This window comes from Alligator mississippiensis, chromosome 1, assembly GCF_030867095.1.
Source record: "Alligator mississippiensis isolate rAllMis1 chromosome 1, rAllMis1, whole genome shotgun sequence".
NCBI lineage: Eukaryota > Metazoa > Chordata > Crocodylia > Alligatoridae > Alligator > Alligator mississippiensis.
In genome coordinates, this window is record NC_081824.1 from 247,485,487 (window position 1) to 247,628,260 (window position 142,774).

Here is a 142,774-nt window from a genome sequence, read left to right on the forward strand (position 1 = left end):
GGGAGGTAGGTGCAGACCAGGAAGAGCTGCAGCCTAAACTAGTTCTCCTGCCTGCTTTAGGGTTATCAGAGAATCTTAATTTAGGATTGTGCACATACTGCAGCCCTATACAAGAGGCAGTTTTACCTGGCCATCACCATCTACAGCATCCCTGAGCGGTTTTCACAGCACCCTGGGGTACCATGAAACCCCAAGGCACCCAGTGGAGAATCACTGAGATTTTGTCATTCTTTTCCTGATGGACTTTTCAACATCTACCCAACACAGTGTCTGAGTTTTCCAAACAGTAATATGATTTAAATTTCATAATAAAATGTATAAGGTTAAGTGTTATTATCATCCTTATTTTATGGATGGGGCACTGAGAGATTAAAAACCACAAATTCTTAGAAGGGCCATTTATTAATCAGTTGAAAACAGGATTATACTGGGCACATCTACATGAGACACTTAACAGCAAATTAGCATAGTTTATTGTGAAGTAAGCATGTGGGTCTACACGTGCACAAGCTTATTTCACAGTAAATCTCCTTGATCCTGAGTTAATTACTGCGTCCAGTTTTGGGCTCCACAATTCAAAAAGGATGTGGAGAAGCTTGAGAGAGTCCAGAGAAGAGCCACGCGCATGATCAGGGGTCAGGGAAGCAGACCCTACGATGACAGGCTGAGAGCCCTGGGGCTCTTTAGCCTGGAAAAGCGCAGGCTCAGGGGTGATCTGATGGCCACCTACAAGTTTATCAGGGGTGATCACCAGTATCTAGGGGAACGTTTGTTCACCAGAGCGCCCCAAGGGATGACGAGGACGAATGGTCACAAACTACTACAAGATCGTTTCAGGCTGGACATAAGGAAGAATTTCTTTACTGTCCGAGCCCCCAAGGTCTGGAACAGCCTGCCGCCGGAGGTTGTTCAAGCGCCTTCATTGAACACCTTCAAGATGAAACTGGATGCTTATCTTGCTGGGATCCTATGACCCCAGCTGACGTTCTGCCCTTTGGGCGGGGGGCTGGACTCGATGATCTTCCGAGGTCCCTTCCAGCCCTAATGTCTATGAAATCTATGAAATTTGCTACCTGCAACATAGCATCACGTGTAGATGCGCCCACTGTGCAGTAGTTTACTGCACAGTAAATCTAGGTTAGAGTAAATGCATGTGGAGATGCGCCCACTGTCTTCTGCATTCTCATTCATGGCTCCCACTGGCTCCACCATCTGTTACTACTGTTCAGCTTTTTGCCACTTGGAGCTCAGGGTCTCATATTTGATAGACCAGTAAATGAGAAAATATATGGACATTGCCGTAAATTATATAAGTAGAAATATAACAACTATAACACCCCTGTTCCCTGCCTATACTCACTATCCCCAGTGAGGAGTTAGCATCCAGCTCCAAGTAGAAATGGCATATATGGCAGATCCTGAATAGACTGAGAGTGGGTCTCAGAAGTTGCACCTTTCTCATGAAATCATGGGGCCTGTATGTGGATGGGCTTTCATGTGTGGGAAACTTGCTTGGCTGCAGCTGTGGCTTGTACTGTACCTATACCTTAAACAAGCAGAGGATTTCAGGCAACCCAGCACTTTTAACAAGCTGGAACTTAACCATATGTGCAAAATCTCCCTCCTCAGGCTCAATGTATATATCTGATAGGCAGTGTGGTTTCCTCAGCTTGGCCTCACAACCACCCTCCAAAATGCAGTTTAATTACCACAAAGTATTAGCAGCAACCCCCTAGGTCGCCTTCTAAATGTTTATTCTGCTTCTGATACCTGAATGCAAGGAGAGAACCTTTTTGTACATATGGTTTCTTTCCACTACACATCTGCTTGGTGACATACAGATCAGTCTGAAGCCACATCACACATGAATGGAGACGAATAGCACATCCCTCATGATTAGTCTTGAGTATTACCAATTATGCTTTTGAACACAGGAAGCCTTTAAGGTCACTTAGTGATCTGGGGACAAGTTTTGGACATGTATACTTGTTTCTCCTGTTCACCACTGTCAAACTGCTCCAGATCTGTAGCCAAGTTGTCTTATTTTCAACAGGCCAAATCCTCTGCTGGTGTAAATGAGAGCAAATCCATTGATCTTGAATAAAGTTTTTCTCTGTTACAAGAGTTTTCGCCCCTAAACTGGAAGCACCTCTGTGTAACAAGTTGATGGGTGTCTGCTCAGCTTTTAATGGAAAAATATTTCCAGCATATTGCCATCAGGTCTGGCACAAATTTCCTTATTTCTTTACCTGTATTAAATTGCCCATCTGGATGCACTTACCTTGTCTACATTCCTTTTTCTAGGCCTGTCTTCCAGCACACTGGGATGCATTGGCAGGTGCACGTGGACACCCAGAGCTTGGCAGTGCACCCCCTGCAAAAAGCGCTGCCGACACTGCTGGCAGTGCCTGTGGGCAGTTGCTGCTCCCCCCCCCCCCCCTTGCTGCCAACACCGCCAGCAGTGTCTGCAGGCGGTCCCCAAGCCACTGTTGATGCTGCCAGTGGCATCTGTGGGTGGTCACCGACCACTGGTCTGCGCTTGCCACCTGCCCCCAACTACCAACAGTGCCATGGCTGCCTGCGAGAGCTCACCACTTGCCGTTGCCATGCTCCTGCCATCAACAGTGCCATGCCCCCACAGCCTCCAGGGGCATGTGGTGTTCCTGCTGGGATGCAGTGCAGCATGGCTATAGCTGTTCTGCAGCTAAATAGAGGACTTCAGCCTCCAGACTATCAGTCTTCCCTTTCTCACCTGTGCTGGATTCTTTAGAGCAGAGGTACCAAACCTATGGCCTGCAGAGCTGTGTTGTCTGGCCCACAGGGCTCCTCAAGGGGCTAGGAATTCAGGAATGGGGTGAATGGGGATAGAGTCCACCATTGAAATTGGGAGTACAGAGCTACACAGGGGTGGCATGTTGATGGAGGGGGAAAGTGATGGCTACATTAACTAATTGGCTGCATTTTGATTGGCCAGTTAAGCCTTTTTTGTGATGACTCAGTTGTGCACCAGCTCCCTGCACTGCATGACCAGGACCTTCTTAGTAACTGGAACAGGAATATCCCTGTGCCCTGCACAGGGTGGTCAGGGAGGGGAATCACAAGGTGAGGGAGAGGCTTGAGAGTAACACTGTTTGCCTCTTGTTTTTGCAAACAAGAGTTTTCTTGATTGGGGGCTGAAATGGAATCAGAGTTGGTGATGACCAACCCCACCTCTGTTTCAAAGAGATCTAGCCCTTTTGCCTGCAATTGCAATAATATGAGATGTATCTCTAAGTTTCTTCCCTGGCCACTTGTGTTTCTCCCCGAGGGACTTGGGCAGCACCTCTGTTCTGGCCATGCCCGTCCCACACAACAGTGGGGGTGTTGCCAGCCTCGGCCATTTTCAAGAGGCCTAAGCCAAGCTGCAAAAGTGTGGCTAAGCAAATGATATGAAAACCTGAGTGACCGTAAAGAGTTAACCTTTGCAGTGTGACAACTAACTTGATCAGCAAAGTAAAGGAAACCATTAATGAGCTGCAGGGGTAGGTGGGGGTGCTTTAATCAGAGCGACTCCAAGAGCCGCTCTAATTAAATCCCCTGAGTGTCTTGTGTATCAGTGTCCCCACTCTTCAAAATGGCGGCGGGGCTGCTTTATCTAAAACTTGTTTGATGAGCACCCCCACTGACATTTTGAAGCGCAGGAACTCTGATACGAGACACGGAGGCTGGCTGGAGCACGGTAATTACCACACTCCAGAAGACTCGATTAATTGAGTCTGCTCTGATGCTTTGTGATTACAGTGTTGGAGCAGCCTCCACACTTGTATATAAGCACACTACATGTCTAACTAAATCAGTAATGAGATACAATTAAACAGAATATATTATATATTAAATATAATATAGTATATATAATTAAATATTAACTATATATATTCAACACATATATTACACAATATATTAAATATATATTAACTATGCATTAAATAATAGAATGTATATATCTTGAAGTAGGCAGTGGGGGGAGGGGCCATTGCTCTCTCTGATAAGGAGCAATACACATTTTCCATAATCAAGGTGGGATCAGAAGAGGGGCAAATTGAGGTACTGTGGGTCAGCATACAAGGGGGTTGGGGTGAAAGGGACTTGGTAGTGGGGGTCAATTATAGACTGCCACACCAGGAATGCTAGACCTGGAATTCTCTGGGCAGCTCTCAGAGGCATCACACTCAAAGGACATGGTTGTCATGAGTAAACTACCCCAATATCTGCTGGGAGGAGCAATCAGATAGATCCAAGGCAAAAAAGAGGCATACAGACTGTGGAAAGAGGGGGTAGCCACTAGGGCTGTGCCAAATTTCTCCCGGCATTTCATTTCGAAGCTGTTTCGATGCATTTTGAGCTCAAAACAGTGAAAATGAAATGAAATAAAAGTCTTTGAAGCAGCTTCAAAATGAAACAGAGGGACTCAAAACATTTAAAAAGTTTTGAAACGTTTCAAGTTTCAAAGCCGGGCTTACTGGCTTCAGCACTGGTCCCAGCCAGCAGCACCCGGCTCTTCTCATTCGACAGATTGGATCCGGCTCCTGTCATCCCGCATGCAAATTGGAGGCACCCAGCCCCGGGAGAACTCCAGCACAGCCCCCGCAGCCCTCCCAGGGGTGCAAGCTAGCCCCTGATCTGCCTGCCAGATGAGAGGAGCCAGGTGTTGCCAGCTGGGACTGGCACTGGGAAGATCACCGGGCAGATGGGGGACCCGCACCCCTGGGAGGAGTCTGTCACAGCCCCCTCAGGCCTCCCAGGGGTGCGGGCGAGCCCCCAATCTGCCTGCCTGCCACATTTTATAATTCCCATTTTACCCTATGGGCAAAACAGTGTCAAAACAGCAAAACAGTTTCAACGAAATGAAACGAAACAAAATTCAAAATGAAACACCGTTCCGTTGAAACATCAAAACGGAAGTCAAAGTGGAACAATGCTGTTTTGTACAGCCCTAGTAGCCACCAAGGAGGAGTATACCTACTTGGCTCACACTTACAGGGAGGCAGTCAGAATGGCCAAAGCAACAATGGAACTCAGATTGGCATCAAAACTTAAAGAAAACAAAAAGTCCTTCTTCAGGTATATAGGGAGTAAAAAGAAGGCACACGGCAACATAGGACCCCTACAGGACAGACTAAGGCAAGTGGTGTCAGATAGGAGTGAGAAAACTGAGCTCTTCAATGAGTTTTTGCACCTGTATTCTTGAACATGGATAAATACATATTTCCCATTTGGATTATAGACAGGCACAAGAGGAATACCAGCCCACCAACAGTTAGCACCAGCCTAGAGAAGGGGCACTTGGAGGGGCTGGATGTGTTTAAGTCAGCAGGCCCAGAGGATCTTCATCCAAGGGTGCTGAGGCAATTAGCCAGTGTCATAGCAGAACCACTGGCAAGACTGTTTGAGCACTCATGGTGCTCAGGACAGGTCCCAGATGATGGAAAAGGGCCCATGTGGTCCCTATTTTCAAGAATGGGAGGAAGGAGGATCCGGGTAACTATAGGCTGGTTAATCTCACCTCTATCCTTGGGAAAACCTTTGAAAAAATTATTAAGGAACACATTTGTGGGAGTCCAGCAGGAAAAATAATAATGAAGGGCAATCAGCATGGATGCACAGCAGGTAGATCCTTCCTGACTAACCTTGTTTCTTTTTACAACCAGGTCACAAAATGGTTAGATGCAAGAGTTGAGGTAGATGTCATTTACTTGGATTTTAAAAAGGCCTTCTATATGGTGTCTCATCCCATTCTTATAAACTAAGTGGCTGTGATGTAGATGATTACATGGTCAGGTAGGTGGCAAATTGGCTTATGGGCCTCACCCAAACAGTGGTGGTGGATGGGTTGGTATCGACCTGGAAAGATGTGAGCAGTGGGGTCCCCCAAGGGTTGGACCAGTGCTGTTCAATATCTTCGTCAGTGACTTGGATGAGGGTATGAAAAGTACTCTGTCCAAATTTGCAGATGACACTCAATTATGGGGCAAAGTAAACACACAGTTGGGCAGGGAATGGATTAAGGCAGATTTGGCCAGGTTGGGAAAGTGGGCAGAACAAAATAGGATGCAGTTTAACAAAGATAAGTGCAAAGTGCTGCGCCTAGGGAGAAAGCATTACAAACACACGTACAGATTGGGAGATGACCTTCTAGAAAGCACAGCAGCAGAAAGGGATCTCAGAGTCATAGTAAACTGCACGATGAACATGAGTCGTTAGTGTGACAAAGTGATAAGTAAAGCTAACCGCATTCTATCGTGCATTAGCAGATGTATCACAAACAGGTCTAAGGAAGTGATACTTCCCCTCTATGCGACATTGGTCAGGCTGCCGCTGGAGTACTGCATCCCGTTTAGGGCACCACACTTCAAGAAGGATGTGGATAATCTTGAAAGGGTCCAGAGGAGGGCTACTCGTGTGGTTAGGGGCCCGCAGGTAAGGCCCTACAAGGAGAGACTGAAGGACCCGAATCTCTTTAGCCTCTGCAAGAGAAGGCTGAGAGGTGATCTTGTGGCCATCTACAAGCTCATCAGGGGAAAGGGGGGCAGCATGGAATAGGAGATACTCCGTTTATCAGGGTGCGCCTTGGGGTAACTAGAAACAACAGCCACAAACTGACAGACAGCAGATTTAGATTGGACATCAGGAAGAACTTCCCGGTTAAGGATACCAGAATCTGGAATGGGCTTCCAAGGGAGGTGGTGCTCTCCCCTATCCTGGAGGTCTTTAAGTGGAGACTGGACAAGCACCTGGCTGGGGTCATCTGACCCCAGATCTCTTTCCTGCACCGGCAGGGGATCGGACTTGATGATCTACTGAGGTCCCTTCCAACCCTAAGAATCTATGAAATATATTAAATCTATATCAGAACCTTAGCCTACAGTAATTGATGTAACCAAATGTATTAGAGGCTGTTTTGCTATAATAGATGTATATTTGCTAAGATTTTTAGAATAGTTGTAAGAAAATAAAGCAGATTTGTTTATGGAAGACCATACATTTTGAGGAAAAGAAAAATAGGATGAGAGCAAGCAGTATTCCATAATGGGAAAGGAAGGAGATAAGAATCCTTCCCTCCAGATGTGTAATTTTCACAGAAACATAAATCCCAACTGATTGACACCTTTGATTCAGTCCAATTCCAAAAGCTTCAGTTAAACATTTTTTTTTTAAATATAACCATTCAGAGATCATTTATTAGACTAGTAGAACTGGCCATCTGTAAATATAGGGTATAGGCTGGAGGGAAATTCGGAGAACTCGGTAAATTCAAAAAGACCTGCTGCCAATGTGCATGCTACCATCCATCTCTCGAGTCTCTGCAGCAGTGTAGGTGAGAATCGATGTTCTGCTGCCATGGGTAGCCAGACAGACCTTGGGATAAATGTTTGGTTTTGCATTTCGAAATGCAAGGAAATTAAAAATGGGGCTGCAGACCTGTTTCTGCCTCTAGCCAACCAGCAAGGTTACCTGTAATCTGGGTAATAGGAGCCAACCTTTTCAGCAGGTGTGTCACAAGGTAAGACTTGTCACCTCCCTGAGTGCCACTCCAGCCCCCTTCTCCTGTCTGATTTGCTGCTCTGCTTTCTGCTCCCTGTCTTCTGCTTCCTGCCCTGTCTGTGTCCACTGTCCCCAATCTAACATTTATCAAGAGTCATTCAATTGTGTTAAGAAGTAAATAACATAAGACTAAGGTTATATCTATCGACTTATCTATTTAATTGAGACATAAGCAAAAGCCAAGCTGTGCCATTTTTCAGATGAAAGTGGGCTGATGGATACAACCAGAGCTTAATATTGTCTGGTCTCCAAAAGACACAGGGCGAGATCTGCCAGCAGTAAAAATCAGCATTGTTCAGTTGAAGTCAGTGAGTGAGACACACTAACACTGTCTGAAGACCTTTACCACAAACTATACAACTATACAAGGCAAGCTTGTGTCTCCATCTTTTGCACAACACCAAGTACAGTGACAGTGCACAGGAAACAACTGGACATCAACGAATGTAGATGTTTCTATATTTTGCCCTCCTCCATTTTTCTGACGTGAATCTATTCTTTCTTTGGGCAGCTGAGGTGTACAGGAAGTGAGAAGTTGCTCCACATCCAAGCCCACCCAGACTGCAGATTGCTGTCCCGTTATCTTGCTAGCTTCATTGGTAAATCTCACCATCATTGATCCTATTGCCATTACACTTGGCATGGCACTTACATTACATGCCTCAACTTCCAATGTGTTTAATTTTCTACGAACACTCTATTTATGTCTTAAAATGTCCTGTTGATCACCCATCCAAAAATTAAACTAATTTGCTAACTTTGGGAAAAAAATTCTATTCATTTACAGATTTGGCCCTGCACATAAAGCACTTAGTGACTGTGTTCTTACTATTTCTACTTCAAAATATTTTGTTCATTCATTTTTCAGTTTTACAGGCATGGAGATTTTCATCAGACAAACATTTAAAATATCACATTTAAATCTGTACCTCTTCAGTCCTCACTAAGTACTGCATAGGTGTGGCAGGAAGGTGCTTCACCAGTGATTATTTCCCTTCTACTGAAGGAATCCTCAAGTATGAATGTGAATTACACCAGAGCAAGCTAAAAAGAGCTTCAGCTGCTTACTAAGAGCAGGTACAGGAGCATCTTGTATTATCCCTCATGTGCTGAATGAATATTTAGTTCTACTTCCTCAAAGTAAAGGAGTAGCATTAATTTAGTTCTGAATGCTTATGTTGAAGTCTCACCACCTCCTAAGATGCACACATAGAGGACTGTGTATGTCTGACTAGATACAGTGCACTGAATCACTACTGAAAGACACATGCACTTCATATCAGCTAGAGAGCAGAGCTACGGTGGCTGTAATAATATTTTTGTTTTTTGGGGAAGTCACTATTACAGACCCACCACCAGATTAAAAGTTGGGTCACCTACTGCATAGTTTCTCAACCTGCGGTACATGTACCCCTGGTGGTATGCAAGACACAGGCAGGGGGTATGTGGGTACCCCAACACTCTCTCTCTCACCCTCTTTTCCTCTCTCCCTCACCCCTTCCTCCTCTCAAAACTATGCCAAGAAATTGGAATTAAAAAACTTGGAATAAATTCCCCAATAATAATTTGGCATGCCACACTATGGCACTGGGTTCAGCCCTCCTACCTTTGGCCAACATCACCTCTAGCCCAGGTACATACTTGAGTTGTGCACCCCTGGTGTAAAAGGTGGCAACCCTACCCACACCAGATCAGATATCTGTCATATTACAACCTTATAAGCACAGCCCTTCTTCCAACACATTAGTCTGTAAATATAAAATCCCTGAGAAAGCTGAGTGTTGGGGTACTTATTAAAATTTTCAGCAGTTACGGGGTACTTGCTACTTAAAAGGTTGAGAAACACTGACCTACTGCACAGGACAGGTGAAGACACCACAGTGGTTAAAAAATGACCCACACCCTGCATCTAACCTAGTGTTTCCACTGTTAATACTAGTGGAGCTGTGCTGGTGACAGGAGAAATGCTAAGACAAGTGCTAAGGGAAATGAGGCTGGCTGAGCCTGTGCAGGGCACAATTTTAAAACGTCCCTGTTTAATATTTGCTCACTCGGTCTCTCGCTCTCTCTCTCACTTGGTGCCCACAATTAAGCCCCTTCACTCTAGGCTTCCTATAATGTTGCCAAACCCCAGGGACAGAAGTCTCTGGGATGCTGGACCTGCTGGGCCCTCTAAGGTGGTGGGTTCTGAGGGAGAGAAGCCCACAGCAGCCCCCTGCCCTCACCCATCCACACTGGGGACAGCAGAGTCTGGTGAGCATGGTACTCAGGAGCAGGGCTGGAGAGAAAGTTTCCATCCAAAGGGAAAATGTTTTTGTTTGTAGCTAAAAACATTTGGTTTGGGAGGGGCTTTTGTTTTGTTATACTGTGGGGGTTGTTTGGTTGGTTGTTTTTTAACACAAAATCAAGCTTTTTCTGCAGAAATCTGATCTTTTGTATCCGTTTTCCTAAAAATCTTTCATGAAAAATCCCATCCTACTCTGACCACCTCTATTCATGAGCCCTGCACCATGACTGTCATGAGCTCACCTCATGTGACCTCGTGTGACTAGGTAGACCATGTCACCAAATATCCCTCTGGATCAATTAGTCCATCTGCAAAAAGGGGGAGGAGGGGCCTGAGTGGTATTGAGGTTGAATTAAATCCTCCTGCAAAGTGTTTTGAAATCCTCTGATAAGCAGTGCTAGAGAAGCAAGACCCGTCTTTTGAAGCCTGTAGATTTTGGCTAGTTTGGTGCATTGGACGTGTGGCCCCACTGCCACTACTTGTACTTAGCACTGGCAAGTGGTGTTCAGGGCTTCCTCTCGTCAGTATTATGAGAGTTCCTGTGTCAACGTCCAGGGCCAAGGACACAGGCTGTACACTCAGATGTAAGCTGGGCTGGTGGAGTGGATACAGCTGTTGTTAAGGTGGGCCTTAACCCACAACTCTAAAACTTTGGACCTGCAGCCTGAGCTGGTCCCTGCTCTTGGCGCAGAAGCCATTGCAGGTGAGAGGTGAGGCAGCTCCCTTTGGCTTTCAGAATAAAACCCCAGGAACTGTTCTCTGTCCCTTTGTGGGATCTCTCCCGTGCCCAGGATAAAACCAGACCTCAGCTGTCCCCCATGGGAGCTACCACCAACTTTCAGCATAAAACCCTGAACATAATTCCTGGCTAAAACTCCAAGTTCACAGGCCCTTTCATCTGGGCACTCTATGGCCTGTTAAATAAACCCGGATGGAAAGAAGGTCGAGACATGAGGGAAGAGCCCTCACCTCTGCCATCTGACAGTATTGTGAACCATGGATCAATCAAGGTCACTAAGCAGATGCCTTTAGACCACAGGCCTGTGATCATCACAAACAGCAGCAGGGGAATGAGAGCAGGGCAAAGATGCTGGTGCTGAGCTACAGAATCTGCAGTGTCCTTTACTGAAAACCACAATGAGAGGGACAGCAGCGATGGGAAGAACCATCCTCTGGTTCCCTTCCCCTCCCAGCAGCACAGCCCCCAGAGCAGTCAGACTCACCCGGTAGCACTGCAGACCTGGCGATGATGAGCAGGAGGAAGGCACAATGCCTCTTCCCTACTGAACGCATGGCAGCTCTTGCTTGTACAGCTCACACAGCTCTCTCACACTATCCAGCCTGCCGGGAACCCACAGGGCATAAGGGCTGTTGTGAGAGTCAATGCATTAAATGCTGCAAGATGATTAGAAACCAAGGTAAGGGGATATTTGAATACCACAGATAGACAGCTCACTAGCTTGCTGGTGACAGCAACCAGCCACTAGTCTGACCTGCTGACAGGATGGGTATATATTTATTTGAAAGCCTATAGCAGGTAGGTTCGCTATGTGGCTAAAGTAAGAGCTTGTGGTCATATGTCTCTCATATAAGAGCATATGAGAAGGGAAGGCCTGAAAGCTAATGACCCTGTGTTGTTTTTTGGTAGGGTATATTTGGGGAAAAGATCAGCATTTCATAGGAAGCTCCTCTCACTGATTATTAACTGTCTTAATCCTATCAAGGTATTAGTCAGAGAAAGATGGGGGGGTGGGGAGGGGGAAGGGGTCACAACCAACCATATTAAAAAGGTGAAGAGTCAGGCGTACAGAAGTTGGGCAAAGTCAGAATCAAGGCTGCTTTGTGTGTCTGCATCATGATATAGTCTCTAGTTACACAATCACTTTCTGTTGTCTCCATGACCCCTCCCACTCCTGGCTCTTTCTGGGCACAGACTGAATGGACTGGGTAGCTGTGCTACACTTCTTTATATGCTTCTCCTTCAGCATGTGCCCCAGGCTGTATACACTGCACACCATCCAAACGTGGCACAGGATAAAGTGATTTGGTAATATCCTCCTGGACATTCAAGGCTGCACCCGTCACAGTGTCTGAGTGCTTTTGAAACATTACCATGATTTAAGGTTCCCAGTGTTCCTCTGAGATGAGGTAGAAGAATTATCTCATCTCACTGCACTGAGGGATAAAACCCATAAATTGGCAGACCTGTGCTCCAACTTTCAGGGCTAACTTGCAGCCATTCTCAGAATCAGTTGCATTACACAGACCTCTATATTTTGATGCGTCTCTCAGTGAATTCAGCTGCTGCTGTTAGAATTCAATCCTTTTGCCACTCCAAACTCAGGGTCTCAAGCTGGGCTGCTAGTAAACTCTAGCAAGGCTCCAACAAGCACGTGTGAATTGAGGTTTTGCAGAGATTTCTTCCTAGGCCAAATCTGGGTAGATTTTGACAGGGACAGCCAAAGGCCCATTCCTACCATGAGTATAGACTGCCAGACTTTGGGCCTTCTCTACAATACCAGAAGGAGTTTGAACTTTTTAGTGTAAGCAGCATAAATGTTCTAACAATGTTGAAACCAAATATTTTCATCTGACCTTACTTAAAATGGCTAAATAATTTTAACAGATGTATCTTGCATGACAGGCAAATCAAGGCAAAGCAAGACTGACAGTCAGAAAAATCTTAGTCCAGGTAGTTACATTTTGACAAGGTTATAAAGATCCTATTGTCAGTTGTTAAAATGGGAAGTGTCTGGCCACCTTAATGTTAAACTGCATTTCTGAACTAGATTTATTCTGACTCTAAGGCGATGATGGTTTGCAGCAAGAAGTCTTCACCTTTCACTGCAGTGATCATGGTGTTCTGTCCAAGACCCCAGTCAGTTATTTTTGTGTCCTGCTAGATATCCAACCAACTGAAGGAAAAAGCTTTCTTGGCCAGGAGACCAAAATGAATCGGAGAGTGAAAACTAAAAGAGGGGTGAAGGTCAAGTCAAGTGTGGCTGGTTGTGATGAGTAGTTGCTGCCATGCGATAGCTTCTTGGTGGCCTCTGCACAATTCTGAAATACCCCTGAGTTCCCTGGGAACATCTGTCCACATTATACCCCCTATAGCAGATGGCCCTAACTATGACCCCGTGGGAAAAGCAAAGGTCTGGAGGGGCTGTATGGTTTGAACTCCACTGTTACCCTTGGAATTGGCCCTGCAGAGCATGGTCATGGGACACTGGCAAGTGATACACATGTATGTGTGTGACCAGCTTGCTCTGCTGCTGTTGCACAGTCAATCCAGCCATTAGTTACCTTGATTGATGGATCCTTTTTACATGCAAAAAGTTCATGTATGTGAAGTCACTCCTCAAGCTGATTAAAAATATTACGTAAGCTGTGCGGTTTCTGGTTCCTGGATCCACCGTCACCATCCAGAAGGTAGTTATGTTACCACAGACCATTAGCAGCAGCCTCTAGGTGGCCTCCTAAATCTTCATTCATCTCTCATCTCTGACTGGCAAAAGAAAACCTCTTTCTACTCCTACAGTTTACCAGCACCACACTTCTGCTCTATGATGTTGGAATCGCTGACACACACCACAAAAGCACTCACAAAGGATTTCATAGATTTCACTGACATTAGGGCAGGGGCAGGCAATTATTTTGAGCGGAGGGCCGCTTACCAAGTTTTTTCAAGCTGTCGAGTGCCACATGGGTAGCCTGGCCCCTTGACAGGTGTCCTGCCCCCTGGTTGCCATCTTGGGGCTAGAAATCCTACCCCTAACCTCTGACCTTTGCCACTGGACATCTCTCCCCTTGCCCCTGAAAGTACTCCTTTGGGGAAGAGGGTTTGCCATCTTAGGGGAAAGAAAAACAAATTACATACTAAAAATAAAACACGCATAGTAATATATTTTAATGGAATTAAGAAATATATTTTTGTCCTGATTTGTGGGCATTTTTAGTGCACATGCAGAAGTGATTGCATATGGGGGTGTGTGTGTGTAGGTATGGATGTGGGTATGGGAGCCATGTAGTGCAGAGTGGCCGGGCAGGAAAGTGGAGAAAGCAGCTGGGGGGGGAGTGGAAGCAAGCGGGAGCATCCCAGGGCCGGCACTGGTAGGGCCCAGAGCTGGGCACGGGGCACGGGCATGGGCTGGCTGGTTGCGTGTTCTGTTTGTGAGGCTCCAGTCGCCTGCCTCCCTGAAGGGCTGGGCGAAGTAGGAGCTGGAGAAATTACCATTGTGATTGACAGCCCTGTACTTATCTCTGCAAGTGTCTTAAAAAGTACCTATCTGGAAGCCTACGCGCTGCTGTCAAAATTCCTAACTCACTATGGAAAACAGCTCTGTGACACCCTAGGATCACAAAATTCGTACCAATATCTGGCATGAGGGTAGTGATGTTCTCAATCACTACCAAAGATAGCTCTGCTGCATCCTAGGATCATAGCCACATCCCACTGTGGACTCGGAGTCATCTTGTCTAGTCATCCTGTGCATTCATACTTGACAAATACACCCAGGTTCCTCTCCTGCATCTTTGTTTCTGAAGACCCTCTCTCACATTTTCAGCTTGGTCCTCAGGCCCTGCCATCTGCACAATGGAGCTCATACCACCCTCACTGCTTCAGAAAGGACACATTCATTTATGCCTATGAAACACATGGATCCTCCAGTGATCAGCACGAAAGAAAAGCTCAGTAAATTAAAACTTAAACTTAAAAACTTAAAATTAAAACTTTTGTATCTGGAGTGGGGTATATGTGGCCTGTAGCAAGTGATGTGGGGGGCTCACACCCTGAACAAGGAGGAAAGCAGAGGGAACAAGCTGCTTCTTCCCTGTGCACTGCCCAGGCTGGGTGCACAGGGAGGCAGGCCCCTATGATACATGGGAAGATCCTGGGCATAGCCCACAGAAGAACTGCAGCCTCCTCTAACCACAGGATGTGGGGACAGGACTACCAGGTGTGCATCAGCTGAGCTCTTGGGACAACTTGAAACAATAAGAGGGAGGGCAGCAAGGTTCAGAGGTTAACAACAAGTGCTGGGGGGTGGGAAACAAGGAGTAGGGCACACTGGCCCTCCAACAAATTGGAGGAGCCAGCAGACACCACCCAGTGAAACTCCGCTCAGAGACGTGACTGGCTAAGGGCTAGGAAAACATGGGTAAGCAGGGGCTGGGGGGGAACATCAAGATAGGGGGCAGCCCTCCCCTCCCCAGGCCCACACCAAAGTTCCCAGAAGCTGCAACACCCTTTAAAGGTTTGGGTTTTTTCCCCAAAGAAAAGAAGAGAGGAGACGAGAAAGGAAAGCAAAAGCAAGAAGCGAGGCGAGGCCTGGCGCAGCTTTGCCCCCTCCAGAGGGAAAGCGGAGGAGCCCAGGGCCGGGCTGAGGCGGAAGGCACTGGCATCGAGGTGATGGGGCCGAGCCGCCGCCCCGCTGGGGCCCGCGTGCGAGGGGAGGCAGAGGCGCACAGGTCCGTCAAGGCTGTGGACGCTCCTCCTGCCCGCCCTGCGCGGGGAGGAGCCCGGCCGCCGGCGGCTGCGGGGCGGGGCGGGGCGAGGCCCGAGCCCACCCCCGGCTGCAGGCACCGCCCCCCGGCACGTGAAGCGGTGGAGGGCGGAAGTGAGGCCGCCGGCGGAGGTGAGCATTAGTGGGGGGGTCGCGCTGCCGGGCACGTGTGGAGGAGCCCGCGCAGCTGCTTGCTCGCGCGTCCCTGGCTGTGTGCTCCCGATGCCCGGAGCGGGGACTTACAGCATCGTAGCAGAGGAGGGTTGGGAGGGCCGTCAGCGGGTGTCTCGTCCAGGCCCGGCTCAGAGTAGGACCAGCTTCAGCTATATCATCCCTAACAGGGCTTTGTCTGCCCAGGTCTTAAGAGCCTCCAAGGACGGAGATCCCACCAGCTCTCTAGGTAGCCTCTTCCAGTGTTTCACCACCTTCCTAGTAAGGACGTTCTTTCTAGTATCCACCCTAACCCTCCCTTGCTGCAACTTGAACCGATTGCTCCTTGTTCTGTGATCTGCCACCACTGAGAACAGTCCAGCTCCATCCTCTTCGGACCCCTGTCAGCAGGCTGAAGGCTGCTGTTAACAACTGGGTGACCTAAGATCCTCTCCCAGGGGCGGCAGCACCCGTGCAGCGTCACCCTGCGATTGACCGCATAAACCCGAAGGTTCCAAATAAGAACCCCCAGTGTCAGCAACTTTCTGACCCACTGCGGGCTCTGTGCCCCAGAGGAGCGGCTCCCGTGTTTTTCCCTGGTCAAGGAGAAGAAAACGAGTGGAAGCCAAGAGCTGGCACTTTCCAAGTGGGGAGGCTGAAGTCTAACAAGGGTGAGAGCCACTGGCTTAGACTGTAGTCACCCCCAGACTCAAGGTTTTTCTTTCTCTGGCTGCACAGTGCCTGGCATGCCAGTAGGGTTCCCCTTTATTATTAGGCAAGTATTTTCTGTTGTGTCTGGTGAGTGTTTTAAAGCTTCAACTGGGGTGTGCCGATTCTATTAAGAGCAAAGTTGGAGGATTCTGGCTAGAGGGTCTTGCCCCTTCACTCAGGGTCTGACCAATCCCTATATTTGGGGTCAGGAAGGAATTTTACCCCATGGTCAAATTGATACAGACCGTTTGGGGGAGGAGGGGTTGCCTTTCTCTGGAGCTTGGGGTACATGGCCCTCTACCCATGACCTGTTGAGCATATATTGACTGCATTTCATAGAAGCAGGTTGTTACAGTTCCTTTACTTTACCTGTGGCAGGTTGGGGTGTTAGGTCTGTGTTGTGTCAGAGTTGACAGTAGTCTTATCTAGACCATGGGTTATGGTTGCATGGGAAGGCTTGGGTAGGGATGATCTTGCCTCAGGCAAGGGGTTGGACTAGACAAGGCGTTCTGGAGGTCACTTCCAGCCCTACTTCTTCCCAACTATAACCTTCATTGCAGACCCCTTCAGGGTGGTGATGGAACAGTTAAAGTGGCTTCCTGTGGCATGACCCACCTGTAAAGGAGGCTGAGGAGTCAATGATAGGTGGATGGCCTGCTAGCAGCATCATGTCATGGGCTGCTGGCTATAGTCACTAGGCTGCCCTGATCATGTGAGGTTGATAGGTCATTTCCTTCAGGCAGACCTTTTGTTTTTCTTTATTTTTCTTTTTTTGAAGCTTTCCACTGATAAGAACTCTGAACATGAGACACCAGTCTTGAGCAAGGGGCTTGTCTATACTGGAAGGGTTTTAGGATTAATCCTGCATTTGAATTAATGTAGGGTGAGAATTTAAAAGTACGGCAGCTGCTTCTGCAGAACCAGGTGGACATGCCATTATTTCAGTAAAAGTGGCTACATGGGCAGTTATTCCAAAACAACTGCATGTGCAGGCAAGTTTTTAAGACTCTGTCTTTGGTTAAGATAGTACACTAACTTGGTAAAGATTGGCAAAAGGCAAGGTAAGGATGCACGTTACACACTAACTGTATTAGAGATTTAGAGGTTGATTTAGTTAGTCTATAACGTGTATCTCTACCCTGCCACCTGCCTGGGTTCAAACTAACGTGGCTAATTACCTCATTGTGCTCATTAGTAATTTTTCTGCTACTTGTAGGCTGATGAGCTTGTGGGAGTCAAAGCAGAGCATGCAGAGATGTTCTACCTGCAGAAGACAAGGAAATTTTTTGAGGCAAACTGGCTGCTACGGAGATGCACTGCAACCTGGAAGAGCTTGCCAGATAAAGCTTCATTTGCAAACATACTGCGGATGGATGATAAAACGCTCACTAAACTGACTTTCCCCCTCCAGGATCTGGAGAAATATCTTATGTCCAGTGTGAACACTGAAAACTTCCGGATCTTCAACCCCAGCCTGGATTACATCCAGTGGGCAGAGTTGCTTTTCAAACCCTCGAAAGACCATGTGATTGATTATTTCAGTTCTGCCATCCGCATGGATCACGCTCCACTACTTTCACAGCCTGAGGTCAGGGCATTAAAAGGCAGGCCCTTGCTTCTACAGCTACTGTCGTGAGAAACTTGAAAGTTCCCCCAGTGTAACATTTTTTTCTTTCCTTGAATTCTTGGGCTCTAGTTACATTCGTTTTGGTAATTCCTTGACTAGGCAGAGGCAAAGAAGAATGTCTCAGTGCAGTCCCAGCCCTCTGCAGAATGCCAAGGGACCTGCCAGCATGAGTCTGTACTAAGTAGGGCTATGCAAAATTTCACCGGTCTTTTCATTTCGATAGTGTTTTGAGCAATTTCAAGGTTGAAACAGCAAAATTGGAATGAAACAAAAGCCATCAAAGTAGCCTTGAAAAAAACTGAGGCTAGTTGAAACATTTCAAAAGTCGAAACATTTCGACCATAGGCTGGGGATGGGAAGTCAGTCCGGCTGGGCTGACTTTTCATCCCCAGCGCAAGATCCGGCAGGAAACAGGGAGTCAACCCAGCTGGGCTGACTTCCCAGCTGCCGTGCTAGATCCCCATCCCCCGCACTAGGTCCTAGAACTTTCAGGCCTCTTCTGAAGGGAACAAAATGATCAACCCCCACAGATAGGGCACCCCTTGCAATTTCTGTGTCATTGAGGCATCAGGTTCTGTGCCTCTCTTGGCTTCTTCTGAAAGTGTTTACGTACATATGTATGAGAGAGATCCAGGGACTGCTTGGATGAGACCCATTGTTTATCTGAGGTACTTGTCTGGCCTCTCTCACCACAGTATCTGAGCACCTCATGATCTGGTGTGTATTATGTTACAGCAGCAACTCTGTAGGATAGGGAAAGAACTGTTGAATAGGGCCGGCTTCGCGCATCCCTAATAGGTTCGGATCTGGCCTGAATCAGGTACAGTGATTTGATTTGTTGATTCAGATCACTGGCCGTGATTCGATTCAGCTGAATCTGAAGATTCGATGCTGATTTGGGGAATCAGCTATTAGGATCTAGACATAGATGGTTTTTCTACATACCTCAACGTACCAGGCACAGCTTGTGAATGCTGCGATGCTGGGGAGGATGGAGCATCTCACGGAGGAGGGGGGCGCTCCATGTGCTCAGCAGTGAACCCAGAAGTGGACTGGAAGTAATTCCAGTCCACTTCTGGGTCCGCCGGGGAGTGCACTGGAGGGCTACCCGCTCATGGTCCACTTCTGGGTTCACTGCTGAGCATGCTGGGGAGCCCCTTGCACTTCTGTGGGATGCTCAATCCGCCCCGCCATCACAGCATTCACGAGCCACCTGCTACCTAGAGCTATGTAGAAAAAACATTTAAAAATGTGTCTATGGCTGAATCTCTCCGAATCGATTCAGAGGACTCCAGTTCAATTTGGAGAGATTAGAGGGTCCTCTGATTCAATTTGGATTTAGAGATTTGGCGGCCAAATCTCCACTGAATCAAATCAGGAACCGAAGCTTTGCACAGCCCTACTGTTTATCCCCATTTTACAGATGTGGAGCTGGGAAACTTAGGGCCAGATCCTGTTTCATCTGTTAGGCACCCTAAGAAGAACCAAGGCATCTGAGTTCAATGTGATTCTGTTCTATCCTGCTCAAGTTCTGAAAAACCATCAGTGCAGAAGGTGGGTGGTTCTTCCTTGTTGCAGCTTTTTGTGACATAGTCTTAAGGCTATGATGAAAGTATGTTGCAAAAAGAGAGGCATTCCAGGTACTTAAGCAGCATAGCAGGGGATCATGTTTAGACTGGGACACAACAGGTGGAATAGGATCTTCCTGAAGTGACTTCTTCAGGGTCACACAGGAAGTTCCAGACAGAGTAGGGAATTGAACCCACAGCCCAAGCTTAGGCTGGAAGTATATGGTCATTCTTCCCACACCCAGGCCAGTAAGGCTTTAAGAACTGCAGGAGCCACTCCTGTTGCAATAGAAAGTACTGGGCAAGGGAGAGAAGAATGCTGCAATGCTCTCCTTTTCTCTCCCTCCAGGTGTGCTTTATCGGCCGAAGCAACGTTGGGAAATCCTGCTTAATAAAGGCTTTATTTTCTTTGGCTCCAGAAGTTGAAGTGAGAGTGTCAAAAACTCCAGTAGGTGTTGTTTTGGAATGCCCTCCCTCTCAGTTGGATGCTGGTGCCATTCGGGTGGGTTGGGAGAATGAGGGCCAAACTTTGCTTTGGGCCGAGTGAGTTAGTGTCTGGTTCACTGTGTGCGTCCACTAGAATGCACGGAATTCAGTAGCAGAATGTCTGGTGAAGTAATGAATGCATGAGGTGGAAAGAGCCCTCAGAGTTTAGGGAAAGTATGTTGGGAGTGGATGAAATCCTGGAAGCAGAACATGCTTGTTGTAGAGTTTCTTGAAACAAAACGAATGCAAGAGCTCTACAGAGGTGTTCTTAGTCACTTTCTGAAGGGCATATGCACAGTCTGACTTAAGTCCTCCTCCCTCTGAGTTAGAAGTCACCTAATTTTCTGCCTAAATCTGTTTGCAGTCAGTTTTCACCCATTTGGTTTTGTGTCAGCTTTTCCCCCTACCTTAAATACTACTTCTGCTCTGTGATGTTTAGCCCTACACTATATTTATTGCCAGACATCCTGCTCCTTCTCATTTTGTTGTGCTGAAGAAGCCACACTTTTCTAGTTTCCTTTCACAAGCAGACTCGCTGTGCACCTGGTCTTCTTAGCAGCCAATCCTTGCACCTTTTCCAGTTCATGCACGCTCAAGGTTGATGACCAGTGTTGTACACAGAATTCAGGATAAACCTTCACCAGGGCCTTGTACAATGGCATGACTGCCTTCCTGTTTGTATTGGAGATATTTCTCCCAATTAGGATTGCATTTTCCTTATTTATGGCTGCATCGTGTCCTTCTCCTTGATTGTTTTAGACTGATAAACTCCCAGCTTATAGAAGAAGTTTTTGTTCTTGTTCCCCAATGGCATAGTCGTGCATTTTGTTCTGTTGAATTCCATCCCATTTTTTTTACTCCAAACCTCAACATCATCCAGTTTTCTGCATGATATGGCTGATTCAGGGCCATGGCTCCGTATCTCTGTTGACTTGAATTTGCACATATGAGCTGGAAAAGGGCAGGGGGAGGTTACTCATATGATGGCAGCCTGGAGGCACCTTTGTCTTGCTTCCAGCTCATGGAGTATTTGAAGATTCCAGACTTCCTTCTCCAAAGCTGAGACCTGCTCCCATGCACAGATGATTTACTCTGGCTCTTTGTGGGAAGCTTTCTGCTCGCCACAGCTGAATGGGAGTGTTTGTACAAGTTTTCTGCTCTAGATTGGATCTGGTCTGCCTCCCTCCACTCACTCAGCTTTAAAAAATACTTTTAATCTCAGAAATATGAATCAGTACACATGTCCCTACTGGGCAAACCTACATCATCATCACTACATAGATTTACATAATTGCACTTCGATAAACTTAAGCTGAATTCATCTACTGTTAGTCCAAGGGAATTTTTTCCACTAAATCCTGAATTGGTTCCTTGCTTTCACAAGTGCCTCCCTTTTCCAGACAGTGGGGTTGCTTCTTAAGTTATGCTTCTGAGTATAAATAGATCTGAAATAGTACATTTTCCTGCATACAACATGCCCTGGAATAAAATGTGCCGTTTGTTTTTGAAAGGCAGAATGAAAAAAAAAGATCTTTTCTTGTAGGAATTTATTGAGTAGCAGCAACCAGGAGCCAAGACTACTCATTGTTTTGCTTCCTGTGGATTGCTGCAGATTTTATTTTTGTTTTTGTTCAGGAAATGACAGAATTTGTTCTTACTGTATTTTTTACATATAATGTGCAGTCCAATTTCCAGCAGCTGTGTTGTGGGGAAAATGTGCTTGTTGTATGGAAAAAAAAAATACCATACTTTCCCAGCTTCTAGGCCTGTCAAATTTTGTCTTGATTTTCTCCACATGCAGCTTATGTGCTTAATATAAATCACCTTTTTAGATCATCCTGTCATCTGCTCTGCCTTTGGCTAATACTTAAAAATGTTCTCTCACTCCAGGGTCACACCAAGAAACTTAATTTCTTCAAGGTGGGGAAACGTTTTACGTTGGTGGACATGCCTGGCTACGGATACCGAGCCCCACGAGACTTTTCTGAGATGGTGGAAGCCTATCTACAAGAGCGGAAGAAGTAAGAGGGCTACCAAATGCAGTTGTAGTATTGCTTCCTGCAGTTCCAAGGCACATATTTGCAAATATTAGATGGAAGAGAGAAACATAAACATAAACTAAAATGTATCAAGGGATGCATTAGGTGCATTCGACTCCCTGATCAGTTTTTGAACAGAAGTGGGAAAAGTTTGTTCCATTGTGTAAATCAGTCTCTTATGTCTGGACAGATCAAAGCCCCAAGAAATATTTAAGGTGATGTCCTGCACCAATTCCTCTCAGGATGAATTGTAGTTGATATGAAGGGTTGTGTGGGGGCTAAAATCACTTTTCATTGCTACTCAGCTGAGACCACTGTTGCTATGTTGCCACTTAGCTTTTTGTGCCTTTGGCAGCTTGAAGAGGACATTCTTATTAGTGGATGGTGTAACAGGAATTCAGAAAGTAGACAACATTGCTGTAGAGATGTTGGAAGAGTTTGGGATCCCTTATGTGGTAAGTTAATCCTTTCTCTTGAAAGCACAAACCCAGAATAAAGGTTTGTTTAAAGAATGCCCCTGACTTGTGTCTAAAATACATAACAGACCAACCAGATGACCCTGTGCAGTACAGGTCTACTAGCAAGTTAAAGGTGACCTGTATGGCAAAAATCCCTTCCATTATAATATAGGAGGCCTGAAAAGCTGCTTTTTTTAAGGGCTAGATCTTCAAAACAGAATTAATTCTTGGTGTCTGGAGTGAGACACCTGAAAAGGGCCAGATGTTCATAGGGCAATTACTCACCATTAATGTAGTATCTTGCCCATTAGATAAGACAGAAGGCAGTTGGAAAACTCTGGGAGAATGATGCATCTTGTAAATGTTTCCAGGCTTCCAATAACATTTCTCTCCTCTCTCACTCTCTCTCTTTTTCTTCCTCTCCATCCTACCCTAAATCTTCACTCAATGGATTTCTGCAGCTCGTGTTAACAAAAATTGACAAAGCTCCCAAGGGACTGCTACTAAAAAATGTACTGGCGATCCAGGACTTTGTAGAGAAACAAACTCAGGGATGTTTTCCTCAGCTCTTCCCAGTCAGGTAACCTTCTGTTCTATGCACCTTATATTTAAGCACCTGAAAGGAAGGAAACTAACTGGAAGGTGTTGGGTGGTTTTGGAGATGGAAGTCCTGGTTATGCACAGACCCAGTGCAGGGGAGAGTACCTGTAGAACGGAGGTGAGACTTCATCCTTCTAAGGCCCATACCTCCTTTGGCCTTTCTGCTTTGTGATGTGGAGGCTTGTCTCAGACCACTCGTCTCCTCTCAGGCAGACAGTGCAGGGGGTGGTGACTAAGGCATAGTTGACTAGGACCTCCTGTGAAATGATTGTGGCTTTCTTCTTGGAAAAGAAAGGTAGTAGCTGTGCTCAGGCTGCCCAGTACAAATTAATGCTGCTCTATTGAACTGTACTGCTGCCTGTGCTTGCTTTGACTTCAGTGTCAGTACTTGTTAGTTCCTCTTAGCCTATTAGTCTACTTGACTGGGAGGAGGAACAGGCTTTTCTTCTGGATCCACAATTAACAGAACATCAGGCTGAGACCTTGCCCTCTTACATCTGTACTGTCTGAGGGAAGCCAACTAGAGAGCACTGATGTAAATGAGAATGGAATTGGACATCTGAGTTACAGATAAAATGGAAAGGACCCAACTTGAGTTTCCCATTATGGGGTCAGATTGTGTCAGACAGATTGTCTGTTTATGTGGAGCAAGTTACAAACCTAGGACCCCAATGTACTATCTTTTCAAGTCAGCTTTCAGGATACAAATACAAAACTGTATCGCACATGATCATGCAAAAAAACCTATACCAAGGCCTAGGATGCCGTCCAGTGTTCTGTGCTTCTGTTGTCACTTACACCCTTACAAAAAGGCTGCCATAGCAGACTAGTCACGTTCTGCAGGCACTCTTGCAGGAACCCAGGTTGCACAGTATATTTTTTATATTGTGCCTTTTTTTTTTCCAGGAGTCACCGTGCCCTTGTTTATCTGTCTTATAGTAAATGGGGTCAGTGTATTTTAGACTGAGCAATAAGCAATTGCTCAGTTTTGAGCAGTTGTTTCTGCACATACTAACTAATGAATGGAAGAATTAATAAATCCTTATTTCTGTGTAGGGCAAAGAGATTGGAGCAGCACTGAGAAAGGTGGATTGGTGATTTTAAGTCACGAGTCAGAAAATCCTGCTCTAAATTATCTTTGTGTGTGTGTGTTGAATCTTTTTTTCTAGGCTGCTTCTCATAGTTTGGTAACTATTAAAACATATTCAGTAAATATAGCTTTTCTAACAAACTTGGCACTTTGCTATTTTATACTTATGTACTCCTATGTTAAATTATAATATATTTATTTTGATTCTTTACTTTTACATTTGTATGTTAGAAATAGTGAATGAGAAATTTTAAATTAAAATAAAGTAACTCAAGCTATATAAGGAAATAACTTGAAAGTCTGTTTAAATGTACAAAAACAATATCTTAAAGGTTAATTCAGATTTTAAATGCGACTCTTATTTTTTCCTGAATTATCCAGCACATTTGAAGTAGTTGTGTATAACTGAGCTTAAAAGGAAGGGAATTGTACGGACTATGATTATTATGTTCTTAAATGTTTTAGGACAACTGGGTCCTAGATTTAGTGTTTATTCATAGGTTAGAAGAGCAAAATTAGAAACCTGACTTTATGAATCTTTGTTTCCACAGTTCTGTAGAGTTTTCTGGGATCTACCTGCTGAGGTGTTTTATAGCACATGTTACAGGAAATCTACCCATTACAGAGTCCTGATGACAACACACATGTCCCTAACCACAACTATCCTGCTGTACTCACTTATCCACCATAAAAGGTACTAAAGCCCTGTGACTGGATTTTGGATTTATGAGTTTGTAAATAATAAAAAAATCAAACTAATTCCAATATTTTATTTTAAATCACTGGGTAGAAAGGTGGAATCTTTGGTTTAAATTATTCCTAGAACAGATTATTTTTCAGATTTCAATCATTATTAACTTCATTAAAATATTATTAACATATTTTATAAATGGTTTATATTTCCTTCCCTTCCTTCATATGAAGGCAGTCTTGAATGTGAATGCATACATTCTAGAATATATGGCTACAGCTGGAGGTGAGCAAGACCCTGAGCTCTTTGAGTCTTAAGCATAGCATCCTCCTTTCTTAGCTAGATCAAGAACATCATGTAGGTGTGTTTTTCCCCTCCAATTAGTCATTGCTTTCTAGATCTCTTTTATTGAGGAAATCAGGGGTACCACGTGGAATTCAAGCCTTCTGATAAATCCATTTAGTTCTAAGTTGAACAGGAATGCAAGTCTTGATTTAGTGAGGACAAGAAAAAAGCAAGCACAAAGCAGTCTTTCAGAACCATCCACCTAATTTTGATTGCAACAAGAGTTGACGGGACCCAACCACTTATATCAGGTGTAGGCATCAATTAAGTATGTAGATGTCACAGATGGTTTCAGTGGCTGAAATTTGAGAAGTTCTAGTAAAGATTTTTGTCCCCACTAAAATGAAAGTATTTATTTAATGCTGAATATTTCAAATATTTAAACAATTGACCATTTATAAGAACATCTATTTGTAAGAGACAGAATACTTCTAACCCGCCTTGCAGACCAACTGTGGAATTGGACATACAGGAGTTTCCCTGAGCATAATAAATCATTGGACAAGAACCTGGTTCCAATTCTTCTTCTGGAGCTAATGAACCAGCCCTACTTCAAACATCTGTAGCAAAACAGGTCAACCTCTGGCTATCCCCAGTCCACAGACTCCTGAAGGAGTACTTGATTTCTCATTCATCTTGCAGGAGTGTACTGTGACTGTCCACCCTGCTGGTTCTTGAACTCTGGAAGATGCACCACCAAGAAATGTGTCTGGTAGATGCACCAGATACATAGGCTGACTTCTTCCGTGTTTAGAAGGTGAAGGAAAGATCTCACCTTTGAGCATCAGATATCACAATAGATTTGTCAGTCATAATCTGAATATGGTGCTTCTGACGTGGTGTAGGAAATCCTGGATGCTTGCTGCCCTGCTTGGAAGTCCATTATGTTAATATGGAGCTTTGTCTCCTTGGAAGACGAGAGGCCTTGCATTTGGAGACTGCTGACTTATGCTTCATGCCCTAGTAGAGAAGTGTCTGCTGTGATGGTCACAAAGGAGTGGAAGAGGAGGAATGGGACCTGATGACTCTGAAACTCATGCTAAGCTTGGGCCTACTCACAAAACTTAAAATACAGAATAACGCTAACTGCGTATTGCAAGAGGATGCGAGTTCATGGCTAGGCCATCTAAGAAGGAATAATGAAGTATCTCTTCCAGCTTATCTTTCTATACTCAAAATGATTTCAGGCAGACTCTTAGTTGTCTGGTGTGTAACCATATGAAATGTCTATCCTTGATTAATTAGTATGGTAAATATTTTTTTTGCAACTAACTCGTGTTTATGTGCAGGAAGAGACATTCTCCATATGTAACAGATGTCTCCTCCTGATTTAGTATATTTTTCCTGGCTGTTAATCAATTTCTTGATATGTTTCAAACTGGATAACCTCTTGTTACTGAAGAAAGTAACTAATTTAAATTAGAAATTTCTGATAACCAGTAATGAGCAGGTTTTTCCTGTCAATTACTGCTTGGGACTCTCTCTTGATTTACACAACTAAAAGAATGCTTTGAAGATGCTAAACTAAGGGTATAAAAAGGCAGTAAAGCAGCAAACAGCGCACACTTCAAGAGTGAGAAATCTCTCTGACATCAGTTGCTGATGCGCCCAACTTACTTGAGAAGTTGAAGAGAAACAGACTGCCTTTTCGTTACCCATTTGGTGAAAAATCATCACCTTATAGCTAATTACTGGACTTTGATTTGGTTTGGGCTCACTTGACTTGATTTTAAATACTTGTAGTAAATAAAGCCTTTCTGTCACTCATCGAACGAGGTGTCAATCCCTGGGCTAGTCCAGAATCCTAGGTTTTTAATTGCTAACAGGACCCTCTACCAGCACGCCAGGGAGTATGCGACTATCAGACACATTTTTTAGGTCAGTCCTAGGGAGCATCCCATTAGGCAGTAAGCAGATCAAAGCCAAGACTGCCTACATCGGGGGGCACAATTATTTTGGGCAGAGAGCCATTTACTGAATTTTGGCAAGCCATCAAGGGCCACATGACAGGCAGCCCAGAGCAGATAAATACTAATTTTCTAAATTTTTTAGGGGCCCTGCGGGCTGGATAGAATGGCTTGGCGGGCTGCATTTGGCCCCTGGGCCACATTTTGCCCACCCCTGGCCTACATCCACATTATAGTCTGAGATGTAGCATTATGAAGGTGCTAGTCATTAAGTTGTCTCTTTTCTAGGATTCTTTGTACTACTATCTGGCTATTGGTCCCAACATCAAAACACTGGCTAACAGCTGTGCTCGCATCTGAGAGTTATTTTTATTACTTGTTTATTCACTTCCACTGTAATGTCAGTTTTGGGGGGGAAAAAACTGTGGGCCTTTCTGTACTAGCAGCAACAAACTACAGCGTTACCAGACAAGTATGTAATGTTGTGAACTATGAGAGACCTCTGTTCTTTCCAAAAAGCTTGAGAAACAGGTCAGTCGCGCACTAGAGGGAGACAGAATTTGGGGAAGAACAGACTATTCTTCATTGCTTGTCACATACTGGTCATGAAGTGGAAAGAGGGAGAGAGAAAAAGGATTGGCACTATGTTAACTGAGAGGAAGATCTTTTACCACTGAAATTACTACAGCATTGGTGTGAATTGTTGCTTTTTTTGTCAACAGAGAAATGTAATACTTATATACTTATTATTTTTAAATATATAAAATTAAGGTGTCTACCAAAAGAGTGAATGTGCATATGCTGGAAAGCTTTAACCAGTTCCATTGAGATTCTTGCTATGCAGGTCTGATTTTATGCTCCACATAGCAAGACTCAAAGGAGAAGTTCATAATAGGGAAGCCACTGTGTAAAGTGCAATATTAAATGACTGATGGCATATGGTTAAGAAACCCCAATACAAACTAGAAATTCCCCACCGAGCCACTCCCCTGCAGAATATGATCTTCTCTAGGTAATGGATGTATCGCAGGAAAAAACTATTTTGAACAGATACCACAAAGCATTGGACTTACTCTCTCCAAATGCCATGCAGTTCATTCACAGGTTCATAGAGATGTTCACTGACCCCATTCTCAAGGGTTTGTATTTTTCTGGTACTTATAGCTTGGCTGCACCTTTTTTCTCTTCCTCTTCAACTTCTTAAAGAATAAGCTTGTATTCAGAGCAGTGATATGTTACTCAGAACATACTTACAGCTGTTAGAGACCTAATCCTGACTGGAAGAGTGGACCTCTTGCCAGTAGATCAGCAGTTCTCAACCTCTTTAGACCAAGGGCTCCCCCTCAGAACATGCCAGCTCTTAGTTTTCACTCATTTTTGACAATATCAAAACAACAGAGCAGTCTCTGCCACAAGGAACTCAGAGGCCACGACAGGGCAGAATGGTTCGGACGCTCTGGATTCCTGTTTGCAATCTCTGGTCGATCTTGTGCAGCATGTCTGCACCCCGGCAGTGCTAACATTGTGTGGCACCCGGAAAAGGATCCCCAGGCACCCGTGTGCTACAGCACCCTGCTTGAGAATCACTGCAGTAGATGAATGCAGGCAGGCCCCGAGAACTTCCCCTCAGGAGATGATCGAACTGAGGCCCTGCAGAGAAGTAACAAGTTTCTCAACTAGTATAACCCCTGCCTAAAAATCCTAGATGTAAATAACTGCATGAAAAAGGTGGCAAGTAGTAGCACAGCTCACAAGCCCGGCTTGAGAGGGAGAAAAAATGCTGTTGGGCCAAAGTTCACGTAGGACAGCAGGCCTGGAGTGCCTAGAAATGATCCCCAAAGGAGTCAGTCTCTTCCAAGCAGCGTGTTGTGAGTTCTCCCCTCTGCTCGTCCCTCCTTGGGCTGGGCAGAGGGAAGCAGGGAAAGGCAGAAGGCTGGTTTAGCATGTTTAAATAGATTTTCACATTCTTTCCCAGTCAAGCCTGAATACCTTGTTTTCCACTTGTAGTTTCTCATGGGCTCTTGTCTAACATGGAGCTGTAAAAGTGTAGTCTGACATTGTGGAGTACAAGCGAAGCTGAAGGGACCTCAATGTAGGCCAGCAACAGGCACTACGTAGGTGGGGAAAACTGCAGGGGTTGATAGTTCCCAACTCATGAGATTTGGCCTCTCTTTATAAGAGGCACAGCACAAGTACAGCCAATATATAATCTAATTTTTAAATATTTTATTAAAAAAAATATTATAAAATATTTTAAGTTTAGTTAAAATAATTACTTTTTAAAAGTTAAAAAAATTAAGATTAAAAATTATGTTTAAAAAATTTTAAAATTAAATTTAAAAAAATGAAAAAGCACGTGTCTGTGCGTGCGTGCGGCGACACCCACGCCGCCCCGGCCCAGCCCAGCCTTGAGACTGCTCCGCTGTCCAACAAGCCGTACACCGAATTGGCGGCGCTAGCCAGCAGAAACCGGAAGTTCCATGGGAGTCAACGGAAGCCTCACACTGATGGGACAAAGGACGGGGGTGGGAAGATTTCGAGCCAGCGTCCGTACGGCAAAATGGCCGCGCGGGGAAGCATAAACCGGAAGTGTGGTGTGCGTAAGCGGAAACGTCCATGGAAGGGACGAAGAAAGGGGCGGAGCCCCGGTTGTAGTTCCTTACGAAATCATGGCGGCCCCCATAGCATCACCCGGAAGCTCTGCAGGCTAGGTCGGAAGTGGCGCGCAGCAGGCGGGCCGGGCATCATGGCCGACGAGGAGGAGGACGCGCCGGTGAGTGAGTGAGACATCCACGGGGAAGTGTGGGGAGAATGCTCTGGGCATGCAGTAACCCCTCCCGCCCTTTACCATCCGCAGTTCGAGGAAGACGCGGAGGAGGCGGGTGGCGGCCTGGACGGCGGGCAGGGCAAGCGCAAACGCCTCTTCTCCAAGGAGCGTGAGTACTGGGGCGTTCGCATGCGCGGGGGTGGGGGGCAGTTGGCCCTGTCAAGCTTGAGGCCCCGGCAGATGGTAACTGCGCGTGCGTGGCGTTCTCCCTTCCGTTCCCTAGTGCGCTGCATGATGTACGGCTTCGGGGACGACCAGAACCCCTACACCGAGGCCGTGGACATCCTGGAGGACCTGGTCATCGAGTTCATCACGGAGATGGTGCGTCTGTGCTGGCCCTGCCTGCCCCCCCGGGGGGGAGGGTACCCCGTCTGGGCGCGTGGGCCACCCTGCTGCAGCCTTGCACAACAGTGGGGAACCTGGCTTGCCAAAAGGAGTCTCATGAGGTTCAACAAGGACAAGTGCAAAGTCTTGCACTTAGGACAGAACAATCCCATGCACCGGTACAGGCTGGGGGCTGACTGCCTGGGCAGCAGCTCTGCAGAAAAGAACCTGGGGGTTTCAGTGGACAATAAGCTGAATATGAGCCAGCAGTGTGTTCTTGCTGCCAAGGCTAACAGCATACTGTGCCGCATTGGTAGGTGTGCTGCCAGCAGGGTATGGGAAGTGATTATTCCCCTCTATTCAGCACTGGTGAGGCCACCTCTGGAGTACTGTCTCCTGTTTTGGGACCCTACTACAGAAAGGATGTGGACAAATTGGAGTGAGTCCAGTGGAGGGCAACAAAATGGTGAGGGGACTGGGGGACATGACTTCTGAACAGAGGGTAAAGGAACTGGGCTTATTTAGCCTGCAGAAGAGAAGACTGAAAGGGGATTTAATAGTAGCCTTCAACTACCTGAAGGTTGGTTCCAAAGAGGATGAAGCTGGACTCTCAGCTGGACTTCTCAGTGGTGGCAGATGACAGAACAAGGAGCAGTGGTCTCAAGTTGCAGCAAGGGAGGTTTACGTTGTGTATTAGGTAGAATTTTCATACTAGAAAGGTAGTAAAATACTGGAATGGGTTACTTAGAGAAGTGGTGGAATCTGTATCCTTGGAGGTTTTTAAGACTTGCCTAGACAAAGCCTTGGCTGAGATAATCTAGTTGGGGGTGGTCCTGCCTTGAGCAGGGTGTTGGACTAGATGACCTCCTGAGGTCCCTTCCAACCCTCATCTTCTATGATACTATTGCATTAGGCCCCTTGGGTTGGTGAGATGCAACCTGTGACCTCCTGAGGTCCCTCCCAACCCTAATTGTCTATGATTTTTCTGTGATTTCAAGAGCCTTACTACAGACAAGTTCCCAGCAGTTCACAGTCCAGCATAGTGACTGTGCTTCCAAGAGAGAAAAGAGACGTGTGCATTGCAGTCCATGTTAGTTTTAAACGATACCTTTTAAAGAAATAAAAGTGTACGCCTCCTATGATGCTGATTTTCAGCCAGGGTGCCGCAAAGCTCCCTTAAGGGTTGCTGCACAATATTAGCACTTAGGTGTGACAGCACGTACCTGTGGTTCATAAAATAAACCTGGAGACCCACGTTTTTGCCTTCCCCCTGTAGCAGTAGGCATGGCTCTCTTCCTGGGATCCCTTGAGCATATATTGACAGCATTGCATAGAAGCAGGACCTTGTCTGCCATGGTTCCTCTGCTTTACCTGTGGTAGGTTAGGACAGGCGTTGTCAACCGGGGGTACTTGGGAAGGCCCTAGGGGGTATGCACAAGCGAGCAGGGATGGAGTGCCACCACTTCCCAGGAACAGGGCCAGGGTGGGGTAAGGGCAGAAATGCCCCTCTGTGGGCTGCACAGGCACCAGTTGTACATGGGGCGGGGGGGTGGGGAAGATTACGCACAGCAGCCATCGCTGCCACCCACCAGGCCACACTGCTGTCACTCTGCATCTGGCCATGCACGCGCACCCTCCCCCCCCCCCCCCCCCAGTTCCATGTCCACCTGCCAGGGGTACACTTATTTAAAAAGGTTGAAACCCCCTGGGTTAGGATGTTAGGTCTGTATTGTGTCCTAGTTGATGGTAGTCTTACATAGATATTAGATTATGGTTTGGATGGGTTTGATCCTGCCTCAGGCAGGGGGTTAGACTAGATGACCTCTAGAGGTCTCTTCCAGCCCCACTTCTCTCTGACTATAGTCTGTGACTTTGTGACGTGCTACCCTGTTGGCTTTCTGAGTTGTTTGCAGCAGCAGACCAGCTTTGCTATTTTCTGTAGTCAAAACTTAGAGGTGGGGGACAGGTTTCAAATCCGGTGGTTCTCAACCTTTTTGGACTCAAGCTACCCCTTCATCACTTGTGTGAATTTGAATGGCACCCATTTCAAAAACTAATTTATATATTACAGTTCTTACCCTGCCCTCCCTCCCTCCCTCCCCCCTTGCAGGGGGCCAGGCAGGGACAAGTCTGAGCCTGTGCTTATCTGCTTGTCTCTTCATATGTTGCTTATCCCCTCGCACCTTAGGGCACTTTTCAAAGGATCTAGCAGTATCTGAGAGTGCCCAGGCACCCTGGTTGAGAATCCCTGTTCTGTTCTAAGGCTGTGCCTTGAGCTGGATGAGGGGTGCCTTGAGTATAAAAAATGTTGAGAGGCACTGCTCTATGGGATGTGGATTCTGTTGCTCTTGTAAAAGAAGAATGTCCTGCTGTCATTGTCCAAGTGTTTTTGAGTGAAGTTGTCTAGCTCAGCAGTTTGTTTGTTTTTTAGATACCTGCACTATATGTACTGCATACTTGTTTCTCACTGCCTGATGCTTGCTATGCTCTGCTTCCCCAAATCAGTCTCTAGTTTAAGCCTGCTCTCCTACCTGTATAACTCTGGCTCGGGTGTCATCTACAAATAGGTCACATTTCATTATGCACAAAACACTTGGTGAAGACGACTAATGCAAAGTGTATACTTGAGATTGGGTTGTTTGTGGGATTTTAATTTCTTGCATATTTTTTTTTCGAGCAAAATTGCTTAATTATACTACAGCTAGCATTTGAGTTGCTGATTAAATTAATTCTGGAAGTGTTGTTTTGCCTTAGGGTGCAAGGGACAGAAAACATTGCTGCCCCTGGACTGTAGTTTAGCTAGGATCAGACTTGCTTTCCACTTCAGAAAGTGCCTTCTAAAAACAAAAGGAAATTTCCACTTTAGCTTTAAGAGGGAGTGGGAAGCATAGATGACTGAAATGTATTTTCCAACAGACTCACAAGGCCATGTCAATCGGGCGGCAGGGTCGTGTTCAAGTTGAAGACATCGTCTTTTTGATCCGCAAGGACCCACGGAAGTTTGCCAGAGTTAAAGATCTCTTGACAATGAATGAAGAACTCAAACGGGCCAGGAAGGCTTTTGATGAAGCCAACTATGGATCTTGATAACTTGCCTTTGTGTGGTGCAAAGACGGTATGTTCCTGGGGACTACCCATTATTAGGTACCTACCAAAATCACAGAAGTGGGCTGCACAGCAGCTCCTTTAATTTTGGTGTTTCCCCCTTTTCCCTCCTGCCCCTGTTGCTGATTGACCTGATGGTGCTTCTGCTTGCTGCTGACTGGCAGTGTTTTTGCCTCCCAGCCATATTTAAAACTGGTTTTCTCCTCTCTGCCAATAAGGAGCAAGCATTCGGGTACCTTTACCAATGGGGGATGGGGCGTATGGAGGGTGTGGGGGCACACAGGGGAACCTGCAAAATTTCACTGTGATTTTTGGTAGGTCCCTGCCCACTTAAAACCTTGCCTGCCATTATCCTTAACCATGTTGGCAATGATTCCATCCCTCCTTTCCCCAAAAAACCAGAAAAATTAACGATAACTGCTTTGGGGATTTTTAGGCCATCTAAGTACTAGGGTATCTTCTATGCTCTTAAGCCTTAACTGGCCCTTTAGAGTTGTCTGTGAAACTAGTAGCTTTATCTAATTGCATTTGTTGTTAATTGGAATTTTTTGTACGTTATTTTAAGACATTTGGGGAGGTTGTCACTAAAGAGGACTAGAAATTCTTATTGCTCTCATTTTGTAGCAACATATTCAAGTCAGGTAGCAGATGACTAAAGCAGTAAATATGAACTGGGGTTGGTTTTTTGGGGGGGTTTTTTTGTTTGTTTACAGGTATTCTGGTTCTCATTAGCACAGATGCTTTTAGATCTCAGATCCCACAAGTGGATTTCAAAAGAGTGGGTGGAAAAATTTTGTCTGGACATGTTTGACCAAATGTACTGTATACCTCTCCAAGTACAAACTACTAGGAGTTTTGCTTTTCCATGTCTCCCCCCTGCTGATGGGTATTTGAATAAAATGTTTTAACACATCATTCCTCTTGATCTTGAGTGAGCTATTGGAGCTGTCAAGACACAGGACACAAGTAAGTAACAATGCAAGCAGGGTATTCTGTTTACCAGAAATGGTCTTGTTTATTCATTACTAAATGCTAATGAGGGCAGTTGTACTAGGGTACAGACTGAAGTCATCTGGGTTCCAGCTACCTGAAACTCAGGTTCATCCAGCCTAAACTAACTGCAACTAAACAAAGATTTTGATAAATAATCTTGAAGAAAGACTAACACTTTAGGCATTTATTGTCTGTATAATTGATAATGTTGAAGGGATGTTATTTCCTGCACCTTTGCGGCTACATGAGAGGTAGGAATTCTTAGGGGTGATACCATGTGTTTGGCATAGACATAAGCAAACTTTCAGGTATCACAGTACCCTTCTCCTCGGGTCTCTTCTTTCAAGGCAATTTTTGGTGTAGACTTATTAAACTTTCTGAAAGATTCACTTGCATGATATTGGCAGCTTGGGTTAATGGGTGAAACTTATGATCTGGGGTCTAAATCCTAACAAAGCTGACTTACCCTTCCTCCCTAGGACTTAACATGGTCAGATCCTGAGGAAAGGCCACATATTTCTACTTAATCTCCAAGAATGAAATAGCTCACCTGGGGTTCTGACAGAAGTATTCCCCTACATATATCTAACCCACTGGTGTGACAGTATTAGCAATTGCATATTAGAAGTTATTCATCAAAAAAATACTATATCCATGACTTATTTTAATGCTCACTTGTAAACAGACAGACATCTATCAGAAGCTGGCCTCTACTGTCTTTTGTCAGGCTACAGAACTGAAGTTTGTTGGCTGAAACCAGCATTCAACAATATAGGTAAGCAGGTTTGTATTTGTAAAACACTTGTAAGCAAAGAAAGTTGCAACACGGCTTCTGACAAAGCTTTATTAATTCAGGAGTAGAATTAACTGTCCCCACTGAAACCTGGTAACATTCATGAGAAACATGAAATAAAGGACTATATCCCCAAACAGGCACCATCACTCTGACTTTACAGAAGTATGAATGATATGAAGGAATACTGTAAAAATGTGCCACCAGTAAGCACTAATGCTTAAGGTCATTGTTGTGGGCACCATAAGTTTGCATGATGGATCCAGATAGGTGTGTATGGAAGACTTGTGGAAACAGATAATCCTTTGTTAAAAGTGTGAGAACTGCCAGATTTGAATGTCATAGTGCAATGCCAGATAAGATGAACATGAAAAAATATTGCTGCCCTTCCAAGCACTCTTGGAAAGTATTTATGCACGAGTAGTTTCACTGAACATAACAGGCTTGTTCTTCCTACACAGCAGATTGCTGGACTGGGAAGAACTTAATCACACTTTCCTGGACACTGCTTATAGATTAATAAAAGCATCTGGTTAGTACTTAAACTTAAAACAAGGCACAAACCCACTTTCTCCTCTTTCTTGACCATGAAGAGGCCTGAAAGGAGTGCAACACTATCTGCTTGTGTTATTCAGTTTCAGGAAGGAGAATCCACTGCAGGGGGTAGCTCTCCTTGAAGTAGTCCAGCTACTTATACTATGCAGTCATGTGGCAGCCACTCACTTCTCCTGGCAGCTCAGCCTGAGCTGTGTCACTTGCTTGTGTAGCATCACTATGGAGAACAAAGGTTCTCATGGAAGGAATGCTCCTGGAGGTAGTTATGAGAGGCTTGCTCCAGCTTGTTATCACAAGGCTCCTGTGGGTCACTCAGGAGAGACTTAACTTCCCACAGGTAGTAAGAACCTTCTGGATTCAGAACATGCTCCCTAAAATCCAACCTACATGTTCCACTACCTGTTCTCAGGTGATGGTTACTGTACAGAACATGTTAAGAGGAATAATGCAATATGGTTTGTATTGGAATATACTGAATATTCAGTGCTATAAAGCTTCTCTCCCAGGGCAGGGAAGGAATTATATCAAGATTCCTTCTACTATTAGTAGGTAGTCTAGGGAGTAAGAAGCCCTCCTTTATTACATAGCACCAAACATTCTAGTGGAGATTATGTTCCATGCAAGGCTTTTAAACACTTGGTACCTCAGCATACAACAGAGCCTGGGACACTGCATTTTTCCTTAGAAGAAAAATAGTTCACAAAAAAGCTATTCCCCAGACAGCCCCATATTCTTGGATGCTAGGGTCCTGTCTACTACACATACACAACATCCCACTGTAAAATCTTGCTTTAATGAAACTGCTTAGTAAGGCCACATTCTTCTATGCAGTACATCTGTCACAGTCAACTTCCAAGTGTGAACAAAGTGTCAGCAGCATTCTTGTGATTTCAGGTGGAAGGCAACAGAGAAGCTAAAGGCAATTGTAACAAGTAAAGCTTGACAAAAATAACCTCACCTGCACGTCACACACCCACTGCCGCAAAAATGTTGTCTATATCATCGTTCTCAGTTGCTTCTTTCATTAAAGGCCAAGGATTTCTTCTCCCTGCTTTTGGTTTAGAGGTCCCCACCTTTTGTTTTCTGAAGGGCTTGGCAGCAGGAAGAAAGGATGCAGCATTAGTCTTGTGGCCTTCAAGGATGGCAGAAACGTTTTGCTGACCAAACTTTGGAGTCTTCTTTGACTTTCTGGACAGTTTCATCTTGATTCTCCTCTGCCAGCAGGACCCTAGTCTGTAATACTGCTTTGGCAAACGTGCATTTTGGGAGCCAGAGAGCAGGAATTTGCGGATAGATGCTTTGACGCAGCTCAGTTTTTTCTGCAAGCTTTAAAGAGAAGGGGGCAGGGGGAGAGAAAGGTAGAACACAGTTCAGTGACTGATAAAAGTAAAATGTTTCTACTTGGCTAAGCTTCAACCCTGTCTGTTTTGGGAGATTCAGTACTTGGGTACTTCTCCATCTTTTGTGTGTGTTGCAAAATAGGAGCTGAAGCTTCCACAAAAAGCAACTCATTCCTAGTAGGGACACAATGTTTACTCAAATCCATGACACACAACAGGCAGTTACTGCAAATCTGACTCTGGCCAAACTCGGAATCAAATCTGTCACAGCCCTCTCTGCCACTTACTGTCAAGCATGGCTCTGGTTCTGGCTTTATTCTTTTCTGAGGTATGCAGCACATGGAAGCTCAGCCCCCGCCCAGCCAGGTAGCAGCTCCAAGGCTGGAGCTTCTGTGCATTCTGGGCAGCAATGGAGCCAGAGCCATGCCTGACCATAAAAGGGAGGAGGAGGCAGAACAGACAGTACAGGACACAAATTTAAGGTGACCCTCTGATAATTTGATTCTGCATGGAAAGTTACAGCAAGGTTGTCAACTTTCTATATATAGAATTGAATTACTGGGGAGGGGATCATCTTAAATTTGTAGTAGTCTCTTTACATTTCTGTATCTGTAAATATTCCACCAATCTGTCTTCACAGAGACTTACACAGGTTTAACTAAACCAGTACCATATTGCAATGGAAACATTTCAGTTTAAGAGTAGCTTGTTTCAACTGAGCTCAAACCATGTTTACCTTCAGTTACTTAGGAACAAAAAAAACCAAACACACACACTTTTGTGGTTGTGCCAGAAGGGTACAAGAAGGACATTTACTCATGTAGTTATCAGAATTTGATTTCAATCTTTAAAGTTATACCAATGCACTCTTCCCACACAGCCAAGGCCTAAAGAGTAATTTACGGTGAAGTACTGTCCCTAGAAACCTTATATCCATGTTCAAGGAAACATACCTGCATCCCTGGGCCTCCACATGCTGTAGCCGGTTGCTTTTCAATAGTTTGTTTTTTAGAAAGCAGGTTTCTGCCCTGAGCTTCTTGCTTCTAAACCAAAGAATGGCTGTTCTGAGTGCTTCTGTGAGTTCCCTGAAAGAGTGGGCTTCCCGAAGGGTCAGCACCAGAGATCTGGCACGCTGAGACCTTGTTGCACAAGAGGAAAGTGGAGCTGGCCTCACTTTGGCTTCAGGAACTGTTAGCATGAAACTTCTATCCTGAAAGAAATAAAAGGGGAAGAAGTCAGTCCCTAAAAAACATCAAAATGTTGAGCTTCCCACAGGAGGGAAGCAGAGATGCTTAGTGTTAGAGAAAACCCTTTTACTGCGTGGAGAAGCAGTGGTCTAGCCAGGAAGAGTACAGCACTACAAAACTTGAGATTAAGGCTCTATTTCCAGCTCTACCTAACTTGCTTTGTGATTCAGGGAAGTTCTTCCACTTCCTTGCATTTGCTTTCTCCAGCTTTAAAACAGAGACTCCCCAGCACAAGCTCTACACAATGCCTCTAAGGCTGGGCACCGAGAGTGCCTTCTCTCTGCTTTTACTTATGCAATGTTTCAAGTGTGTTGCATCTTGTAATTACATGCAAGGGTTTGAAGTGGAGGTTTGGAGGAGTCATTAGATAAATCATCATTGTAAATGCAGGGGACTGGATCAAAGACAGAGGCATAGAACAGTGCTCTGTTCCTACCTGCAAAGCACCTGGCCAATTAATTAAAGCCAAGCTGATGGTTTTCATGGCAAAAGAACATGGGGAGGGATAATGTCTAAAGGAGTAGGGGCCTACATTTTTGGTAGATGTGTCACAAATTAGCCCTCTATCCTCTCCCGAATGTCACTCCTATCCCCTTCTGCCTGCTGTTCTATTCACCGCTTTGCTTTCTGCTTTTTACCCTGTTTACTACTGTGCTGCCTGTCCCCTCCCCAATCTGCTATGTACTATACATAGAGGCTACTTGTGCCACTTATGGCACCCTGGTCTAAAATGCATGAAAAGTATTTTGGGCTGGAAGCCTTCTCCAAAAGGTAAAAGTTTATTTTAAATTATGCCATACAGACCTCTGGGACTTGGGCTTTCAGTTGTCTGCAGAAGGTCTTGACATCAAATCCCAGCTGTTTCCCTGAATTGGGGAGAGAAAAGAAAAACCATCACTTAAAATGGGAAAAAAAAATATTTGGGCAAGTTCTTTCCAGAACTGCACTGCAGAACTTCACCCCAGCTGGGGTGTTCAGTGTGCTGCGCTGCCATGCAGGACCACTGGGTCACAAGCTAACAGACCCTGGTTTGCATCCATGCTCAGCAATTGCCAGCAGGCAATCAATCCAAAAAGCAGAAAGGCAGGTGAGAAAGACTTATACACATCTGCCAGGTAGATGCACAGGACAAAATTGAAAAAAAACCCCAAAAACTAGATGGGTAAAAACCCCATAAAATGCTTTGATGCTTGGGACCCACTGCAAGGATGAAGGAGTGTCTTGTGGTTACAGGACAGAACTAGGAGTCAGAAACTGGGTTCTGGTGCTCAGCTCTTGGCTAGTACACGCTCCATTTCACTTCACTTTCCCTCTCTCTAAAATAGAGAGGATTTAATGAGAAAGAACAATTATATAGGGCCATGGGAAGCTTCCTTCATTTGTACTTCTGAAGTACAAATTACTCACATCCCCTCAAAGCTAATACAGACCACCAGAAAGCAGGAACATAGCTGCACAAGTTAATGCTTTACATAATAGCAAAGCTATCCCAGGTCCTAGCATGCATTTGGACCAGACAACCTCAAGATCACACACAAATATCCTTGGACTAGGCCTTACAAGTGACTGCTGCGTTCCACAGGATGCAAGTTAAGGAGGGCCAAAGAGCCAGTACCAAATTTCTAACATGAGCCCTCTTTCCCCCTTCCCCTGCAAAATACCAAAACTCTACCTTGGTTGGTTTTCTTCACCAGAACAGGCTTCCCAATGTCAATGGGGCGCTGGGCACCCATTTTCACTTTAACCCTTGGAATGGCCAAGGCTTCTTTTACACGGGGCCTGGCTGCTGTCTCAGGTTCTGCAGAGAACACTTTGTTCAGCCATCTGCTTGCTTTTTTTGTTGTAAGTATTTGAGACTTCCTTTTCTTGATCTCTACAGAAAGATTAACTCCCAAAAACTCAGCAATCTCAGAGGGGAAGGTAAACCCTTTAACATAGGGCATCTGTTGGGTCTCGGACACCTTCTGCAGCAACCCAGACAACGCCCCATATAAAGACGTAAGCCTCTGTAACACGCATCTATAAAGAATCCTGAGGAGACAGACAGAAAACACAGGGGCATGAACTGCCTACAGACACTAGCTGGTCTAGCCCATATAAAAATGCCCCATTAAATGCAAAGCTGAGGGAGCAAAAGAGGCTGTGTACTACCCCAGCACATGAACATATCCAGGCTGAAAGTAAACAATCAGTGCTTATTATGTGCCCGGTACTGTCAGTGCCTTGGCATCGGTAACCCCAACACCAGCTAACTCTCATTTTCAAAGCTAATAGCCTTTTTGACACCCACTTCCTCTTAACACTATTTCTGGCACCCTTAAATGGAGAGCAGTTAGCTAGCAGACATGCATTACTATGCACCTAATACGAATTCAATTAAGTAGACAGGAGGGCTAAAGGTACTATGCTCATAAGTGATTTACGCAAATATAAACAACAGGCAACAAGTTGGGTCTGAAGCATTATGCAGCTAAACAAATAATGCACTTACCTAGGAGGCATAAGTGGAGTCCACAGTATTCACTAAACAAGCACTCTCACATTTGGTACCTGCTCCTTGTTCTCAAAGGTTTCCCCTCCCATGTTTTTCCCCCCAACACACATGCATTTCTGGGCTCTGGTTTTATGCTCTCAGGCCACCTGTCCTTTGCTGCACCCCACATTTGTACTTCCTGACTAGTAGCCTGACCTCCCTTTTCAATGCTAGTTCTTCACTTGATGGAGGTGTCTGAGAGCTTCAGAAGATGCAGGATATAGACTGGGACTGATTCAACCCTGTGAACACACCATCCACAGCCTGCATTACAGAGACTTCTTCCCCCATATAATGCACCTCATGGATCTTCACAAGCTTTAGGAATGAGCAAACTCCCAGGTGACATCAAGCCAAGGCTCTTTAATTAAAATTCTTCCCCACAAACCATTTCTCCTCCAATTCAGTACAAGTGGGCCTGTTCATCTGCCTTTTTAACATTATATACACTTTTCTGTTCAATGCCACCTGAAGAAAAGCTATCCTGTTCTGAACAGAGTGGTTAGCATACACATTGATGCCATATCACACGAGTAACTCTATATTTTAATTAACAATGCTAGCATTTTCAGCCTATGTTTGAATCTTTTTGTCATTTCTTCGTAAAATGATTCACTGGAAGAATCAGGGCTAGTAAGGAACAGCTCCATTCTACCAACTATATTCTCCACACAAGACAGTTAAAAATCACTTACTGGAAAAACCCAGCAGTTGAACATCATGGTGGTATTATAAGTGCCATAGAAATCTTTTCATCATCAAGTATGAACCCTTCCCCCATCTACACTAGCACCTATTCCTGAGAATCCCGTAAAAGCCTGTCCGATTTCAGGTAGGGTGAGCCATTCAAGTCAGGGGAGGGAAGAAGCCTTGATTCATTAGCTCAACACCTGCCATTTCTTGGTGACAACAGGCACCGAGGCCTGTGTCATACTATGTACTGATTAAAGTAACTAGGGCAAAGCAGGCAGATGATGAACAAAAAAAAAAAAAATTAAAAAAAGTAAAAATATATATCTTTTCAAATGTATACAAACCATAATCTGCTCAACAATCCTGAGACCACAGTATTCAAGAGTATGAATTCTTCCAAACATAGGTGTTTAATGGTCAAGCTGAAAATAAAGCTTGTTAAGGTGAGAAAAAAAACCAATAAAAACAGTGTGCAGTGTAATTCACTGAGCAGAGACTTTCCTACAAGGCAGTTCAGAAACCCATCTATGCCTGGCAATTACTCAGGAAAGGACTGTTCAAACTCGGGGTTACTTAGAGCTATAACAGCAGTTCGCCAGCAGCCCAAAGTCCGTACCTGCTGATCTGAAAACAATTGCCTGTAACCAAAGGCTTTTTAACTAAACAACATTTGTCCGTTTATCAAATGCTATCAGCAATGAGAAGCCTGCAGCAGATCATATTTGGCTTTCTGGTAAGAATTTTCACTTCCAGGCTCCCAGGTTTGTTAAGAAGGATACAGGAATGCTTTGCAACAACAGTCCAGTAGACGCAGCAACAACTTACAGCCTCCCAAGACCTTCACTGCTACTACTTCCATCACAGGCTGGCTGGGAACTAGATGCTCTCCAGGATTTTCAGATTTATTTTTCCTGTAGTGAGGGGGTGGTGGTTACACTTAGCATGAAGTTCTTCATGGCTAAAAGTAGCATTCAGTCTAACAGGAGGTAATGACACTTACTTGGAACACAGTTCTGCCAGGTCTTGAACGTATCCCACTAAGTTCATCCTATTCAAACGCTTCAAGCTTTGTTCTACCTAAAAAACCAACAAGTCTTTTGGTCAATACTTTTTTGTTTCTCAATCAATAGGTCTTTATTAGTCAGTATTGTCCATTGTTGATGTGTAGGCCTGCCACACCTGGTGCCAAACCCATTGGCGCACACAAATATCTACACAAGGGCAAGGAGGATCTCTAGATGACATTATTGTGAACGTGGACTTTATAGGACTCAGGCAAAGACTATCAACTGATCCTACACATTCCAGGCAGCATCTTGCAATTGTGGCTACTTAAATTAAGTTTGCAAAACAAGCTTCAGGAGAAACCAATCATAAGAATCAGAACAGAAAATCTAGATTCCAACCTCTGTTTTGTTAGTGCAACAGGCAGCGTATTTCATACCCATACCACAAAATGTTATTAAACATTCCATGTTCTGTTACATTTGAAAGTTGCTTTGAGACCACCTTTGAAAAACATTCAAGTTAGTAGAAACAGTGTTTAAGGCAACCTTTGAATTATTCCCCCTTCTCTCAACAGAAATACAAGTTCTGTCCTATCTAATGTTTTATATTGAACTTCTTGAAAGTTGCGAATAAAATGAACTACAGTAAAAGTTATGTTATCTGACATCTTACAAGCTGGCATGCTCCACTAACTGGTATGTCGGCTTGTAAGATAAAGTGAAACCAGAAGTGCTCACCGTGGCACTTCTGGTTTCTCTGAGCCCCCATTGCTCAGGGCAAAGCAGCCTGTGCTGCCAAGCCCCCACAGCCCGTGGGCATAACAGGCTGTGCAGGACTCGCCACCCTGTCCCGCGGGGCCCGCCATGGGAGGGGCGGAGGGGACACCCCAGACACGGCGCGAGAAGCGGTGGCCGGGGCTGCTCAATTAACCGGCATATTTTGTTATCCAGCATCCTCCGTTCCCAAGGGATGCTGGATAACAGAACTTTTACTGTATTTATTTAGGTTTTTAACTTAAGCAGAAAGTGTCTTGTATTGTTCCCATTGAAATGGAGTGGTAAAATCTCTCACCAGCAGCCAAATTCTCTATCTAGGATCAATAAAACCTAATTGAATGAGATTCATTTAGAATAAAATGGATGTGAACAATGTTATGAAACTTTACCAAAACCCAGATCTCAATTTTTTTCTTCAGAACATGGTTGTAAGAAAAAATTATTAGAAAGCTCATTCCATCAACTATTACTGCAAAATAATATGAATCGGTATGATTTTCCCTGCTGACCTGTTTCAGAGCCAGGTAGGTTTTATGGTGAGACATTTTGCTGTGGCAGACATAAAGGATCGCATGCAGGACTCTTCCTTCAGCATCCACAGCTTTGTTGTTCAGCCATGTGAGAGTGGCAGAGCACTCTTTACTAACTGCTGGAAGGCATCTCACTGCAGGGGTGGAGGGAGTAAGGGTGAGAGGGAGAGAAAAGAGGAGTGGGGGGGAGGAGACACATTACTGTTTTGCAGTTCCACATGAAATAAATGGTTTAAGACAGCACAATCATGTAACAGTCCACACCCCAAAATCAAATGACCAAAGAAACGCATCCCCTAAAGTAAAGCCTGCAACCCCAATCTGCCATCTCCCCTCACATGAAACAGCTTAAAATCCAGAAGGAATTTTTAAAAGCCATTTTCCGCTTCCTGCCTTTTGCTGCCTACACACCCCTTAGCTGGGAGACGGGAACCAGCGTGATGCAGCGGGACAGAGCAAGGAAGTAAGAGAGGAAGGGCAGCGGGTCTGGGCTCTGGATGCTCCAAAGGAGCAGCAATACAACAATAACCACAAAGGGGTGGGTGGGTTTGGGGAAAGAGGGGGCAACCGCTTATGGCTTTTCAATAAAAATTTGCAGTCTTTTTTTGGGGGGGGGGAGGGGGAAAATCTACATACTTACTCCTCCCACCCCACTAGCAGGAAATAAACATTAAAGATGTACATCATACACATCCTAATGTGCCTGTAGGGTTACCAACGTTCGAACAATTTATCCTGGGAGGTTTCCAGACCGCCAACATGCCCGTGCCACACGGCACGAACGTGCCCACGTGCTCACGTATCTGGTACATTTGACGGTGTGCAGACTTTATGTTAGGAAGGCAAATGCACATTACTGCTACATTATAGGAACCAGTGGCCTACTGTCTAAATTGGATTCAATGTTTCATATTTATTTTGATGAAGGCGATATATTTTATCTCCCTGGTGACTCCAAGCAGTCCCCTCCAGATTTAGATTGAATTCCTGGACTCCGGGGCACCCCTGGACGGTTAGCCACCCTATGTGTACCCTACAACACCCCCTACTGACTACCATGCACGCACACACGCGACACCACAGCCCCAGCACACGCTTTTCCAGTCCCAGGACGCAGAGGCGCGCGCGACGTCACGACCCCAGGACGCAGAGGCGCGCCTGTGACGTCACGAGTCCGGTGGCTAAGCCAGCTGAAACCGCGTGCCCCGAGCGCCCGCCTCTCGCCCGCGCCTACCCCACACAGCCCCCTTCGCTACCTGAGGGGTGCTGTTCCGGCAGAGCCACCGTAGCGCTAGTGGCAGGCCACGGCACATTTACCCGATTCCACACTGCCTCCCCCAGCTCCGGCCCCGCCATATTTGCTAAGGGCGGGGAAAGGGGCGGGGCGACGAGGCCAGAAGCATGAGTGGGCGGAACCAAAACAGAGCTGGGGGGGCGGGGGAGGAACCCTGCGGGCTGTACCAAGAATCTCGGGAACGGGGTGCGTGTGCAGGGCTTGCTATAGCCGGGCAGTGGGAGGTGCGAAGCCCCCGCGAGCCCAGTGTGGGCAAGGGCAGGGTCTGCGGTTGCCCCTCGGCCTGGGCCCCACCAAGGAAGGGTGCAGGGGCCCCAGACACATGAGCAGCTACTTCAAGGCAGCCCTAGCCTGGGGTAGATCAGCTGCTACATCCTGTGGCATTGCATGAGGTCCGCCAGGCTGTGCTGACCTGCCCTGCAGCCTTCGCTGTAAGGCAGCCGCCAGGAGCTCTGCTGTTCAGGGTGCCCCCTGCCCCAAGCACGCACCCCGCCAGCCAGGGAACCCGCCTCAGCCTTGCAGGTGGCATCAAATGAACCAGGCTCCCTCCTGGCCACCAAAGCAGGGCAGGTACTGGCCACCTCTAGTGGGAGGCCTGACAGTTCTTTGTACCTGGAGGTAGATGGGGCCAAGAGGTGGCAGCTCATGTTGCAGCCAGGGTGACTGGGGGCTTTTATTTCATCTGGAGAAACACAAGAAAAGCCAAAGCGAGTTCCTCTGAACGGTACCCCCGTTTCTGAGGTGATTAGCAATCAGGCAACGTTTCCAAAGCAGCCGTGTGCAGCAGAGAATACGCAGGCCGACTCACTGCTGCATGGCGAGGACACAGGCCCCTCAATCCGCTTGATGCAACTTACTGACTCCCAGCCCTGTGCCTGTGCGTGTGGACGAGTTTTATACAGTTTAGGTTTGGATTTCTGTTTTCGTGCCCATGTCTCTGAGAAATCAATCTCTTGGCCAGTTGAGTAGGCGGCAAGGAAACTGAGCCATGACTGGTGACCATTGTTCTTTCCAAGGGTCACTTTATTAGCATTGGGTGTGATCACTGGCCTGTGCACCTCAGTCCCCTTGAAGCTGTCCCTCACAATCCGCTTCTCTCATGCATATCATTGCAGATTTAGACTGAACTGCTTCTGGGATCAGAGTATCTGTGAGGAGGCAGGTAGTGGCTGACCCAACACAGCAAAAAGTGGTGAGGAGTATTCAGAACTCCCCAACGATTGTACAGAAGGCATCTGCTCCCAAGATGTTTTTCTCACACCTGAAGAGGGGTCTTGTGTGCCCAAAAACTTGTCTAGGATTTCTCCCAGCTATAGAATTGGTCCACTACAAGAGCACTACCAAACACATCTTGCTTCTTCTATGTTCCCTGGACCCTACAACAGCACTACAGGTCTGCTTCGCAGCACAGGCTGCTGTAAGCACATCACACTTGCACTCCACTCACTTTTCAGAGTCTTTCAGCAACATTTTTCCTGGTATCTTCCTCCCACTGGGTACCTGTATCAGAAATTGAATTATATCCTACATTGCCTCTTCTACTTTGGTAGTAGCTTGTATGCTCCCAGTTTAATCTGACTCACATTCTGTGTATAAACTTGATGAAGTCAGTGATGTTAATATCAGGCATGAGTTTTAACTTGGGCTTCTAATCTTCCTAGAACCCTTTTCCCACCCCTCTGCCTTTATTCATAAGTACAGATCAGATGGTGAAATTGAGGGTGTCCCTTTAAGGAGGTATTTGCCCTGAATGGTCACAGCTGAAGGAAAGAAAAGGGAGACTGCATAAAAGGTTGTTGGGAGAAGATGCTGCTTCCTGTAGAGTTGGTGAAAAACATCTCAAGTGGTAAACAAACAAGCAAGTGCATAGAAAATAAGTGATACATGTGAAATGGAGGACAGGAGATGTGATTGGAGTGTTACTAAGGTCTCTCTGGAAGAGCTCCTGAGATGTTATAAACAGCCTATAAGTGAGGAGCAAGCTTGGGCCATTTGCTTTCAGTGCTGCTGTAAAATGAAGCAGTTGGCTCAAGGGCTTCATCCATGGTCTCCTACTGTAGTTATAAAAGGCCCTGGAAGCATCCTCATCCATTCCAATGGCAATGTTTCCTTCTTGCTGTGCTCTAAATCTGGTAAGGGCAAGGATGATAATTGATGGGGCTCTTGTTTCTATTCTGCACTTAAAAAAAATAATCAGCTAGTAACATTTTATCCATCATAACCAAAAATATGTTGCTGCTTGGTTTTGGTTTTTGTTTGGGGTTTTTTGGGGGGTGGGGGAGGTTGGGGGTTTTTTTGTTTGTTTGTTTTGTCTTTGAACTGTTTTCCATAGTAAAACCCTTGATTTTTCTCTGCAAATAGCAGGCTGACTCTTGGAATTTCTTGGGTTGTCTCCAAACCCAGTGAATCTGCAACTAATGTGAAGGGCTCTATTTTCCCTACCCACTAGGGTGCCCATAGGGAAATGGGAAAGAAGGGGTATTAATTGGGGGGAATCTTGGCAGCAGTGTTTCTCAAAGGTTAGAGCGTTGGCTTTGGAGTCAGTTTCTCAGTTCTTTTGCTGCATCTGCTGTTTTTCCCTTGTCTGTAATAATGAGAATTTTTTTTTTTTTAGTGTGGTGGTGAATTATAATAATATTATTGCTCTCTGCAAAGTATTTCTGAAGTCTTTGGATAAAAAAATACTGTGGGATAGGGCCTAGTTCAAATTGTGATTTCACACTTTTTTGTGAAAATCACAAAATTAAGTGATTTCTTTTTTTCACGAAAAAATGTGACTTGCAATAAAAATGCCACAATATGCCTGTTTGCTGGGGAGTTCCCCAACAAGCAGCTATATTATGGCATTTTGTTGCAATGATGGCAAGAATTCCCCAGCCAGCAGCAAAAGCTTAGCAGCCTAGGGGAGGAGGGAAGGTGTCACAAAACAGGTTAAGTACACTGGAGCACGCCTCTCTGGCACATAGCCAGCATGGGATGGGTGTTCGCTTCCTCTTCCTGCTGCTCTTGAGGTCTCTGGGATTTGCAGTCCAGAATCACAGCAACAGGACTCTGCATGGTTGCTTGTTACTTTTTCTTCTTGCTTCTAGGTGCCTTTGGGACTTGTAGTCCACAGTCACAGCCAGCAGTAGGTTTTAGTAAGTTTAGCAGCAGGGCAACTGTTACAGGTTTAAACCAGTTTCTGGTTGCTTAAGCTGGTTTATGTGTAACTTCTGTCTCTAAAAGGGACAGGAAGGAGAGAACTTGGGGATGGCATTTGCTCTTCCAGGTGGCTTTTTTTTTTTTTTGTCCCGTGCCAGGGCCATATACTAAGGCAGCCCTTTGGCACCCCCAACCCCTTGCACCCCAGTTTTCCTGCCCGGAGGAACAAACAGACTCCCTTACCTGGTGCCAGGGCTGTCTTAATTACTGCCTCTTCCAGGGAAGTTGGGGTGGGGAGGAGGGAAGAGGGGCGTGGGCTTTTCAGCAGTGATCAGAGGATTTTGGAACTAGGCATCTCCTGCTGCAATTAAACCTGCCCCCTCTGCCAATCAAGAGGCATGGTGTGGGGGAGAAGTGGCTCAATCTGAGCATGAGTATGGTGGCCCCTGTCACGATTGGGCCATGATATTAGCGAGCTGGGCCCACAACTTAAACCAGGCCCTACCATAGAAGAAATCAACTTTTCTAATAGTAACACATTGAATCACTTTGTTAGAGGGGTGTTACCTAAACAAATGGCTTGTATAAGGGGTTTATGAAGAATGTCTCACTTCATCCTCAGATGAACATTCCCTTCCTCCTTGTCCTCCCACTCTGTCACTTGTGAGTCCTAATCTGAAGCTATGCAGGGGGATGAGGGGACACCATGGATGGCATAATTGTTCTGCGTTTTGCAGTCTCTTTACTTTCTAATGCTAGACTTCAGAAGTAATAATATATGCATAGGATTAGAATGGGTCTTTTAAGTCACTTAGTCCAGCCTCCTGTGCACACTGATGCATGGATGATGCCATTGCCACTGAAGGGAAAGGGACTAATGCTTGACAAAAATAACTAGTCACTTTCTGCATGTGTTTATTCTGCAATGTTTGGAGCAAGTTGATTTTCCTCATGCCTTTTCTGTGAAATCTCTATATGGGTTGTGGCTCCCCCACGCTAGGATGAAAGGTGGCCAAAAGACAAGTGTCCATTTTCCAAAGAGCAAGTCTTGATTGTGCGGGCCGGGCCCCGATCCCGCCGCCAAGTGCGAGTTGGGGGGGGCGATCCATGGCCCGTCTTTGCGCACGCGGGCTGTGGCCAGCAGCCCGGGCACGCGGGGTCGGAGAAAACCGGTGGCGAGCTAGAATTAGTCACGAACGCATAGTGGTTGATTTAAAAGATTATTTACTTACACCCAAGATGGTCGCAGTGTAGGCTGGACAGCTTTCCAGGTGCAGCTCCGCTTGAGTCCTCGTTGGAGGACTCTGACGAACTCGGTTCTTTGGCCCCGGAGTGGTTTAGGCTCCGTGGGTTCGGCAGTTCTTTCCTCACGAAGTTGCTGAAGCTCCGTGGGTTCGGTTCGGTTCCCAGGTCCCCCAGAGCTGTTAAGAGTGGGTTCGAAAATTGGGTATATAGGAAGGGATACGTCTAGGAATCTATCGGCGACAGGGAGAGGCTAGAGGCTGATCAGACCTCTGTTGCCTTCTTAAGAAATGCATTGGGTCCGTAAGGATCCGCAGCGCTTAGAGATCTTCACACAGGGTGAAGTCTCCTCCTCCTGATGTTCGTAGAGTCCTCCAACTTGGGCGGAAACCATTGAAGCTTTTTATATGGCTAGCAAGCCAATCACTTGCTGCCACGTGTACATAATTTAGAACTAGCCAATAATGGGGCTCAAAGTATAATACGAATGGCAGGGTTCTCCTCTGCAGCAGAAAACTCCAGCGCGCAAAGAAGCTGCAATTTTAGCGGGAATGTAATTTAGCGTTGCCGAAGCGCACACAAACAACAAATCACAGCTTTGGGTTGTGACATTGATATAGTCTGACTGAACTATACTTAGGCCTGTTGTATCTGTAGTCTGCATGGGAGCAGTGGGTGTTGAGAGAGAAAGAAAGGAAGCTCCTTTCTCTTATTTCTACTTGAGAAGCATCCAGAGGCAGAGAACATCAAAGGGAAACCATACCTTGCACTGTTTTCTAATGATCCTGGATTCTCATCCAATTCCCTTCCCTGCCCTTCCCCCCCCCCCCCCCCCCCCAAGAAAATGGAGGTTAAAACTGTCTGAGGACTTCTCCCAATGGCAAGAAACCAAACTTGCATGATATACTGGAAAGGGAAATTTGGGTCAGTGTCAAGGGCCCATGCAAGCCTAACAGTCCACTGGGCTGCTGTGGTTAAGGCACACCAGTTACTGTAGTCAGTGTCATATAAGGGCATGAAATGGCCAGCATGATATCTGGCCACTTCTGGCTTCTCAGCCTGAATGACCAGGTGCCCATTTACAGCTGAATCAACTGGGGCAGTCTGTGGCAGAAGACCAGAGCAGGGCTTGAACTTTCACCTCCAGCACTATAGCAAGACATGTTAATGGTTCTGCCACTCCACCAAGTAGGGTTAGTGAAGGCTTTATCTTATAACAAAAAAGAGCAAGCCGTTCACAATCCCTACAGACTTATGTTCTTTCACTTGTTTCCCTTTCAGATGTTCAAAAGACACAACAATCAGAGGACAAGGTAAGTCTCTCTTTGGAGTCAAGATGGTGTCAAGGACCTATGACTTCAACCTAGGAATGGCACAGTCATAATCCTTTCTGAGTAGATGTTCTAGGTACAAAAATCTAAGCTGCCTTGTCCTACAACAATGGGTCATGTTCAAAAGATTCAATTGTCATTTAATATTCTTGGTGCTTGAAGAGTGCCAGGGGCCTGAAGGAAGATGACTTTCGTCTCCATTCTTTGACCAGGGAAAGGCCCAAGGCCAAGTTCAGAAATGAAACTACTTGAGTGGTCCTGATGTACATGCTGCAAGGGAAAAGGGTGAGGTGCAGCTGGCAATACTGCCACCTATAGGGTTTATAAAGTGGGTGCATTTCTGCTGCCACAGCACACTTCCACAACTTCAGCACGCTGTAATCATAAGTGATTCTGGTCTAGTCTCTTATACCTTGTCACCCAGCTTGAGCAACAATGACAGGATTACCTTGTGACCACCTTATCCTTCTGTGAAGAAGACACATGACCTCCAAAGTGGGTAGAGTTGTTATTTGGGTTAGAAATCTGAAGGTATCATCTGGGAACTGTCTTTACAATACTGAACTACTACTACATTGATCTGAAAGGTCGCTTGCTTCCTTGGCTTCTGTTCATAGCTGCTGGAGTGTCTGGGAATGGTGATCTATAATGCCCTGGACTGGGGCATTGACAGCCATATGGAGCGAGAGCTGAGCAAACCCCTGGAAAACCTGATTTCCCTCATGCTGAAACTAGATGTTGAAGCAACAACACCAGCAATCGGTCTTCAGGATGTCATTAAGGTTTTTTGGGTTTGTTTATTTGTTTGTTTGTTTTTTAATAGTCCAGTTGTTGAAAATGCTAATGTACTGGCATTCACAGCTGTTGGAGAGCATTCTATGAAAATTTGGGTAGTGCCTTGGAGGATAGGCACCTAGTACTCTCCTTATAACAATAGGTGAGAATGGTGCACTCCAGAAGATCTTATTGTACAGGGATGGGGAGGAAAGAAAAGTGGTTGCACTTTGACACAACTGTGGTTACGGGGTTCAGTGTGTATGGCCCAAAATGTTTCCTATTGCTTGCAGGAAAACCAGCCTTTTCCCCCTTGCAAGTGCCACACACAATTAGCTGGTTCAGTTCCCAATTGCAATGGGGGAACCACCCTGCTAATTCAGTCACAACTAGTTGCTGACACTGTTAATATCTGGAGTGAAGCTGGGGCTTGCTAACTTGCTTTTTTTTTTTTTGGTTCATGCTCTCCACCCTCCTACTTCCTGGGGGTCAGCCCACTTGAGGTGTCCATATGCACCACGTTTTTTCCCCCAGGGTATGTTGGTGTAAAGAAGCATAAATGTCCTACCTCAAGATCACTGTAGATGAGATGACCCTAGCAACATGCCAGATCTTGTCTACCTAAAACTATTACTGCTTGATAGGTGGATAGAAGTGCAGCCACACAGAGAGCTCTGCAAAGAACAGTTTGCCAGAACATGGGCACTCCTAAGCAATGCTGCCTATATCCTAAAGGATTAAGGATTCCTTGAGTCCAAAGCAGCATTCAGGCCAAAGGAAGCGTTTTTACTGACTTTAGATTAACACATGAACTAACTCTTGCTTTAGCTAACCTTAGTCATGTCAATCCTTTCTCCAGGCTTCTGGCCTCTAGAGAGCAGGCAATCGTAAAGTAGCATTGCAAACTTGTTTCTGGGCATTTGAATACAAAAATGCCTATCTCCATGAGGGAAACTGCTATCAGCAGAACTTAGCATGTCGGCACTGTGAGAAGTATTACTAAAGCCAACGTGCCTGAAATGGGTTTTGAAGTTAAAGCACTGTCCAAATTGCTCTCATGCTAGACTTTTTCTAAGTATTCAACCCCACTTCCAAGGTTTACAAAAGGGGAAAACCTAAGGTGTGACTCATCCAAGGCATATTCAAGTTGTTTGAAGAACTGGATGAGAGCAACTCCCACTTTGTCAGCTTAGACTGTCTCAAGAAAGTTCACTCTCTCCAGTCAGTCTCTCTCCAGCTGGCTGGTGTGTTCCAGGCATTGGATAGCTGTAATCTTACGGGGGGGGGATTCTTTTGAGACCAAAGAAAATGAAATAAATACCTGAGAGAGCATGACATCTTTCTCTGTAAAAAGCTTCAGTTGTGACTTCTTGAAAGAGCTGCTCTTCCTGCAGACCAGGGGTTGTCAACTTGGGGGTGTGCATACTCCCAGGGGTACTTGGGAAGGCCCTAGGGGGTACATGTGGGCAGGTGGGGATGGAGCGCTGCCACCCACCATCCCACAGCACTTCCCAGGAGCAGGGCCAGGGCAGGGCAAAGGCAGTGGTGCCCCTCTGTGGGCCGCACAGGTGCTACTTGGCCAGCCGGACATGAGGTGGGGAGGAAAGCTTGCACGCGGTGGCAGTCGCTACCACTCCACACCACCACTCCACATTTGGCTGCGTGCCACCTCCCCCTCTGCTCTGCGTCCAGCCACTGGGGTGCACTTATTTAAAAAGGTTGAAAGCCCCTGCTGCAGGCAGTTAGCTAAAGGTCCAACATATGGAAAACAAGATAATAAAATGCGTATAGCACCTGTCTTATAAATTGTTCAAAATTGGAACTGTGGTTTGGTGGTTGTGTTTTCCTTCACTCTCAGCAGAAGTAAAGGGTCTTATTAGAAAGAATATAGCAGGAACACAAGTATGTATGGCTACTTGGGTAGCACAGTCCTCCTAATTCTTTGTTTTGGGGAGAACTTTCTCTAAAACCATCAATTGCTGCATTGTCTTGCAGATCTGTGAGGAGCATGTGTCCTTGCCCTCGGAGGCCTCCAGCCATTACAGAACAATCTCTAGGGCTCTCTTTGCTGACTACATGGATTTTCAGCAACTCACATTTACCATCCAGAACTCCAAAGAGGTATCTTGGGACCATCACTATCTGTTCCTTAACTCCGAATTCTTTTTCCCCTGGAGGAGGGTTATTTAGCTGAAGTTATATATTTTTTTTAAAAATGGGAAGTGTGTGTTTCTTAAAAGCTTTAGCAAATTAATCTTATGAATTACTTCTGTCTTCCAAGAATTTTAAATGTGAAAGCTGGCAATTCAGTGACAGACTGGATAGATGGGAATGACTGGATGCAGTGCAGGCTAATGATCAGGTCATGTATTTGCTTGACAGAGTCTGAAAAGAATGGATGTGGTAGCTTTGCTGGAAAATCCTTCCCAGAAGAAGGCAAATTGCTGGGTAAGGATTTAGATTTTTGGTTTGTTTGTTTTTATAACCCTTGTGTGAGGCCTTCCAGTGACTTTTTTCCATAGAATATTGATCTGAATATACAGATAAAACCATTTAAAAGAAAAACCCTCTAACTCAGGAAGCTAAGGGCTTGTAAACAAGGGGAAACTATTGCATGAAAAGCCAGGGTGTGAATTTAAAATGTCAATTTGTTCCCATAAACTCCTTGCATGGACACTAATGCAAGATAGTTATTTCTAGTGTCACTTAATCTACTTCCAAAGACACTAAGCATGCACGTGAGCAGCTACTTCAAGATATTTCAGTCTGAGCAATGCTGGGGAAGCTAGTATAGATCAGCTGCTATGTCCCTCAGACACGCTGTGAATAGGTTTGCATATCAAGGTGGCTCAAGGCCGGTAGGCTCCAACTGTTTGCACTGATCATAGGTGTAAAAACAATGATGGGAGGAGGCTTCCAGGCAGAAAAGTTCAGGATGGACATAGATTGCGTGATTACTTTACCATAGCTCCTATGGTCTCATCTCCTAGTTCTTGAACTACATGCTTGTTGGAGCAAAGAAAATGAGTTATTCTGTCCCAGCCAAGGCTCAGTGCCTTCGGTGCTCTGCCAAAAACAAATAGCTCTTCTGGCTGGAGGTTAGCCAGTATAAACCAATGTGCTGGAGTCTGGAGTCTGTGGAGACAGTAACAGTACACACTTTTCCCCCTGATCCCGCCCCCCACCCCCAACCCACCCAAGAGACTCGTGGACTCCCTTTGTCTAAATAGCATTCACTTTGAAACATATTCAAACTATTCATATGAAAATGTTTGTGCAATATGTGTTTGGGCTTATTTTCAACTTTTGTGATCTGTTAAAACAAACCGGCAAGCTATAGAAAACCACAAACTATAAGCTTGTGTAGCTACTTTTTAGGGAAGACCTGAGTAAATATGAGTTTTGCAGCGTGGCCTCAAGGTCAACAGACAACTGGGCTTTGCTGCATCAAGAGAAGCAAATTCCAAGGGCAAGAGCTCCACTGCACATTCTCTGCCACTGGTCTTTCAGTGTTAAGTTTCCAAGATAGCCAGTAGGCTGCACCATCTTGAATCTCTTACTTTATGGTAGCCAGGATGTGAATTGCATAGGATTCTGCTGGTCGATCAAATAAGGTTGGAAGACCCCTCATGAGGTCATCCAATTTAACTCCCTGGTCAAGGCAGGAACATCTGTTTTAGCCATTCTACCTATGGTTTTTGTCTAATCTTCACTGTAACATTTCTAAGGACAGAGATGCCACTACAGCTTCTCTATATAATCTGATCCAGTGTTCAGTCATTTTCACAGTAAAAAAGTTCTTCTGAATATCCACTCTAAATTTACCTTGTTGCAATTGTAGCTTGTTTACTTCTTGTCCTTCCCCTGCAACTACAGAGAATGATTTATCACCATCCTTCTTATAACAGCACATTTTATATTTTAAGGCTGTTATCAAATCCCCCGCCCCCCCCATTAATTATTGCTTTTCCCAATTAAATAATCCCAGTTCCTCCAGACTTTACTTGTATGTCACATTTTCTAGGCCTTCAGTTATTTCTGTTGTTCTCCTCTCTGTGCTCTTTCCAATTTGTCTGTCGTTCTTGAATTGCAGTGCCTAAAACTGGACACTGCTCCAAGTGAATACCCACATTACACCAGTGCTGAGTAGAATAGAAGATTGGTTTCTCACAAGGAGCGTGTTAATGCCTCCCAATATATTGTTGGCAACAAGAGCACACTGGGGATTCAAATACAGCTTGGAGGCTGATTTAATCCCTGGGTCCTCTTCTGCAATGTTGTAGCCTAGCCACTTGTTCCCCATTTTGTATTTGTGATTTGATTGTTTTGCCCTACGGGGAGGACTTTACACATCTCCTTATAGAATTTCATCCAATTTTATTTTAAACTGTCAAACCCTTCAACAGTACCTGGAAGCTGTGTTCCAGACTTCTTTATTTAGCAAACCCTGCCATTAGCCAGAACCTTTCTTGGGCACATCCCTTATGGGAGGGAGAGGAAGGGTACAGAGTTCCATTGCCTTAGCAGGGAATATGTTTTCTGGAGTACCTAGTGGACATCCCTGTCTTCGGCATCTAAGCATTGAGGCCTCTTGTACGCAGCTGTTATACCACCCTCAGGCTGACTAGTACAGTGCCTGGAATATGTGTGTAGTAGGCCTGTGCGAAGCAGCTAGTATTCACTTCAGATTCGGCCATTTCGGGGGACAGTGATTCGATTTGGTGATTTGAATCGCCGTCCCGATTTGATTTGGCCAAATCTGATTTGAAGGTTCAGCTGCTGCCAAATCTCCAAGTCACACAGGCCCCATCCCCCGCCAGCCCCAGCTCCCGGCTCTTTGGGGGCAGTGGAGGAAGCCCCCATGCGCTGGGTGTTGCTGGGCAGGGGGGGGTGATTGCTCTCCCAGCCCCTGCCCACCCCAGCTTCCTACCCCCCACCCCCCCTGCCGAGCAGCACCCATGAGTGGGGGCTTTTTTAAAGGGCCGAACAGGGCAACCATGGGGGGGCTGGGAGAACGGGGCGAGGGGCTGGGGGAGCAGACGGGGAATGGGGCCTGGCAGGGGTCCTACTTACCAGCTTGGAGTCTGGGTCCAGCTCCCTGCTGCAGCAAGCAGGGACTGCCCAAATCACCAAAGCTCTCCAAATCTTTTCCTAATCAGTTTTGGACCTTTTTATTGGTCCCCTGATTCAATTCAGATTTGGAGATTTGGCCACCGAATCTGGCCGAACCTCCTTCGAATCAAATCGGCACCCAATGCTTCTCACAGCCCCAAAGGCCCACAATTTCAATTTCTGCTCCTTTTCAAAATAAATAAACTTTTATAAAAAAGAAACACGCAAAGACTGGTCGAGTTTAATAAAGAACGTAAATGAATTTTGAGGAAGTGTAAGTGGTGGTACCCTGATTAAGGATGCAGGGGGATCAGTATGCAGGGTGGGGAGCCTGGACCGCTTGACAGAAAATGAGCTTCATTCAGCAGGATCCCAGACTCATCTGGGGCGGATGGCAATCGGTGGGTTGCAAGGTGTTATGGGAGCTGTGTGGCCCCTACATATAGTGACCAGGGGGCTGTGCGCTCTATGCCCACCCTCACGATCTCTGCAGCTTTTCGAACCAGGCTCCAGAAAGCAGCATTCTCAATTTCACCTCCAAGAGCTTCGGTGATTTTTGGATCAGATGCTCGACCAAGGTGCTACAACACCCTGGAGTTGCTTTGAGGACCAGGGTGCCACAAAATGTTAGCACAGCTAGGTATTCAAACATGATTCACATGATGAACCCAGAGATTTCAGAAAGGAATTCATGGTGCCAAAGCCAATCTGACCTACTGTAGTCTTTTTGACTTCTTTGGAACAGAAGAATTGTTCTTTTTCCCCCTTTTTTTGTAGTCTCAAAGGATTGACAACCACTGAACTAGGGCAAATTCATGGTAATAAGGCTGCTTATGTGGGATATACAAGTCTTTGAATGGTCTTTTGGCTAAGATGCTTGCTGTGGTCTGTCATGTAAGATGAAGTGCTATTACAACCCAAGAAGTGGCTCCTAAACTGGATCTTGTGGTACTTTTTTCCTATAAAACATAATTTGATGGGCAGTTGTAACAGTCAGTTGTCTTGGTATTTCTTTATTATTAGCCAGTTTGACCATTCTTTTCTGAATTACGTTTTCAACTCAAATTTCTAGTGTTCTTCAATGCAATCAATAAGTAATTCGGGAGATAGTTCTCCATTGTCTATCCTCCAGCTGCTTCATATTTGTACAGCAGATGGAGCATAACTGATAGGCTAGCTGTCTTGTATCTTGTCCCACCTCCTGCTCAAAGTAGGACCATCCCCAACTAGATCATTCCAGCCAGGGCTTTGTAGAGCCAAGCCTAGAAACTTCCGAAGGATGGAGATTCCACCACCTCTTTCCATAACATGGTCCAATGCTTCTCCACCTGCCTAGTGAGAGTTTTTCCTAATATCCAACCTAAACTTCCCTTGCTGCAATTTGGGACCATTGCTCCTTGTTCTGCCATCTGTCACCACCGAGAACAGTCCAGCTCCATCCTCTTTGGAACCACCTTTTCAGTAGGCCTGTGTGAAGCGGCTAATATTTGCTTCAGATTCAGATTCCACCAATTCAGGGGACAGTGATTCAAATCACTGTCCCAATTTGATTTGGCCAAATCTGATTCGGAGATTTGGTTGCTGCCGAATATCCAAATCAGCCAGGACAGGCCCATTCCCTGCCCCTCTCCCAGCTCCTGGCACTTCAAAAAAACCAAAAAAAAGGCAGCCTTGACTTGGCAGATGCTGCTGGGCAGGGGGCAATCTCCACTACCCCATGCTATGTGGGGGGGCTCTGCATAAGCCCCCAAACCCCCATGGGTGCCCTGCCTGGGCCAGCTCTGGGCCTTTAAGAAAAGAAAAAAAACGAAACCCCCCCAGACTTGCCGCTCCTGCTGGTGGGGGGTGATCCCCATGGCATGTGGGGGGCTCTGCACAAGCCCCTGAGGCCACTGCAAGAGTGGTGAGTCCTGGGGCTCTTCTGGGCTTTTTTCTTAAAGGGCCAGAGCTGAGGTGGCAGGGGGGTGGTCAGGGAGCTCATGCAGAGCCCCCATACAGTATGGGGCAGTGGGGATCTCTCCCCTGTCCAGCAGCACCTGGTGAGCACCAGAGTTTTTCTTTAAAGTACCAAGCTGGGGTGAGTAGGGGTGTCTGGCGGGGGGAAGGGGGGGGGGCTGGGAGACCAGGCAGGGGAGGGGGACTGGCAGGGGTCAGGGGGGCTGGGGGAGGGGGACTGGCAGGGGTCCCCCTCCCATGGTCCCCTCCCCCCACCCCTAGTACTTAGCAGCTCAGAGTGGCTGCAGCTCCCTGCTGCAGCGGGCAGGGACTGCCCAAATCGTCAAAGCTCTCCAAATCTTTTCTGAAGATTTGGAGAGCTTTGAATCGATTTGGACCTTTTAAATTGGTCCCCTGATTCTATTCAGATTTGGAGATTCGGTCACTGAATTGAGCCGGATCTCCTCCAAATCAAATCCAGCACCTGAAGCTTCGCATAGCCCTACCCTTCAGGTAGTTGAAGGCTGCTGTTAAGTTCCGCCCCCGCCTTTGTCTTCTCTTCTCCTGACCAAATAAGCTCTGTTTCCTCAGCCTCTCCTCTGATGTCATGGGTCCCAGCCCACTAACCACTTTCATTGCCCTCCTCTGGATTTTCTACAACTTGTCTACATCCTTTCTGAGGAGCCCAAAACGGGACACCATACTCCAGACGTGTCCTCACCAATGCAGAATAGAGGGGAATAATCACTTCCCTTGATCTCATAGCAACACCCCTACTAATGCAGCCCAGTATTTGTTTGCCTCTTTGGCAACAAGGGCACATTGACTCATTCAACTTATTTTCCACTGTAACCACCAAGTCCTCTTCTGTAGAGCTGCTACTTGGCCAGTTGGTTCCAAGCCTGTAGCAGTGAATGGGATTAGTAAAGGACTTTGAATGTTTAAATATACAACTAAATATTCTTCTCATCTCTGCCATTTACGGGTTTTGTCTGCAGCTGAGATGTCATTCTTCAAGAATTTTTCTAAAGGTTTTGCATTTGAGGGTATCAAGACCAAAGACTTTGGAATGGAGGGGAAAGTAGGCAAAAAACTTCAAGGGAGGTATTTCTGAATTGGTATAGTGAAAAGCAAACAAGCAACCTGTTCCCTTCACCTCAAAGATCCAGATATGATCTTGGCTTGATACTTCTCTTTAATCACATTACCCAAATATGCAGATCCAAGTTGAGTTTTTCAGGTTGACTGGGTTATCTTGTATACCTCAGCATCCATGTGAAGGCAGCTAGGCATACAAAATGGGATGAGCACGTATTGTGGTTGCCCAACTGGATGCTGTAGTTAAGTCCAGATGACTAATTTGGCCTTGTAAGTCAACTTCATACCCCAGTTATGTAAGGAATTCAGAACTATGTGGGTAGGGATTTTGGACTTTATACTCCAGGGCAACTTTAATTATTTCAATAGCTAGTATAGAATTTCATCAAGGGCCTTAGTGCTCTGCAAAATAGCATGCCCTGGAGCAGCCATGGAGTGACTAAATATCTTATCCATTCCTTCACAGAGGCTAACTGAGGCAGAGGCTACTTTCTAAATGGAAGCATGCATTAAGTTAATGACAGGACTGGGAAGTGAACCCAGGAGTTCATTTCCTGGTCCTACCTGGTCTTAACCATTAGGCAGCTTTTCACTTCTATGAGTGGTAGAAATGAAACACGACTGAGGATCCCAAGCAGGTATTTCTGCAGCTATAAATTCCTTGAGTTGCTCGTTGAGCACCTCCCTTTTTGAATGCAAGGAAAATGCCCCTCAGACATCCTGGCATGGTGCTTAATCAACCTGTGCTGCCCTATTGCAGGCTGCCTTGTGGCACGATGTTGTCAGTGAACTGCAGAAGGGAGTGAAGCTGCGCAAGGCCACAGAACAGCCACAGCATAACAGTCCTCGAAAAGCGTCTGCCCGCTCCCCCTTTGAGATGCTGGCAGATGACATCCGACACAAAAGGCATACTCTCCAGAAGGTGAAGGTGAGTTGCAGTAGTATAGGTAGAGCTATGATTTTGAAAAGAGGGATTGAGATGATGTGGTATACCATCACATATAACACCATACATTTTTTTTTTTTCCTCCAGCTAAAAGGAAACTAAAAGCTTTACGAATGTACTAAGGGTCCAAGGCTATATTATTCAGTTTTAAGATCAAAGGAAAAAGCAATAACTTTATTGGAATATGCATTAATTTCCTACATCACATATTATGTATTAAAAAAAAAATCACAACCAACTAGACATAGATGTCATTCCATTAGTTCTTTAGCCATCAAAATTAAATGTATGAATCTTTCAGGTTCATAGAACAATCTCACTTTCTTGAGCATCTTGACAGTGCATCCAGTACTTCACTGAAAGTTAATTCTGCACCTGAGTTAATGCTCACCCGAGTTAATGTTTCCACACCTGAATTGATGTTTTTAGCTGGAGTTAAAACCAGTATGCAGGGCTGTGAAATAGGAGCTACGTTATCAGAAGTAGCTAACAGCAGAATTGCAGCAGAAAGGATAGCTAGATTAGTGGATCATTGAAAGGGGAGAGAGTATTAACACCTGTGGAATGAAGAGTTTAGATGGAATTGGGGAGATTATGCTGAGCCATTAAGTCACTGCTACCTGAATAGAAATGCTATGCTGCTGCCAGGCATTTGGTTTTAAACTTTGGGTGGAGCAGGGATCAAAGAGGAGTGCAACTGCTCCACTGCACCTCTCTTGGATCCACCCCTGGGCAGTAGTCAGGGAGTCAAGTTTGGAGTCTTCTCCTCTAGGTAGCTTGTAACTGCCAAATTTTAATTTAAACCAAATCTACATCCTGTAATTTTCTTCAGGATCTTCTATGCTCTGAGTATGGGCTAGAGCTCACCTTGAGCTGGAACTTAGTGTATGACCACCTCGCTCGCTCGCTCATTTCAGTGTCAAGAACTTAAACTCAATGCTCCTGAAAGCACTCTAAGTTACTCCATGCAAAGCTGCTTGATGAAACTATCTTTTGCCCACTTTTTCCTTTCACCTCAAACACAAGCCTGTGTGCCAACAGGCTCTTTATGCATCTGATCTCTTTTGAGAAAAAGAGGATGCTGCCAATGGTAGTTGTGCATATAAAGTATGTTTCCCTTTGGATCAGTAAAAGCACTTGGTCTTTGTCTGTCTCAAGCAGCAAACACCACACAGCACTCCCTGAATGGGAATTTGGGAAAACTGAGGAGAGTGGAATAAACTCCCAGAGACTCCTGTTGTGCTGATTCAGTCCTTAGTGGCTTCCAAGGCTGCTCATTGTTGGCAAAGATGACCGAGTTCCTTTGGTCTGCAGTGCCACTTGCATGCCGCAGGGTTAGTTAGCAATGATGGTAGGTTTTAAAGGCTGGAATGAGGTGGTATGGCATTGCAGGGGGCACTGAAAGCAGACTCTCCATCTTTTTGGCAAAAGATAAGAAGCGAGTTTGTTTGCAATAAAGAAGAAGGCTTTTCACTCTTTTTAGTGTGGTGTACCATATTTAAAACATCAGCTTTTCTGCCCCTTATTTGCTCATAAAATTAAAGAGATTAACATCCCTGACTGAGCGAGACATGAAGACCCTTACTCCAAGTTCCTTCTAGTCTCTCCCTGTTAAACACTGGGTCTTATTCTGGACTATAACAGAGTTCTACTGTTTAGCCTGGAAAGTTGTAATCTGGAGAAGGAGCCTGAATCCAGCCAGCCCTTCATGCACAGCTTGAAGTGATCAGATGGCACAGTGATGTGGGAACCAAAGAAAGTACTTTGAAAACACTGGTTCTCAACAGTGGGCCACAGAGGTGTTCAAAGTGATCTGAAAGGGTGGGTGTTGGGGGCAGGGTGAGATGCTTCCAGGGGTGTTAGGGTCTGAAGTGTCAGCTGATAAATATTTCCACTGAGGCAGGCAGGATCACTCTGAGATGCCTTGCTACTCTTGTGCCTCCCAAACAAGAAGCAGTTCAGCCATCTTAAAGTGATATTGCAGGCAGACTAATTATCATGTGCTGAGGCAGAACTAATTAGTGAAGGACTGCACCCAGCCTAAAGTAGCCATACTGCTTCCTGCTTAAAGCTGAATGCTGAGCTAGCTGCCTTGCTCCTCTGCTTCTGGTTCCAGAGGTCACAAGGATCTTTTTGCAGTTGTTGGGTGGGGCATGGGATCAAAAATGTTGAGAAGCAATGTTGTGGACTATGCATTGTGGGGACTAGTAATTGGTAGGTGATGGGTCTTGATGTACAACAATTAGGGATGATGATGCACTAAAATACAGGTCCACCGTACAGGAGAAAGCTATAATCTACAGTGACTGAATGAACTGACCCAGGGTTCTCCAGCCATTGCCTGTGGGCTACTTGCAATCAGCAGAATTCAGTCCAGAAATATTTCACTGTGACAAAAGCAGGCACTAAGCATTGATACCTCCTGTTAGCTACTGCTCTATCCTCCATTCACTCCTGGTATCTGGAGGCTGCTTTGATCTATTCAATTCAGATATGCCACTCTGAATTTGCAAGGCTGTCCACATCTGTCTCGATCCCACTGTGGTCAGGTTGGCAAACTGAAGGTATAACCAACAGAGGAGGGTCATTGTCAGACTGAGTTATTTAGGGATATACATGGTGTCCTTCCTCACTGCCTGGGCATCCTAGTACTCAGTAGTCCTACCTGCAAGGACAGGTGAATAATATGGAAACATAAAACCCACTGCATTAAAAATTTGGGTTTTATCTTATTTCTGATATCCTCTCCTCATGTCCACGCTGGGGTGTTTGCATTGAAGTTAGTAGAGGAAGTGTCCATGCGAGAAGATCCGTATCTTGGCATTCTCCAATGTGAACACTTGACAAAACCCTGAACTGAGTTAATGCTGTGCTCACCAGTTGTTTCATTTGTAGTTCATCTGTTCAGGAGTTTCTTTTGACTGAGTTGTAAGTGGAGCCATTCTTAGCTTATTGGGTGTGGAAAATGTGCTGAGCTCTAGTTTGTGGCATCCCTTTGGACTGTAATGCAACAATGGTGTCAGGATACATGTCACTTCATAAAACTGCCTGCAGACAGAAAGCCTTCTGGGTTGCTTCTGGGAACCCCTGAAAAGACCCTGTGGAGACTTAAGATTTATGAGTAAGCCTCATCAAATTTCTTTTAACACCTTTGATCTTCCTCTTCTTTAAAAAAACAAAACTCCTTGTTTAATCTCACCCCTTGAGCTAAACACTATCTAAAAAAGCCATGAGTGGCCTGTATGGTATTTGGCATGGGACTGGAACTGTTTCCCAATCTCATTTATTTCTGGGGATAAGAAGCCAAGTGAGAAGAAAATGAGCTTTCATCACTTAAATCTCCTTTCTTGCCCTTTCAGATCAACAGTGAGCAAAAGATCAGGAGCTCTGAAGAAAACATAATCCCTCTAAAGCTGCCTTTAAAGCCAGTAAGTGACTTAGGATCACAAATAAAGATATGGAATAAGCAGAAGGATTTCTAAATCAACCAAACTGGTTAAAACACCACCAACTCAACTACCATTTCAACTTGGGAATGGATAGAATGGCACTTTTCTTCTCTAAGCCAAAATAAAATAGTGGCTAGCCCCAAAAGCCCCTGTTACATGGCAGAAAGAAAGCTACTTAAAATAGTAAAAATGATTGTGGGAGAAGGGAAAGAAGAGAAGACTGCAATAATCCTCCTGTTGTGACTCAAAAGGCTCCTAAAATGTTTCTGTACAACCTTGTTGAGCTCTTCTTAGAGCTGCCAACTTGTGTTGCAAAGGCAAGTTGTCCACAGGAAGGATCCCCATTGGTCAGGTGAGCTCTGATTGATTGCTTTCCCAGTGTTGTACTGGAATTGGTATGTGAAATGCAGAGGTGGTATGTACTAAGAATTCTTGGAGGACAGGGGTTCTGCCTGGGTGTGAAGGATATATAGTAATGTACTTGACTTGGCAGAAGGAGGCTTGTTTGGAGCTCCTGGATTCCTCACTTTAATTGCTTTTCTTAGCCCTGTTCTTTGCATTGCAGGTGGTAGAGAGAAAACTGAAGGACCATTTCCCGCAGGAACCTAGTCAGCATGAGCTGCTCATGATGGAAATAAAACAGCCACACCAGCTTCGGCCATCTCCCACAGCAAGAAATGGAAGTAGGCCCAAAGGTACTACATGGGCACTAGATCTACAAAGCAGCTTGACTCCTAACAAACCAGCATCAGTTGTGGTGTATGAGTTCAGGGTTTGAGGTGGATGAAGTAAAGGACATGAATGAGTGGCTTTGGCTCCATTGTCAGGTGCACCAGCATGCCACTGTGCAGATGCCTTTAGCTCATGTTACGTGCTAAGGCCAGCTGATTTGGTTGGGGTACCTCATCTTTTAGGAGGAAAGTCAGAACATGCATATTCTGAGACTGCAGGCAGCAGATAAGCTATTGCCCATGAATGGTATCTGTGCTGCACCAGAGTGCTCTCATGATGACTAAACTGTAGAGATGCAGGGAGTCTTTGGTGGGGTGGGAGGCAATGCATCTTGTGGCTAGAGTTAAGGAACCAGAGTTAAGGCTATTGGATGAGTCCTAGCTAATGAGAAGGAGGAAGAGCAGCTGACTGCCAATATTGCACATGTCCTTCAACTTCTGCTGGTCTGGGTTGGGCCTGAACACACACTTTTCCTACCTCCCCCCCCTCTGCTTGCCAAACAGTCCAGCTTTCTTGCACTGAAACTTGTTTCCGTGTCTTGTTTTGTTTTTTACAGATGCTTCTGTGACACTAAACATCTTTAATTCTCCTTGTGACAGTGGTTTATCTGTTCAAAATGCCAGTACCGGACTTCATGCTCACAAAGCTGAAAACTGGCTGCTGGGTTCTGACCTGCTGGGCCAAGAATTTCAGGTAAGTCTTGAAATGAAACCACAATTTAGAGAGGGTGAAGTGATTCAGGCATCACACTGCATCACACTGCAGGTGCATGCACCCTGAAACTTCAGGTTCAAATCTTGAGGCCTTTCTTCCTTCCCAGATAAAGGAATTTAGTTCATTGGAGTCCTCTTGGCTACAGAATTCCAAGCCGTGCTTGACATCACTTTTATAGGGTAGCTGAACTGTAGTCCTTCCTGCTTTTTAAGCAGAGATCTCATAGACTCTCTTGCATGAGTAGGGGCTTCCTTGGCCAAAATTGGAAAATCTTTCTTCTGTTCTCTTCCTTTCACTTGTATAATACAACATGCTACTTGGTCACTATTCTCTATTCTAGAAGTGTTTGCATTTCCTATCGCATGGAGTTTATAGTAAAACGGACTGAATAATTTTCTTTAAGTAACTAACTAAACCAATTAAGTTAGTTTCTTCTGCCTGCGGAGCATCTAAGCAAGCACTTTATTTTCAACACATTTTAAATTACTTTTTCTAAACTCATTGGATTTAACACAATTGGTTCAAACATTTGACATGTAAAATTCAAGCTGTATTTAGTCAGTAACCACCTGGAACAAAAATAAAGCCTTAATGTGTAATCGCTTCTGGCACATACTCTGGCCTGCAAAGTGGAAATTTTTCTATAGGCATCTGTGCTTGAAATACTAATAAGTGTTAGCAGAGCTCCAGTGTAGAGTTGGTAGAGCTTTTTTTGGTTCATTAAGAATTTAAGAAATCATAGGAGACACTGTTAGAATTGTTAGTGCTGGAATGACATTTTCTCAGTTACTTCATAAGAGCCCCAGTTGTCTCATTCCTTAGCAGTTCTTAGTACACATGCTAATCTCTTCAAATCTGGATTATGCCAAGGTAATTTAACCAAGTAAGGCATGCCTGGGGACATATTTCTGTGCTAGGTATAAAAAAATTTAATTTATTGTCCACAGGAAGGAGGTTGGCCATTGGAAAATGCCCAGAGAGTGACCTCAGAAAGGTCATCTTCACAGAATTGCAACAGCAGAGGTCAGTGTCTCCTTTGTCACTGCGATCTGAGTGCTGGGGTTAGTGGGTATGTACTTTCCCATGACCATCCTCTGTTTTCAGGGTGGATAAAAATCAACTATTTAAAAAAAAAAAAAGTCAGATTTTTTTTCTTTTTAATGAATTGCATACTTTTTAAGATGCTTTAAAAAAAAACAAAAAACCCAACCCTAAATAAAGATGATTTAAGCTATGTTAAAGCTCAAAGATATCATGGAATAGGGATTATAACTTCCAAATATACTATTTGAGACAATATTGCTGGATAAAGTGTATGAGGGAGAAATTGAACAGTGTGCAAAAAGTCTCGAGGGGAAAAAATTGTTAACCTGTCTTGCTGGCTGGAGCAATGTCACACAAGCACATATTACTGGATCATTGTGGACGACAGAAGAAAGGACTGTCTACAGAAACAACTGAAACATCAGGAAATCCACACACAGCAGAGTACTTGCAAGAAGTAGCAGTAAAAGCTATAACAAACTGTTGGGGGAGGGATTCAAATCTCTAGTATACAGCTTTGTCACAGACAATGCTGCAAATATATCAAAGATGAGAAGAAATCTAGAAGAAAGCCCCAAGCTAATAACATATGGCTACAGCACTCATTTGATGCACCTTTTAGCCAAAGACTTCAGTGCTCCAGAAATAAAGGCTAATGTTGTTGAAATAACTTCCGTAACAACCACTTTGCAGCAGCTGCTCTGAAAAAAAAACAAAAAACCAGGAGGAACCAAACTAACTCTCCCACAAGACATGCAATGGAACTCAGTAGTGGACTGTTTTGAGTGATTTATATTGAGAACTGGCCTAATCTGATGACAATTTGTGAATAAAACCATGACTAAATAGATGGAACTGTCATAGCCAATGCTCTCAACATTGAGAAATGTAGAACGTGTGCTGACTATCCTGAAGCCTCTTTCCATAGCCTTGAACAAAGCTCAGAGATATGGCTGTTTTACTGCTGATGCTGTTGAAATTTGGAAGGAAATGAGTGAGACCTCAGAAAAAAGAAATATATAATGATGGAGTTAAATTACAGGCACTAAAAAAACAAAATGGAGCAAGCACTATCTCCAGCTCACTTCCTTGGCATTAGTCTCAATACTTGGTACCAGGGTCAATCCTTAACTGTTGAAGAGGAGGAGTTGGCTATGACATGGGCATCCAGCAATCATCCCTTCATAATACCAGTTACAATAAATTTCAGGGCTAAGGGTGAACCATTCAAGAAATGTTTGCTGATGAGGTTTTAACTGAACTGATGGAAATCAATTAAGCACCTTAATCCATCAGAGACTATCAAAGTAATAATCCACCCTTTAACAGCAGTAGCTTCTTCTGCAGGTAGCAACATACTATTTTCTTTCTTTGGGCTAATTCATTCTAAATTTGAGAAATCGCTTAAGAACTGAAAAAGGAGGAAAGCTTGTCTTCTCCAGTTCATGAATAAACAGGAAGAGGAAGGTAAAGAGTGAGCTTGCTGCATAACCCAGTATTTTAAATTTCTCATATTGATCTGTCTGAAATAATCCATTTAATTTTTGTTAAAAACACATTTCACATAATTAAAATAGTTAAAGCTTCCAAAATGCACATGCTTGTTTTGTTAAAATAAAATAATTATACATGTTTGTTGAAGAAAAATATCCAAAATACATAAGCTTATTATTTTAGTTTAAATAAAACAATTTAAATGTCATAATTTAGTTTTCTCCTGTAGCTGCAAAATTAATCTGAAAAAAATCAAAATAAATCATCGCTTTAAAATGTATAGGGTGTACCTTTTAAAAATGAAATGTACATCTATTTTTGAGTTGTGAATAATATGTATTAAGGTTATATCGACCAACAAGAATGCACTTTCTGTAGAAAACAGTGATTTAAATTGAGGCTTCCTGACCAGTGATTTTAAATCATGATTTAAATTGGTTTGATTTTAAATCAAATCCACCCTGTTTGCTTCCCTACTTTTTTGAGACCATTAGTCTGCTAACGCCACTTGACATGAGTATCTTCTCCACACACACAAAGTTGGAGAGTGTCCTTTGAAAGCCATTCGCACCCCCTCCAACCATTGCATTGGCTGTACAACTTTTACACAAACTGAACTTCCAGTACTAAAAATCCTCCTAGGTTTCCAGTTTCAGAACACAAGGGAGACTTTAGAATGTTTGAGTGAAAAGAAAGAAGTGCATCATTTGACTTTTAAAGCAGGATCTTGCTTATAAGCAAAACACCACTGCTGCTTGCATACAAGTCTAATTACAGTATTTTCAATATTTTGGGGTGTGGGAAATGTTGTGACCAGGGCTGACAGGGGGCAAATGGAGCAAAGGTTCTCTAGAAATCATGCCTTCAGAAATCAACTTGCAGTTTTTGAACATTTAACCTCATCTAGAGAATACTGAGAAGTTGCCAGATCCTGTCTGCATTTACTTAAAATCCTTAAAATCCTTTTCTTATACCCAGGTTTCTCTGCAGACTGCAAGTTTACTCCCACAGGAATTTCAGTGCCAAGTGACCTTAACACACACAGCTTTCTGAATCCAAACCATCAGCAACCTTCCTGCCAAAGGAGATCGATGTCTATAGGGAGTGCCCTGAAAAGCAAGGAGCATGTAAGTCCTCAACATGGGCCTGCAGCACCAGTTCCAGTCTTTGCTATCACAAGCTAGGAATAACATGGGTTATTGGTTGTGCTGAGGCTTACAGCTTGATTTATGACACAAAAAGTGACTTATGAAGTAGAACAGCGGAGGGGCAATGGTGCTTCCCAAACTATAATTCAGACTTTTATACTTACTAGGCCTGTGTGAATAGGCAGCTTTTCGATTCAGCTTCAGATGCCAGCGATCCGATTCAGAGCTCCAAATAGGTTTCCTGCTTCAATTTGGCCAAAGCTTCGGAGCTGCTTCAGAGATCCGGCCATAGGGCATAATGGGGAATCAATGAAATATCTATAACTTTGTTGTTTTTTATCTGATTTGGATGAAACTTGCAGGGTTGGTAGCCTCTGTGGAGAGCATGAATCCTGCCAAAATTGAAGGAGATGGGTGCAGGGGTTTGGGGAAAACTGTACCCCAAATTCTTGAAAGCAAAACTCATGTCACATGTATGTGTTATATCACAGCAGGGTGAAAACTGCAGAGGTGGTCACCCCTGCTGAGGCCAGAGTCTGCCAAGTTTCAAGGAGATAAGTGCAGGGAGAGTCTGGCTTCTGGGGCCCTGCACCTCTGGCTGCTAACAGGCAAAACTTGTGACATAGATGACCCTGTGTGTGTTAAGGCGCAGCAGGGTGAAAACTGCAGGCCTGCTAGCCTCTGCTGTGGTCACGAAGCCTGCCAGCTGTTAAGGAGTTATGTGCAGGGGGGTTCTGGAGCCTTTCACCCCTAGTTGCTGACAGGCAAAACTTGTGACGTGGGTGCTTGTGCGACTGACCGTCTCTGTCTTGGGGCAGTTGACTGTCTGCATTGATTCTTTCCTCTCCTTAGTTTGTGGTTTTGTAGGTGTTAATCTTTGCTTGTTACATTAGCTAGCTGCTGTGTATTGAGCTGGTCCCAGAGTGAATCATGATTGATTTTTGGTAACTGGTAACACAGTAGTTTAGCAGTCAGGCCTGCAGTGCTTCCCTCCACAGCACCTGCCCACAGGCACCCAGCTCCGGGGGGCATCACAGCTGCAGAGGAAAACACCGGGCCCCTGTGCAGCTCATGCAGGCAGGCTCCAGGGGGAGGAAAAAAAACAAAAGATCAGGCTCACTGCCTTTTTTTTCCACCCTTTCTGTGAAACCTGCCTTCACAGGCTGCTGCCAGTCTGCCTGCACAGCCCCTGAGCTGCATAGAGCCCAGTGCTTCCCTCTGCGGCTGTAGGGTAGGAAACTAAGACTCCTTGGATGTGTTTTACTTTGCATTGCCCCAAAGTCATTTGTTGCATTCCAAAGTCATTTAAGGTGCACTATGCCGCTGCCAAATGTGCAAACAGCACCTTTAAAGCAGTGCAAAAGGCGTTTAACCCACTTTAAAGCCACTTTAAAGTATCATCTACAAATGCCCAGAAGCCTCTGGTTGTAACAAACCAAAGGCTGGTCTTTGCATAGGAATGGGGAGGGTGGGGGGCAGGGAATAGAGATGTTGGTGTTGCATGAAGCTGTAAAGGGTAGTTCTTACAAGGTAATTTGGAACATGGTTTATCTTTTGCAGAGAATCCTGGCAGAACTGAATTTGAGGAGAGATGCATTAAATGGTTGGGGCAGTTAGCATTCCAGGGTTGTCTCTGTCACTTTGGTGTAAAGTTCAGTTCTGTTTTAAAGTAACTTGATAGCCTCCTGGCACTTTTGCTGATGTGTTAATTCTTAGTTGTTTGCCTAGGAGAGAGAGAATTCTACAAAGTGGCCATTGCCAACTATTACTGATCTGATTGGAACCCGATATGCCATGATGGCATCTGAAATGGAGATTGCTTTCCAAAGATATGGTTGCAGTATATCTTCAAGAGCCAAGGTATGTAGCATTCTCCTTCAGCATACTGTCCTTTTTGAAAGGTCCTCGCTAGGCATCCATGTCTGCATGATGCTTTTGGTTTGGGGTGGGGGGAGCCTCCTGTAACAGTTTCCTTCCACAATCTAATTGTGGTATTCATGACCTTGAATCCTCTTCTTTCATATCACACATGTCCATCTCCAACACTGTTTGTATGCACCCCTACCTTCCTTCCATCTTTTCTGAAGTTGTTGACTGTTAACATTTTTTTTTCTTCTTAACTACTGCAGCTTTGTTTTCCCCATGCTCTAGTCCAGTGGTTCTTAACCTTTTTTTTTCTGTACCAGAACCCATTTGTAAACAGTGATGGCCAGCCCTGGCCTAGTGCCCCTCATTCCTGATACAGTGTTTGGGGTGGGGAGGAGGGAGGCAACCAGCCCCTTGCAAACTGAAACGTTGTTAGCCTGCAAGGGAAAACCCATGGTTTCTCATGGGTTTTTTCTCCTTTAAAGGAGAATTCATTTTTAAAGTTTTGTTTATGACCCTAACATATATTCTTATGACCCACAGGTTGAGAAGCACTGCTCTAGTCCCCTAGGTTTCAGGCCTGTGGTGTAATATCACTTCACATTAGCTGTGTATTCATGTTGATCTGTGCATTCGTGCTGTCCTTTCGTTGAATTCAAGAGACTTGGCATCTTCTGTAGGGCTTATAATTCCCTTCAGAATCACATTTAAGTTTGCCCTGACTTATCTTAATTGGCTTGGAATTGTTCTAGTCCATGCTTCAAAGATTGTCTCCATTCTCCTGCTAGCCTTGCCCTGTCCTCCTCACTGGCTACATTTTATTCTTTTGCACTTTGTTCAGTCAAGAGCCTTCATTACAGCTCTTCCTGCCTGGATCAGCCTTCCCAAGTCTCTGCATTGTAAACACTTCAATTTTTAAATCTTATAGAAAAAACTTCTTGCCTATAGATCGTAACTCCTGTGCCTCTGCTATCCTTTATCTGAACTCTGTTTCTCTGTGTAGATCTAAAGCTGTCAGAGGACTGGCTTACATGGAAAATGCTTTGTATTGTCAACATACATAGCTTGCCAAAGTATCTTTCCATTGGCATTCATGGATAATTCTTCTGTCTAGGTCTGTTTCAGTTGCCATAAGCAGATGTTCTTTAAATGGCCTTACAGCTGTCATCTCTGTAGCAGGTAAGCTGAGTATGAAAGGGTTTGGGGTGAAGAGGAAGGGTCAAAAGACTTTGATGAATAATTTAGCTTTCAAACAATTGCAGCATTCTGATAAGAACAGGCTGTTTAGCCCTTTTAAGTTTGCAAACAGAGTGAAGCACTGTTATAACTGTTATGGCTATGGGTGAAGGAAAAATTAATCTTTTAAATACTCTCTAAACTTCTTGACTTCTAAAATTCATGAACAATAACCAAACAAATGTACTACACAAGTAGCATACTTGTTCCCTCTTAGCAATAAGCATCTCTAGTCTGGAAACCAGCCTTGGCCACAAAGGCTGGATTTGAACTTCCTCAGATTCTAAAGTAGAGTTGGAGTGTTGTAGCTGTGATATAGTCCAGTATGGGTATGGAAGATGAGGATTTTTTTGTGTGTGATTTATCTTTTATTGAACTAACTACATATTTGGGAAGGGCGGTTGAACAGGCTTTCAGACTTCCAGTGCCCCTCTTCCGGTCACAACAGTCTCGCACCTTCTACCAAAAAACCCTGATGGTACAATCCAACAGAAGGAGAAAGTGGAAGCAATTGTCAACACAAGAGCCACCCTACAGATAGCATGCTAACAACATATGGGAGAATCGGGACAGTACCAATTGGAACAATATCATTAACTGACCTAATGAATGGTGCTTGATACTTGATAGCATTTCTATCAGGTCTGTCAACTACACAGTTGGTCCTCTGTAAGATATCACAAAAAATCCTTGTCCTCAAGGTCTCAGCACAGAACATCACTTGATCTTGCTTCAAATGTTTAGGATCTGCAGCCTGATGAATCATGAATACAGGCTTGTGACCTGCAAAGTGTATAAGGTGTGTCTTGGTCATTTAAGATGCATTTTGTTTCTGGCAGATGCAGCCCACTTAAACTGGGGTCATCTGCGGGTGTCAACACTTGGTGACTTGTTTGGCTAGTCATGAGAGAGAAATACTGGATTAGGAATATTGCATATTTGTGGCAAACAGTGAGCATGTCTACAGACTGAAGTTTTGCATGCACCCAGTATAAAGATGTATATTTGTAAACAGAAAGCTAACTACCTCTCTCTGATTGATTGCTAACAGTAAACGAACAGGAAAGTTCTATAATTTGCTTATCTCAGGCTTGATCTGTTATTTAAAAAAAAACGTTTCTGAGTTTTTATTCTGAGTTTTCTGGGGGTGGGGAGAGGGGGAGAAAAACAACATTCCTGTCTTTGCATGTAACATAAATCTCCTGAACTTCATTTGGGTAATAACACTATGTGTGTGTTTTGGTTTTTTCTTAGTGTTATCTGCTGTGACTGCTGCATCAAGGTACATCTCTCGTTTGACTCCCCTGTGACATATCCACTACTAAACATTTTCTTTCTCCTGCTGTGTCTGTTTTTATATTAGTCTTTAAACTGTTTTCCACCCTGCCTCTAAGCAAATGGAATGAGCTTTTTTTACAAGATTTCAAAACAATAACAGAATCTGTCTATAGACCAAACAGCATGAGACCTCATGGTCCAGTAGATAAAGGACCTAGGGTTAGCCACTAATTTGCTGTGAATTTGAGCAAATTGCTTCAGGATTCTTTTTCTCATTACGATGGAGATGATGATACCCCACCCACCTTTTGTAAACTGCCGGGTAGTCACTGGGTAGAGTATTTATTGCAATGAACTTCCCAACCTTTGAACTATGGAAGTGTCCACCTTTTAATGATGTAGTAACAAACCAGTCATACATTAAGTAAACTCTCACAAAGACATGCTAGCTTTCTTTAAAAAGACATGAAAGAGCCATTCTCTTGATCAGGGATGGGCAAAATATGGCCTGTGGGCTCTGGCCTACAGAGCAGCTTTGTCCAGCCCATGGTGGGTCCCTTGATCCCACCATGGACCTTCCTGCCATCCTCTGGGCACGCAGTGGGGCTGAGACGGCTCTGCAGCTGGACTGCCTTTCTAGGCAGCCCGGGTGGCAGTGGCTTCTTCTGGCTGCTGCCACTGCTGGCCCCAGCCCCACAGATTGCAGCTGTGTGCGCTAATCCCAGCGTGCCCTGTGACTACTCCAGACTTGCCCATCCAGGCTGAGCAGCAGCAGCAATGGTGGCCAGACAGAAACTGTTGCTCAGCCTGGGGGAAAAGCCACCCCTTCCCCTTGTCGCTGCCAGGCAGTTCTTGGTGCAGCCACCTGGAACCCACACCATGTCGGGCTGCCCTGAACTTCCATCACTGCTGCCCTGAGGCTGCTCTGTACTGTCTCTGCTCAGTGAGCAGCTCAGAGACGGTGGTAATGGAGACAAATGGGCAGCTTGGCATGGTGCGGGCTCCAGGTGGCTGCAGTGAGCACCGCCCAGAAGTGGCAAGGGGGAGGAGCCGCTTTTCCCCTGCGCTGAACAGCAGTTTCTGCCTGGCTGCCACCGCTTCTGCTGAGCCTAGATGGGCAAGTCCGGAGCAGGTGCAGGACATGCTGGGTCGGGGCTGTGCACGCTAGTCCCCGCTGGTACTGTGGGGCTGGGGCCAGCAGCAGCTGGAAGGAACCACTGCCACTGAGCTGCCTAGAAAAGCAGTCCAGCCACAGAGCTGCCCCAGCACTGCTGTGTGCCCAGGGGCAGCAAGACGTGCCACAGCCAGGCAGTGCAGAGCAGGCGCAGGGCAGTGCTGGGGCTGTGTGCTCTTGGCAGTGTTGAGGAGGCACTTCAGGGCACACAGGCTCTGGGCTGCGGTGGGGCAGAGATGGGTGCTGACCGGCTCAGGGGGGCATGCGCAGGGGCTCACATACACAACTTATCATACTCACAACCACACTCTTCCCCTACACACCTGTGTATCTCTGGGGGAGTCCCATGCACTGCTAACCCCCCCCCCCCAATATACAGGAGTAAGACTTCATTTTGAGCTATTATGGAATCACTTCTATATACACAGTGGAAACACAGAAATTGGGGAGGAAAAAATAATAAAATGTTATTGTGGATGTTTGGGGTTTGGGGGGGGGGGGGTTTAGTTTGTAATTTTGTTTGGTTTTTTTTCTGGTACCAAGATGGCAAACCCCCTTCCCAAAAGGAGTACTTCTGGGGGCAAAGGGAGGCACTTCTAGTGGCAAAGGTTAGGGGGCAGGACTTCTGGTCCCAAGATGCCAACCAGGGGGTGGGGCAGTTGTCATGGGATGGGGCCACCCTTGCAGCCCTTGACAGTTTGCCAAAACTCATTAAGTTGCCCTCCAGCTGAAATAATTGCCCACCCCTCTCTTGATGGATTAACTTTCATGATGTTTTGTTTCAGATGTCAATGCCCTTCAGACAGTGTGTACATCTCCCACTCGGCTTCCTAAAACCACTAAGTGTCTCCAAACATGAGGACCCAGCTGTGCAAGAAGAGAGAACCTCCCAAATGTTGTATGAAGTAGAACATTGGAGCTGTCCTAGGTAAGCTGTGAAAACACATTCTGGTCTTTTCACTTGGGTAACTAAAAGCCACTGCTGAGAGCAGGCAATTGCTTCATGAAAGTAGGAATTGTGCAGGCAAAACAAAATTATAACGGACAACATTAGAATCTATACCACTTCTGTCGATATCATTTTATGCTTAATGGCTGATTGGCCTGGCCACTAGTCTGAGTTATCTGTCATTCTCTTTTAAAAGAATGCCATGGGATTTCAGACTCTCAACAGAGGTGAGTAGAATGGGTATGAGCATTTCACCTGAAAGATGCATGTGCTGGAAAGAGAGTCACTGACAACTTAATTGAAGGTGGCAGCATTTCCCCAAGGTGAAATATCCTGAATATCAGCACAGTTAGGGCTTGTGTAGTTCATAGGCAGCAACTCTGTATGCCATGGGGAAGACTCCCTCTGAACTAGTAGCATCCTGGTGATAGATTACACCAGTGAGGGCCAACATTTTTGGCAGGCGTGCTACCAGATAATCCCTGCACACTCTGAGTGCCACTCCAATCCTCTTGTCCTGCCTCAGGTAAGTTAATGATGATGTTCTGGGTGGTATTGTCCTGATTCTCCCATGTTTCATAGATTTCATAGACATTAGGGCTGGAAGGGACCTCGGAAGATCATTGAGTCCAGCCCCCTGCCCAAAGGGCAGGAAGTCAGCTGGGGTCATAGGATCCCAGCAAGATAAACATCTAGTTTCATCTTGAAGGTGTTCAATGAAGGCGCTTGAACCACCTCTGGTGGCAGGCTGTTCCAGACCTTGGGGGCTCAGACAGTAAAGAATTTCTTCCTTATGTCCAGCCTGAAACGATCTTGTAGTAGTTTGTGACCATTCGACCTCATCATCCCTTGGGGCGCTCTGGTGAACAAACGTTCCCCCAGATACTGGTGGTCACCCCTGATAAACTTGTAGGTGGCCATCAGATCACCCCCGAGCCTGCGCTTTTCCAGGCTAAAGAGCCCCAGGGCTCTCAGCCTGTCATCATAGGGTCTGCTTCCCGGACCTCTGATCATGCACGTGGCTCTTCTCTGGACTCTCTCAAGCTTCTCCACATCCTTTTTGAATTGTGGAGCCCAAAACTGGATACAGTACTCCAGCTGCAGCCTCACTAAGGCCAAGTACAGGGGGAGAACGACGTCCCGGGATTTGCTTGAGAAGCATCTATGGATGCAAACAACGTTTTGGTCGCTTTACTAGCCGCCGTATCGCATTGCAGGCTCATGTTCATCTTGTGGTCAATGATGACTCCCAAGTCTCTTTCTTCCATAGTGCTAGCCAACATAGCACTGCCGAGCCTATAAGGATGCTGTGGGGTTTTTTTTCCCAAGGTGGAGAACCTTGCATTTATCGGCGTTGAACAGCATCAGATTCTTGTCCGCCCACTTGCTGAGCCTGTCCAGGTCAGCCTGGATCACCCGCCTGTCTTCTGGTGTGGATGCTTTGCCCCAAAGTTTGGTGTCATTGGCGAACTTGGCCAGTCCGCTTCTGACTCCAGTGTCCACATCGTTAATGAAGATGTTGAACAGTATGGGTCCAAGGACAGAGCCTTGGGGGACTCCACTGGTCACAGGACACCACGATGAGTGACTTCCATCAATTACTACCCTCTGGGTCCGACCCCGGAGCCAATTTTCTAGCCAGTGGATCGTGGAGGACCCAAGGCGACAATTGGCCAGTTTCTCCAAGAGGTGATCATGGGACACCAGATCGAAGGCTTTTTTGAAGTCAAGATATATGACATCAATCTCTTCTCCCTTGTCCAGGTGATAGGTCACCTGGTCGTAGAAGGAAATGAGATTGGTCAAGCAAGACCTACCCGCAACAAACCCATGCTGGCTATCCCTTAAGATGTTGACGTCGGCCAGTCCATTAAGGATGGCCTCTTTAATAAACTTTTCTAAGATCTTCCCCGGGATAGAAGTCAGGCTGATGGGCCTATAGTTAGCCGGATCCACTTTCCTCCCTTTCTTGAAGATAGGCACCACATTGGCCTTCTTCCAGTCTTCGGGCACTACACCAGAGCGCCAAGAATTTTCAAAGATCCGTGCTAGAGGCTGGGCTATGATGCTCGCCAGCTCCTTGAGTACCCTGGGGTAAAGATTGTCAGGGCCGGCTGACTTGAAGGTATCCAGCTTCTCAAGATGTTCCTTCACAAAGTCAGCATTAATGGAGGGCAGGGGATCACCCTCACCCGGACTACCTGGCCCTGTAGCGGGCATGGGCGTCCCTTGGGGCTGATGAAAGACTGACGCAAAGTACCTATTTAATAGGTTGGCTTTTTCCTGGGCGTCAGTTGTCAGTTGCCCCATCTGGTTCAGCAGGGGTCCAATGTTGCCCCTGCTTTTCCTCCGGCTCCCCACATATCTGAAAAAGGACTTTTTATTATCCTTGATGCTCAAAGCTAGCTGGAGTTCAGTTGCAGCCTTGGCTTTCCTGGTCTGCTCCCTACAGGACCGGATCAGTGCAGAATAATCCTCCTTGGAGGTGACTCCCATCCTCCATCCTTTGTAGGCCTTTCTTTTTAGCCTCAGGAGGTCTGCCAGGTCCCTGGAGAGCCAGGGGGGCTGCTGTGCCCTCTTGCTGCCTTTCCTCCGAGATGGAATAGACTTAGTTTGTGCATTGAGGATCGCTCCCTTGAGGAGCAACCACTCTTCTTGAACTCCCCTCTCCCTGTGGTCACGGTCCCTTAGGGCCTCACTGACAAGCCTCCTGAGCTTGTCAAAGTCGGCTTTCCTGAAGTCAAGGACTTGCATGTTGCTGACTGACTTGCCAGCTTTTCGGCAGATGGTGAAGGTGATCAGCTCGTGGTCGCTGTCACCCAGTTTCCCATCAATCACTAGGTTGCTGACTAGGTCATCCCCAGTAGCCAGTACCAGGTCGAGCAGCGCTTTGCCTCTCGTTGGCCCATAGACTTCTTGAGTCAGGTAGAGGTCATCCACGCACGAGAGGAAGCTCTGTGACCGCTCAGATTTTGCTGAGCGATCCTCCCATGAGATGTCCAGGTAATTGAAGTCACCCATGACAACCATGGTCCTGGAGCAAGCTGCCTCAGCCAGTTCCTGGGCAAACTCCTGGTCAAGCTCAGGACTTTGAGTGGGAGGTCTGTAATAGACTCCCACCATTGTGTCCCCTGTGCCGTGTTCCCCACGGATTTTAACCCAGAGGGTCTCCAGCCGTCCACCCTGGTCGCCAATATCGGCTTGCAGGGACGTGTAGCTTTCCTTAACATAGAGAGCTACACCCCCGCCCCTTTTCTCTATACAATCCCTCCTGTACAGGGTATAGCCATCTATCCCCGTGGTCCAGTCATGGGTGGAGTCCCACCAGGTATCCGTTATCCCTATGACATCGTAATTGTTTGCACTGAGCAGGATGAGTTCCTCCTGCTTATTCCCCAAGCTCCTGGCATTAGTGTACAGGCAGGCAAGTGCCCCCTGGGGGGCTCCTTCCTTACCCACAGATTTTACCAGGGCTGGGGCTGGGGTGGGCTCCCTGAAGCACCGTGATCCGCTGGCTTTGCAAGGATTGCTCAGTGGGCCAGCAGTGGCGGTAGTCCCCCCCGTCCCCCAACGGGCTTAGTTTAAAGCCCGGTGGAGCAGGTCAGCCAGTCTGGCTGAGAAGAGCCTCCTCCCTAGGGGAGAGAGGTGGAGACCATCTCTTCCCAGCAGCTCGCTGCCTCTCTCGCCAAAGAGCGGGCTGTGGTCATGAACGCCAAAGCCTTCCTGACGACACCAGCGCTGCAGTCTTTGGTTGACCACATAGATCCTCCTGTCCCTTCTCAGCCCATAGCCTGAGACTGGGAGGATCGACGAGAACACCACCTGTGCCCCCAGACCCTTAAGCCCCGCTCCCAAATCCCTGTAGCGCCTCATGACCTGTCTGGGAGTGCTCCTTATTCATGTGGTGCCCACATGAATAAGGAGCATGGGATAGTGGTCTGTGGGTTTAAGGAGCTTTGGGATCCTCTCCGTAATGTCCCGGATGCGGGCCCCTGGGAAGCAGCAGACTTGCCGGGCTAAGGGGTCGGGGTGGCAGATTGGCCCCTCCGTCCCCCTCAGGAGGGAGTCTCCCACAACAAACACCTTACATTTTGTCTTGGGGAGAGCAGGGGCGGGAGCTGCAGTTAGGCCCATGTTGCCCGTGGGGGCCGGCAACTCAGCAGGCTCTGCTGGGGCGGCAAGAGGTGCGTACCTGTTGCTCAGTTCTGGTGGGGGAGGGGCCTTGGTGCGGCGGGCCTTAGGGCCCTTGACCACCTTGGTCCATGCCCCTGGCTGGACACAGCAGGAGGTCCCAGAGTCCTCCTTTGGCGTGGAGGGAGACTGTGATCTGCCCTCTGCCTCCCGGGGGAGAAGGGCCTGGCAGTAGGAGTCTATCTCCTGCTCACAGTCTCTGATGGCACACAGTCTCTGGACTGTGGCCTGGAGCTCCTCCAGCTGGCGCGCCAGAGACCCCAAAAGGGAGCAGACCCCACAAGGGGAGGTCGCCATGCTCCCGGGCCCCAGAGCCTGAAAAAGGGACAGGCAGCCCCCGCAGCCGAGAGCCAGGGGCTCCGTCTGCGTGGCCGTCTCTGAGGTGCCAGAGAGGGGGACCGCGGAGCCCAAGGGGACCCTCGGGGTGCGGCGTGTGCCCATCCGTGTCATGCCTCTGGGAGGCTGGCTACAGTTGGGGCTGTCTACCCTGGGGGGTGCTCAGGCAGGGTCCTGGGCCCTCCCGTGTGCTCTCCCGCGTGAACTCCGCGGTAACTCACACGCCGGCAAAGAAGCGCGCCTGTTTGCGCAGCCTGGTCGCGCGGCTCCGGTCGCGCGGCTCCATGGGGGGCTGGGCGAAGTAGGGGCCTGGGCGGGGCTTGACCCGGCCCGGCTCCACTCAGCCGCCTCCTATCACTCACTAAGGGTTTGCCCCCTCTCTCCATGGGCCCCGCTTACCCCGGCTGTGCTGGGAGTCGGCGGGGGGCTCCGCGGCTGCTGGAGGGTTTCTGGGGGGCTTTGGGGGAGCGGGGGCGCAGCGGGCTTTCACACCAATGTTGTTGGTATGCTGCTGCTCCCTCCCCAATTTGTGTCGCGCACAAGTTGCCTGTGCCACTTATGGCACATATGCCTTGGCTTGACCACCCTTGAACTACAGTATTTGAATGGATCATGAAACAGATAAAGGTATTTACTTGGTCCTCGCTCCCATTCTACTGGTATAGAAGGTGTCTCCTTTCAGGGGAAGCTGTCCCAAAATGGCAAGTTTCTTGTCTTTGTTTATAATGTGACAAGATCATTCTTGGCCATTTAGGAAGAAGACAGATTTCTTGTGTCTTTTTCTGCAAGTTCACAGTTGCATCCTCCCATTATGACAAGCAATTGTCACAGCAGTCTTTCCATCGTAGACCTGAAAGTTCTCTTTGGGGTTGACCCAACCTGTCCATTGCAGCCGCGGGACTCAAGATGTGGACCCTGATCCTAATTGAAGAGTGGAAATTCCAGGCTACCGGGATGTTATTAGCAGTTGTCATTGCATAACATGGGGGTGAGGGGGTCAAGCTACAGGTGGTATAAAAAGGATCTGTGTCGCATGCAGTGGACTAGGGAGGTGACAGGCAACACAGCAGCAGATAGGGTAGGAAGCAGAGCAGCAAACTAAGCAGGGGTAGAAGACCAGAGAGGCAGTGAGGGAAAGTGTGATGCTCATTTGTGGAACACCTGCCAAAAAGAGTTGGCCCCCACTGGCCTATCAGATGAGCAGCTACATTTTGAACCAGCTAAAGTTCTCACCAGATCTCTGCTTTCATTGCCAGGCTTGGGAAAGTGCAGTAATTGTGTGTTGTGGGGGGGGGGAACCTATCGCTCTGGAATGACCCTCAGTTTAATGGAGATGTGCTGATCCTTATTAGTTCTTCCCAAGAATGATTCTAAGTGGGGTTAGACTAGAGCCAACAGATGGCATCCTTCAGAGCTGTGCTCTAAATTAAAGCACAAAGTGGTGCTGGACCACACGAGAGAGGGGTTGGCAGAGCAATGTTCCTCTTACCTGACATCTGGCCCTGTTTTTGGTAACTTTCAGAGTACCACTTGTGTTTGAACCTTGGTGCACAGCACAGCATCTTACCCGTCGCAAGACCACCATGGTGGACTGGCCTTCTATGGACATCTGTACCAAATGTGAGCGGTACCTGTTGCATGTCACTTCCTGTCAGCAGCAGTGTACCCCTCCCAGGAAAAGATCCTGGTCATGGGCTGCACTGGAATGATTCTGTCATGTGCATCTCCTCTCCTCTCCAATTTTTTTTTTTTTTTTTTTTTGTTCTGTACCTTGTGACAATGTAAAAACAAACAACCCTCCCCCCCCACCGCCCCCTCCCCCCAAAAAAACCCAACAACTTTGTGTCCGTTAACATAACATCCTGAATAAAAGTCTCCCTCCTAGTTAGTCTAACCAGGAGGCAGAGTTACTATTTACTTCTAATGAAGTAATTGTTAAACATTGTGGCTTTTAGATCTATCCTGCATTTTTATATATATATATATATATATATATATATATATATATATATATATATATATATATATATATATATATATATATATATATAGAAATAAATGTTGAAGCACTTCCATGCCTCTAACATCTCATCCTTCCTCACACATGCTGTAATGCCAGTGACCATAGGCACTGATACACAGACATCCACCCCCTTATCCAAGAGTGAAGAAATGTGCAGGGGGGCAGGTTTCAAACCTAAAGTTCTATGGCCTAAGGCAGTGATCGCCAGCCAGTGGATCTTGATCCTCCAGTAGATCTCGGAGCCTCTTGGAGTCTATCCAAGGCTGGGATGGGGGACTGAGTGCCCAGCCCAGCAGGTCAGTTCATGGGAGAGGGAAGGGGAGGGGGCTAGACTGAGGCCCCTGCGGTGAGGAACAGTGCTGCAGAGGCAGGAACAGGGGTAAGTTGAGTGGGGCCCTGGTCAGGTGGGACTTACCTGCCAGGGAGGTGCGCCCCCAAACAATTTCTTCTCCCTCTGCCTCAATCTGCCCCTCTCCATAGACTTACCTGCTGGGTGGGGGGCAGGGGGTGGTTGTAGGTTGCTTTTAAATGCCAAAGGTGATCTCCTACTTAGTTTGGAGACCACTGGCCTAATGGGAAAATAGGGCTCCCTGTCATGTCCAAGCATACTTTCTCACCCTGCCCCTGATAATTAACATCAAATCACTTCAGGGAATTTATCTGTAGATCTAGATTTTTAGTTACTTCTGGCAAAGGTCATCAGGCATTCTGATTGCCCTGGTATCTGTTGATTTATGTTGTTGTTATTTTGTGGGTTTTTTTGGTCTTGCAAGCAACATTTTTGGTGTTGCCAGTTCTTCTGGATGCTAGACAAATGGTCCCAGAATAGATCTCTTCACTCCGACTACCTAGTGACTCTACCCTATCACCACCTGGGCTGTCTGTCCTCATCTAGGTACCTTGCTTTATTCTGGGTTTAACCTTTCTCTTCTTCCCCCACCCCTGTGGCACTCACTTCTACTTGAATAATTCTGATATTTTGCTTTGCTTGACTGGAAAACAAAGAGCACTTGGGTGAACTTTCTGCATAGGGAAAACTGAAATGCTGGGGAGGGGAGAGGATAGGAGGAGCAGGGCTCTACTTGACTTCTAGAATCTCTCTTCAGTCCTCTCAGTCCTTTATAGATCACCTGCTGATGTAAAAAGAAATGTAGTTCAACAGTAGATATATTTCTTCTCAACTCAGTGTGTAAAGAGATTTTTGATTTAGCTATCCAAGATGTGTTGCTTGGGGTCATGTTGAAAGGTGGTCACATGTTCGCAGGGGGGTTTCATGCTGAATGGGATCATGGCTGGAAATGAAAGGTAAATGACTGGTTTCTCTAGGGATGATTTGGAAGACAAGTGAGCCATATGAGCTAAGCTTAAGCTGTAAAGTTCTGCTCTACTTTTGAACTTCCCAGTCATCCAGCTCTACATTAGAATTGGGTAGTGACAGCCTATACTCACCTAACTGTCCACAGTGCAAATCAAATCTACTGACATTTTTGTAACTGTTCACAGTGGAGGAAATTCACTTTCTGGGCCTCCATGACAGAAGATTTCAAACTACTCTACAGGTGACTGGTTGCCCTACCTTAGGGCCACTTCAGTGGTAGAACACAAAACATTGTCGCACAATCCTTCTGCACTGCTGAAAAGAGAAAACATTCCCTGAGATTTTCTTAAATTTTAGTTTGCATTAGTTTCTCAGTGAATTGTTAGAATAAGCTCTCTGCCCTGAGGAAGAAGTGACCCTCTCACCTCAACTTAGAGGGAGTTGTTACTTCCTGCTACATATGCACATGCCTGCTGCCTTTAACTACGATTAGGATGACCATAATAATTTGAGGGAAATCCAGGATGGGGTAGGATGCTAAGGAGTGTCAGCATGCACGCACATAGCCCCAACCCTGCCGCTCCCGGGAGCAGGGTCCGACAGGACACTTACAAACGCACAGAGCCCCGAACCTGTGGCTCCCTAGGCACATCCCTCCCCTGACCCCAACTCTACCATGCCAGGGACTCTGTTCACAGCTCAGCAGGGTCTGGACTAGGAGCAGCCTATTGGCTGGGCTCCCTGGAGAAAACTGAAGCAAAAGTCTAGGTGGATACAAATCCACTTGCATGTGTGCAGCTCTAGATTCAGGAGCCATATGTGTGGGCCAATCGAGGGCTTTTGCTTCAATTTTTTCCAATGGCCAGCGTGCTGAGACAGCCTTTGAAATCCAAGACTGTCCTGGCCAATCCAGGATATTTGGCCATCCTAACTGTGACCCAAGTAGTTGCATGTGAAAAAAGGGCTGAAAGCATGGGAGTACAGCAGGTCATAACTAGCCAGTGATAGATTATTTGATTTTAGTTTTTTTGTGGGGGAGGGATTAACATGTCTGATGTCAGAATATTAATCTGAAGAACAGTCCATCAAAGATAATGATGGAAAGAGATCCCTTTGCTTGGGGTCAGTGAGAGAGAGACTTAGCCAACCACTCAAACAAGGCGCTGTAATGAACAAAAGTGCTCAGGCTGGGGATCTTGCCTCTTCACAACCTCTAGTTTTCTTTCAACATCAACTGACCCAGTCTGTTCAGCTTGATTTGCAGTGAAGCCCCTTCTTTGTAACACGAGGTAATGAATGACTCACTTACGTCGAGTGAGTAAGGTAACTAGTAGGGTGAAAGTGCTAGACTTTAGGAAAGCTGATTTCAATGAACTCAGGCGATTAGTCAAAGATGCACTGCAGAGTAGGAGTTTTGAAGTGGTGGGAGCCCAAGAAGGGTGGCTGTGCCTTAAGGAAATGATCCTTCAGGCACAAAGCAAGACGATCCCGATGCGAGGGAAAAGAGGGAAAGGGGCCAGGAGGCTTCCTTGGCTGACCAGAGAAATCCAGGGCAGCCTAAGGGTCAAAAGGGGAGCACAAAAAGTGGAAACGGAGAAGTCACCAAAGACGAATATACCTCCTCTGCTCGCGCTTGTAGGGAGGCAGTTAGACAGGCCAAAGCTACCATGGAGCTGAGGATGGCATCCCAAGTAAAGGACAACAAGAAATTGTTTTTTAGATATATAGGGAGTAAAAGGAAGGCCCAGGGAGGAATAGGACCCCTGCTAAATGGGCAGAAACAATTGGTGACAGACAGGGGGGACGAGGCTGAACTCCTCAACGAGTTCTTTGCCTCAGTGTTCCTAAGCGAGGGGCGCGACAAGTCTCTCACTGGGGTTGTAGAGAGGCAGCAGCAAGGCGCCAGACTTCCATGCGTAGACCCTGAGATGGTGCAGAGTCACTTGGAAGAACTGGATGCCTTTAAGTCGGCAGGCCCGGATGAGCTCCATCCAAGGGTGCTGAAGGCACTGGCCGACATTATTGCAGAGCCACTGGTGGGAATATTTGAACACTCGTGGTGCACGGGCCAAGTCCCGGAGGACTGGAAAAGGGCCAATGTGGTCCCCATTTTCAAGAAGGGGAGGAAGGAGGACCCGGGCAACTATAGGCCAGTCAGTCTCACCTCCATCCTCGTCAAAATCTTTGAAAAAATTATCAAGGCTCACATTTGCGAGAGCCCAGCAGGACAAATTATGCTGAGGGGAAACCAGCACGGGTTCGTAGCAGGCAGATCATGCCTGACTAATCTGGTCTCTTTTTATGACCAGGTTACGAAACGCCTAGATACAGGAGGAGGGGTGGATGTCATGTACTTAGACTTCAGGAAGGCCTTCGATACGGTATCCCACCCCATACTGGTGAACAAGTTAAGAGGCTGTGACTTGGATGACTACACAGTCCGGTGGGTGGCGAATTGGCTAGAGGGTCGCACCCAAAGAGTCGTGGTGGATGGGTCGGTTTCAACCTGGAAGGGTGTGGGCAGTGGGGTCCCTCAGGGCTCGGTCCTGGGACTGATCCTCTTTAATGTCTTCATCAGCGACTTGGACGAGGGAGTGAAATGTACTCTGTCCAAGTCTGCAGATGACACAAAGCTATGGGGAGAAGTGGACACGCCGGAGGGCAGGGAACAGCTGCAAGCAGACCTGGACAGGTTGGACATATGGGCAGAAAACAACAGAATGCAATTCAACAAGGAGAAATGCAAAGTGCTGCACCTAGGGAGGAAAAATGTCCGGCACACCTACAGCCTAGGGAATGACCTGCTGGGTGGCACGGAAGTGGAAAGGGACCTTGGAGTCCTAGTGGACTCCAAGATGAACATGAGTCAGCAGTGTGACGAAGCCATCAGAAAAGCCAATGGCACTTCATCGTGCATCAGCAGATGCATGACGAATAGATCCAAGGAGGTGATACTTCCCTTCTATCGGGTGCTGGTCAGACCGCAGTTGGAGTACTGCGTGCAATTCTGGACGCCACACTTCAACAGGGATGCGGATAACCTGGAGAGAGTCCAGAGAAGGGCCACTCATATGGTTAAGGGCTTGCAGACCAAGCCCTACAAGGAGAGACTAGAGAACCTGGACCTTTTCAGCCTCCGCAAGTGAAGGTTGAGAGGCGACCTTGTGGCTGCCTATAAGTTCATCACGGGGGCACAGAAGGGAATTGGTGAGGATTTATTCACTAAGTTGCCTCCAGGGGTTACAAGTAATAATGGCCACAAGCTAGCAGAGAGCAGATTTAGATTGGACATTAGGAAGAACTTCTTCACAGTTCGAGTGGCCAAGGTCTGGAACGGACTCCCAAGGGAGGTGGTGCTCTCCCCTACCCTGGGGGTCTTCAAGAGGAGGTTAGATAGGCATCTAGCTGGGGTCATCTAGATCCAGCACTCTTTCCTGCCTATGCAGGGGGTCGGACTCGATGATCTTTTGAGGTCCCTTCCGACCCTAACATCTATGAATCTATGAATGAGTTAAAGTGCCTTTGAGTCAAGTAGTCCATGGAATGACTCCTGCTTGTGTAGAAGCACTCTAGCTAGCTTCATCTTAGCTAGCTTTAGTAATAATGCAAGGAAGATGCAGCAGCACCAGCTCTGAAGATTGTACAAGGCTAGGATACCTGAGCAGTTGGAGCCTGTATGTTGCAGCATCTTTGCTGCTGTGAGTAGGCAAATGAGCCTCAATTAGCTCAGGTGGGTCTACATTAGCAGTCAGCAATGTTTTGAAGCCTCCAGCCAGAACAACCTGGCTCACTCAGTGGCAGGCTAATATCCTGAACTAGGTGCTGCTACCACCACTGCTTTTCTCTGCTACTGTTTCTCCCCGGCCCTAGCCCACTGCAAAATGGGTGCTGCTTCTAGTTCCTTGCTGCCTGGCTCTGACATAGGCAAAGCCCCTTGCTCCCAGAATGTTGTTAAAATCTTCCCAACTTCAAAACACTAATTAAGCCACCCCCACAACTCCACAGGCCAGATGCAACCCATGGACCATATATTGCCAGCCTCATCACACCTGCTACATTTGAGTACGAGGTTGGTTACACAACTGCTGAACACAAGCTCAGGCTGAAAACCTCTCACAACCACTTTACCTGCTATATGGCTATGCCAACAGTGGATAAGACCCTCCTGGCACCATATTCTACTACAGCAGACTGGAGCAACTTGACTTTAATGACTTCACCTACTGTTGTACATGGAGGCCAGCTCTCCTTTACCGAGTGTGTGTATGCTCAAGGGCTAAGTATAGACAGTCAAAAAGCCTGAGGATGATTCAAGTCAGTCTTTGCAGGTTAGTCTAAACTGAATAGATTGAACTGATAAGCAAGTGAACAGACATTCACTTTTCATTCCAGAAATGCAACCACATGCCTGCAGTGGCCCAGGCCAGAAGCCAGGGCATGCTATAGCACCCCTCCCTGCTTGGCTGGAGCAGACAGCTTGTGCCCAATCTAGCCTGCATCTTGGGCCAAAGCATCCTGGGATGATGAGGAACTGTGAATTAACTTGAATCTGGACAGGATCTGGGACAGAAGTTCAACAAACAGATTCAACCTAAATCAGTTAATTCTGATCCATCCAGATTTATTTTAAACTGGTTTTGTCCATTTTGAAAGCAGTTTTTGTGTACTGGATTTCTGTTGTGTTACAGATTTAAACCAGTTTCTGATCACTTGTAATGGTTTATGTGTAATTTCTGTTCCTAGCCAAACAGTACAACTGCACAATATTTTCAGTCTTCCAGCAGAGGGCAGCAAAAGGCCATAATTTGTCTCTTTTCTGAGAACAAACTTCTAGTTAGTACCTAACTAGCTGGGTGGTTCTTAACCTTTTTAAAACTCAAACCATCCCTTGTTAGATTCAGAAAATGCCAGTTTTTTCACTTGATGCTTGACTACAGAAAAATTATATAGCAATCTTTCTGTTGCAAAGAATTCAGAAAGACCACAACAGACCAAAACAGTTTTGGCGCTCTGGATTCCTATTTTAAATCTCTGGGTTTCTCTCACAAATCGTATGTAGGTTTTTACATACCCAACAGCCCCAGTTGAGCATCATTGACCTATTTAGTGATAGTGGTATTGCTCCCTTTGACCTTGGGAATTATATCTACTGCCCTGAGGCAGAGAATAATCACCCAGAACAAGTAGAACCTTGCAGTTGCAAAGCTCTGTTTTAAAAGGCAGTGCCATGGTGGGTTGCTTTTTGTCCTGGATGGAGCAGTGTGTGGGCGCACAGAAATCTGGCAATGAATCCTGTGGGATGAAATGTGCCTATGTGAGTGCATGTCTTCCTGGCCTCAAGTGAACAGCAGCCTGTGGACAGGTAGAGTTCTGGTCTCACGCTGACCAGAGTCAGAGCCATCTGCCTTCCTATATGAAGACCTCAAGCCAAATTCCAGTTTTCCTCCACTTCAAATATTTTTAGGGACAAAAGGGATATGTCCTCCCCTTTCTATAGTTGCTCCCTTGTAGATTATCTGCTGATATCCTTCCATGTGTCTTAACAGATCCTTCCATAAGTATTTGTCAATCTGACTTCCTTAAAAGCATTTAGATTGTTTAAAAAATAGCAAGTTGCTTTTTTTTTCTTTCTCTTGCCAGAGACTTAAACTGAACACAGTGTCTTTGGCACCTTCACCCTCTGCTCCTTAGGTCCTGCTCAGCAGATCAACAGCATCATTCCTTGGCAGGGATCATGCCTTGTTACTAGCTTTCTCACTCATGTTTGTAAGCCTGCATGTGTCAAGGATCCACTACTGAAAGAAGAGGGTTGGAAAACTTTCTCAGATGGTATAGCTGTTTTTAGTGTGAGAATAAATTCTTCTTCAGCAGTCAGTATCCAGTGTGTCACAGGTGATATCCTCCCTCCCTTATTCCCACTCCCTAGTGAGGTTTTCAGCTCAGGCAGTGTAACTCTGTCATCAAGGCATGCCCATGACTCCTGCCTGTCTATGGGGACTCAACGTTACATGTGGTATACATTCTGGAGGGAAGCCGCTGCTATCCTTGCAATGTTGTAGAAGTGGGAGAGGTCATCTTTCATAGACATTGACATGGTTATTCTGAGTTGAGTGACCATTCTGTATTTCACAAGCTAATGGCATGAATCAGGAAGCCTCAAACTTTAAAAACTGGTCATTTGACCTGTGTGTGTGCTCACATGTATGAGAGAGAAAGAGAAAAAAGTATCATAAGAAAAATGTAACCTATTCACCATTGTGTGATTTTTAGCAGCCTCTGGCATTGAAACAGGATTTACACACTGAGGGTATCCACTGCCTTCAAAACTACAATGGAAGCTAACCAAGCGCCTCCTCTCTTGGTTCTTTCTCAACAACAGAGGTTGCAGGGGAAGACTGGTACATCTGGACAGTATACTGTCCTTGCCTAGCATGCCCATCATCCCTCAGAAAATAGAAGAGGTATAAATTGTGCCTAGAAGGCCAAAGTGTTTGTTGTCCTTCGTGATGCATCTTCGTCTTAAGCTGACAGCTCAAGTGCATTTGCTGCTTTCAGCTGAGGATATGAGTACTTCCATTTGGGAGGGCAAGAATGCCAGTGGTCTTTTGCTCTAAAAAACATTTTTGCTACAATCTTCCCTTCCCAGCTATGCAAGTTTTCCTGGCTCGGGCAAATAATTGAGAACTCTAACAAGATTTCTGAAATTCTTAGATTTGACCTTCAGTCTGTTTGGTTTAATGCCAACACACCCATATTTATCTTTTCCTGAGTCTGGCAAAGATAAGGGGGCAACCTTGCTTTCAGTAACATTGAACATGAAGATTTTGTGGGAAATCTGTGCAATGTTGCCACAGCTGAAAGCAGCAAATACACTTGAGCTGTCAGCCCCCAGTGGCTTTCCCAAGGTGAGGACACATTATGAAGGGAAACAAGTACTTTAGTCTTCAAAACACACTCTATGCTGCTTCTATTTTGTGAGGAGTTGGGGATGACTAGGCATACTGGCCAAGAAAGGTGCTGGGTCCAGGACCCAGTGCTGCCCCTAGTCTGATTAGGTAGGGGGCAATGGTGTCCTGGACCCTGGGGTTACTCCCTGCCAGGTCCCTAAGCTCAGCTGAGCATCAGGATCCGTCATGCTTCAGCCTTGACATGCCACACATCCCACTGAAGGCAAGCTGCAAACTTATTACATGTTATACGTGGAATATCTTTGGCTGCAGACAGATGTCGCCCTTGGATGGCTGTCCATTAACATTTTTATGGCACACGCAACCCAAATAATCAGATGTCCTTGCTGCTTGTCACATCACAAATGCCCAAACTTGTGAGTGTCACAGTTCCTAGTATGACAATGGATACCTTGTGTCATCTTCTTGTGGAGGATATCTCGTTGCTTGAGGCATTAGATGGCAGGTAGCTTGGAGCTGTCCATGCTCTGCAGCCATCCTGGGCAGGCAGTCCCAGGGCTCCAGGGGCCTGCTCCTGCAGAACAACAGCCCATGGGGTTTCCCGCTCCACATCTGTGGATGTGTGCCCTGAATCAGAGCCAGGCACCCAGAGCCATTGTCTCACAGAACCAGGGCCCTGAAGCCCCAGGATTGACAGGGGCCCAATCCAGGGCACATCCTTGCACAGCTGATCCCACCACAAAGAAAATGTTAGCTTGTGGTGCGTTTGCTATATTATCATGCCATAAATTGGCTTTCATATGTGGCCAGGTTACTATTTATGGTGTGATCAACATCTTAATCAAGTCCTAAATGTAACATGGGCCAGGGCCCTAAGTAACTTGTCTAACTCCCTGTTAGCAGAGCAGGAAGTATAACACAGGAATTTTTTGCTCTTACCAATGATTGCTTTTGTCCGAACTATATAGCCAGCCTTAAGATGTAGTGTGTTGTATAATGAAACACCAGTGGGTTGTAATGGGCATCCTAAACTTGAACACCACTAGTGTTCCTATGAATTTGTTTGCATCTGTTTGATTTTACACTTTATCAGCTTTATCATAGATGCACACAAATTTTAGATCTGCTTCCATTTTAAAATTGCTCCCCTACATTTAGAGTCTAGAGTGGGCTTGTGGATCCCATTCTCCAAAATGAGAGACTGTCTACATCTGTCATTCTACACTTGGACAAAATATCCACTCCAGTGACCCATCACATATTTATTAGAACCAGTGCAAAGGATTTTAGGACTAGAACTTCAGTCATATGCACTAGGGCTGTGCGAGGCTTCGGACAGAGCTTCAGATCCGGAGAAGCTTTGGAGTCCAAAGCAGCACATTGAAAGCCCTGGCCCATGTTACATTTAGGACATGATTAAGATGTTAATCACACCATAAATAGTAACCTGGCCACTTATGAAAGCCAATTTATGGCATGATAATATGGCTTGAGCGAAGGGCGAGTCTGAGCCTTAGCCCAGCCTTGGCTGCCTCAGAGGCTCAGGCCCTTCCCTTTCCCCCTCTGGATAGGGCTGGGGATTTCTCGTCCTTTCTGCAATTGGGTCTTGCAGACTAGAGCTGTGCCATCCTGCAAGAGCTCTTTGCAAAAGCGGAGAATCCGCAGATTTCTCTGCTAAAAAGGGAAATCCGTATTTTCTCCGATAAAAACAGGGAATCCATGGTTTTCTCCATTTTTCCATAGGAAATGGAAAACCCTGATCCCTGGCAATCAGGGAGGTTTCCATGCATTTCTGCACTTCTGCAGCAGAGCCAGCAGGAGGTGCTGGACACCTGGTGGTGGGCACGAGCAACAGCAAGCCTTAGATATTTACCATATATATATATGTTAATTAATGTAGTTTCAATTGCCTAGTTTAGACTGCCCTAGTCTGTGTTATCTTTAATCCTCATTCAACAAGGATTAGTTAATTCAGACTGGAGTCAATTTTAATTTAGACTACAGACATCCATGTGTATACAGTGACAGCTGTAGGCTGGATTAAACCTTGAAAAAAAAGTAATGCCTATAAGCCATCTGGAGTATTATGTCCAGATTTGGGCTTCCCACTACAGAAAGGATGTGAACAAATTGAAGAGAATCCAGTGGAGGGCAGTAAAAATGGTTTGGGGTTTGGTGCACATGACTTCTGAGGAGAGACTGAGAGAACTTGGCTTATTTAGTCTGCAGAAGAGAAGACTGAGGGGGGATTTAATAGCAGCCTTCAACTACTTGAAGAGTGGTTTCAAAGAGGATAGATCTAGGCTGTTCTCAGTAGTAGCAGAAGACAGAACAAAGAGCAATGGTCTCAAGTTGCAACAAAGGAAGTTTAGGTTAAGTATCAGTTAAAACTCTTTCACTACGAGGGTAGTAAAGCACTGGGACAGGCTACCCTGAGAGGTGGCAGAATCTCCATCCTTAGAGGTCTTTAAGACATGGGTAAACAAAGCCTTGGCTGGGATGATATGTTGGGGATAGTCCTGCTTTGAGCAGGGGTTGGACTAGATGGTCTCCTGAGGTCCCTTCCAAACCTAATTTTCTATGATTCTGTGACAAGCAAAACTCATGCTATGGGTGACCCTGTGTGTGTTAAGGTGCAGTGGGGTGAGAGCTGCAGGGATGGTGGCCCCTGCTGTGGCCACAACGCCTGACAACTGTCGAGGAGATCGGTGCAGGGGGGTTCTGGGGCCCTGCACCCCTAGCTGCTGACAGACAAAACTCATGCCATGGCTGCTTGTGGGACTGACTGTGTCTGTCTTGGGCCATGGGAGACACTACTGCAGGCCTGGCTGCTAAGGTGCTGTGTTACCAGTTACCAATCAATCATGATTCACTCAGGGACCAGCTCAATCCACAGGACCTAGCTAATGTAGCCAGTTAATTGCCATCAATTAGCACCTACAAAACCAGGCTAAGGAGAGGAAAGAAGACAATCAACTGCCCCAAGACAGACACAGTCAGTCCCACAAGCACCCATGGCACGAGTTTTGTCCATCAGCAGGGCCCCAGAACCTCCCTGCACTGATCTCCTCGACAGCTGGCAGGCATCGTGGCCTCAGCAGGGGCCACCATCCCTGCAGCTTTCATCCTGCTGCGCCTTAACACACACAGTGTCACCCATGGCACGAGTTTTGCTTGTCCGCAGCTTGAGGTGCAGGTTCCCCCAAGCCCCTGCACCGATCTCCTTGAAACTTGGCAGGCTTTGTGGCCTCAGTAAGAGCTACCAGCCCTGCAGTTTTCACCCCCCTGTGGTGTGACACACAGCTGTGACATGGGGTACAGTTCCCCCCAAACCCCTGCACCAATCTTCTTGAAACTTGGCAGGTTTCATGCTCTCAGCAGAGGCTACTATCCCTACAAGTTTCATACAAACTGGACAAAAAACAACGAAGTTAAGATATTTCATTGATTCCCCCATTATACCCTATGGCTGGATCTCCAAGGCGGCTCCAAAGCCTCGGAGCTGCTTTGGCCAGATTGAGGTCCAGAGCTCCGGATTGGATCACTGTCATCTGAAGCGGCCAGATCCGAAGCTAGATCAGATCGCTACCGACTCGCACAGGCCTAATACGCACACTGACTTTAACTAAAGGGAATTTTTCATAGGCACAGTGCAAATATTAGAGTGGGCCAGTAGCACCAGTATAGTTAAACATGGGACTAACTTACTGTTTAGCAAAAGTTTTCCTACTGCTGTAAAATCTACATGCTTTCTTGGATTGACTTAAAAATTGCTCTGCCTCAAAGGAGTATGGGATATGTTTAGTGGCCCAAATTTGAGTGATTTGAGGTATTAACTTAGTCTTGTACGGGTTGCTGTGGGATCTTTAATGACCAGAAGCAATAAGGACCTTGTTCTTATTCTTCAGCCAGATAGCATCTCCCTGGGCACTGATTCGCATCCAACCAGAGTACTGGAAAGTTGAGTCTTCCTGCGTAGATGCTGTCACTAGAAGCAGTAGGTTGGATGTCTGCTTATCTCAGATGTTCTGGTCAGCCCACCTGCAGGCCAGCACGGAGTGGTTGCAGGCCTTTTTGGTGTTTTACTCTGTGCGGTTTTTATGAGACAATATTTCTCCCAGAGGTCACAAACCTTGTTTCATAGAAACAGGGCAGGGAAAGATGGCTGGTTTTTGGAAGCAAGAGAGGAGGAGAGGCCATTTACAAGAAAAGCAATGGTTTCCTCAGCACCAGGACAGAGAGAAAGAGAGAGCTGCAAAAGAGAGTTTAGCTTTGCTGTTTAAATATTAGGGTCTGTGCTTATATTGCTTTGAGCCTTGATGTAATCAACCCCCAGGATGAAAGACACTTTACCCATTCTTCCTGAGACATTGTCTGATCTTTCCCACAATACCTAGAGTAGAATGAAGATGGAGACTCCATGTAAAAGCAGGGGCATTGCTTGCTTCCAGCCTCAACTGAAGTGTAATGAATTGGCCAGTCTCAGCATACTCCAGAGCAAGAGAAATCTTTGCCATAAAGCTACTGTGCAGATAATAACCAAGCATGGAAAGAACACCAAGGCACTACTCCCACCTCCACTCCCTGCCTCCCCACCCAAAAAAAGTCTTGACCTAAGCTCCCACTCCTCATTCCCTAGACATCTCTTACCCATGGAGAGGGTGGTCCTCCCAAGGTCAGGGTGGAGGTCACTTACAGGGCAGGGAGGGCAAGGTCAGGCCTGAAGCTGTCCCACAGAGGGAGAGGGCCCGGGAGATTTCAAAGCCATTAATCTCCTTCCAGCTTGCACCAGCTATTCACCTCTTCAAATTTTAAGTGGAAGAAAATATAGCCAAGCTCTTCAGGCCCCTGTGTGGAGCCTCTCAGATGTGCATTCTTGTTCTCAAGCGGTCAGTCACTGAAGCAGAATGGCCAATATATCACTTGCCACATCTTTATTTTGGGCAAAAGTTGGATCAATGTATCTGAAAGCTACAGTAACCAGGAAATGATTCTCTGATGCCTTACAAAGGGGTTGCTTTGGCCACTAAGAAGCCATTTGTCATTTCCCCCTGGCTGCATTAGAGTTGGACGGCACTTATTTGTTTACATCGCTCATTCTTAAGCAGGGAGAACGTCTATCTCCCTGGATCTCCCTGGAGAAGACAGGACCCGACACAATTCCAAAATAACAAATCACGTTGTGCATTAACAAAGCCTGCAGCACTTGTGCCAAATGTAGAATGGGGGGTTGCATCAGTGTTCCATATGTTCTGGATGAAGCCTGTAAGACAAGAGCTCTTGACAAGGATTTGCCAAGCCAAATTCCCCTCCTGGTGTAAAGCACTGTAACCCCATTGAACTTCTATATCGCTTTATGCCCGCAGGCGATCTAGGCCACGTCAGTTTGTCTCCTGTGTGTGATGTGTCTCTCACTCCCTCAGTACTTGTGACTCAGGTGTCCTGACAAGCAGTCAGTAGAAGACAATTAAATTAAATGCAATGATTTAGCCAAGAATGAAAAGAACAAAAAAGGCTTACCTCTGCACAATGCCTAGTACAATACAGTCCTGGTTTGTAAGTGGGATTCCTCTAAGCAAGTGCAATACAAAATAATAATTAGTCATAAGAAGCAAGAATATATGACTACTGTACAGGCTTATTCCTCCATAGAATGAATGATCCTTTATCATCAGAAAGGATAAGGGAACTTTTGAAGAAAATCTGGCTCCAGAGACTATTTAGCTTGAAGTGCCTGGGTGTATGGAGCCAGGCTGCTTAGCTAACACAGATTGCCATAGTGACTTTGAATGGAGCAATGCCAATTTATATGAGCCAGGGACCTAGCCTTGAATCTTCTGCTGTTCAGAATAGATGCTACAGAAGTCAAATATGCCAGGGCTAGGATTCTGCGCAGGATTTTTAAAGTGTGTGTTGTACCTATTGGAACCGGCATATTGATCTTTACTATGTATATAACACCACAGAGGTACCAAGAACTGATAACTTATTTTGCTATTCAGTTCAAATCACCAAAGACAGAAGGCCTGTTACATAATTGTAGTGACTTTTTCCTTCCCTTCAGATCTTGTTAAAAGTGGGGTGTTGATTCGTGTGTCTTAGGTTGCAATATTGTACCTCATTGCAGTGCTATTCAATATGCCAATGTCACAAATGAACAAGGAGCAGCCTTCTGTCTAAAAGATATGCCACCATCATCACATCAACAGGTTGTACTGGTACAATGTTTGCTGGCCCAAAATAAAATTGGGAACGTTTCCAAGGTTCTCAAATGCCTGGATGCAAGGATGCAGGTTGGGCTCTGAATATGGGTTGTGAGCACTGTCAAAACTTAGCGCTTGGGCTGTACATGAAACTCTTTGGCATTCTGGTTGCTCTGCAGTTGCACACTAGTAAGGATGAAATGTATATTTATAGAGGCACATAGAGCTAAGGGCCTGATGAGATGTGAAACTGGAGTAACACAGTGGTGACTCAGGCCTAAGACATTTGTAATCATCATTACCTTCAGACCATGATACCCATCACCCTATGGTCACTATTTATGTTACTGGCCTCAAACATTACTATTAGTGCCCGTTGTTTAAACTGTGGCTGTGCTTCCAAGCCCTGGTCTTGAGCCAGGACCCACCCTAGGCAGAACAAAGGAGGGTCCTTGCCCCAAAGAACTTATAAGCCAAGTATAAGGAAGGAAAAAACAGATGGATTCAGACAGATGGGGGAGGACAAGAGAGAGCAACCCAATCTAGTTGGCATGACAGACCATGGTCACAGCACACCAGCAGCTGAACTCTTGTCTAACTTTTTGTAGATGTCATGGTTAAAAGGAGCTTGCAGGAAGGCTTTGAAGGTTAACGAGATGGCTTTGCAGAGGTTTAGAGAGCTTTACCCAAGTGTGAGGGACAGAATGGGAGAAGGTACCCTGGCACTTACTGGAAAATGCAGCAAATGGACAATGGAGTCTACATCGCTGCTGATGTTTTGATAGTGAGTAAGAGGCTGAGGACAGGCTGGGAAAGGGCTTGAAAACAAGTAGCTTATATTTATTCTGCCTTGCACCAGAGTATAAAGCTCTTTTCCCCATCTTCCCCAAGGCAGCCTAAGCCTAGTGTCTGGTTTATTGGAAAACAGAATGAACAAACATACTCTCTCAAAAGCAAAGGGTAGAAAGTTTTTCTAGGGCATGCCTGGGTAATAAGTAATATGTATCAGTATAACCCTTTCCTTTTTGGCTGCCAAATTGCTTGCCAGCCTCATAGCATCAAAGCATCCCATAGGTTCACCTCTGAGTTAGCACTCAGTGGTCTGCTTCAGAGACCTGTGCTAACTACATTTTCAGAAGCCATCAGCCTCCATTTGGGTACGTAAATGAACTCGTCACATTGGTTATTCTCAGAAGGAGCTGCTGGGGACCAAAGTCTTTTTGAAATCAGTCCCTAATGAATACTCCTGCCTGTCTTTAAAGTCAGGATAAGATTCCTCTGTTAGCCATGGAGCCATGGTCCATGGTCTCCTTGCATAATATTTGCTCAGGTGTTGTGTCTTGGGAAATGAAATAATTTCTGTCCCTTTTCCCAGAAAAATAGCCTTTGTCTGCCATATTTCATTAACGTTTCCTCTACACAGTGGGGGGGGGGGGGGGGAGCGGGGAGGCGAGAGAGAAAACTAGTTCTATAGCTTCTGGACAGTATTCTCCTTTAATGCCAAAATTGCTTTCACCCTAAATTTGTTTGTATGTTAAAGGGTTTCTCCTCAGAAGCTACTGACTGTCTTTCCAAGAACTATTGGCTACTAGATGAAATCATTCCCTTTTCAGTTTCTAATAAATCAAATATATCTTTTCCACCAGTGGTTTGGGCTCCATCACAACTCTGTTCACAGGAAATTATGTCACAATTTGTTTCATTTTGGAGAGTCAACATTTTGTCAGGAAAATGAAAGTCCCTTTTACCTTTACTGTAGATCCAGGTATAGTTCAGGCATATCCTGTGAAAGGTTCCTTTACCCCCTCTGCCACCCCCACACAGCTCTGCCAGTGTCCTGCACTCCTGCTTTGCAGCAGCCCCTGCTCTTCCAGTCCTCAGTCTCTCCTAAGTAGAAGCTCATACTCAAACTAGCGCTTGGTAAGGGTTGCAGATGCTCTGTACTTTGTGAGCCATTCTTCTGTTCAATTTAGGTTAATTCAGCTCTCTGCCTACACTGATGATGTAATTGGGCCCGTGCAGTTTGCACAGTAAAAGGCCATTGCATTTTCTCCACACTGTCACCAATTCAGTGCTCCCCAGTTATAGCCCAGGGCTGTGGCATTGGAATCCATGTCACAGATCAAAGAAGGGGAAAGAAAAAGTTATTCCTAGGGGGCCTGGGATGGGAGCAAGAGCAGTATGCATCACTAGGTGCTATGAGACATGAGTTAGCTGGGATAAATGCAACCTGAGACAGTCACCTGAGTTTGCTACTGAGGCTCAGCATCCTGGGAGGAAATCCTAGAGCATTAAAATGAATAGAAACACTCAGTGAGTTCAGCAGCACTAGGATTTTACCTATTGTCCCTATGGAGATGAGGTAAGAAAGCAGTAAACCACTAAAGGACATGGTGTGTTTATGTGCATGTGCTGAGGAGACCCTTCAGGGCCTTAGAAGCCATCTTCAAACAGGCAGCTGAAAATGAATAGATTTGTCCAGCAATAGTTTGTAAGGTTATTTTTTTAAATCATGTTATTAAAGAAGAAGAGGAGGGCTGGGATTCTGTTCTCATCTTTGTCCTGGCTGCCTATGATGTCAGTAAGCTTATTAAATCCTAGTTACACAGATCATTTTCAAATCCATGCTTACATTATGGCAAAAATAGGAAAGGGGGGAAAACCAATTCCATCCAGAAAATGGCTGGCAAGGGATGAAAAAGAATCCGCATTGGAAAAGAACATTGAGAAACATACACACACACTGAGCCTCAGTGGGCAAAACGCTGAGAATCAGTCCCACTCCGTAGAGTTAAGGCCAAAGTCTGGAACATGTAAAAAGGGGTGAGCGGAAGCAGCCAAGCAAATGGACACATATTCAATTTACAGCAACAAAGAGAGTGGGGGGAAGTCCCTCAGAGCTTGCTGGATTTGCTGGCAGTGACCTCTCATTCTTTCAAGCAAGGCTAGTTACAGATCTCCATGTAAGGCTGGCATTCCATGATACAGAAGGCGTTGATAAATCAGCGACAGGCAAGCACATGAGGAGTGCAGCATTCTCTAGTGCTCGTGCAGCTGAGAGTTCAGACTCGAGTGCTGTCTCTTCCTTCCAAGCTGCAGACAAGGAGCCTGGAGTTTCTGAGGGAGGCCTAGGCATTGGGGAGATGGGGAAGGACTTGTGCTGGGCAAGCGAATGGGGGTGGGATTAGTGGTGGATGAGCTGAGGACTGTAAGATACTAGAGCAGTGCTTGAGCCAAGAACTTGGGTGGCAGCTGTTGCGATGAATGGAGAAATGTTACTATTGCACAGCGCTTTACAACTGACTGATGCAAACAACAGGATCCCTGCCTTACTAAGCATGACAACTGAAGGCACGTGGGGCACGTACACACACATCTGTGAAAAAGTGGAAGGTGGAGCGATCTAGGGAACAGAGCAATGCATCAGGAGTCTGGAAACCCAGGATCTGTTCCTCATTTGGCCACTGACCTGCTGTGTGACCTCAGGCAAGTTGCTTCAGCTCCCTGTGTCCCTGTTTCCACTCCTGCCTTTCCACTACCTTGTTCATTAAGCCTGTAAACCTTTTGGACAGGCACTGTCTTTTTGTACATGTATGTCCTGTGCCTAAGACACACATGTACTGGGTGCTAGATCTGCACTGGGACTTTTAGGGGCTGCTGCATTGCAAACAGCCATAACAGGAGAGTACCTTCAAACACTGGAAAGGTGAACACAAGTGGTGTGATCCAAGAAACTAAGGTGGAAGGTGAGGCTGGATGTAAAAATGATCAGGGAAATGTTGTGTATACAGTAACGTTGCACAAAATTGTCTCCTCCACATTAGTTTTTAAAATACAGCCCAAGCTGGTGGAAATCAGAGATGGGCCCGAAACAAAATGCAGAGGTCATCAGAAGTTTAGGGATGAGAAAGAGCATGCTAGCAGAAAGAGGATCATGGAATCAGAGAAATCCAGACCTGGAAGGGAGCTCCCACCATCTAGTCCCCTCCACTACACTGAGGCCCAGTTAAGTGTATCTAGACCATCTCTGACAGATGTTTGTCCAGCCTATTCTCAAAAACCTCCAGTGAAAGCAATTCCATAATGTCCTTATTTAGCACATTCCATTGCTTCTGGATTTGTACACAGTTTCAACGAATTTCTCTCATAAATGTTCTGTGCTACTATTGAAACAGTGGGCGTAGTGAACACTGTCCTGCTTACAACAATCTTTTGCATGGTGGAATGCTGCTGTTAGGGCAGATTTTTAGTCATTGTTTCTTTTTTTTTAGGCTAGACAAACCCAGTTCTTCAACCTTCCCTCATGCACCATATTTGGAAAAGACCTCTTGTCATTCTTGCTGGTCACCTCCGGACTCTTTTCAGGCTATCATTTGCTAAAGCAGTGAGGGGCAACCTTTTTGGTAGGCATGTCACAAATTAGCCCTGCGCTCTCCCTGAGTGCCACTCCCATCCCTTTCACCTGCTCAATTTGTGATTCTGCTTTCTGCTCCCTGCCCTCACTTCCCGCACACTCTCTGTCCCCTCCCTATTCTGCTGCATACCACTCACAGAGACTGCCCATGCCACTTTTGGCACCTGAGTTGCAAGTTGGCCACCCCTGTTCTAAAACAACAGTGGCTAGAACTGGGGGCTGTTATCCAGCTGAGGCCTCACCAGTATTGCATGGAGTGGAATTACCTCCCATTTTGTATTTACAGCTTTCTTGTTAATACATCCCAAAATGAGATTTTCCTTTTTTTCTTTTTTTCTTTTTTTGCAGCAGCACATGCAACAGCACTTACTTATTTCCAGATTGTGGCCTGTTGTAATCTCCAGATCCTGTTCTGCAGTACTTATGCCTGTCCACTATCCCCCATGTTGTATTTATGCACTTGATTTCTTTGCATTTATCTTTATAATTTCATCTAGCTGATTTCAGACCATTTTTCCCACTTGATCAAAACCATCTTGATTTGCAGTCCTTACCTCCAAAATGTTTGCAATCTCTGCCAGCTCAGTGTCATCAGCAAATATCAGAAGTATATTCTCATCATCCAGGTCACTAAGGAAACTGTTGAATAGAACTGGGACTAGGCCAGTTCCCCTGAAATGCCTTCCCAAGTTTGACTGGGAGCCAGTAATAACTACTCTTCCAACATGGTTTCACAGCAAATTGCTTAGCCACTAGCGCTGTGCGAAATGTCAACGGGTGTTTCATTTCGAAGCTGTTTTGATGTGTTTTGATCTTGAAACAGTAAACTCAAAATGAACCAAAAGGCTTTGAAACAGCTTTGAAGTGAAATGAGAGCGCTCACATTTTGAGTTTTGAAGCCGGGCTTGCTTGCAGCTAAACAGAAACTAAGGAGAGGAAGGCGGAAGAGGGGGAAGAACTGCTCTGACACTGACATGTGTAGCTGGCCAGTGACAGTGATCCTTCCCTGAGGTCCCTTCCAATCCCAGTGCTCTGGGGGAGGGATGGAAAAACAGCATAAAAAGTATTGGCAGCGTTCGTGCCCTCAGCAGGGGCTACCATGTTTGCTGTTTTCACTCCCCTGTGCCTTTACACTTATAAGTGACATGAGTTCTGAACAGTTTGAGGTGCAGTTTCCCAGAAACCCCTGCACCCATCTTGAAACTTGACAGGCTTTGTGGCCTCAGCAGGGGCTACCATCCCTGCTGTTTTCATTCAAATCAGGAGAGAAACGACAAAGTTATAGGCATTTTCATGATTCCGCATTAAGGCCTATGGGCAAAACATTGAAACACGTTGAAACAGTGAAGCAGTTTCAACAACATGAAATGGAACAGTTTTTTGAAACAGCAAAGCAAAGCACTGTTCCTTTGAAATAGCAAAACAGAAGTCGAAACAAAACGGTGCTGTTTCGCATAGCCCTAGCCGCCCTATGGTGATTTCATCCAGGCCGTATTTCCCCAGTTTGCTGATGAGATGTTCTCCTGTACCTTGAAGGCCATCGTGTACTTACGAGGCACAATCCCTCCTTAGGGTCTTCTGGGGGAGGTGTAGCTAAACATAGTGCCCATGATGCCTAAACCAGCAATAGTGGGTACAAGAATCCCCAGGTCATCCTTAGCTGGGCAGAATACTAGGAAACATCCTGTGGGTGAAGGATCCTGTGTTACAGCAGAGGGATAAGCTAAGGGGTCCTGGCAGTTCTGACCCATCACAGATTTCTAGAGTACCCTAACTATCCAAGCCCTCCTCCGGCTCCCTGGCCTTTGCAACAGGGTGGGCCAGGTTTTCTCTGGTGTAGCTCCACAGAAACTAATGGGGTTGCATCAGGGATGAATTTGACCTAGCAAGTATGACTGTGAGGATTGTCCTTTTCTGGGGTGAGGCAGAGGGGGGGTGGAGGAACAGTGTGGACCTTTCCTGACCTCTCAGTTTGGTGCCTCCCTGTCTTGAGAGCCTGCATACTGGAGCTGGGATCCAGAGCAGCGGATTTTTTTCCATGCTTATTCCCCAGGATCCATGACAGAGCCTATCAAAGTTCTCTTTCATCAATGCCGCATGCCTTAACAAGCCTATCGTGGCTTATACAAGGTGCTCTGTGCTGGGTTAATCTGTTCAGTTTTTGTGCTTGGGATGTTGGCAATGGGGAGGGAGGGAGAAAGGGAGAGATGGATGCATAGATGAACAGGAGCTGGGAAGATTGGGAAACCCAAGCACGTGCACTGGCTGAAGATGGGAATTTCAATTTTAGGGTGACATAAAGTGAAAAAGATAGAACAAACCCGAGATAATGGGAGAGGAAAAGAGCAGCAATTGTGTACAGTGTCATCTAGTTGCAATATTTATTGCTACTGTTATATATTCATCCTTGGAAGAATTTAAACATAACAGGCCTTAGATAATAATAATAGAGTTTGTCCACCATTAGCTTTATAGGACCCCCATAGGAATTCCAGCTGAATTTGTATCTCAGGGATAGTAAATGGAAAAATAGTGAATACAGTGTTTCCAAGAGATTCACAGGGTATATAGAGGCCATTCCTTCTGACTGCCTGTAACAGGATGCAACATCCTCAAATATACACACATGCTTATACATGTACACATCACTCACCACCAGTATCTGGGTGGGTCTATATTTTGATCAGGGCTCATGTCTGATATCCACCATCAGGAGCTGAATTTTAAATAATTACTTTCAGGTGAAAGCTTCCATCGCATTACCCATCTGCATAACCTATTTAGTCTCTCCAGTTTCTGGCACAGTCAAAACTAGCTCTCTCTCTAAATCACTGGCTTATCCTCATGTCGACCCCATTCTCTAAATTCTTAGTACTAAAGGGTCATTTAGTATTAAAAAAATCAGAGATCCACCTATTTTGAAGTCACAGCCATTACAAGAGCCTCCCACCACTCTGTGGCTTCCTCCCTAGAGACTGTTTCTGCAAACTGCTCTGCTGGTGTCGAGTCAAAAAGTGAAGAGGGTATATTTTGTGTCGTGTTGCTCAGGGCCTCCATTCACTGAACTGAGGCTCAAGATGGAGGTAAAGATGCTTGAGCTTTCTGGACTGCATATATAGTGGTAGGCAGACTACTGGGACCTGGCTATGAACCCCCCAGAAGGCCCTGTCTTGCCATCCAGCAGTATCACTCAAAAAACTTGGTGTGGATGAAAATAAGATGTCTTTCTGCTTTGTAATGTTTCACCGTGGAGCCCAGATAGGATCTTGAAGATTAGGGCTTACCTTGATTAAAGATCAGCCTCTCTAGGGGATCTAGAGGGCAGGGTTTCAAACAGTGGTGCATAAAAGTACTCAGACTCTTACAGGTGATGCAGACATGGCGCTTCCTTTGTGAACATGCACAACAATTTGATCCAAGACAGCAGGGGATTTCTAGGTCTAAGTAGGACATGTGCATTCAAAAAACTAGCCCACTGATTGTTGATAATGCGTATAACTTACCTCATACCCTTGGTCCTATTGTAATTTCAAAGACATCCATTTGTGGTCCTCAGGTGTATAAAGCTGCCTCATTTGAAAAAACAGATGCCTGCAAGAATGTCCAAGATACCAGTCCTCATTGACGTTGAGGGCATATCTGATTTCTAAAACAGGACTTCTCTCCTGTATTCCCCTGATACGTGCTATTCAATTTTGAATATGTTTGAAAATATTTAGGATCAGAAATAGAGAAGTTGGAAGCTGAGCCAAGAGGAAGGAGAGATTGATATGAAAGAAAAGGGAACCTCCAGACAAGGTTCTTTGGGTGAATCTGATATCTTTTATTAGACCAACTTAAATAGCTGGAAAACAATTATTAAGCAATCTTTTGGGTTCAAAAACCCTTCGTCAGGCTAAGGAAGTTTCAGCAGTTGGTGTGTGCTCTTCCTGGATGGAAGAGGCTCATGTCTGATGTCCATCCAGAAAGAGCACACACCAACTGCTGAAACCTCCTTAGCCTGACGAAGGGTTTTTGAACCCAAAAGCTTGCTTAATAATTGTTTTCCAACTATTTAAGTTGGTCTAATAAAAGATAATCAGATTCACCCAAAGAACCTTGTCTGCCTATGTCCTTAGACCAACACGGCTACAACCTACAACCCTGTAACAAGGCAACCTCCAGTATTTTAAGTTCTCTGAATAGATCCTTTCTGTGTACCCCTTATTTTGTGTCTTAAATACCATAGCCCAGTAGTTTACAGCCTTTTCTCATTTGTGGACCCCTACAAGGTGCAAACTCCTTTGGAAATTTTGGATGGAGGTGTGGACCTCTTTGAATTGTAAGTGTGGGTATTCACATACTTTTGATTGATCATAGCCATCTTTTGCAGACTCCTCAGGGGTCCACAGACCACAGGTTGAAAACCACTGCCATGCATGGGTCTGGGCCTGGGCAAGAGAGATTGAGAAAATCTATGTTTCATGCTGCTGTTAGTTAACCTTGGGACTGATCTCCATGTCTTGTTGATAATGCCCTCTTGCTAGTAGTCTCAACAGAGATGCCAAGCAGGAACAATCAGAGCCTGTGTAGTGTGAGGGAGACAGAGAAACACGCAGCCATAGCATGGGATGTAACCTCCTTCCCCCAGGGACTATCCAACCTTGTACAGCCTGTCTAGTGGGTGTGGAAGAGGAGAACTCTGTGATTGCTCCACAGACTGTACCACCATCTTACCCCCACAGAAAGATCCTCCCATACCAGAGCTGATGCACATTGCCAGGGGTCAGCATAAGAGGAACTTGTAATGCTGCTACTCATGCTGTGCCTTACTCTTTCAATAAGCTACCTAAGGAGTACCTTATTGAAAGGGTCTGGGCAACTGCTGAGTGCCTTCAACTCCAAATGAGATTCTCAGGCCCCCTGAGGTATCCTCCTGGCACCTTTCCCCTGATTTGCTTATTTCATATTCACGAATTCAGAGGACAAACTTCTCCTCTACCTGGCACCCAGAAAATGATTTACACATGTACAAAATAGGTGTAAAGTGCTATAGTGTGAAGCAGCTGGGTTCAGCCTGGGGCCCACAGGCCATATCTGACCTACAAAACCAAGTAATCCAATCTGCTGGGCTAGCCAAGGGTCCCAAAATTTGGCAGCAGAGAAGCAATTGCAGTGTTAATTGCTGCTCCCTGGCTGCTAAATTTCCAGACCCAGGGGGAGCTTGGTGGGCCAGATAGCAAGGCCCTGCATCCTAGATTGGGTGCACAGGGCTTTGTCAGTGTGTGGCCCAATTCTGGTATGTGGGGCTGGGCCAAGGAGGTGTGGGACCTGATTCAGGCATGTGGGGCTGGACTGAGACACATCTGGATGCACAGGGCTAGACCAAGACACCACAGGGCCTGATCCAGGTGCATGGCACCAGGTCAGGGTACCGCAGGGCCCAATCAGGGTAGCGTGAAGTCCACTCCAGGCATGCAGGGTCCAATCCCATATGCCAACCTCACAAAGGATCTGGCCATTAGTTCCCCACCACTAATCTGGCCCATCAGGCCAAAAGTTTGAGCACCTCTGATGCAAAGGGATGCTTTATGTAAGACCAGAACCTCAGCTGGTATAAACTGGCAGAGTTTCACTGAAATTGAGGGGGCTGCACTAAATTACACCAGCTGAGAATCTGGTCCAAAACTTTTTCCAGGATTACAGACACAAGAGGGCTCCCCTATGGCATTCAATGTGGAGGGGAGGGAGGGACCACGAAGCAGAACACCCTTATCAAGATGAAAAAACCTCTCTATAAATTTCTCACCTCCAGTCAGTTAAAGAAGTTCAGACATAGGGTTAATAGTAATATATAGGACATATAGCAATACACAGGTGTTTTCCACACAGCACATATCCATTCACATTAAACTCCATCAGAGTCCTGTGTAACTTCATAAAACAACTCATTGTTTCAAGTACTAGAGCTCTGATTTGTTATATATCCAGAGATGTAAAGCTGCCAATTAGCAAAGCACTGACATGAGTGTTTAAGTTTAAGCTCATGATTAAGTCTATTCCTATTTAGCAAAGCACTTAAAAATATGCTTAAGCAAACTGCATGAGACCCACTGAACTAAAGCAAGTGAATTAAGCATTTGCTTAAGGTACTTAAGTCACTTAAATTAAAGCACGTTGCTGAATCAGGTCCTAGATAACTATGGGGAATGTGTATTACATATCCCTTTCTTTGGAGGTGGGGAGAAATATGCATAGCTACCACCCCCGGTCCTAGAGCTATTGCAGTTCTAGTTCTGGGATCTCTGGTTCAGTCCTCAGAGTATTGACCACAATTGTGGCTGCCACCACCATCCAGGGTGCAAAGCAGTGCAGAACCAAGCCCAGTTGCTCCATAGTTATAGCAGTACAGATTAAATCATCATCTACCTCACTGACCTCCGAGTTCACACCAGGGTTAAAGAGATTTGGTTTCTTACATATGGCAACATGGGACTGCTGAAATCCATGAAACTACTAAGGGTGGGGGGGTTGCTTAGTGTGATGGTTCTGTTTTGTTCTGCAATCTGTGCTCCATTTTGTTAGGGGCAGAAGCCAGGGTTCACTCGCAGCAGCATCATTTAGAAATGAAAAGCACCTCTGTTTAATTTTAATGCAGCCTCTTAACCAAGCCACCCCACTCCCAGTCTCCTTGCACTTTGCCCATCTGGGGCACTCTGTGTGCTCCAGCATTTCCCTTTCATTTTGTTCCCCCAATGGTTCAGGAGGCCCTTATTTTTTCCTCCCCATTAACACCGCGTTGCTTGGCTCTGAAGCACGAGTCGCTGTCACCACTGCTTCGGCTGGGCACATGGAAAGGGGCCAAGGTGTCAAAAGATAAGCCAATCGCACGTTACAAAACCCTGGCTCTGGTGTGAAAGGGAATAAATATGATGGAAGGCGGCAGCCTCAATAATAAGAGTGCACACTTGTTAACTAAAAAAATAGAGTGAGGGTGGGAGGAGGCTGAGAATAGAAATGGCAACAGCAGGAACCATTGGCAGGGATGGAGGGAGGCAGATGAGGGGGGTCCCTCTGCAGCAGCCATCAATTATATGGGCTGGTTTTTGTTGCCCTTTGTTTTGTGAGGTCTGAACTGAAGCTCAGCTGATGAGGGAGAGTTGTTGGGAGGAGGGGGAAGGTGAATAAGGGATTTTGCCCAATCCAGTGATTCTGAATGGACGTTTCAAGCTAAATTGAGGGGCCTGTGGCAGTGCAGGCCTAAAAAAGGATTCCCCGGGACCATGCAAGGGAGAAGGGAGGGGGCCAGAGGGGGGGAATGGCAGGACCAAGGGAGGTATGGAGTGGGGGGAAGGGAGGGGAATAGTACAATAATGAGAAAGGGGAGGCCAGCCTCTGGAGCTCTCATTTCTAACAATGATTCCCATGTGGTTCTCTTTATCTCAGCCATTCAGGAGTCAATAGAGGGAGCTTTTATATTTCAACTCTAAGTATGCAATGTTCCCCCCACCCTACCACCACCACCTCTAAACTGCTGTTTCTCCCCTCCTGCCATAAAAAAGAGAGGGAAATTCTTAATGACATAAAAAAAAAAAGGCAGCTTGAAAGAACTTGGAGAGCAGATCAGTCAACAAGTGTTTTCTTTGCTCCGACTTTATCTGGATTCAATATGATCGGCTGGAACTGAGGTTAAGGGTGGTAAGAGTTAGTCCATGTCACCCCCCAGCCCCCACCCCTGCCACCTCTTCACATACCAGTATTTCATTCTTCCTAGCTTCCTCTCCTGCCCCCACCACTGCCCCTTGCTTCTAACCAACGTGTAAGTGCGCCTCACTTAACTCCTCTCACACCCGTTTCCCACATTCAGGGTTACTCCACCAGGCCTAATTCTCTACTTTGTGTCACCCATCACACCTGGGCAAAGGGCCTGTCAAGCAATAACCAATCAGCATTCATCCCTCAGTCATATTTTCCCCTCTGTTAGCCAGGTGTTAAAGCCTCCGCAAGTGTGTTGTACAGTACAAGGGAACCAGGCTTGTGGGGGAGCTTCAGATTCTTACTGGGGTTAGCAAGGGAAGATCAGGAGGCCCCATGTCCCCTTGAACAAACCCCCCTCCACATCACCTGGCTTTTAAGGAAAAGGGGGAAAAGTGTGGTGGATGGGTGGTTTTTTTGTTTGTTTTTTTTTCAAGAGCTAACTGACCAGTCTTTTATGAGTGAGGAACTAGTTGAACATTTGGAAACTGGAATTGCAGCTTATGTATAGCACCCCATAGCATGGTATGGGTGCATAGTGAACAATTTAAAACTGAAGTGAATAAATAATATGCAGTCTAGACTCCTGGCTAGTGCTACAGCGATATATGCCAGCTGAGATACTTTGGACATCTGTGCAAAACATACATGCATACACACACACACATACATATATATGTGTGTGTATATAGATATACATACATAAATACATATATATATATATATATATATATGCATACACACATACATACACACACACGTTATGAATATTTATCTCCTTCAGAGTCAAACATTTCAAGGCCAGTAGGAACCATTATGTCAGCTAGTCTAATCTCTTGCATTTTCTGCCTCAAGCCCATAACTCCGCAGTGAACTGGAAGCTACCTTTTTGAAAGATGTGTGGTCTTAATTTAAAGACTGCTAGTGGTAGAGATGATCCTACTTCTGAAGGAAAGTTGTTCTAGTGGATAATTACACTCACTGCTGAACATCTGCACCCTGTTTTGAATCAGAATTTGTCTTGTTTAATGCTGGCTTTATTCTGGTGGTTTAAATAACCCATATCTAGCAGAAATCCCTCCCCCAGAGAAGTACTTCTAAATCATGATCAAGTCAGTTCTTTGTTAAACTAAATGAGACTTCTTAAGTTGCTTACTCATGTTTTCCAGGACTCAAATCATTTTGGTAGCTTAGTCTGAAGCCACTCCATATGTCAAGTTATTACCTATTCAGCACAAGAGCAGGGGAGTTGAGGCCTGTGATTCCAGAGATTTGTATTTGAGTTACCATCTGAGCTTGTGCCAAAGGCCAACTGGGATGTGTAAATGGGTACCTGGTTATTCACGGTGGGGAGCCAAAGCTAACCACATCACTCCCTTGTAGGCTGTTGGTTATAAAAAATAGTGTCTTTTAACTACAGTTGGCCAGTGGGGTATTAGATTCAGAACAGACCTCTGGTATATTCATTATATCACATAGCCAATGCAGAAAGCTATGACTGCCACGATGGAATAGATATCTTAATGCACTGGTAGGGCACCACTTGGAGGGACATGCTCAACTACTTCCCACTGACCAGAATTGTAAATTTGGTCATACTGACCCCCTGGATGAACAAACAGTGTTAGCAACAGGCCGGTCCTCTCATGCAGAGGGATTGATAGGATGGGACTTTGAGCAGAATGGTTGGATATGTTTCCTCTGGCATCTCTGAACCAATAATAGTAGATACCAGGAAGGATACTGAATAAGGGATAGGTGACTCCAGAAATATCCAATTCAGTGCTCTCCCTCTATAGCATCCATTTCTGCCACTGTCAGAGACAGAATAGTGGGCTAGATGGTCTGACCCAATATGGGACTTCTTATGTTCTTAATTCACAGATGAAAGTCTTTTGTTAGAAAATGCTGCTTTGTAGAAACAGAAACCATTCACTAGAAACGGTTGCTTCTGATGAATCTCCTGATTCAAATACTATTGGGGGAAAAAGTTTCAACAGTTCAACATCTTTAACCAAAAAGCTTAATTTTCTATTTTAAAAGGGCTTTGTTTTTCAGCATTTTAATTGATTTAGACTAAAAGATTTATTTTTTAAATGAAATCAAAATTAAGCATTTTGAAATACCTAGGTATGCATTTATCACCATTGTTGTTATTTCAGCAAAAAATGTCAGGGTTTAGGATGGAGAAAAAAAATGTGAAATCTTGAACATAGGATTAGAAAACTATTCCCTGCCTGACTCTACTACAGAGAGCTGCCAGTGTTGGAAATGGTACCATGGAGAAGTTCAACAGAACTTCAGGAAATGATACATTTGCATTTCAATTCATTTTTCAAAACTAAAAGTTGTTTCAAAGGATGTTTTATAGAACACTACTGAGCATAGAGATGTACATCCTTTGGAAAGGGAGACAGGTATGTAGGTGACTCTCTGCAGTTTCATAGCATTTAAAGCTCCTAGGGACCATTAGGAACCACCTAGTATGACCTCCCATGTATCACAGCCTTTTCATTTCACCAGATACCCCTATATCAGACTAAACGGACTTTTGTTAGCTAAAGCATTTCAGTTCTAGGGAGATTAAATAACTGAATATCAAAGGCAGAGGACAGGAGAGACCAAAGTGTCACCAATGCCTGAGGCTTCTGCATTGGCAGGGAGACCAGTGAGTGAGATGGTCCTAACAAGCAATCCATGCTGTCTGCTGCACAGAGAGGCAAAAGAAAAAATATCTTCAAGATCCCAGCTACCATGATGTGACACCAAATCAAGTGATCAGTTTGAACTTATGGGCAAAATTCACAGGGCAGGCATCTGAGGAGGATTCTCTGAAGCACTGCAGACCACTGATTTACCTCCTCTAGTGTCCCATCTCCAGTTCTGGCCAATCTCTGATGCTTCAGAGAAAGCTGAAAAATACACCTATCCACCTGCACATGGGGAGAGAGGAGAATTCCTAATTGGCTTTAGAAGGCGAATAGCTAAAGCCCTGAAGCATGAATTTTATTATCAGCATTTGGCTTCCAGCAGAGCTGAAGAGTTATGAACATGCTGAAGGCAGAGCAGGACTTCCAGTTCAGCCCTTGGCCCTTTCCAGAGGAAACGAACAGGGGAGTTTATAGCCTAACAGACTGCAGGATTGGGAGGTCTACCAAGACCCCATCACCCTCAGCTCAACTGTTTATATGCACAGGCCATAGCATTTCCCCCCAGAAGGTGGAATAGGAAATGGCTTGGAGGATATCAAACCTCATTTTAAAGACGCCAAGCAATGCTCGCGGCTGCAGCCGCCTTGTGCATATTAGAGACAGGTGAGAGTGCTCCCCAAATGCCTGTGGTGGGATGGAAGATACAAGACACTGCCCGCTTCCCTCCCCCATTTTTGGCACATCTGTGCTGGGACGGGTGGATACTTTCCATTGTTCCTTCACCTACTGCTGCAACAGCAAAGCAAGCAGATTGTGCTAGGAGCCATTAGGCCTTTTTCAAACAAAACTCTGGATGGGAATAAGAGGGGGAAATTATAACATCACTCATATTCCCTTTGAGATGAAATCCTTCTATCCCACTGTCCAGTCTTGTGGATCTGCCCAAGACTGATACCCCAGGTTACTTCCACTTCTGCTTTCCCCACCGTCATGTTTTACATTACATCACGCATGCTAACAGCATCCACAGATCAGTGTCACTGCTGAGGCAAGGTTTAGCCTTGAAGATCTCTGGTCCCTTTCTCCTCCCATTGTACCAGTCTCCAGCCGTGTCTATAGCAGGAAATCCCAGGGAGTTAGTTCCTCCTCACACTCCCAGAGGCAGCAAGCAGAAGCCCTTGACCCCTCCCGTGATACATTTATAATCAGCGATAAACGTCTCTCAGATGGTCCTGTTTTCAGGCAGCTCTGGTATTAAGGGCTTGATGGGGCTTGAGAAGGGGAGGGGAAGAGGGAAGGTGGATTCTGTTCTGGCCTGATGAAAAGGAGTTAATTAAAGTGGCCATTTTGCCCTTTCATGCTCTGACATTCCTGTCAACTTTTCTTCAGCAGTTCAGAAACCACGTGACCAAAGTGGCCTCCCAGCAAGTGCGTTGTGAGACTGGGTCTCCTCGTTGGCTGGTTTCTTACTGTGTCCCCTCATCGTCCTCCCCCTCCCATTGCCCTGACACATTTCCATTATTTATGAGATGCCTCTGAGCAGAGAGCATCCAGTTCAGTCCTTCTCATTCCCTCATTTACTCCTACTGCTCTCCAGCCTTGCTTGGCATGTACTGATCTGCAGGTCAGAAGCATGGCTAAATTTAATCCTTTGATATCAAACCCAGATTCCCTCCAACTCTTCATTTCTGAGAGGGAAGAGTGGGTCATTTTCAGAGGTGGAGGAGATCATGCTATTATTTATACTGTAATGTGCACCAAAAATGGAGGAAAATTCAGGGTTAATCAGACCAGAGTTGCCTGGGTTAAGTCACAAGAGAGGTACTACAGAAGCAGTAGCAGGGTATGACAGTGGACTGGCCTCAGGTAGGTGAATGATGTTCAAAGCTTCAAACACAATAGCAGCTTTCATGAGGCTGTCAGCAAGGTAGCCCTGGGTTCCTGTTGTGTTGGCATTTTTTTACTCTGTCCATCAGGAAATGTACTGAGACCCGTTCAGCTCCTTTCACATGGGCCACTAGTTACTGTATTTATGTGTGTACCACACACACCTTCCCTCTGCCAAAATCAGCCCTCCAGCATGTTTCCAACAGAACTTATTCTGTCACACAGTTACTGTGATTCGGAAAAAATATTTTTTTTCTACATGCTGTCTTCCAAAAACAAGGTATGTGTCTTATTTGGGGAGCATATCGTACGTGAGAAATTATGGTGAAGCCAACTGAAAAGTCATCTCCAGCCTTGCCAGCAGTGGAGAGGTCCCTTTCTCACCATCAAGCCCTCACCCAGCTCTGGAGATAGGCGAGGTATGTTGTGACAAGGGATGAAACATACTTCTGGCACCAAAATGTGTTGAGTCAGTTCAGTGCTGCTATTTGGATCCATTTTAAAAAGACACTTGGAAAGCATGCTACCCAGTAGGTCTGCCAGGGAACCACTAGATAGAATGATTAACTCTGGGGTAGTAAATTCCAGATGCAGTCCTAGATATTCCACGGACTGCTTGAATCTACAACCGCTTATGATTCCACTAAGTGTAGCCACCTTAATACAGTGCTGCTGCAGACAGACAAATTAGCTTTACCCAGAAGCAGAGAAAATAAACCCAAGAGGAGCACCATGTTCAGGCTACCTACTGAATCAGAAGCAGCATAACTGCAGCACACTGTTGTGCCTGGATTCGTGAGTGAGCTCTTCCTCTCAGCAAGCAGGGTAGAACCATGCCTGATGTTACAGGAGCTTTCAGGGATTTTCTCCATCTGGACCAACTTTCCAAAACTGGGGGCAAAAGTCCCCTTTTAGGAACTCTTTGGGGATACCAGGACCAATGGGTACCATCCTGGAAAATTCAGGCTGGTTGGTCATTTTAACAGCAGAGTGGACTCAGCCAGATTTAGAAGTGTCCCTCCTCTAATGCTGGACTCACTAACCACAAGCTCACTGAACATTATTGTAGCCACAGCTTGATATTATACCCTTGCATTCCACAGACAGCAGTTTTGTTAGCAATTCAGAAGACTGATCTCTTGCCCAGGTGGGAGAAGCTGTACTATACTTGGATGGAAGTTGTTTTTTTGGCCATCTTGTTCCCATACAGGTTCAAGATAATTGTTAATCCCTCTTGGAACTTAAACATAACCTCTGTCCTTGTTGTGTTTAGATTGTTTGCCTTGACTCTACCTTCTGGCTACTCCCAACCTTGATATCAACAGCAGGGAAGTAATATAACACAACCAACTTAAGTTGCATGCAATTCCCCAGGGCTCTGATATAATTTCGAACAAGACATTTGGGCCAGCTTTCTCCAAAGGGTCATTGATCTTCAGGAGTCTTTCAGCTGAACTTATGAATTTTGAGTGTACCAGGCTGAGTGAAACAGGTCTCCCACCCATACTATGTACGGTTCCATAGGGTATTATACAAGGCTGATTTTAGATTCGATTAAGGCTTCTGTTTCTGTTATGGCACAAAAATCTAACAATACACCACTGAAAGATTTTGTTCTCCCTAAGGGCGGAAATCTCATGCAATCAGCTCTTTGTGAAAGATGCCTCCAGCATGAGATACTCTGCATTTGAACTCAGGTGTTCAAACTGAAGTTTGCTTTCAGGCTGAAGCAAAGATAAAAGAAAGTGAATCCATGTAGACCAAAATCAAATACTTTGTTTGCATGTGACTCATATAAGGGGAAATAAAGTGACTTGACTGAGGACTCTTGTGAAAGCTAATAGCATAGGCAGGACTGGAATCCCCAAGTCCTGTTCTTTATTTATGGGACCATCCTGGCCCTACAGATAGCGCCTTGTGTGGGCCACCTTCTCAGCTGTGGTAAATCAGCATAACTTCAGTGAAGGCAACAGAACAATGCCAATTTTTGCCAGTTTAAGATCTGCACAAGTGTATATAAAATACACAGTCGAAGAGGCCAGGATTTTTGTGGGTGAGACCTGAAGAAGAATGCATTGCATTCAAGTTTGTCTAAGTCTATCCCAACCGTGCAGTTGGTCCAATAAAAGCTATCACCCACAAAAATCCTTGCCTCGCACACATTTCCTGGACCATCACAGATACAACATCACTCCAAAGCAGTGGAAGAACTGTTATTTAAAAATAAAGCCAGTTTGGATGATAGTAGTAGAGGATCAGGCTAGTGGCTAGTTAACTCCATTTCTGAATGGCAGTGCTACCAGGGACACAATTGTAGCTTAAATGAAAAATATCCTTTCCATTTCTTCCTGCTCCCTGAAATCATCCCAGAGCAGTTTATGAACCTAGTGTCAGGGCTGAGAGCATGCAAGTGCTTTAATCCTTTTAAAGGCAGACAAGGTTCTTTGGGTGAATCTGATATCTTTTATTAAATCAACTTAAATCCTTAACCCTTTTATATCACATTTCCAAAATGTATCCAAAACCACACAAAAACAAGTAGATCCCCACTTTCTTTCTGAAGACCCTGCAGTGTAAATGTTTCAGTAAGATTTTTGAAGCAGCTCCACCTCCTTGAACTTTATTGCATTGTTCTTTGGGGCCAGGAGGGAGGCTTCATGAAAACTGGATGGCAGCAGGAATGTGAGAGAAGCTGATATGACTGTGTGAGATTCACACTTGTTGCAGAATAACGTCTGACCCTTCCTCACTGCTCACTTCTTATGAAAGGAGGGTGGGAAGGGCCAGAAGAGAGGAATGAGGTGTTACCTACTCAAGAGGTTTAAGGGGAAGGATTCATAACGTGGGACTCTGGGTAGTTGTGGATGAGGGAAGGGAAGGCTGCTGAGAGACACCTGCAAGGACATTAATTATCCCCTATTTAAGTGAACTTACTTTCTTGGTGCCTGCTGTAACGAACGTTCTCACCCTCCAGCATAATTTCCACGTGTGCGTGTATGTATGTGTGTGTGCGTGTGCCTGTATGCGTGCATGCACACGGATAGAGTGGATGGGGGGCAGGGATGACCATTAAAAAGCTTTGCTGAGAAAGGTATTTCTTGTGGGGAAGAAAAAAAAAGGCAGGCCCCTCGCTCCCTACTGAGCCCATTTCTCCTGCTTTGCCGGAGCTGTCAGGCATGAATCCCAGTAGCATTCCGTAACTAATTGACAGTAATGGGGGCCATTGGGAGTCTAAGAATACATGGCATTACCCAGCATGCACTGGAGCAGGGAGGAGGAGAGGGCTGCTCAGGGGCAGCTGTGGGGGAAATAAAGAATGTCTTTTAAACTCCTTTTTTTGGGCTGTTTTGTTACAGAGGTGGGGTGGGGGGAGCTGAGGGAGAAAAGTGAGTTTTGAAACACTTTTATTTATCTGAATCTAAGAGCTGTAAATAAAGCACAGATTTCACTCTGCTCTGTGTCCCAGGACCCTGGGGGCTGTTGCTTCCACAAGAAAAAAGCAGATGGAATTTCATTTTAAACCAGCGAAACTTAGAAACAAGCCCTCTGTTTTTCATCCCTTCATGGACTTGATTGTAATATATGACCTGCTGGCAATGCTGTGGAGTTGCAGTTGCTGGAAACAACCCCTACTGTGTTTTCTGGGCTTCAGAAATCAGCAAGGAAAATCTTCCACTGCAGCTGCCATTTGGGCTCTCTAGATCCTTCTGTTTATTTTTCCCCCCCCAAAAAATTCCAGTACTTATTTGGGGAAGGAGCAGCTTTTCTTTTTGCTTATAACCCTGCTTACATAGAGCTGTCCTAAGTCATTGACAAGACAGTGGCTCTGGAGACTATTTTATCCTTTGATTTGATTCATCAAAGAGCTTCAAAGTGATCAATGAAATTGGCAGAGACTAGAAAAGAGTTTGAGCTTTTTTGTTGCTGTTGTTTTCCAGATTTCCACTGGAAATCTTCATTGTGCTTTGCAGGTGCTCCTCACTGTTGCATGTGGGTAACAGTAAGAATCAAGATGCTTCCATGCTTTAAAATACTGCTCCTTCAGTGCCGAGGGTCAGATCCCAGCCCCTCCTATGACTCCTTCATGCACCTCGAGCAGTGACTAAATCTGCCCTATGGCACCTCCTAATTTAAGAGATGGGGAAGGGGCATGGCTGGGGATTCTTGATGCTGCTCTAACTTGTGCCAGGTTTGTGTCAGGTCTTAGCCTCCCAGGAGAAAGTTGAATTTTAAAGGCAACATGTCAATTCACAGACCTGAAGGCCAGAAGAGACCATTAGACAATCCAGTAGGGCTGTGCGAAAGTTTGCCAGCCATTTCATTCCAACACTGTTTTGACCAATTTCGATCTAGCGTGGGGGACGGGAAGGCAGCTCAGCTGGGCTGCCTTCTGCCTCTGGCACAATGTAGCGAAGTAGCCCAGCTGGGCTGACTTCCTCCCCGGCACAAAGTAACACAAAGGATGGGAAAGCAGCCCAGCTGGGCTGACTTCTCATCCCCAGTGAAACTCAAAACAGCATCGAGACAACCTTTCTGTTTCGATGGAACAGAACAGCTGTTTCAATTCTAAATGAAATTTGATACAAAACACTGTTCCCTCGAATCATCTAAACTCAAGGCAAAACAGAATGGTGCCATTTCGCACAGCTCTACAATCCAGTCTGCTTTTCTGTATATGAGGTTGTATTTATCCCTGCACTGAGCTCAACTTTTATTTGACCAAACCATATCTCATATGGCTGTCTTACTACAGCCACTGTTTGTGTCTTTGGACCCCTGAATCTGCTGCCCAAAATACACCTTTGCCAGGCCTGAGAGCTCAAACTTGGGTGCTGGGGACATGTTCAAAGCCTCCTCAGTGGTGATCTTCTGAGTGTGGCGTACATCAGTGGGCTTGGGTGGGTGTCATGCAATCAGGCCCTCTCCTTGCCAAGACATTCTGCTGCCACAGTATAAACAAGGTTCCTGTCTTTATCACAATACAGATGTTAATAACAATTAAATGGCTGCCATTTGCCGATGGAAAATTGAAGAGGCACCTACAACTGCCATTTTTCTCTTCCTGATTGCCTCAGTTCTCACCCTCACATTCTCTGATGCCCCCCACCTTATGCCCTTCAAAGGTGCCATTTCTGTCTCCCCATTAACTTCCCTCTCCACCCATCCAACACTCTGGATGTTTTGACCTTTTGATGTAAATCGGGGGTAAAGTCCCAGCTGGAAGTTGATATCTGTAATTGTCCTTATAGTAGAGTAGAAATATAGCAGAGATGTAATGAATATTGAAGAGGTTTCTTTAATGAAGGTGTGGGACATTGAAAGGCTGTGGTTCACAGCTAGATACTCTAGCTCCCAGACTGACTAATACATCTTCACTCTCCATAGCACCTCGTCACATCTCTCTCAGCCTTGGGCTGGATCCCTTAGTCATGAAAAAGGCTGCTGACTATGCTATATTGCTCATGTGTATCATCATCAAAAGGCCAAGCAGCTCATCACAGGAGGATTGTATACTATTAGGGGCTTCAGCTAAACAGGAACATCCTATATTTTGCATTCAATTGTGCTTTTAAGGTACCACTCAGGAGAAGCGCCTCTGGGTACAGTATATTATGTGGCAGAGCAAGTACAACCTACGGTACACAGGAAGCACAGCCTCAATACCAATACACTATGAGAGGGTTCAGTGCAGATTCCTCAGCAAAGGCTAACTTGTGTGAAGACAGGAAACCCAGTTCTGAACCTTGAATGGGTGGCAACATCTTTGCTCTCAGAGAAGCATGAAGCCTGCAGCTGTGTCCAGCCGTCTGCAATAGACCTGAATAATAACTGGAGCCTTTGCTGTTAGAAGTAAGTTTGGTTTGGGAGTATAGTGTAAAGGGCTTGTTTAATTGGTGTGAAGCTGAATAGGTGCAATGGATTTGCTTTCTTCAATAACACTGTTTGAACATGCTACTCTGGAAATCCATACTCAGCTTCAGAACTAAGAAAAGGATCACACAGCGTGGTTGCATGTCCTCTGTGCTGACTGGATCTCCTAGACAAGGTGAGCATCACTCTTCAGCACCTTCTTTGAGAAATCCCATGTACACTGGTGAAGAGACTCCTGCTATTAAACAGCAGCAGTTCACCATAGCACCCAGGTTACAGTAGAATATACTCTCTTAAACAAAGAGAAGCTATGGTCTTGCTCCTGGGTATGGAATTTTCCTCCAAGTTTCATTCTGAGTGGGCATGTCTACACATGCGCATATACTGCACAGTAACTGAAATTACTGCACAGTATGGACGCACATCTACACATGCACACCCACACTGCACAGTAAATATGATGACTTATGCTGACTTGTGCATAAATTTGGTACCTGCATTACCTGATTAGTTACTGCACAGTAATGCACCTTTTGTGGACTAACTTGGTACTAACTATAATGCACTTTCATGCCTGCATGTGTAGATGCCGACCTATTCCTGCTTACTGTACAGTAAATTTAAGCCAGCGTAAATGCACATGTAGACACGCACATCACACTGAGTCTCGATGGCATTTTCTGTGCTTCTTCTGAAACCTTGAACAGAGGGCCAGGTCCCAACCTCATTACTCACCCTGGAAAAACTGAGACCAATCTGCGACACAAGTTAATTCAAGGCTTCCTAGAATCCAAGAAGGGACATTGGATCTGGGCACAGATAACACCCATGCTCCTCAGTCCTTCAACTTATCCCCTGCAACCTGAGGTTTCTTACAGCCTCAGAGCTAAAGGGATAATGAAGTCATCCCATGAGAGCTCAAATGTGTTGGTGGAATAAACAGCTTTGGAATCCCAGGAAGCTGACACCCAAAGGGCACCAGCTGGGCCTTGCAAGTCCCAGCGTTTCTGAACAGACCTGCCCTTTGTTCAGTTCCAAACAATTACCCAAGCTGGGCTCAGCTAGTATCTGGATGGAGGAATGAAGAGGCCACCCTTTGTGCAGAATGCTGGCCAATCTCAGGGGCTTTCAGTCCCATGTGCACCTGCTTTATGCATCAGTATGAGCCTGCTGTCTGTTTTACATAATGCCTCATTCATGGCGGGGGGGGGCAGCACGGGGAGGAGGAGATGCAGCAAGGATTTGGCCTTTGACTAGAACTGTTTCTTGCAGACCATTAGGCCTATTAGCCACAGGCACAGTGGATTCTCCTATAACTCAATACCTAGCCCCCTGCTTTTGTGCAAAGGTCCCTCAGTCACCTCCTCACTAAAAGACTTTCTAAGAAGTTAAGGGAAAACCTTCATTTGACATTTATTCAGTTCCCACCCTGTGCACATGATTGTTCACATCAGGCACAGAAACTTGATATAGTCCTGCTGGATGTTTTTGTACCTTACACATCCTCATCAGACAAATCATTGAATTTACAGACTGTGATGATAGGCACTTTAGGAACCTCTATGTTCAGTTAGATTTCGGTCATAGCATCACACTAGCAATGTCATTGCTGAGATTCAGAGGATGCTGATTTCCAGCTACTCATAATATTTTTCAAAATTACTTTTTTTCTGTACCTTGGTATTCTTCTCTGTCAAAGGGATATTTAATAATAATAATAATAATAATATATTAATTAACAATAGTCATGCACAAATATATGATTAAGGGCCTTCTCAGCCAGGCATGAACCCAAATCAAACCCAGGATCCAAACCTTCCTGACTTTTGGAAGAGCACAGATTTGATCCAAACTTCTTTGCTCCTATTCCCAAGGCCCATGAGCCTGAGAGAACTCTGTGGGGTACTGGAACTGAAATTAAATCTTAGCCCAAGTGCATTTCATATGGTATGGAATTTGCCTTACTCCATTCTGGCAAAACCCCATCTGCCTCTGTCTAAAAGGCTTAACACTTTAATGTTTGTAAACAGTCTAGAAAGAGGCAGTAAGAAAAGGCAGCTAAAGCAGGAGCTAGGTGCCCTACAACTAAGCCTTGACTCTGCTGCTGACTAGCTTCATGAATCTAACAAAGTCATGTCACTTTGCTCTATCTCCATTTTCCCCTCTGTATAATGGGAATAATGATACTGAATGATGAAGAAATGAGTAAATGAAAAGAACAGAACAGAACTTACTTCTCTATGATTTTATGATAATATCTAGGGTTTTAAGAGTAATTTAAGAAAATTAGCAGGGGCATCAACCATCCTGTTTCAGGGTTTAAGTCAACTGCTATTTTTTGAGGGTTATGAGTAAATTTTCCTTCCAGTCAGATTGTCCTATAGAATCCTACAGGAGGTTTTCTTATGTCCCCTCCTGAAGCAGTTAACACTAGTCACTTAGTGGTGACAGCACAATGGACATATGGACATTGGTCTGACCCAATCTGACAGTTCCCATGCATCTATCGTTACATGCTTCTTCATCTGCACTTGGCTATTTGTGGATGAAAAGCACTATATAAAAGTATTGCTAATACTAGAGATTGTTGGGCAGAAGGGTGAAGTGAGGTTCCCATCCTACCCTGATGCACAATGGGGCCATTCACAATGCATAGAGCTAAGCTAGTGCTCACATCTCAGCCCAGCAGAGGACTTCCAGTGTTATTTCTCCACACAGCCTTGAGAGTGAGCTCTGCTTCCCTAAAAGCAAGGATCTGGGGGTTAAGACTCTTTCTCCTTCCACTCCAAAGCCAAGCTGCCAGTTCGCTGGCAGTTGTACTGTATCTTCCCATCACTCTCCCTCTGTATAGCCACTGGGCTGCATCCCGGAGCAGAAGGTTGTGGTGGTGCCTGGGGAAGGGGCGGGGGGCTTGGAGGGGGAGAGAGGAAGCAAGTTTTTAAATAAAAAATGATAAGTGATGAATAGATCGGCTAATCCCAGGAAACCTTGAGAATATAGAGCTGCATCTGTGGGGCCTCCTTTTTTTCCTTTTCTTTTTTTAATTTTCTTTTCTTTAATTTCGCTGCAGCACATATAATCAATTATGGCTTGAATCAGGGATAAGGGGAGGGGAAGCACTTCAATTCATAAATCAATTTTATACGGTCATCAGTCAGGTTGTGAATGCAAATACCTCTGTCGGTTTAGGTTATTCAGAATTAATTGACTCCCACCGGGCTGGGCTGCAGATGGAGAGAAGCTTTCTCACAAAGTCTACTTCGGCTCAGCATGGGGGCGGGCAGGCAGGCTGGCTTCCTCCTCCTCCTCCTCTGCTTCCCTCTCTCTTGGAGTATTATGCTATTGAAGATGGGGAAAGCAGTGTGTGTGTATGTGAGAGAGAGAGAGTATATAGGCGAGTGAGTGAGAGAGATGCTTGAAGAAAGAAAAGGATATGCAAAGATTAAAGTCACAAACCCCCTCTTCAGCCCTGGCCTGCACAGACACTTTTATGTGATTAGAAATGCTTTGCTTTCAAGGGTTTGCTTTTAAGCCTTGAGCTTCTCTTGAACTTCTTAAATAAGAAAACAAACAGAAGTGTCAAAGCCCCTGTGCCTGGAATTCAAGCTAGAATCATGTCATTACAAAGCCACATTACAACTGCGACTTTGGCATCTGGGTCGCCATTTCAAAGCCAACCTGGGTCAGGAGGGATCGAAAGTCATTAACATCTAATGCTTGTTTTGGTGGCCTAGTGGAAAGGAGTTTTGTGGCTTCCAGCCACCAAGAGGACACATCACAAACACCATCACTTAAGTTTCCGCTTACTGGGTCTTCTCTCTGACAGTCTCAGTTGAGAAGTCAAGTGTTGATGGGCCAAAGAGGCTGAATTACCCTCTCATCTCTAGAGAGGATCTGTGCCTGCTCATTCATACATTACTCTATGGGGAAGCTGACACTGTTTCTGTGTGGGGGCTTGGACAAGAGTTAAGACAGGACTTCAAGTATCCAGGGCTGTTGATCTGGCATATTTAGCTCCAAGACTCCTCAGAGGAACAGGCTTTTCCTGGGATTGGGTTTGCTGCTCTGTGTCTTTCTCTGGATCCCTCCTTTCTGACGTAGTGATCTGTTGTGCTGCCCCTCACCTGGAGAATGACCTTTTATTATCCTAGTAAGCTTCCACCCACCTACCTGAGAAGCAGTTGGGACATTTCAAAGGGAGCTCCTCAGAAGGTCCTGACTTCACAGAAGTCATATAAGCCAGGACCTTTATCAGACAAACTCAGAGATGAGTACTGGGAAAGTTTATTTTACTGAGGAGGTTCAGTAAACCTTAGGGAGTCTTTTGACCTGCTTGGGTAGACTCCACAAGCTTGAATGTGTGCTACAAGTCCCCCATTGTGTTCATCCTCAAAAGATACCAGTTGCAACAGTCCTTAGCTATAGAGTTCAAGCTGGAGCAACTCATACTTTTAGACCTGGGCATCCTCAGTTCAATCCACTGTATATTGGCCAAAAGGGTGGCTATTATACCTACATTAAAGTCAATACTATAAAGCTCTTTATTGACCCACAGACAACCAAGCACCCTACAAATGAGGTTGGTATTATCCCCATTTTACAGATAGGGAAGCTGAGGCACACAACCATGGGAAATAACTTGCCAAAGATCACCAAATAGGCCAGTGGACAGTGAGGATTAGAATTTAGGTCTTGTAAATCTTGGCCTACTGTTGTATGCATTATGCTACACTGATTTGCTCACCTGATGCCTGATTTACAACTCTACCCATCACAGAAGGAAGGTACAAGAGTGCATCCAGGGTTAAATTTTATCCCACCTATTAGGTACCTAAGTGAACTTAGGCACCTAACTGCAATTCTATTTCACCTCACTCAAGGCCCTGAAAAACAGCTAATGCAAAAGATGAGTGGGTCCTCCTACTCCTTGCTGCTTTTCTGTGACTCAGTCTTAAGGGTCAGATGTTAGTGTGTTACAAAAGTAGATGCATTAATTGTTTTTTCATGACTTGAATAGGGTAAAATAGAATTCCACTTGGACACTTAAGTCTGCTTTAGATACCAAATAAGTGGAATAAAATCTGCTCCCATGCCCTCTATTGCAAAACAGATAGATTAACTGCATCAGGTTCAGACAATACTGGGGGGTACCAATGAACCAATGGGATGATTATGGATCAGCTCCTGTGGTTCAACCCTATGGTGCTGTGCAAACAACAGGCCTGGAATGCTGAAAACCCCAAAGACACTGTGGAGGTAACAACAGCAGGAGAGGAAGCTAGGCTACACTTAAAGCACCCCACCAGGATGAAGGTTGTAAAGGAAGATGAAAGGGGACTGTGAATGTTCACAGTTAAGTGGGGAGGTGGAAAATTGCTTTGCAGCTCTTAAAGTAAGGGAGAGTGCAGACTTTGGCAAGGGCAAGGGAAAAAGGCAGAACAAAAGAGTCATGCAACTTTCACTATAGTCTTTTTACATTTTGAGTGAGTTTACTGTTCTAATGGTAGCCAGAGAGAGCCAGGTGCTATGAAAGCCTCCCACACAGCTCTGCCAAATTCACTTCATTCCTGACATACAAAACTCCCTGCTATCCCACACACAACTCCACTGGTACCCCTCGTGCCTGCCCTCCAGCTTCCCTTGTTTTTCCAGCTTTGAGCTCCCCACACAACTCTTCCAGTGCCACTGCCCTGAGCCACCCCCGCCTATTCCAGAGCACCCCCCCCCCCCATGCAGCTTTGCCAAATTCATATAATCCCTGACACACAAAGCTCCTTGCTGTCTACTATACAGCTCTGGCAGTGCCCCTCACTCCTGCCCTGCAGCACCCCTGCCAGCTCCAGTCTTGGGCACATATACACAGTTGATGGACACATGAACCACAAACTCATCTTCACTTGCCATTTGAAACAAATCCATAGTGTGACCTATAAGACAGAAAAACTGATCCATAAACCCCCTGCTCTTTATTCTTAGATTAAAAAAATATAGGCAAACAAAGGACATTTATTAATGTCTTGCTCAGTTCCTGCTACACACTGAATGGTTGCCTGTTGTGAAGAGTAGACCCAGCTTTAGTAAGGTTTTCCCTAATTAGGCTGTTAAGGTTAAGATATGGATTCAACACAGCAGCATCGGATCAACTCAGCTGATAGCTGTGTGCACAAGCCGACCTTTGCTGCAATTCCCTTGTTAACTCATCATCCCAGCTGTCTTTTTTCCAGACTTTTCATTGGCTGGCTGTTCCCAGGAATTTAGTCTCATGGTGCTTTTAATAGAAGCCAGGTGGTCCAACTCCCGGATATTTATGCTCAGAGTCAGAAAAACGACTGTCACGATGGCCCCTTCGTACTCCATAGCTTCCCTACCTGGGTGCTTTGGGCCATGGCTGCTGTCTTGACAGAGAATAACCAGGTTTCAGCCTTTCAGCCAGCCAGGCAGGCATAGGAGAGCAAGGTAGATTCTGTGCTCTCCTGGGAGGGCCTCAGCTCTGTCCCCATGGCAAGGTCTTAATATTGGGCATTGGTATGAGGGGCAGGAAGAGATCTACCAAACGGGTTGATCTCAGGTACAGTTATAAGCCTGGAAGAAGATAACAGTATTTTTGGATTTTTTTTAATAGGTTTGGACTCGCTTAATTCAGAATCACTGACAGTAAAGTTACGTTAGACATCCCCAGTACAACTCTGATTGCCTCACAATTCTGAGGGAACGTCTAGACCAGTGCTTCCCAACTTTTTCCAGCCCAAGGCACACTTACATTAATAAAATTTTTCCACAGCACACCTGTTAAGGCATTCCCCATCCTTATACTTATTGTAGTTCATTGCCATGGCAAAATCCTTTGAGGGCTAGGGACATGCTCTCCAGGTGCTTTTGTTTGCTCAACACTCAGAAGTAAGTTCTCTCTCTCTCAAACTTTTTTTGGGTTAATTGTGGGGTTTTTTTAAGTGAAAAAACTCAAGTGGCCAAAGGTCGACCCAGTTCCCTGCCCTGTGAGATGCAGAGTTCCCACTAATTTCAGTGTGAGAATCAGGCCTCAGGTCTTCAGCCACTGGCATCCCTTTCCTAGGTAAAAGTCAATGTGTTCACATCTGGGATTCCTAGGAGGTGTGAGCTGCTTGTTTTACTGCAGAGCCCCTTTCATGCAGCCTTGGGGAAGGAAGGGAGAAATCTTTACACCCATGGTGGGACTTCTGAAGAATTTACAGTCATCATTCCTAGAGACACTAAAGATTTTATAGCTCTGGTACCAGCAGTTACAGTGCCCTGTGGAACTCAGAGCTGAGCTCATGCCAGGGATCCTTCATCTCACAGAGGTTGGAAAGCAGCCAACAGCTTCACACAGGGAAATGTTTTTCAGAGGGAAGGGAGTAGAGAAGGGGAAGGGAGGACAGAGGCCAGGAGAAGGGAAAGAGAATGGAGAACAAAAGAATGTGGGATAAGACTGAGAGAGAAGGAGAAGAGGAGCAATAAAAAGAAATAAAAGAGGGGAGTGGAGAGAGAATGAAAGAGGAAAGGAGAAAAGACAAAGCAGGCGACTGCTCTCAGTAGGAGAATAGAAAGAAGAGAAGTGAAGAAAGGGAAGGGAAAGAAGAAAGAAATGTAGCTGAAAGAGAACTATAGGGAGAAAAAATTAACTACAAGGTGCAATGGGAAAAGGAGGAATAATAGAAGAGAGAGGCAGGAAGAAAACAGGAGTTGGAGGAGAGAAAAGGCTACAGTGATATGGGGGCTAAGAGCAGGTATATCAAGACAGCTCAAAAATTGCCAAAACACCTAGGAAATGAAGCTTTGCACTAGCCCTCCAACATGGCTGCCCAGGTACCAGGATTGGAGAAACAAGCCAGTAATTTAGGAGTGCTGGGAACAAGAACTTGTATTCAGCCACAACCACCTTACCCTACACAGACACCCTCTCCCACACCCTCAGCCACCACGTAGATCCAAACATGCACACCTACATGTCCACCCTCTCCTCATACCATTTGTACCCCTATGTCCTCCCATCGCTACCCTCATTCACACACGGGCATCCACCTCCATTCCCACTATGGTTGGCTGGAAAAGAAGAATTCCATTTTGTAAAGAAAAAAATGAAGGGTTTTGACATTGGGCTCCATTGATTCTGGAAATGAAAAAAATCCCTTATGAATTCTTTTTGGTGGCAAGGGGAGGGAGGAGGAGAAGAGGAAGAGAGGATCCTTGAAATATGAATATCCGTGCTAAGACAGGATTGAATGACTTGATGGCTTGCCACAGTAGGGGACTGTTCTTACTGGTGGAGGAGGTCACTTCCAAGTCCTATGTTTCTATGACTAGCCAATCAGCTAGCAGTCAGGGCATTGACCGAGGTGTGAGACTCTGCTTCGAGCTGAGCCAGGCCCCAGGAAAATCGATGCCATTGTTCTGTTTGGAAAGGGTGTGGTAATGGCAACTTTGCATTGCTGTATCTGCTTAGTATCAGGGCTCCTAGAAGTGTTCTAGGCATTGCTGGTTAGAATTTGACTGATTGTTTTCAGAGGACTGGAAGGAGTAATTAGAGGCCATCATGTCAAACCCAGCAGGGGTTATGAATCTGGAGTTCCTGTATCACAGACAAGTTCCCTAGCCATCCTAGTGCTGCTCTCAGTTCTCTCCAGAAAACCCACCCTGGACTTTCCCAGAAAAATGGCTCATTGACACAGGTACATTTCCATGAAAAATACGGTTCTCTAAGGAAAGGTCATTTTGTCAAGACGTTCCTAACCAGGTCTATCTAACTTCCACTCCTTTCCATAGGCATAGCCTCATAAGCTCCTCTGCCCACAAACAGCAATACAGCCCCACAAGCACAAATGCACGTGCACAGATGTATGTTTTCTTGCACTGTTATAGTCAGCCTCAGTAATATATAGTACCTGATGAAGTAGGTGTTGCCAATGAAAGCTCATAGCTCTCTGAATGGCTTAGTCTATACATGTGACCAGTCTCATAGCAAGGAAGTTTGGCACCTGGGGCAAAGCCCACAGCAGCAGCCTGTCCTCACCCCATACACAGATTTGGGGGGTACCCCCCCACCTCCACACTTGCCCAGGAGTACATGCAATGGCAGGAGCCACCCCCCAAACAAGGCACTCGCAACTCCGTCCCACACCCTGCCCCAGCTGGGCACCGCTTGTTGGTGCCCCGAGGCACTCACTCCACTCGCCCTCCCCTTGCTACGGTACTGCATGTGATGGACCTCTGCTTGCATTGGAGCAGACTCAATTAAGCAAGTCTGCTGCAAGTCTGAGTCTGCTGAAGCATGCTAAAAAGCATGCTCAGCTACCTTCATGTCATGTGTATTCAGCATCCCCACATTTCAAAATAGCAGCAGGGGCACTTTAACTAAATCTTGTTGAATGAGCTGTAGTTAAAGTGCCCCCGCCGCTATTTTGAAGCATGGGACACCGAATACACGTGACACTGTGGACGCTTTAATTAGACCGGCTCTCAGAGGCACTCTAAGTAAAGCATCCTCTCCCCACCCCGGAGCACACATATAGATGTCCTAAGGTGCCACCCTGCCCTACCTCCTGCCTGACTGCAGATTAATAAGCACCTGTCTGCTCAATCATATATAACTCTATGGACTGCACATGTACTATTTCATCCCTATAGGCTCCCATTCTCCATGCAAACACTTAAGAGTGCCCTGACATAAACACCTACATTCATATCCTCCTACATATATACAGCCATAGGCAAGCACCCATACAACCTGACCCACACTCTCCCATGCATGGTACCCTCAAACACACTTGTTCCAAGTCCGCACACAAGCACACAGGCACACCTTCACATATTTACACACCTCATAAGTGTGTACACATGTGCAAACACACATTGCAATGCCAGGCCATATTTTAAAAAGTACAGTGTGTCAACTTGTTCTCTAAGTGAGCCAGCTGCAGTCATAAAAACAGATGCCAAACATTAAATTCAGCACAGTTTGTTTCTGGTTATAATGGGCAGAAACTGACTTAGAGGATTTCTAGACTTTTATAGGCACCATAGGGGACCTGGTAAAGGAAGGGAACTGGGGGCCAGGGGAGAGCTGGCATCTATAGTACCGAGATGGGGGAGCAGCAGTGATTTAACTTTCTATTAAAATCCCTCCTGCAAGCTGTGTAAACTTTTGCCTTTTAAACAAACACCCTACACTGATTTTACATTGTTAATGAAACTCTCCCAGACAGACAATAACTGTGGCCTGTATTCTCACTGGAGTAGAAGAGTCAGCCAACAGCCAAACAAATTAAGGCTGTGTGCAACTTTAATGCATAACCTGACATCTGAGTATCGTGCTCATCCAACAGGAGGTAAATGTTTGCAGTGCCCCCAAGGGGCAGGGAGCAAGGAATTGTACCTGCTCTGTGGTAATCTTCACCCACACCTTTACCAGCCAACTCCTCACCTCCTTTGTGGGTGCTGTTTCCTGATTTACACTGGTGTGAGAGAGAGGAAATTGGACCCATGCACTCCAGAATGGCCAGCATTTTGCGAAAAAAAAATCAAGACTTTAAAATCTGTATTTCAGAAGAGCAAGAGGCATTGGGTTGTATGTGTAATTGGGATGGGGAGCAAGAGTTGGGAAAAGGGGTAAAGAGGAATGTGTGTGGGAAATGAGCCTGCAAGAGAAAAGCTCAAGTTAAGAAAGCAAAAGCGTAAGCCACAGCCACCCATTAAGGAGCTGCTATGAACAGTGTAGAACAAGGCTGTCCAACTTCCCAATTCCTGGGTTTTGCTCCTCATCCAATTAAAGACATACAGGGTGCATCTACACCTGTGCTTCACTGCAAGTTGATTAATTAGCTCTGCAGTAAAGCATCACCATCTGTAGGGCACAGTAAATTAATTAACTTTGCTGTAGGATAGTACTGTCCAGAACAAATACTATCCTATGGCAGAATGGTTTACAACGACACAACACGTGTACACAGTGACTGGAACTGGCTGGGGAATGAGGGTGCTACAGTGTGGGGGCTGCTTGCCAGCTAGCCCCACACTGTAATGCCCTCATGCCCTAGCCAGCCCCTCTACCACCCGATGCTGCCACACAGAGCCTGGGGTGGACCCACCAGACCCCCTGCCAGCCCAGGGCTGCTCTGCCCCACCTCAACATGCTGTGGTCCCATGCACATGTGTAAACTCTTCACCTGGGAGAAATAAGCTCCGGCATGAACTGCAAGAAGTTAACGGGACTACTCATGTGAGTGCCTGCTCACCACTGGGCATGAGTTCCCCATATAATCCTCTACAATCATATCAACAATTTCAGAGCTGGATGGGTAATGTTCTGCTCCTAAAGACATCTATAGGTACCTAAAAATGTGATCTGATTTTCAAAGAGGCCAAACCTAGTTCCCTTTGCCTTCCTGAGGAACTGCAGGTACTGAGCACCTCACTAGAGAAGGCCCTGTGACTTCATTCCAGATTCTATTTGATTCCTTAATGTGGCAGGGAGAGGTGGAAACAATTAGGTCTCCTACTAATTTCCCTCAGGCAAAATCCAAAACAGAATGAACGTGTCTTCCAGCCAGGAGGAGCAGGGAGCTGACAACATGTCTTGGATGAGATCAGAGAAAGCTGATTTATGAAGCAAAGAGAAAGCAACATATTTTTATGGGTAAAATGTTCTCTGCTTATTTCCTTTCTGTCAGACTACGTTCCTCCCACACTCCTGGCTTAAAGCTGCTCTCTGGAACCCATCTTAAGCATTCAGCATGTGTGATATAATAGAGCAAGGATTTTGACAGGTCTTTGAGAATAACATTGCAGTAGTTGCAGGAGGTGACGGCACCCAGGGCACACTGAGAAAGATTAACCCTGGCAAACTAAATCCATCAGTGTTGTCTGGTATTCTTCCTCCACTGAGTCATAAAGAGCCCGGATCTCAGCAGATATTCAGTGATGACAGCAGAGGGGGCCTGATGCATCTTACAACCTATTTCAAACTTCTCTTGGATTTAAAGGCAAACCTAAGCTGTATAACTGAAATGCAGATCTGAACTCTTCCAAAGTTCAGCAGTTTTTGGCACAGGGTCAACTCTAGATGGAAATCAGAAAAATCAATGCAGGGGAAAGTTGGGAGCAGGGCTATGGAGTTGACTTCTCATCAGGAAGCTTTAGTTCAGGTCAGCACATTTACAATTCCACCTAACTCCATAGAGGAACCTGAAAAGCATTGTGGCTATTAGTGGAGATTGTAGTTCAGTTCCTGGAACTCCATGCTCCATGGGTACCTGCATTGAGGGCAGGGCAGTTATTGCAGGTAAAGGACTTACAGTATGGCTGATTCATGCAATGGCAAACAGTCCTACTATGATAGGCAAGTTGCAATGAGGGTAGGTGCTAGTGGTTACTGGAAGCCCCTAGTCATGGACCTACACAGAGGCAATGATTGTATGATAGTTGTTTTGTACTCAGAACTGAGACAGGTGTGCAATTTGGCAGCTGCAATTTTGGCTGAGCAGGCCTATTTAGGATCACTGTGCTCCACCATGTATGACTAGGCATCTGCAGCTGTACATGTGGATCATGGATTGATCTCTTCATTCATCTCCAGATTCACCAGCAACTTGCCTATTTATCATCATCCTCATATTGAGGGACTGCTGCTGCTGCCAACAGATTGCAGTACAAATTTCACTTTAATAGGTGGATTCAGGTACTGCAAGGCTGAGCTGAGAGACTCACTACAGAAGGGTAGATGCAGTGTTCCCATTCGCCCAAACACTGCCACATTACCAGGTGGGCAGGTGGAGGTACAGAGCAGTCCTGATTGCCCAGAGATGGTGCATTTGCAAGGGCGCTGACATTGTTAATGAAACATGAGAAGCACTTTTATATGTGGGCACAAGATGTTTTACAGGCACCCCAGGCAATTCTGCAGTGGCAATATTATAGATCTCTTATGGCCAACAATTCTGCACATACCCAAATATAAGCGCACTAATACACACTCACACAGAGAAGCCTAGGGCTCCCCATTTGCAGATGCAGGGTCATAGAAGCAAAAACTTGAAGAGATATATGGATATGTACTGCTAGACATTGACACACCTTTCTGAAACATCATCAACGAAGGGGCCAGAATTCATATTCTCTTGCAGTAAATAAGATGGGAAGCAAGAAAGAGGATATTTAGAAAAGAGCAAGAAAAGGGATATTTAGAAAAGGGAGAGCGCAGGACTCAGGGCCCAAACTGCGGTAGGTTTATGGGGAGGGTGGGGGGAAGGGGGAGAAAGCTGAGCCATTTTTTTCTCCTTTCTTTCTTAAACTCCACCGAGTCAGGAGTGCTCATTAAAGACTGCTCTCGTTTCCCTAATTAGGCTGCCCCGTTCTCTTCACAGGGCTCCAGACCTCTGCAGTTCAGCAATAACATGAAACTTGTTATTTTACAACCCCGGCAGAGCAGGAGGGAACAGGAGAAGGAGCTGGCTTTGTGATGGGCTCCATGGAAGGAAACAAGTTCAGAGAAATCTGGGAACTGAGGGGTGTGTGTGTCTGTGGGTGGGTGGGAGGGGGAATTGTCCCTATTAATGAGACCCTTTCCACTCTCCCCTCTTCTTGTGCTCTCCAGCCTCCAATACACACACAAGGAGCAACACTGAAAGGAGAGAGGAATGATTTTCTCTTTTCACCGGGCTGTTCTTCAAAGCCAAGTTTTTTTAATGAATTAGGGCTGAGGCTTTTAAAAACAACCTTGGAACAAAAGTGATTCTGATGCGACTGGAGTCATTCCAGTCCTGACATTGAAGAAGGACCTGGGGGCAGCGACTACAGAATGTGCAGCGTGGCTAACGTTGTGCTGGTTATGTGTGGGTCCCCCATCTGGAGAATATGGAGATTCCTCACTATGGAAATAGCAACAGGGTCCATGTTTTGTTTCTAACTCTGCACTGTCTTTCTGCTATCCTTGTCATCTTCAGTTCATGCTGCTTCAGCCTTCTCCCTTGGACATTCTGCTAATTTTTAGATAATTGAGTGCTTGTACACGTGATGATGTCACAATGTACACGTGACAAAAATGTTACTCTATGTGGCTTAATGTGCACCAGTTTTGGGGGTTTTAGATGAGTTTGCCTCATTGCAAACTAAACTACGTCAGGATATAGTTAGTTTGCAATGAGGCAAACTCATCTTGACGTAGCTTAGTTTGCAACAATACATTGCAGCTATTAGTTAGCTCATCCCCCTGCCATGGGAGAGATGGGCAAGCTCCACAGAAAAAAACGATACTGCCCTTTGTCACTTCTGCCTTCAGCAGGCACCTGCTGCAGGCAGAAGCAGTGAGGGCCCTGATCCTTTTTTTTTCTTCTTTCAGTGGAGCCTGCCAAGGAGCAAGCTCCTGGCACACCAAGTGGCCACTGAGCTGTGGGGGGCCCCAGACCTTCCATCTGTGTTGGAAGCACCCCCTGGGGTCACCTGGGAGGTCTGCTAGTGGGCTGGGTGCTGTCCCAGCTCAGAGGCAGCACCTGGCCCTATCCAACTCTTCCCCAGGGGGCACCACTGCCACAGAGGGAAGGACTGGGGTCCTCTGCAGCTTAGGGGCCAGTCAGCCCACTGGTAGCTGGCCCCCCAGCTAAGGGCAGGCTCTGGTGGGAAAAAAAAAGGATTGGGCCCCTTGCCATAATATGATGGAAAAATAAATACCCTAATTTGAAACAGTGGGTTTCAATTAAAAACCCATCATTTCAATTTAGGTGGCATAGAAGACTAAACCCCTATCATATATACAAGCACCTGTAGTGGACATGTACTGTTTGGATGTTACATTCTCCATCCCACTTTGTTTATCTGTCTAGAGCTACAACGTGTCTACATATTGTTGTAACCAAGCAATCAAATACACTTTAGGTTTGCCAGCCTTGTGAGGTAGGGAAGTACTATCAGCATTTAATAGGCAGAGAACTGAGGCAGAGGGCAGGTGAAGGGACTTGTCCAAAGTCACACAGTAGATCTGCAGTTGAAATTGGAACTGAATCCAAATCCCCCAAGTCTCAGTTTACTGCTCTATCCACTCTTCCTTTAAGGAGAACGGCCTTCCCACCTGATGCTTGTTGTGTAATACCTTACTACAGAAATTAATCTACCAAAGCCAGGAAGATTCTCACATGTTTCATGTTACGCATGTGCTGAAGTGCTTTCCTGGACTGGGAATAGAGCATTAAGCACCTGTAGAATCAAGCTGTTTTTGACCAGTTGGAATGAACTTTGTAAAATATCACTTGTCATCTGCATACATCTCAGCAGACCCACTTTCTACTACAGGATGGATATTTCAGCTGTTGCTCTTATTTTATTCAGATCACAAAGCAAGCCCATTTTTGCTCAATGTATAACTAACTTGTTAGATCAGATACAAAGCTTTCACTGTTTAGGTCTAGGTGTCTGTCTTGTTCTCTCTACAACAGTTGTCCAAGTCTTTTCAGCTGTTCTTTAAAAGCCCTTAGGCTAGTGCTTCTCAACATTTTTAGACTCAAGATCCCCCCAGAAAGTACCAGCTCTTTGTTTTCACTCATTTTTTACTATGGAAAAACAATAGAGCAATTCTTCTGTGGGAAGGAACTCAGAAAGACCACAACAGGTCAGAATGTTTTTGACACAGGTCAGAATGTTTTTTGGATACCTATTTGAAATATCTGGACTTATCTTGGGATCCATGTGTAGGTTTTTATACCTAGAAGTGCTAATATTGTCCTGTGGCACCTTTAAAAATATCTTGTGGGCTCCCAGGGTCCCATAGCACCCTTGTTGAGAATTGCTGCCTTGAACAAAATTAAAACATCATTCATTAGAGATTCAGCACTGTGTAATCTTCTCCAGACTAAATAAACCCAGTTCCCTCAGCCTCTCCTCATAAATCCCTTGCCCCAGCCCCCTAACCGTTTTCATTACCTCCTCTAGATCCAGATGATTGAACTGAGTTCAGGGTCCTGACAAAAGGAAGAAAGGAGAGCAGCAGAGTACAGACCCTGGACTTCATAAAGCAGACTTCGGCTCGGTCAGAGAATGGATGGGCAGGATCTCCTGGGAAGCCTCTCTGATGGGGAGAAGTGTCCAGGAGAGATGGATGTACTTTAAAGAAATCTTACTGAGGGCACAGAAATAAACCATGCCAATGTGCAGGAAGACTAGCAAGTACGGCAGAAGACCAGCTTGGCTTAGCAAGGAACTCTTCAGTGAGTTCCCTGCTTTCTGTGTTTTGAACTAAAACACAGAAAGGAATCTTATAGGAAGTGAAAATTTGGACAAACCTCTAGGAAGGAGTCTAGGAGCATTGCTCAGGCATGCAGGGATGAAATCAGGAAGGCTGAAGTACAACTGGAGTTGTAGCTAGCAAGAGATGTGAAGTGTAACAAGAAGGGTTTCTACAGGTATGTCAGTAACAAGAGGAAGATCAGGGAATGTGTGGGTTCCTTACTAAATGGAAGGCTACCTAGTGACAGAGGCTGCAGAAAAGGCTGAAGTATTCAATGCCTTTTTCACCTCAGTCTTCACAGGCAAGGTCAGCTCCAAGACTACTGCACCTGTCAGCACTCTTTGGGGAGGAGGTGAGCAGCCCCCAGTGCTGAAAGAACAAGTTAGGGACTACCTAGAAAAGCTGGATGTGTACAAGTCCATGGGGCTGGATGGGATACACCTGAGGATGTTGAGGGAATTGGCCCTTGTGATTGCAGGGTTGCTGGCCATCATCTTTGAAAACTCATAGCAATCAGGAAAGGTCTTGGATGACTGGAAAAGGACAAACATAGTGCCCATATTTAAGAAAGGGAAGAAGGAGGATCCAGGGAACTACAGACCAATCAGCCTCACCTCAGTCCCTGGAAAAATCATGGAGCAGATCCTCAAGAAATTCATCTCAAGGCACTTGGAAGAGAAAAAGGTGATTAGTAACAGTCAGCATGAGTTCACCAAGGGCAAGTCATGCCTGACCAACCTGATTGCCTTCTCTGATGAGGTGACTAGTCCTGTGAATGTGGGGAGACTGGTGGATGTGGTGTACCTTGATTTTAGCAAGGCTTTTAGATATGGTCTCCCACAGCATTCTCCCTGGCAAGCTAAGGAAGTACAGGTTGGATGAATGGTCTGTAAGGTGGATAGAAAACTGGCTGGATCATTGGGTTCAGAGGGTAGTAGTCAATGGCTCAATGTCTAGTTGGCAGCTGGTATCAAGTGGAGTGCCCCATGGGTCGGTCCTGGAGCCGGTTTTATTCAATGTCTTCATTAACGACCTGGAAGATGTCATAGAGTGTATCCTCAGCAAGTTTGCAGATGACACCAAGCTGGGGAGAGTACTAGATATGCTGGAGGGTAGAGCTAGGATTCAGAGTGGCCACCGCAAATGGGATGATTGGGCCAAAAGAAATCTCATGAGATTCAACAAGGACAGGTGCAAAGTCCTGCACTTAGGATGGAAGAATCCCATGCATCAATACAGGCTGGGGGTTGACTGGCTGGGCAGCAGCTCTGCAGAAAAGGACCTGGGGGTTACAGTGGACAGTAAGCTGAATATGAGCCAACAGTGTGTCCTTGTTGCCAAGAAGGCTAATGGCATACTGGGCTGAATTGGTGTTGCCAGCAGGTCAAGGGAAGTGATTATTTCCCTCTGTTCAGCACTGGTGAGGCCACCTCTGCAGTACTGTGTCCAGTTTTGAGCCCCCCACTACAGAAAGGACGTGGACAAATTGGAGAGAGTCCAGCAGAGGGCAACAAAAACAGTTAGGGGGCTGGGGAACATGACTTCCAAGGACAGGCTTAGGGAACTGGGCTTATTTAGTCTAGAGAAGAGAAGACTGAGAGGGGATTTAAATGCAGCCTTCAACTACTTGAAGGGGGGGTTCCATAGAGAATGGATCTAGATCATTCTTAGTGGTGGCAGATGACAGAACAGGGAGCAACGGTCTCAAGTTGCAGCAAGAGAAGTTTAAGTTAGATATAGGGAAAAACTTTCTCACTGGGGTTACGCAAAGAGGTTGTGTAGTCTCCATCCTTAGAGGTTTTTAAGATCCAACTAGACAAAGTCTTGGCTGGGATGATATAATTGGAGATGGTCCTGTTTTGAGCAGGGGGTTGGACTAGATGGCCTTCTGAGGTCCCTTCCAACCCTCATTTTCTTTGATTCTATGAATCTCTCATAGAACTGTATGTTTTGAGGTTTTTGGTTTTTTGTTTTAAATACCTCAGGAAAAATAGATAATGTTAAAACATTATTTGTTTAAGCTTTGAAGTCAGAATTTTCCAGCAAGTGTGTCAGAAGTTAGGCACAATGGTACTTGTGAGGCATTGGATTATTGGTCTGATTTTCAGAGATGCTGACCATCCCCAGTCTCTGTAGAAGGTTTATTCAACTTCCTGCAACAATCAGCATTACATAGTTCTTTTTGATTCTGCACACAGGCCTGTACACCATAAGTCATAAAATTCTCCAAATTCATGTTAATTCTTTTTTGATTAGTCACGCATACAACTGCTTCATATTGTCCCCTATAAACGAGAGGGGAAAAAAAGAAGAAAGAAAGTTTCATCTGTGATTTATCCTTACTACACCCAATTATCTTAAATATCCTTTTTTTTTTTTTTTTTGGTCCTTGGTCCTTCCAGAAAGAAGTGCCAGATTCAGATCTGGAAAAGTTTCTTGGCTAACAGGTTTAGACAAGAAACTTTTCCAGATCTGGTTCCAACTCTTCAAATGCAGGTCTAGGTCAAACAACACATTGTGCAAATTCATATAAATTTTACCAGATTGTTTTGGTTTGGGGGAAGGAGGGCGGAGGAGATAAAAAACAATTCCAAGACAAACCTCAAACTTTTTGCTTTGAATTTTTCAGAACTAAGCATTTAATGTTTCCATTTAAATGTTTTTTCCCCCCCCAAAAATTACTTTGATTTAATTTTTACAAAATCAACAGTCTTAAAAAAAAATCTCACAAAGGAAACTCTTCAACTGGGATTGAACTAAATATTTCATTTGACCTCAAACATTTTTTTTATTTTTAAATTTTTGTTCCGCTGAAGATTTAAAATTTAAACCTTAAAATAATATATTTTTAAAATTCTCTCAGAACTGAAATTGCCCCAGAAGCTCAGTGATGTGGGTTGCACTAGCTAGATCCTTGTACTGTTAGTGGGTCCACCAGATGGAAGAACACTGTTTCCTCTACATTAGGTGTTTTGTCAGCAACCATGGGTGGTGGGGGATGATGGGGACGAGAAACATTCAAAGCTGTTTTTTAAACTGACTACAGAGTATTCTGGAAGATCCAGTATACTTGAAAGCAGTAATTATTATCTCTTTCATTTTGTAAGTCTTCTACCACCAAGTAATGTTTAGTGAGCACCCTGATAGGAGAAAAGGCAAAGCACTTTTGTAACCTCTCAAACCCCAAGGGCAGACTGAATCTGCTTGGGATTCTGTAAAGATGAGCACAGCTTTACATTTCTGTAGTAAAAAAGGGTGCCTTCCTTTACAGCTACTTTCAGCTGCACTGTCAAGTGGAGAGCTTGAAAGTTTTCTCTGCACAGAACCTGAGGTTGGGATTGACGAGAGACAGCTTGCTTACAGGTACTGAAGGAGTAAGTGCATATCTCACATCTCGCAGACAAGGTTCCTTGGGTGAATTTGATATCTTTTATTAGACCAACCCAAATAACCTACACCCCTATCTCACATCTCGTCATTTCTCTCTCTCTCTCTTTCTTTCTTCTGTTTTACACACCTGCACACTCAGAGGCAGAGGACAGGCACATCCCCTGATTACCACATTCATTGGCACAAATGTTGCAGTTGCACAACTTTTACTTGCTCATTCATTTATTCATTACAGCATAGTAACAATGATCCAGAGCATGCATAGTCTGATAATTAGAGTGAACCCTCAGAGTTGTCCTCAACTGCTCCAAGCTCCCTCCTTTCTCTGTGCTGTAATCCCTATCACTTGAAGAGGGCCCTTCTATGAATCAGTCTGAGGTCTGATTGTCTCTCCACCTATGCTTGGTTCTACTTACTTACAGGCAGTACAAGCAGGAAGTGGGGTATAGGCCTAGAAGTCAAAAACAGGGAATTGGGGGATTGCTGCTGGAAGATTGCCTGTGCTTGGACTGCATGTCCAGGTGAGGTTTGAACAGACTGCAGGCAGGTAGACAGGCAAGTAGGGACAGGAGGAAAGGCACCTTCGTATCACGGAGATCAGTAGAGCTTATCAGGTTAGGCTGGGTCTATATCTAGTATTCAAATCAGGAGTCTACATAGATAGTTGGCAGGCATGGGCATGAGGATAGTCTTATGGTCAAACCTACCTAATAGTGTAGACAGAACCTGAGTGCTCAAGATCAGTGTCCCATAGTGCTGCGGCTGTACTTACACAGAGGAAAAGCCAGTCCCTGACAGGAAGAGCTTGCAGTTTGAGGAGGTGGGAGAAAGGAAGTATTATTGTCACCACTTCAGAGTTGGAAAGCTAACATAGAGACGAGGTGACTTCCCCAAGGTCACACTGGATGCCTCTGGCAAAGTCAGGAAATGCACTCAGGCCTCATGAATCCCAACACCTTTTCAACAAGACCTTTCTAATGTAGTGTGTGTACACACATACACACAGTAGAGTGTTATGCACTCCTCCCGTCACAGTGTACACACCCAAATGCACAGAATGCAGCGTATTACGTGCGTGTGTGCGTGTGCACTATGAGAGAACAATGTGAAGAGAGGTGAGGATGTGCCTCCCCTCACACTTAACACGCGCGCACGCGCGCACACACACACACACACACACACACATGCAGAGTACAGTGATATACAGTCCTCCTTTCACAGTTCACACACACATGCTTTCATGCATGCATGCATACACTCAATCTTCCTCAGGCTTTCTTTTGGGCACATACAAGCAGGCACAGTAGGCAAAGTGGGAATAACCACTCTCAGCTAGGAAAAGACCACTTGCAGCTACTCCCAGTCTTACTGGCCAAATCCCACTATTAAAACAAACAGAGCACGCCAAGCAGGGAATTATGTGGTAGCCATTAAGTAGCCCATTTGCAAACAAAAAGTCAAAGATTTCTTTCGCCCTTCTACTCTATCCCCTGCCTGATCCTTCTCATTGTCCCACTGTGTCCCTTGAGAAGCATGTGTGTCCAGTAGTATGGCAGTTATTTTTAGATTAACTTGGCCAGGAGCCATGATGGTGCCAGCTTTGATGAGTCTGGAGAGGCAGACTTCTTTCTCTCTCTCTTTCAATGTTTGAAAACACAATGACTGCCAATTCATTCCAAGGGAGTCTGTCTCCTTCTCTGTGCTTCCATTCTCTGGAAAGCACAAGTAAAGCCCTGAAAAGTCTGGCAGAAAGACTGAAAAAGTATGCCAGGAAGCAGGCAACTCAGTGCCAATAGCCACGTACTTACTCTAAGACCAGAGAGAGAGAACGTGAAAGAAAGAGGGAATGAGAGACTGGAAAATTACATAAGTCTCCTTAGGGAAAACTTCTTCATTTCCTGCTGCTGACTTTCTTTTTGAGGGTTGAATGTGAATAGGGCTGGTACAATTTTGTAGTGGTTCTTGTATAAATCAGCCAGCAGAGCCATTGAAGGGTACGGAAGGGGAAGTGCGAGGAGAATTACATATGGGTTTCCATTAAAGTTGCTTTGGCAGCTGGATGTTTTTATTGAGGAAAAGGGAAGGTTGGCCCATACTGTAATCATCTGTCATGGTGGGAGGGGGGCTGGGACAAATGCTGGCTTGAATTACAAGTGAAAAATTAACTTGATTGCTTAAGTCAAGTCACCTGTGACAGTTTCCCAGCATCACAAAAATCAACAACCCTTCGTCTGACACAATCTGGCAGTCTGATCAGAAGGGGCCCAAGACTGGAATTGCTGCATTTGTTTTTAGGTAAGGATCAAAGAGATCAAGGACTGGAAGAGCAGGAGTGAGGGGGACTGGCAGAGCTGTATGGGGAGTCAAGGACTGGAGTAGCAGGGGTGTTGCAGGACAGGAATAAAAGGCCAGAAAAACTAACCCAAGCTGAGCTCCACACTGCCACAGCGAGATTTCTACCAGTACCCAAGCCAGCTTGTTTAAAGCTAAGTTGTATCTCTCTCCCACACTCTCACTGTTGTGACTGCAGTGTAAACTTTGAGATACCTCTGTCAGAGCCAGGGAGAAGCAAGCCAATAGTTTTTTTGGCAAGTGCCATCACATTCTCAATTTCCCAGGCATTACACTCCAGACTTTGATATTAGGAACAATTAAGAACCTTGCCATGGTCAGGAAGATCCAGGCATGGAAAAAGTTGCATGAGGTCTGTGTCATCCAGACAGTGCATCCAGAGCTTGTGCATGAGGTATGGAGTGAGGGAAAAGTCTCCCAAGTTGCTAGTGTTGTTTTGACACCTGGCACTTGCCTCAAACAACTGGAAGAGGGAGGAGTGTGCCAACAAAGAACATGTCCACCCCTGCTGTACCAGGAGCGCAGGTCAGTGAACCAGCAGAACAAAGCCTTCATTGCAACCAGAGCCACTAGAGAGTCAGTGTCATCCCTGACTGTCCCCGGTGCCAGTGCAGGAGAGGCCAAGGACTTCAGGATGTTATGGGAGAGAAAGGAAGAGGGGTATGTGGTGTGTGGAGGGCAAAGAACAGACCAGCTTTGCAAGTCTGGTTAAAAACCACTCCAGCCTCTTACCCAATGCACACAAGGTCCCATGATCTTAGTAGCAGCCTCTCTCCGTCCATTGTGTGGCTGACCTGCTTAAATAAATGGTGTTATTTTAAGCAAGGGCAGTCGAGCATTTGCTGAAAATCCTTCTCTCCCTCTCTTCTCTATCCCCCCCTCCCTTCCCACTGCTCCAGTTTCCCCTCCCACCCCAGTTTGTGTTACACAGCGGGATTAATCCATCAAACCAAATCGGAGGTGGGGGAGGGGCAATGATCCCGCACTCCAGTGAGCACTGAAGAGGCCTCCATTCATGGGTCAACAAAACCAGGGAGGACTGTTGGACTTAATCAGCCAAGGAGCGCTCCAGCCCAGGAGACAATTAACATCAAAGCATCACAGGCAAAAGGAGGCAAAGCAGGAAGCTAGGAAATCCAAATGCAAGTTTTCTTTAAAAACAAGAAGGCTAAGAATGGAAGGAGGTGTGTGTGCATCAAGGCTGAGGCAGCTCAGGTGGCCCACAGAGAGGTATGTAAGAAGGTCTGAGGTCAAAGGAGAGAGATGAAGAGAGAGACCCAAGAGAGAGGCTTACATGAGGGACTTGACACTATGAAGCTTCTCCCAATCCTGTCCCCCATCTACAACTAGCTATGTCATTGCTTCCTAGCCATCCACACTAGAGAGGTGTGAATATAGAGATGCGTCCTGGCCGTGGGTCCAGATCCATGCAAAAGGGGAAACTGAGGCACAGAGAAGGGAAGTGACTTGCCCATGTTCACGCTATGAGGTAGGGGCAAAGCTAGAAATACAGTTCGGGAGTTCTGACTTACTGTACCCTGTA

The 142,774-nt window shown here is 45.6% G+C and overlaps 4 protein-coding genes across 6 annotated transcripts; 3 read left to right on the plus strand and 1 right to left on the minus strand.

The window, feature by feature from the left end:
- The first annotated feature begins 15,344 nt into the window (after positions 1–15,344).
- On the plus strand, positions 15,345–26,904 carry GTPBP8 (GTP binding protein 8 (putative)). The gene is made up of 7 exons (XM_019476503.2): positions 15,345–15,504; positions 17,450–17,821; positions 19,778–19,930; positions 21,805–21,935; positions 22,309–22,408; positions 24,653–24,795; positions 25,780–26,904. The coding sequence occupies exons 2-7, from the start codon at positions 17,489–17,491 to the stop codon at positions 25,790–25,792; spliced, it is 873 nt and encodes a 290-aa protein (XP_019332048.1). The 5' UTR covers positions 15,345–15,504; positions 17,450–17,488; the 3' UTR covers positions 25,793–26,904.
- A 2,823-nt stretch (positions 26,905–29,727) lies between these two features.
- TAF13 (TATA-box binding protein associated factor 13) lies at positions 29,728–34,215 on the plus strand. Its single transcript, XM_014603962.3, has 4 exons — positions 29,728–29,817; positions 29,902–29,980; positions 30,095–30,192; positions 33,112–34,215. The coding sequence occupies exons 1-4, from the start codon at positions 29,791–29,793 to the stop codon at positions 33,280–33,282; spliced, it is 375 nt and encodes a 124-aa protein (XP_014459448.1). The 5' UTR covers positions 29,728–29,790; the 3' UTR covers positions 33,283–34,215.
- Positions 34,216–35,123: 908 nt separating this feature from the next.
- On the minus strand, positions 35,124–45,143 carry NEPRO (nucleolus and neural progenitor protein). 2 transcript variants are annotated; one of them, XM_019476399.2, is made up of 9 exons: positions 45,025–45,143; positions 43,748–43,902; positions 42,455–42,531; positions 42,234–42,365; positions 41,799–41,876; positions 39,901–40,259; positions 39,033–39,094; positions 37,935–38,191; positions 35,124–36,967 (listed from the first exon to the last, which is right to left on the minus strand). In XM_019476399.2, exons 1-9 carry the CDS (start codon positions 45,122–45,124, stop codon positions 36,607–36,609), a joined length of 1,581 nt encoding a protein of 526 aa, XP_019331944.1. In that variant the 5' UTR covers positions 45,125–45,143; the 3' UTR covers positions 35,124–36,606. The 2 variants fall into 2 exon arrangements, with proteins under 2 accessions (XP_019331944.1, XP_019331945.1); XM_019476400.2 differs by lacking the exons at positions 39,901–40,259; positions 41,799–41,876 and having other exon boundaries at positions 42,280–42,365; positions 45,025–45,142.
- LOC102565877 (protein spire homolog 1) lies at positions 45,114–88,344 on the plus strand. Of its 2 annotated transcripts, none has more exons than XM_059720462.1 (16): positions 45,114–47,194; positions 50,727–50,758; positions 51,394–51,558; positions 53,546–53,671; positions 53,933–53,998; positions 60,456–60,623; positions 64,001–64,069; positions 64,656–64,785; positions 65,379–65,515; positions 66,484–66,559; positions 69,053–69,201; positions 70,951–71,082; positions 72,203–72,267; positions 73,579–73,606; positions 75,562–75,704; positions 87,986–88,344. In XM_059720462.1, exons 1-16 carry the CDS (start codon positions 46,954–46,956, stop codon positions 88,083–88,085), a joined length of 1,827 nt encoding a protein of 608 aa, XP_059576445.1. In that variant the 5' UTR covers positions 45,114–46,953; the 3' UTR covers positions 88,086–88,344. The 2 variants fall into 2 exon arrangements, with proteins under 2 accessions (XP_059576445.1, XP_019331653.1); XM_019476108.2 differs by lacking the exon at positions 87,986–88,344 and adding an exon at positions 81,775–82,180.
- The last annotated feature ends 54,430 nt before the right edge of the window (positions 88,345–142,774 follow it).

Bases quoted from the DNA above. Each gene is read 5' to 3' on its own strand.
- GTPBP8 (XM_019476503.2), top strand. From the start codon at position 17,489: ATGTTCTACCTGCAGAAGACAAGGAAATTTTTTGAGGCAAACTGGCTG. The intron at 19,931-21,804 runs GTGGGTTGGGAG...CTCTCACTCCAG, and splicing joins TGGATGCTGGTGCCATTCGG to GGTCACACCAAGAAACTTAA. The intron at 21,936-22,308 runs GTAAGAGGGCTA...TGCCTTTGGCAG, and splicing joins TATCTACAAGAGCGGAAGAA to CTTGAAGAGGACATTCTTAT.
- TAF13 (XM_014603962.3), top strand. From the start codon at position 29,791: ATGGCCGACGAGGAGGAGGACGCGCCG. The intron at 29,818-29,901 runs GTGAGTGAGTGA...TACCATCCGCAG, and splicing joins ACGAGGAGGAGGACGCGCCG to TTCGAGGAAGACGCGGAGGA. The intron at 30,193-33,111 runs GTGCGTCTGTGC...ATTTTCCAACAG, and splicing joins TCGAGTTCATCACGGAGATG to ACTCACAAGGCCATGTCAAT.
- NEPRO (XM_019476399.2), bottom strand. From the start codon at position 45,124: ATGGCGGGGCCGGAGCTGGGGGAGGCAGTGTGGAATCGGGTAAATGTG. The intron at 42,532-43,747 runs GTCAGCAGGGAA...TTGGTTTTTTAG, and splicing joins CCTACCTGGCTCTGAAACAG to GTAGAACAAAGCTTGAAGCG. The intron at 41,877-42,233 runs GTATCCTTCTTA...CTTTATTTTCAG, and splicing joins TGTTGTTGCAAAGCATTCCT to CTTGACCATTAAACACCTAT.
- LOC102565877 (XM_019476108.2), top strand. From the start codon at position 46,954: ATGGAGGACAGGAGATGTGATTGGAGTGTTACTAAGGTCTCTCTGGAA. The intron at 50,759-51,393 runs GTAAGTCTCTCT...TTCTGTTCATAG, and splicing joins CACAACAATCAGAGGACAAG to CTGCTGGAGTGTCTGGGAAT. The intron at 69,202-70,950 runs GTAAGTCCTCAA...TTGTTTGCCTAG, and splicing joins CCCTGAAAAGCAAGGAGCAT to GAGAGAGAGAATTCTACAAA.